This window comes from Leptonotus elevatus, chromosome 14 (assembly GCF_054856555.1).
Source record: "Leptonotus elevatus isolate MCC_2025b chromosome 14, RoL_Lele_1.0, whole genome shotgun sequence".
In the NCBI taxonomy this organism is placed as follows: domain Eukaryota; kingdom Metazoa; phylum Chordata; class Actinopteri; order Syngnathiformes; family Syngnathidae; genus Leptonotus; species Leptonotus elevatus.
The window spans coordinates 20594587-20708352 of NC_141252.1; the positions used below are offsets into that span (position 1 = coordinate 20594587).

General features: G+C 41.3%; 2 protein-coding genes and 1 long non-coding RNA gene across 6 annotated transcripts; 1 reads left to right on the top strand and 2 right to left on the bottom strand.

The window, feature by feature from the left end:
• Positions 1 to 7762: 7762 nt before the first annotated feature.
• On the bottom strand, positions 7763 to 27191 carry gabrg1 (gamma-aminobutyric acid type A receptor subunit gamma1). Of its 3 annotated transcripts, none has more exons than XM_086094996.1 (9): positions 26925 to 27191; positions 23528 to 23688; positions 23279 to 23346; positions 21109 to 21329; positions 20751 to 20833; positions 18346 to 18483; positions 18110 to 18262; positions 16779 to 16981; positions 7763 to 15123 (listed from the first exon to the last, which is right to left on the bottom strand). In XM_086094996.1, exons 1-9 carry the CDS (start codon positions 26993 to 26995, stop codon positions 14845 to 14847), a joined length of 1377 nt encoding a protein of 458 aa, XP_085951122.1. In that variant the 5' UTR covers positions 26996 to 27191; the 3' UTR covers positions 7763 to 14844. The 3 variants fall into 3 exon arrangements, with proteins under 3 accessions (XP_085951122.1, XP_085951123.1, XP_085951124.1); XM_086094997.1 differs by having other exon boundaries at positions 15107 to 15775; XM_086094998.1 differs by lacking the exon at positions 7763 to 15123 and having other exon boundaries at positions 16831 to 17825.
• Positions 27192 to 43425: 16234 nt separating this feature from the next.
• gabra2a (gamma-aminobutyric acid type A receptor subunit alpha2a) lies at positions 43426 to 92117 on the bottom strand. 2 transcript variants are annotated; one of them, XM_086094999.1, is made up of 10 exons: positions 91915 to 92117; positions 91660 to 91730; positions 87942 to 88048; positions 81271 to 81338; positions 56049 to 56269; positions 49887 to 49969; positions 48067 to 48210; positions 47567 to 47719; positions 46171 to 46373; positions 43426 to 45622 (listed from the first exon to the last, which is right to left on the bottom strand). In XM_086094999.1, exons 2-10 carry the CDS (start codon positions 91719 to 91721, stop codon positions 45323 to 45325), a joined length of 1341 nt encoding a protein of 446 aa, XP_085951125.1. In that variant the 5' UTR covers positions 91722 to 91730; positions 91915 to 92117; the 3' UTR covers positions 43426 to 45322. The 2 variants fall into 2 exon arrangements, with proteins under 2 accessions (XP_085951125.1, XP_085951126.1); XM_086095000.1 differs by lacking the exons at positions 87942 to 88048; positions 91660 to 91730; positions 91915 to 92117 and adding an exon at positions 81999 to 82065.
• LOC147163288 (uncharacterized) lies at positions 48124 to 78763 on the top strand. Its single transcript, XR_015097101.1, has 3 exons — positions 48124 to 48181; positions 77843 to 78113; positions 78194 to 78763. It is a non-coding gene; the product is annotated as an uncharacterized LOC147163288 (long non-coding RNA).
• Positions 92118 to 113766: the final 21649 nt, after the last annotated feature.

The window sequence follows — 113766 nt, forward strand, 5'->3', positions numbered from 1 at the left end:
ATTGCCGTCTCAATCCAGTTCTACTCTCGGACCCTCAGTTTGTAAAATACATAGAAGAACAGAAATTTGTTTTTCTTAAAAAATAATTGCACACCTCTGCTCTTTTAGTCTGGGACACATTTAAGGCATATATTAGAGGGCAAATTATTGCATTTACTGCAGGGCTGAAAAGACGGTCTTAAAAGGAAAAATTAGATCTGATATAAAAAATTCAAGAGCTTGATCATCATTATTCACTTAATCAAACCCCTGAGCTATTAAACCAACTATGAGAACTAAAAACGAAGTTCGACCTCCTTGCCACTTATCAAACGGAAAATCTTTTGTTAAAAACTAAAAGCACATTCTTTGAACATGGCGAAAAAACAGGGAAATTATTAGCGAGCCAACTAAAAGCAAAACAGGCTAACCAATTCATTTACAAGTATTCACACAGAAACTGACGATACTACCTTGGACCTAACTGAAATAAATGATACCTTTAAAAAACGTTTACTCTCAACTTTATATGTCTCAATTAAAAGACGGTGATGACAAAGCTATTGAGGCCTTTCTCAACCCTTTGTCCATCCCTACTATCCCACCAGAGCTGGTGGAGAATATGGAAGTGCCTTTGTCACAAGCGGAGATAGCCTCAGCTATATCATCCATGCAATCTGGGAAATCTCCTGGCCCTGATGGTATCCCGTTTGCTGAATCTCTCAGGCTTGGTTCTCTCCCCCAGTCAATAGCCGCGTTTCCACCGCAGGAACTTCGTGGAAAATTTACGGGGCCAGCCCCGTATGTGCGCGTTTCCACTGCAGGAGCCTTCTCATCTGGGCCACATTTACAAGAACTTACGGGGACGAGCGGAGGTCCTACTCGAGGGTAGGTACTCCGCCGGCCCGATAAACTCACGATCGAGCTTTCGTGCTGATTGGCAAAAAATTATTTAGTATAAAAAAATATCTTACCTTCATGCGCGACGATGATGCATTCTTGGCTTGAGTCTCTTCCACCAAAACAATTCTCTTAACAATCCTTTGCCTATTTTCGTTCCACTCTACTGTTAGTCTTTTCAAATTATACTGCTCAAAAGGGACAAGTCTCTGTCACCAAATGTTGGTGTATAAAGCTCCTTATAAAATCTGTATACCTCATTAGAAATAGTTTTAGAGTCCGTGCATTCGACATCATTAATCATGAGAGTATTGATAAGGTTCCTTTTGTGTCTTCCCTTTTCTAGACCACAAAAGTATGCTGTGTTACGTTCACCTTCTTCAATCCATTTGGCTCGTGATCTGATGAAGGCTCCTCTGGCTCTCCTAGAAATTAGTTCATCCAATTTAGATTTCAGATTTATGAAGGCCGCTTTGTCTGAATCCAACATTATGGTTTTCTTGCAGTAGTCATCCAATTCTTGAATTAAATTAAATTCTTGCTCCCTTATGACCCTACTTCTTTCCTTTCCAAATTGTATTGAGATCTGCCTGGCCTTGAATTAAAAAAAATTCCCACCTACAACAATAGTTACCAATATTTATATCATATTAAATTTCTGAAATTAAATCCTTGATCGCATCACAATAGACCTGGCTTTTCAGCAAATTTGCATTAAATTTCCAATAAACATTTCTCTTATTAGATGTAATATCTGGTTTTAATTTAAGGGATAACAGGCAATGATCAGTTAAGGGCGCGCTGGATAAAATTATCTCTGAGGTATGGTAGACCAATTCTGAGACAGCTAACCATAGGTCAATTCTTGATCTTACAGATCCATTAGGTTTTATCTAAGAGTACTGTCTAGCATTAGAATTTTTAGACCTCCAAATGTCAATCAAAGATAATTAATTACAAAATTCAAGCAAGGTGGTATTAAAATGAGTATCTGTGAATTTTGTTGGATATCTATCTAGGTAATTGTCCGGTGCTATATTAAAATCTCCTCCAAACAATTACAGATCTGTGTGGTATAACTCTCTGTATTGAGACACAAGTTCAACGATTTCCTGCAATAAATTCATTTTCTGGGTGGTATTTTGATAACCATAAACATTTGTTAGAATTATGTATACGTTATCAACTTTTAACACAGCAGTCAGCCATTGACCATTGTCATCTTCTTTATACTTAACAACATTCCCAAGGCACTTGTTAAAGCAGATGGCGACGCCAGCATGTCTGTTGCTTTCATGACTGAAAGGGATTTTGTCCCCCCATTGTGTTGTCCAGTAGGTGGCGTCAAAAGCACACGAGTGAGTTTCTTGAAGAAGGACACAGTGAGATTTAGACCCTTTACAGTGCAAAAAAATGTCTTTCCTTTTGAGATTGTCTTAAAGACCCCTCGAGTTTAACGAAACAAAACTTAAGTTGATTTTCAGAACATTCATTGGCTGGACGCAGCACTAACAGAAAGAAAAGTCAAATTAAGCTTTGAGTGATGTAATGGCGTTGAAAGTGGTTATTCCCTCCTAATGACATTTTCCCACGTAAGGCACTTGTGAAAAAACAATACTTAAACTGTAATGCGGCGGTCGTCGATGTATCCATACGGCCCACGGAAAAAGTCTCTCTTTCCCTCATGACGTGCTTGTTTGATGCGTGGCCACAACACCGCTCTCGCCTCCTTGTCCACCTTTGTAATATCTTCTGCAAGCTGGACTCCCGCATTTTTGCAGATATTGGATTTTTCATGCATCTCCCAAAATGCATCTCTGTGTTGTCGTTTAGTGAACTGGACAATGATGTTCCTTACTCTTCCATCCTCTCTCCGACCAAGCCGGAGCACCGTATCCACAATGTCATCCATCTTCTGAGCCCAATGAGGAGCTATCTTCTTGAACAGTTTTATTACTTCTTGCCTGGTGTTCTCGTTCATTACTTCTTTCATTCCTTTAACCCTAAGGTTCCATCTCCGTTTGTAGTTGTCATGTTCTCTGCACTTTTCCTGTATCACAGCACATTCAGCTTTCAAAGTGCCCAGCTCACTCTCCAATGCAATTATTTTAGCTTTGCAATCTTTGATTTCTGCTGCGTTGAATTCGGTCGTTTTGGCGAGGCACGCTAGCATAGCACAGTTTTGTGTTAGCTTCACATCAAAATCCTTTATACGGTCTTCTTGTGAGTCAAACCTCTTGGTCAGGTTGTTAATGGCAGCAAGAATAACCACACCTGAAACATCTTCCTCACTTGGTTTCTGCTGTTTGCGAACCTGTTCTTTAGATGGCGTAGAGGGAGCCGAGTCATCGCGACTCCTTTTCTCGTTGCTGCGGTTCGTTTCCATGAGAGGCTGATCAGCTGCGACATACACGTGGTCGCTTTGTTTCGGTAAAATATTGGGTATAGTTGGCTTCTGACCTGGCATTTTCGTCGTAGATTGTTAACAAAAAACTTAACAGAAATGTTTTAGTCGATTTCAGTGGGAATAAATTCGCCAAGTAGAAACAAAGGACACAACCGCTGAGAGCGCCATCTTGCCGGGAGTCCCCCAATACAATCTAGCAGCCCGATCACATCTGGTACCGACACCGGAATAGGGACGTTTGAAAGTGTCACGCAGAAGTGACGTCATCTAGCAGCAGCCAATAGAAAAGCACCTTCAGATGACGTCGCTCCTTGGCCACAAATTTTCATGCTGCTCCAATTTCTCGGCTTGCCTGCTTTTTCCATTGAACTCAGCCGAAATGCAACATTACATAAGAAATGCGTTACTTTTCTAATTTTATTATGGTGTTGTTATTTCTTTAATATTGGGCATAAGTAATACACCTTTTCAAAAATAATAATTATAATAATAATTAGGGGTGTTAGGGAAAAATCGATTCGGCAATATATCGCGATATTACAGCACGCAATTCTCGAATCGATTCAATATGCGGCCGAATCAATTTTTAAACATCAATTTTTTAATGGAAATATAAATAACTTAAACTAATGACAATTAACACATCCACCCTGGAAACTAATAGAGAGAGATGAGGTATTAACAGATGTGTTTTTTCTTGATTGTAACAAATATCAGGACAGGCCTTTTTATTTGTCGGGGCAGATGTAATGCTCAAAATAAGTGTTTTGTAATTTATTTTCTCCCCCATCAAAAGAGTCACATTTTTTATATATATAATTGTAATTGTTTTATTTCATTCTGGCCTAATACATTCAGAAATTATTTTATGTTGTTTTGCGAAATGAACACTAGGCGGCAGCATCAACCTGCAGTGTCAGGGACGAGTAATGTACAGCGGAAAAGGGAGGCTCATAATCCAAGTGAATGGACAAAGAACAACAAGTGTTTTGCGTCGCTGATCTACGTGTCACATTTGTGATATTTCCAGCACGTCAACGGATTATATACTGTATCTGCCAGCAGGGACATAGTCGGTACCGCCATATTCAGCATCCTGAGTTGCATTTAATGTTTGAAAGGTACTATACAAATAAAGTTTAAATGATATTTCCACATGCTTAACATTGCTGCGCTTCACTAGCCACTTGGCTTGTACCTAGTAACAGTTGATTTACCAATACGCCTGCCAAAATATTTCACTATAGCTCCCGGATCACAGAATTACAGCTCTCCTCTCTTTTCTATACATCACATGCAGTAATAAAAATAGGTGTAAACATACAATATGACAAACTGTATCACAATTAGGGTTGCCAACTTCTTGAAAAATAAATAAGGGACACCTCATCGGCAGCAACAGCCAACCTGATTGCCTTCAACTTGTGACCACATATTTTTGAAGAGACTTCCATTTCGCTCATCCGGTACAAAAAAAGAAGGGAGACACATGGCTTGAGAGGTAAGCACATACTGTATAAGTTCCCCCAAAAATGTTTGCCCTCCAAAGTAACATTTCTATGGTTAAGGTTTTTAGATGGCCGTGTTTGAACAATTATAGACAACTTTGAAAACAGTTCACACATGTTTTAGTGATTTAGTAAGCTACATCATGAGTCTATATGGTTAGCATGATGCTGTCTCAAAAAAAAATTAATAAAAATCTTCCAAAAATGGTGGGCTTGGGGTAATTTGTGCCAAAGGACCTGGGTTAAATTGTGCCAATGGCAAATTATGATTATTTACTCTATATTACTTATATTTTACTGTTGTTGTAAACTGTTTTCGTACATTTGATCACTAAAAGTATGTGTCATTCTTAATTTTTGACCAAAATTAATTTGGAAAGAGCAGTGAAAGATGGGTAGACCACACATCAGGTTGTAAAGCAGATATAAGTTGGAAAGATATAAAAAATAATATAGGGATAAGAAAAAAATAAATAAAATAGGCTTAGGCTTACACCCCTGAGCACTCACCAAGTGACAAATCTGGTAGTTCTGCTTACTAGGGTTCTGTGTCTTCAGAAGTTATTTTTCCATTGTCAAAATCCACAAAAAGAAAGTGAAAACAAGAATTCTGACTGACACATCTGAGAAGATGGAGTTGGAGAAGGCTCACAAAGAAAGAGAAACAGTGGCGACCCCTGAAGGGAAAAGCCAAAAGGAAAATAAGAAGATGGGAAGGGATGCACAACATCCTAAACTATATGAACATATTCTAGTTGGAGGATTTCCTGTAATCCCCTTGCGTAAAAGACACTTTAAGTAAAAATTGTGATACTTACCCCACTCTCCCCGAACCATAAATACTATTAAAACATAGTTAGTTGATCACAGCACTGGCAATTGTTTTATTCTTACCTGTTAACCAGGAAAAGCCGGTCAGTTATCTTCTCCATGTCATCAAAGGAGATCTTTCCAGAAGTCAGAGAAAGCGGCTGCAGGTGGAAGAGACAGTTTTCGTCTGAGAGTCAAACCACTTCTCAGCATGGTTTAAGAAAGCTGTAAACTCCTGCCTGGCAACATCAGTATCACATGGAGAGAGACACTGGATCTTTTGTCTTGTTAGGTACCTGTAGAACCCATCACCTGGTCGCTGGATTAGTCTTCTTAGGAAAGAGACTATGATGGAATAGAGGTCAACAGACGTGATTACATTCTTCTCTAGATTTTTCACCACTTCTTCCAACAGGGACATGACATTATTACAGAAGTTAAGGTAAACTTTCACAATGTCTGTCTCTTCCTCAACTCCAGCAGCATCTTCTGTCAACCGTAGCAATTTTTTTCAGGTGTCTTTGACATTCCTGACCAATGCTGATAAGATATGATTTCACCGGAACCCAGTTCTGTAACAGGATTGAGTGACTTAGCTAAAATGAGTAAATAAAACTTACAGTGTAAGAAAAATTATTTGGGTTAAAAACTTTGACTATCCAAGCTGCCCTGATATATATATATATATATATATATATATATATATATATATATATATATATATATATATATATATATATATATATATATATAGGTTAATTTTATAAAAATGCTTCATGTGTTTGTGTACCATATTAATATACTGACTGAAATAAGACTTCAAGTCTAATGATGACTTTAACTTTTACAAAGTATTGTATTCCTTTTATATCTGTCCATCTGTGCATCTCCTAGGGGCTAAGCGCCCCCTTTCCATAAAACCTAGTGACACCAATGTGTGCATCACTTAAATCTGTCTAGGTAGGAACCAAAACATGAAAGAAATTCCAATTGCTACAAGTGCAAGTACTTGTAAAAAAAGATGGCATCAAATTTGGATTGTACGGTTAACAATCTCTGATTAACAAAATATGATTAGATTTTATTATTATTGTAATTATTATTATAATAAAATGTAATTCTTTAAGTGCCTTGGCTGAATCCTGCCATGTACATTTCTACCTTGTGAATTGACCATTAATGCAGGGATCAAATGTATACACACCCTTTTCAAAAAATTTGAGTATCCTTGAAAAGTTTAATAATTTCCACAATTCCATTTAAAAAGTAAAAAATTCACAGATTGTAGATTCACGATTTTAAGTATTTATTGGTTTATTTTTTCTTAATTTGGGATTCCAGCTCATAAAACCCACGAAAACACGATTTAAAAACATTTGAAAACAGTGAAGAAATTACCATGTATACCACTGTTTTGCATGGTGGGAAAAAATTATGGATGGATGGATGGTATTTTCAAAACAATGTCAATCTTCAGTAGATTGCGAATCCCTTTGCCTTAATCACTACTTTCTTGCCACCCCAGGTAAAACTGTCTAGAACCATCACTGGTCACTGCCCTTGTTCCTCGCCTTGCAGCGATCGGGGTGAGCCTCAAGATGATAGCTTTCGGCTAACATTGGATTCATCTGCAAGCTTTCACTGCCAACGAGTGAGCAGTGACGCATTATTCACTGGAGCCACTGGCAGAAGAACACTTGCAGTGTGTTATCAACCATACATTGCAATTATCTACTCGTTTTCAACCTGGTTGAGCAATGTGATCCATTATTTATTTATTATTATTAAAATATCAGTAACATTCAATGTTAGGAGCATCCAGTGATTTCCAGAACAAACTACGGACAATCCATAACAGTTGGGTTTATTTAGCTTATTTGGGGCCCGATCACCATGCAGTAGCCTGAGCAAAGACACCTGAAGTTCCCTCTTCCTGGCCACTTTGTCCAGGTGTTCCGGGGAAATTCAGAGGCGTTCCATGGTCAAGTCCTCATAGGATCCAATATGTTCTAGATCTTCATGATGAATTCTTCGAGTGAGACACGCCCGAAATAACATATCAAGGAGACGTCCATGATACATCTTAACCAACTCCTCCCGAATACTGCATGTGTTGGACTGCAAACATAAAATCTGACAAATACTGTAACACTTTGGGACTTTTTCCAGGCACTACTTTATTTTCTCACAGTGTATTGGGTAATCACAATACAATATGATACACATTTACAAAGGATAACATTCCAAATTGCTGACAAAAAATGTGTGTTATTGTGGCTTACGTTAAATGTAAAAATAATCAGTCGATTTATTGATTTGAAATACATAGGCCTTAGCTACTTACAAGTGATAGGATACAACGGGAATTTTGATAAACTGGTGGCACAGCGCAACCTAACAACACATTTGAATACTTTGAAAAGATGGGGAAAAAATACTTGACAAACATTTCAAACTATGGGCCCCATTTGCCAATCACTCACGTGGATTAAAGTCCTTCTAGTAAAAGTAAATGGCTGCCACAGTTTGGCTTAATGCTACCTGTACATTAGGAGAATTGTAGATTTGAAAAGACTCTTGGAAGGCTACCATCTCACACTAGCTCACATCTAGCATTTATTTGTTATGTGTAGGCTGAATTATTGTGTATCTTTGGAAAGGACGCTGTTGTATGTGAACATAAGTGGTGTCTTAAGCATCCTCCGTATAGAGATGATCTTTCAAACATTAGCGTTGAAAGACAATGGAAAGATTGTTATATGCTAGTTTCATATGTACCTTTAACTAGAAAGCAAAGCCTGGAGTCTCTGTCGCCAAAAAGCAAGAGTGCACTCAGTGAATTGGGCGATCAATTACTCCCAACAACCTCTCAAAATATTCACACACTCTCCTTTATTCTCAACTGTTTCTGACTGGCATTCCACTTCTTCCTTGACATGTTTTTGTGGTTCGCTTAAAAAAATATGCAGGATAGTATATTGTATGTGAGGCCTTAAAACCTGAAACAGGGTCACAGTTTTTCTTTTGCTGTGTTGCTGTTGCTCAGAAGTGCTCAGTTACTTAGTGTAGCTATGCGTGAGTAATTTGACATGACATTTAAAAGCACTCCTAGGAAGAGATTTAAGTGAACATTTTAAATCCCTTGGTTCAGTTAAATGAAAAAGCAACATTTGAAGAATTTGTCATATCAAAAATGTATACTCTATATATTTAAGACCATCCATCCGTAAGTTCTACAGAACGCATATGTGCATAATACCTACAGTCGATATGTTCTGTCTGTGTGTTCAAGACTCATGCAGGACAAAATATTTGGACTAATACTTTAATATTATACTTTTAACACTTTACAAAGTTGGATCATGCAGATTTAACATTCCTCTAAAGCAGGGGTGTCCACACCGTGTGAAACTGAGGACTATGTTGGGTACTGATTAATGCGAAGGGCTACTCGTTTCATACATTCTTCTGAAAAAACTAACAAAATGTACTCAAATTACCTTTAAATCTATGTAGGGGTGCGGGCGAATCGATTTTTAAACATCAATTTTTTTATGAAAATATTCAACAAAACGTCTTACTTAGGGTTAGGATTCACACATTTAGCATGGAAGAATGTTATATTAATGGAACATTAAACCTTAATATTTTATTTCAGTGCTGTTCAAACATGAAACAGACTGCAACCTGTTAAATGCAGTGGCTCACTTATAAGCCTGAATTTTCAGATAAATAAGTACATTTTCATACAAATCTTGCGTACATGTACAAGTTTACTGATTTGTATTTTCTAAATTTGAGTTTAAATTTTTTTTGCAATAATTAATTTATAGATTCTTATCGGGATTAATCAAATCAAATCGTGACATATGAATCGTGATACGAATCGAAAGGTAGTAGGCAATTCACACCCCTAATTCTATGTTATCTTTAATAATTAATGCAGTGACCCTAATGAGGATAAGTGGTGCATAAAATTGATGGCTGGATATTTATTTACAGTATGTGAAGACACTGAATCATGTTCATTATTTCTCCTGATAATTATCCATTTAAAGAAACTTACCACTGAAAATGAATTGTCCTTCATTCAATTAGGCAGAGTATCCAAACATTAATAATGCAAATATCAATGGCATCTGATTCCCTCAAAAGAAGTTTAAGGCAATTAAGTGTTAAAATAATAACATACCCTGCACAGCACCATCTTAGCCTGCTAAAGTCAGTGGGAAGGTACATTAGCAAGATCGACACCGACCCACCTGACACAGTGCTAGAAGATTATCTGGGAGACAGAAGCATCATACAATACCAATGCACGAGGGGCCGACATGATTTATGGCTCCTGGCTAAAGAAGGTAACTGCTCTCCATGAACGCCTGGCAGCACAAATGACCCACCCACAATGGCTAATCGTCATCATGAAGGACCCACAGAAGGGAATGACTCCATTAAACTACCAGCCGATAAACTGCCTCACCACCACATGGAGGCTCCTATCAGGCATCATATCAGCCAAAGTGAGTAGGCATATGGATCAATACATGAGAAGAGCATATAAAGGAATTGCTATTGCTAGATTAGGTCTCTTAATGATTTGATAGGTGACTTGAGCTAGGCCGTTGTCGCTGTGACCTGTCATGGTTTGGCGTCTTCCTGTCTATCTTATCCAGTTGAAATCAGTTAAGACCGTCACGTCATACATTTTCACTTGGGCTAGGCTGTGAAAGGGGCTAGACCCCTGTTGAACTGGGCTAATGGTCAGTTCAGTAGTAACACCAAGGTAGCCAAACACCAACTACTGTCTTGACAGGGCAATTGCCCAAGGCTGTAAAACCAGAAGCTCAAACCCGTGCACTACCTGGATTGACTACAATAAACTATATGATTCGATGCTGCACACATGGATACTGGAGTGCCTGGAACTGTATCACATCAACAGGATCCTAAGAACCTCCATCAAGAACTCAATGAGGCTGCACAATACAGCTCAAAGCCAGTTGCACAGGTGAATATCAAATTTAGCATATTCCAAGGAGATGCTCTGTCCCGGCTGCTCTTCTGCCTGCCCTGAACCCACTCAGTCAGATAATAACAAAGAGTGTCTTCGGGTACCAGTTCAGAAGTGGAACAATCATCAGACAAGTGTGACATTGACTCCGTAACTCACTTCACAAGGATACAATGAGATCAGAAAGTAATTTGTTAGATAAGTAAGGGCGAAAGATATCTAAGCGAGGGAAGATAATCACCAGGTAGGTATTGAACTACCTTAAGGCAGCATAACAGATGTGCAGGACAGACGACAAATACCTTGGAAATTCACAGGCAGATAGCAGCCATAAGGAGGCAGCTCGAAAGGTGGCCACGGCCAAATACCTAAGGGAGAGTGAGAGACAGATCCTGAATAGTCAGTTGAACGGCAAGAATAAGATCCAGGTCATTAGCACCTACGCTCTGCCAGCAATCAGATACCCCGCAGGCATAATACCCTGGCCACTGGAAGATATGTAATCCAGTGATATCAAGACAATAAAGCTCCATATAATACACGGAGGGTTCCACCCCAGTATCCCGAGCCTGTGTACAAAGCGGAAAAAGTGGGGCAGTGCACTAATGAACTTCTTTGGTACTATCTATGAGAAAACAATAGGCCTCCAAGAATACATCTAGATGATGCCCCCCAGGGTCGACCTGCTTAGCTAATGTCTCAGGCAACAGAAGTCCTGTATGGAGAAGGAGCCAGATGGATTGTCACAGAAAGACATGCCCTGTTGCTGTTCGGACTGGTAAGATCAGCGGGATTCGTATAAGATAGATTCTCGGGGGTTTGTGAACTCACAAATATCACGAGAATTCAATTTGCAGGCAAGGCTAGCAATCCCAAATGATAGCAGCATCCAGGAAAAGGAACTGAAAAAGCTAGATAAATACCAAAGACTGAAGAAAGAATTAAGGGAAAAGGTTGAGGGTAAAGGCAACAGTGGTGCCAGAAGTGATTGGGGCACTGGGGGCAGTATGGCTACGGCAGATACCAGGAACAACATCCAATATCTCTGTGCAGAAGAGCGCAAGACTGAAAACAACTAAGATCCTGTGCAGAACCCTCAAGGTACCAGACCTCTGATGGTAGAGGACCTGAGCTTGAAGGAGATTGACGAAGATTGATTTTATATATATAATATTTTACACTGCCTAATCAAATGAAAAACATATTTTCAGTGGTGTGTTGCTTTAAGATAGAAAACAAGTTTCATTATGCAATATTTTATATCTATACTAATCTCTGCAAGCGTTTATATTTTAAACTGATCATGTCTACAGTATTCCTAGGAAACCACAATTGTCCTTTGACCTATGGAATATTTTTATAGCAGGCTACTCATGTGGTCATTGGTGGCTTCTGGTGCCTGCTGATACCATGTTGGTGACCCCTGGTCTAAAAAGTAGGAGACTGGGATTCTTTAGTCTAATACTACCTGACCTAAACTTTAATTGAAAATAATTGTAAAGAGCTTAAATGCTATATAACTTAATTGCATGAAGGCTGTCCCAGCAGTATAAAGCTTCCAGAAAATTGTGTTTGGATGGATGGATGGATAGACAGACAGACAGACAGACAGACACACAGACAGACACACAGACAGATAATGTTTCCAATACATACACTTACAGACAAATTTTAGTAGGACAATACTGTTTCCCAAGAGGCGTATGCTTGCATTTTTTTAAATAGTGACTTTGTCTCATTTTAAATCATCATATATTATAATAAATACATATATTTAAAAAATAAATAAATGACTAAAAATCATTGGCCAATACCGTGTTCAACACAGAGAACAGCTGCAACAATTGCATAGCTTAGTGTCAGTTTTAATACATTCTTCCTTTGACATAAGAATGGCTGAAAAATAAGGGGCAGCTCAGGCTTGAGTTTTTCCACAAATTATTTAGCTATACATTTAAATATAAATTTCAATAATTGATCAATTTAGTTCTATTAAATTATGTCTTGACTTGTGACAATTGAGAAAATAGATTTGAAGTAGCTTTTTACCAGGATTTTCCGTTTTTGTGAATTAAATGGGGAATTGTACGGAGCCCACAAGGGGACATCACGAAAATATTTTTGATAGCAATATAATGCAATGCTTTGCAATATGACACAATGCTATAGCGTTATATGGCAATACTATTGCGTTATATTGATATAACTATTGCATTATAACGCAATAATTTGCAATATAAATGCAAAACTATTGCGTTTTAACGCGATGACTTAAATTTTTTTTCTTATTGTGAAATAGCTCAAATTATTTGCAAGCGAAGGAGAAATTCCACTTCCGGGTCATTAAACAGGCTTGGCAGGCATTAACACCACAATTGTTTGATTAATTCACTTCTAGTAAATATCCATCCATCCATCCATTTTCTTAACCGCTTGTCCTCACAAGAGTCGCGAGGTGCTGGAGCCTATCCCAGCTGGCTTCGGGCAGTAAGCGGGGTACACCCTGAACTGGTTGCCAGCCAATCGCAGGGCACACAACCATGAACAACCATCCACACTCACAACCACAATCACACCTATGGACAATTTGGAGTGTTCAATTAACCTGCCATGCATGTCTTTGGAATGTGGGAGGAAACCGGGGTACCTGGAGAAAACCCACGCAAGTATGGGGAGAACATGCAAACTCCACCCGGGAAGACCGAAGCCCGGACTCGATCTCACGTCCTCTGCACTGGGAGTCAAACGTGCTAACCAGTCACCCACCGTGCTGCCTCTTCTAGTGAATATATATAATAATAATAATAATAAAATAAATATAATTATGTATTGCAAAATAACTATGTTATTTTTAGAGGGGAATGCAAGATTTCCACATCCGGGTCATTTGCGCTAGCGCATGGATGATGGTTTGGAGTGATTTTTACGATCTAGAGATGTCCAAGGCGAGGTCTTACTTCGCATGAAAAGGCATAAGGTATGTACGAAATGATTAATTAACTAAAAGTGAATTAACAAGGCAATTGTGGTGTTGATAATAGTCAAGCCTGTTGCTAATGACTCAGAAGTGGAATTTCGTGATGTTCCCTGCTGGGCTTGGTAGAATCAGTGTCAGAACTCAAACATTTTATGTTTTTCTATAATTCTTCATTAATGATAGCAAATTTCTCTCTGAGGTTTAGATTTTTGATAAACTGTTCCCAAACTTTCTGCAGGAGATTTGCTATTAGCAATATCATATGGACTGTTCAAGCACATTTTTTTTTTAACTACAGCCAGCTCCAGAGTGATGTGTAGTACTACAACAACATTAGTTAACAGGAAACACCAACGTGTTAATAATATACTTGAAAGAATAAATAATAGGCTCGAAAGTTATAGTGATGAAACTACTACATGTGGCATGTAAACGGATTAGACCATTGCCTTGAAAAACACTTGTTTGGTTTAGAGTGCTTGCAGTTACCACATTCCATTTTTTTATTATGTGAAATAGGATTAGCTTGAGCTGTTTATTTATTTTGCCCTTGACGATTCGCTGGTAGCTTGTTAGATTCGCCACAATTAAAGTTTTGCTTAATTTGGGGTTTTGTGTTTGAGCTGCTTTATTCACTTATCAGTCACATGTATATATTGCAAATGTTTTTCTTGTTTACATGTCTGACCAGTAAGACAGAGCAATTTCACATGATTTGTTATGTTGTTGTTGTTTTGTTCACTTGGAAATGTTGTTGCGTGAACATGAACCAAACTTTGATTACAAACCAATCAGAGTAACCTTATTGAAGATTTGAAAGTGCCCTAAGTATGCTGTTGAGCATTTGTATAATAGTTAAGATAACATTGGGGAATGTAGAAATTTTAAATATAGTATGCTAATCCAGATCAGATGACAGTTACTTTCATAAGTGTGATTTGCCATTCAAAAAAAGTTGTCAATCATTCTTATGTACAATCTTGAGAAAAAACACACAGCTTTATATGTGTGGACCATTCTTGTTTTCATTGGCCATGATGCAGGACATCATCAACAAATAAACATAACAAAGCAGACATAACCTGGGACCAGAGTAAATTTTTCAGTTTGTAATAATCTAATGAGGCAGTTTGAAGTTATTTTATAGTATTTGTTAGCAACAGGATCAATATTACTACTATAAGAATAGCTCATTCCCTGCAAAATGCATACGCATACAAAACTCCAAGCATCCTTACTTGATGTACTTGTTTTATAGATAAAGATAACCTATCCAATAAACCAAATTAAAAAGGCCAAATGCTGTAGGGAAGAATATTCGTGAGTAAGAATCTATCTTACTCACTCGCACATGCATCCTGTTTTCTCGCCAGGCACCTGAGCGACAGTCATCAAAGCAGCAAAAGAAGCTTGTACAGTCCTTTCCATCCAAACAATCGTAGGCATAGTCATCCTCGTCATGATAGTGCATAATGTTGTTCATTTGCAGCAGGGATGGTCCAGGACGGATATTGACCATACTAGATGGTTTCTGTTATAAAACAAAGCATTAAAAGTAGGCATTTTTCACAATATAATCCAAGACCCCAAAATCTCAGAACATTATTTCTCTCTCAGACACGTTTTCTTTGAGGACAAAGCATGTTAGGACTGCTTGTTAAGCTGTTATGGAGGAGTGCTAAAAGCTAGCGGGCTAGCCTCCGCACGCAACTTGTAAGTAAACATTTCAGTAATTCCCATCACGAACCACCCACAGTTTTACTCTTGAAACACCATATTACCAATATCATTTGCTAAACGTCTCACTGGAAATAAAAATAATACAATACTGTATTGGTTCGGTCACACTCAGGGCTACTGTTGTTTTTTAGCACACAAATGCGCATTAGCACACATGACCTCGCGGGCGCGCCTATTAGTCAGCAGAAGAGGACATTGGCTTATTTTTTTAGGACATTGGCAAGGAAGATGCGATCATTGGACAAGATCGAAATTATTTTGAGGGATTGGTCGATCACCGATCGGCAAAACTTGAGGAAATCGTACCCCTAGTCTAAAAATCTAAGTTACAATTACCACTATAAGAATGACTGTAGTTGTTACAAGCTGCGCTTTCAGACAAACTCCAAGCCACCAGCATGAGTCAGAAGCCGCTCGGCGTGAAGTGGCCGCCACCGCCGGACCTAGGAAGCAGTTCATTGAATCAAAACGTGCAAGGTGATGTTTCACCTTCAAGAGGCGCTAGTCCTTAGTACAGCCTCCTGAGTGCGCAGGAGAAAAGATGCTTAAGTCTCTGGGAGAATACGCACACTGCTAGATTTGACTAGCCTGGAAATCCAGACTCACTCGCGGCTTTTGGTCAACCGCCCTATCAGTTGCATTTCTGAGCTAACAGACAGTGGAATGAAGCAATGAGCGGACGTGACGTCAGAAAAGCTCTGCTTTAATATTCAAACAGCGTTATAAATCAGTAAGCTCGCCGTTGTTGAAACGACGTCATGCAAATAGACGAATTTGATTGGCCGGCCTGTTTTCGGTTGGTGCCGAATCGCTGTCTGTGGACACCTGTCCAGACTTTCTTGAAAAAGAAAGTGGGTGTGGCTTGCCAGGCTAAGGTTTGACAGGGGACACCCTCATTTAAATATCACTTCATTCATACATTTCATGAAGGTGCGTAAGTGACACAATTAGGTCGATGGGAAAATCTACGCAGCCAAAGAAGTGCGCAGCAGCATGCCATTTCTGACACCCCAGAGAATATGCCCCCAAGTCATTTACTGTAAATTGTGATACATTCACTCCTGCCCTCTGATCATTGTTGCTGATGACACTCAATAACAGTTGATTTTTTTTTTTAGGCTTCTTTACAACCCTTATAATATATTTGGCTCAACTCCTGCTATTTTACATAATTTAACTGGTCGTTGTCTGTTACTTAGTACACCTGTGGTTTATTTATTTTCAATGCTATTTCAAATAGTTGCATTGGTTACGGCCATTGTTTGAGCTGTGGCTCTGATTGATTTTGCCTCTTCTCTCTGCCTCACAATGGTTTTTCACCTATGGACAGCTAGCTCTCTTGTTTCCATGTTGGTTACATCTCTAACTACTATAACCTCCCTCCTTCTGACACATTCTTTTTCACTCACATTTGTTTCTTATATAAGAGCAGAGAGTGTTACCCACATGTGTGTTATTCTTGGCTTTGGATTTTTTGGTCTGTCTGTTGCTGGTGAAGTAATGCAGTGTCCCATACTCCATCAGAGCAGCGAAGGTGAATATGAAGCAGACAGAGACAAACAGGTCCATTGCCGTAACATATGACACCTTGGGCAAGGACTTTCTGGAGATGGTGCTAAGAGTTGTCATGGTAAGCACTGTGGTGATACCTGAAAGTGATACCACAGAAATTATTGTTAGCTGAACCTTGTTACACTTAAAATGGTATTTAATTGCAAGGCTGCAGCGAATTTTGACCACAAGTGGTAAGAGTGGTTTAAGATATCCATCCAGCCATTATCTACAGTTTAACCGGAGTCGGCTCACGGGGGCAGCAGCTTTAGCAGCGAAGCCCAGACTTCCCCCTCCCCAGCCACTTCGTCTAGCTCCCGAGGGGGACCCCAAGGCGTTCTCAGGCCACCTGAGAGACCTAGACTTTCCAGTGTGTCCTGGGTCATCCCCGAGGCCTCATGCTGGTGGGACATGCCTGGAACACCTCTCCAGGGAGGCAACCAAACCAGATGTCCGAGCCAACTGGCTCCTCTCAACTTGGAGGTGCAGCGGCTCGACTCGAGTACCTCCCGGATGGCAGAGCTTTTCACCCTATCTCTAAGGGACAGCCTGGACAATTTGTGGAGGAAACTCATTTAGGCCGTTTGTGTCTTGAAGAACGTAGATCGACCGGTAAATCGAGAGATTCGCCTTTTGTCTCAGCTCCTTCTTTATCACAATGGATTGATACAGAGTCCGCATCACAGCAGACGCTGCACCGATCCACCTGTTGATCTCCTGCTCAATCCTGCCCTCACTCGGGAACAAGACCCCAAGATACTTAAACTCCTCCACTTGGTGTAGGATCTCATCGCCAACCCGGAGAGGGCACTCCACCCTTTTACGACTGAGGACCATGGTCTCGGATTTGGAGGTGCTGATTTTCATCCCAACCGCGTCACACTCAGCTCCAAACCGCTCCAGCGAATTGGAGGCTTGAAGAAGCCAACAGCACCACATCATCTGCAAAAGGCAGAGACGCAATGCTGAGGCCACCAAACCAAACCCTCTCAACGTCTTGGCTGCACCTAGAAATTCTGCCCATACAGGTTATGAACAGAACCGTTGACAAAAGGCAACCTTGGCGGAGTCCAACCTTCACTGGAAACAAATCCGATTTACTGCCAACAATGTGGACCAAACTCTGACACCCGTCATAGAGGCTTAAAATATTCAAGGCTTAATTATTTCTAGCACAGTTGTTAAGTAATCTGATAAACACTTTAAAAAGAAAGACTACATTGAACCTAATGATGTGCGAGCTGGGACGGCGTCCTTGTTAATCCAGAAAGAGACCCAAGAGAGGACCACAATCATACTGCATGGAATGTAGGTCTGGATGGTGAAATAACCCATCCTCCGACTCAGGTCAAAAAAGATAGTCATGATGACATATTCTCCTGACAATAAAGCAGAAACATTGTATTACATTTGGTAGGGCATTAGAGCTAATGAGAAAACAAAAGTCAATGTAGTTTCCTACCTGATTGGGTGTGTGCCACATCAGAAGTATTTCTCATCCCTACAAATGCAAACTGGTAAAGTCTCCAATATCGCTGGTCTGCCACCTCCACTGCTCGTCTTTGCCAGCGGTATAAAATCTCATTCCGAGGGTAACCATCTATGCGACAAGCCCCCCGCGACACAGATACCACCAGAGAAAAAAAAGACAGATCAATAATTAATCTAGCAGGAAGTAAAATTAAAAAAATCTTTTCATTTACAGAAGAGTACTGTGACAGAATTCAAAACAGCATTCAAGATGGCAACTGACAAGTTCAGACTCTTAAAATTCTATCAAACGAGCATAATGACTTAATTGAAAGAAAAATAAAGGGAAGGAATTGCCACACATTTAATGCCTGTCCCAAAGTTTAGGAAAAGTGAGGCTAATGCAGAATGAATTGAGCAAAATTTATTATTCAGTGACGTGTATGCACAAGACTAGCTCTGGATAAGAAAAGCTTCTTCACCAAACAAATCTTGTTTTTTAAAGATGAGACAGACGTTAGACTTTTTTACGACGGCATATTAGGGCCGCGTACAAATATATATATATTTTAGAGGGTGTGGGCAATATTCTGAGAAAAAAGCTTGCAAATTTGCGCGTGAAAAAAACTCAGACACTTAGGAGAAATACAAGTATCGTACGACTTGGATGCCAATACTTTTTGGTCGGGTTTTCAAATAAGGAGATATTAATTGCTTTAGCAGAGATTAACCATATCGTTAAGCATTCTCACTTTGAAGTGTTGGGTGCTGCCAGCGACAAAGACGCCTCACTTTGCAAAGGTCCACACAAGCATTTAAGTTAATTTATTAAAATGTATATTTACTTGTACATTTATGCTTGCAGAATTATTATTTACACATTCATACATTTTGGTATTTTTTTTGTACAAGTAGCTAAGTTGATGTGTCAAATCCGCTGGTGTCTGTTGTAACGAATATTGCCCGTCACCCTCAATTATTCCATTTTATTTGCCTTTTTAAACATTTCCCCCTGGGGAATGTGTGTGCGTGTCTTAACTCTGTGTTTTCAGTTCAAAAAGGACTCTTTGAGTTTCCCTCCAGCAGGGACTGGATTTCGTTTTATAACCCCCAGGAAACGCATATCACAGCTCCGACAGACCTGAAAGCCTGTCTGATAAGTAGTCACCAGACCATCTTTTATGGTCTCGTCTATCCACAGGAATTAGTTTTTCTTTTAAACTATGCCCCTTGGAAGTTACATGGTACAACAGTGCCCTCCAGCGGTCACTATTGGTTATCCTCAAGAATCCTGCCGCTCCTAATTAATCTGAAGTCTACATAATTCGGGACATACACGGACTCTATGTACTGGACTGACATCAAGTGACTCCTGTTGTTTATTTTTGTACACAACCTGTATGTCTATCTCAAATGAATGATGTGTGTAATTTCTGTAGCCACCTAAGTTTAGCTAATTAGTAAGCTTAGCGGATTCAATAACTTTATGATCGCGGGAATGTTTGAAATGTGTTCAGAATGATAAATGAAGCATCTGGCTTGTCAATTCTGATAAAAAAATTATCAAATACTATCCCAAAAGCTTGGTCTCAGTCAACGGAAGAGGCGGGACCACACTGCCGGCCCCCTGGTTACACAGTTTAAAAGCCAGCGCGCGAAGGAACTTCTTCCTCTTTTCCTGCAACTCTTCCCCTCTCCTTCACCCTATGAACTGCTCAAGGACTCTCTCTTTTCTGCAACTCTTCCCTCCTCTCTTCATCTCACGTCTGGCCCCAGGAACTCTCTCTGCTCCTCCTTTTTTTCTCGGAATATAGTCCCCACCCTCTCGAAAAATATATATATATATTTATACGTGGCCCTAGTACGCGTCATACTTTTTAGACTTTATTGCCCCCAAGGGGCAATTTTTTTCCACATACACGTACATGTTCAAGAGTTTCAAGTATTTCAGCTTTTTTTTTGGGGGGGGGGGGTATATATTTACGCTCATTTGCTGAATTTCAATTTAAGGGCAATGCACCAAACATCAATCATCTCCATGAAATGGTATTTGCATTTTTCACTGGCATGTGGACAAGACATGAGAGGATGAAGCACAAGAGACAAGTGAAGGGTGACACAGACAGCATGAATCAGACTGTAGAGGATGTATAATTCATTAAGTCTGTCAGTGCAAATGGTACGAGGTGATGTCTTCTCTCCTTTGGCAGAGCAAATGATAGCTTGGAACAGGCTTTGAGAGGGCAGCTTAAAGCAGATGGATCTTTTGGCAAAGAGAAGATATGGGCTTAGCCTGTACGGTAGCCCACTGAGAAGCCGCTATCGCCAGGCAAGGTAAAGAATTTAAAGTCAAGATGACGGGTTTAGAATGGGAGGGGGAGACATTTGACCACCTACAGCTTGAAAACTCCAGCGGACACGAGTGCTCATCCATTGGAAAGTTATGCAGCTTAAGGTAACACTCCGCATTAATAGTCAACCTGACAAAAACAAAATTGTGACAGAGAAAAGGCAAGTCTCATAATTTTTTCCCCTAACAAGTATGACTGAGCATAATACTCATAATAACCAGCAAATGCAGAATAAATTGTGATCATATCATGCTTGGACAAACTGTGGTCACCTAAAATAGAACAAATACAGATGCACACACTGAAGCAGAACAAACAACAAATATATTCTGAGTTTACCAGTTTAATGCTGCAAAGGCTCCAACAATGATTAGCAAACTTGTTGCATTGCTGTCTTTACTTACCTCAATGTGTACATCACTCTACCATTGCTCCACAGCCTCAGTAGGCGGTTTGGCGTGGTGATCCAATGCGCGTCTGATTTCCTGGAATTTCTGAAGAATGTGTCGGGAATCCAGATTTTGCCTACCATGTTACTGTTGAGCATAAGAAGCTTCATTGAGCTGTTGAACTTCAGTCTACCATCATACCATGTCTGGGCAAAGAAGATATCAATGGTGTATTCCTGTAAAATATGTAGAAAAAAAATATACCAATGCTAATATACCAACTCATCTTTCAAATTAACTTGGGAATAAGAACTTGAACGGAATTCATGATTGAAAGCATGATAAGGCTGCCTAAATACAGTATTTAATAGGGATGAGCGAGTACAGCACTATCAGTATCTGTTCGATCATCTAAATCATAGGTGTTAAACTCCGGTCCTCGAGGGCCGCAGACCTGCAGGTTTTGGAGGTTTCCCTCTTCCAGCACAAGCTGATTCAAATCAGAAGGATCGTTATCAGGCTTATGCAGAGCTTGCTGAAATTATCTGTATCTGTATTCGGATTGGCCGTGGTTTAACTAGAGGCAGGCGTGGTTTAGCAAAAATGGGTGGGGCTTACATCAATATTACTATATTTTTGTATGGGAAAAAAATAATTCAAATCAATGCTTTTGATCACAAAAGAAGAACTATTTTTTCCAAAAATAAAAATTAAACTCAGAAAATGTATGTGTATGAATAACTATTTACACAACAGTCTGATAATTGAGATTCACTTTTTTTTCACAATAGTAAGGGAACTATTTAGATTTTTTTTTTTAATGACTCAAAACAGGAATCTTTTTAAGTGTATATTTACAGAAGAGTCTGAAAATGAATATTCACCGTTTTTGATCACAATAGTAAATAAACTATTTACAGAACAAGTTTTTTATAAACTCGGAAAAATACTGCTAAATACAGCTCGTACATGGGAAATAATGAACTATTATGTGAATGAACAAGAGTTACATAGTAACACAGATTTATTTTTCTATCGTTTTTTATTATTTTGTTTTCAATGTTTAATTTAATTTTCACTATACTTAACATTATTATAGGGTGTTAGGCTGTGTGTGTAAAGCTTAATTTGCAATATTTTTTATGGACTGCAGTGGGGGAAAAATATCAAATTTATATTGATTCATAGAGTGTTCAGCTGTTCATGTGTATAAGTCCTTTTACCAACTAAATAAAAACAAACTTAGGCAGCTCGTGTGAGAGACTGACGCAACACGAACCAGCCCTGCCTTGTCAAGAGTGCTGCAGCTGCGCATACCACATCACTTGTCAAACATTGTTGTGGCAAGTGAAAATTAAAGTAGAATATAGTAGGCATGAATGGCTGCTGATGAAATAGGCTTGTAGAAGTCCATAACATAATAATAAATGGGCCCTTTTATAAATGTAATAGGCCCATAAAGCAATAACTGACCAATAACATAATAAAAATCCCGAACTTATAACATAACAACTTTTGGCTGTTGGCACCCTCACATATGCTCATGAACTGTGGGTCGTGACCATAGGCGAGGGTGGAAATGTAGGACGCAGTAACAAACGGCCCAAATGAGTTTCAGGTTTGCACCTGCCTTTCGTACGTGGTGTATAAAGACACAAAATCTGTCACTACAATTTGTCTCAACTTTGATTAATCACATTGCTCATGCTAAATTAATCTATTTGTATTGCAGCTATTGAGTTTGTACCTGGTTCGTCGACCAGCTTCCATGTCTGTTTGTATGAGCATTCAAAATTGCAAAATTGTTTTGTGTACACAAAAACTCTGTGTGGCAACAGTCTGTCTCTGCATATAACCAATGTATGGATGAATATTTATTTCACACATGTTAAAGTACCTGTCTTCGTTTATGTATTCGTTTTTTTCATTACCGACACCACACTTGTTTAACAAGAGTGATCAGAATATGTAACCAAGTTTTCAGACCAAGTCGAGGTTAAAATCTCCTGCTACTATTGATAGCATTTCACCTTTAAAAAAAAAAAAAAATGCATTACAGTTAAGAACCTCAAAAGCCATTGTGAAAGGTGAGTTTTTTTCCAAATATAATGAATCGATGTTGGATCGTGGTTGTATTTTGAAATACCATTGTACAGTAAATGAAAATGAGAAGAAACAGTCTCACCATATTGATAGGGTCGACTGGTCCAATGCTGTTGACGTACACTGCTGTTTCAATCACAGTTGGCCTCACTAAACAAATCAGAGCATTTATGATAATTTAACATCAGAATTACAGAATTTCGTTTGTATTTCACTAACATTTTTATAAATGTCACAGCAACCTGTTCATGTCAGCTTGAATTTCCACTTATTACTGTTCTTAGTGTTTCAGGTATAGGATATACAAATAAATAGGATGAGTTTTACTTACCCCCAATGTCAGGTCGTAGTTTGTTGTCATAGCCTTGCAGAAGTTTATTAAGTATCATTGTAACGTCACTTTCATAGACCTTTGGAGACAAGACCCAGGTCTTATTAATGGGTACATCTTCGTAATCTTCCTCCTCTTGTTTACCAGGCTGAAGGGCTGCACTGCAAAGAACCAAGAAAATATGGCACAAAATATTACTGTATACAACAAAATATAGGCACTACTGTATGTGCATATAGAGTAATGCAAGAACTAAAAGCTTCGTAATTACACAAACACATATTGGGGTAGCATGCAAAAGTCTTGGGCCACCCGTAGTTTTTTAAATTGTTGTTTTTATAGCCTTGAATGAAGGACCCTTAAAGTTTTACTTGGCTCAGGCTGGCTGTACGCACTTCTCTCATCACCGACTGTGAGTAGTTGGAGATCGCGTCGCACCAGCTAACTAGTGAAGCTTTGGCGGCTATGTTGTGGAGTTGTTCCTCTTACTGCGAACATATGCTGTTCAACATTCCCACAACTAATGGTAAATGGACTGCTTTTTATATAGCGCTTTAACTACATCATATGGTGCCCAAAGTGCTTTACAATTTAAGCCTCACATTCACTCATTCACACACACATTCATACACCAATGGCTGACTGCTGCCATGCAAGGCGCTGTCAAGTCCATCGGGGTTAATTAGTCGGGTTTCCATCCAATTGTTTCAAATTTTTTAAGCGAATTTACTGAAAATGCGCATAACGGACATGCGATTTATTTTTCCATCTGTTCTTTTGCTAATATTGAGAGGGGACTCCATAGCTGTAGGTGGCGGTATACACCATAGAGATGTGATCCACCCGTAACTTAAAAACTTGCCTTTCTTGATAAACCGTAGCGTTTCTTATCTGTTTTCCATCTAAAATGGCATTAATATTCACTTCTTTAATTAAATCCAAAAAGATTTCTGTTTTGTCGTCCCCCCCAAACATAACTTACTTTATCGTCCGACATTACTTTGGGACTACAAACGTATGTGTGACGTAATATCCGGTCAAAACATGTATCCAGTCTTGCCAGCGGTTATTCGCAAAACCTGTTTCCATAGCCAAAATTCACATTTTCCTTTTTTGGGTGGATGGAAACTAGTGATGCACCGAATATTCGGCCACCGGAAATTTTTGGCTGAAAATGGCTATTTTTTGCCATTTTCGGCATTAGCCCGGAATAAATTAAAGCCGAAGGAATATGGCCGAAATAGGATGTTGTGGTGACGAAAGCAAAAAAACGCTGCAAGCAATTGTCTGTTTGAATTAAACAGCGAATGCGGGGGGTGAATGTAAGTCTTTTCTTCTCACTGGCTTTTCACCGTGTGAGTTTTCACCGGTTAGTCGCAGCAGCTCCCGGGGGTCATTGCGCATACCGGAGGAGAGGGGCGTCGTTTGGTGTACAACAATTAAGAGGGTCGAAAAAAGACAGAACAGCAGTACAGGTGAGCCACTCTTTCTCCTGCAGCGCCTTCCCTTTTTTAATTTTTATTTTTTTATAAGAGCCCCTTGAACGCTTCCACTTTTTCACCAGCATCCCGGAGGCCGTGCTAAATACTTCAGCTAATGCTAGCACTATTGCTATCAACAGTTTTGAAAACGGAAACAATTAACGCTATCTCCGGGTGGCTACAGACCTGTACAGGATGCTGTGTGTGGCTTTGTAGTTATTTTTAAACTTTGGTGAATATGTGAATGTGCGGATTTTAAGTGCTCCGCACCTTGTCCCGCCGCACGCATCCGTGCCTGCCTGTGCAAACTACATTGACTATAAAGTGCAATCGCACCGCCAGAAAATGCTCAACCCTTGTTTGGTGTTTTATGTACCATTAGCCAGCATGTCTGCGATGTGGGCACATTTAAATTTATATTGTGCTTCGTTAAAATGCCAGTGCTAATTGCTCAGTTCATAGTTTATAATAAGTTTTTTTTTCATTCATCGGTCCAAAAATGAATTAGTTCAGTTTTTTAAAAACAATTTTATTATTATTATTATTGTTGTGATTGTTTAGTTTTACAGTAAACTCCAACGTTGGTGTAATTATAGATGCAGAATTACGACGCTCCACGTTTACCACGCAAGCAACACAGAGCTGCTTTCATCAGGCAAGCATGCATCACATTTTGATGACATATGTATGTGCCTTGTGACCTATCCCGCCTAATGCAGGCTCTGTGTTTTTATTTACCCAGGTTTTCTGTTGTTTCTTGGCTGGAACCACGTTAAAGCAGAGCGTATATTGCACTGCAAAATAATAGGCAAATTAATAAAGGGTCATTCCAGAATTGGAGTACGTTTCACATCGCACCCATCAAATTTTAAATACTGTAATTTACAAACAAAGTAGTAAGAGTAAATTTACTTGTTCCAAGACCAGCTCCCCCCCAAAAATGCTCAAAAATAGGTTTAAAAACACCAAATAAGTCTGGAATACCCCTAAAATGCAATTTTTCTCCTGCAAACTGACCAAATTGAATCTCAAATAAAACTGTTAAAATGAAATTTTTATTTCTTTACTTTTTTTCTTTGTTTTATTGCTGCCTCTTCCAACTGTGGGAGCATTTTTGTTCATAAACATAATATTTCAAATAATAATTATTATTCATGGAACTATTGTCCTACAACATGCACGCAACCCTGTTACCATGACCTTTTTAGCATGGTAGATGAAGAAGAAAACTGTGGATCAAATGATATGGACTTGACATCATCAAACAGTTTTCCAAAAGAATGGGTAGAGCAAAGGCATGCCCACTCTTCTATTTTTCATATATTTTTTAGAATATATGTAAGTAATTAGAACATTAAATGACAAGAAGTTCATTGGGCAATCCTCAGAACAAGCACTGATAATGTTTTGATGAATTCTTAGTTTTGGTTCTACTGTATTCACAAATATAGTTGCTGCCTTATCGTGTTGTGTGAAATTCGCAGAAAGAAAAGAAAATGTATCATGCTTAGCTAAGACACATATATCAACTGTTCTTTAGGATTGCAAGTTCAATAGCCATTATTTTGCATGGTCATTATGCGCTATAGTAGGCCTGTCCTTACCTGGACTCAAGCCATCACCATGTATGCTGCTGAGAAGTTGTTGTCCAGTCAACGGGTAATAATGAAGACCCCCATCATATGACATTACACTTTCTACAGCCTAAGGCTAATGGTACACAAAAATACTGAACAGGAAGAAAAAAAAACTGTTTACTTTAACGACCAAGTAAATCTAGAGCGTGACATTTTTCAAATTTTGCTGCCTTTGATAACACTGCACTGTAATTGCAGACAGAAAGCTGCAGTCCGATGCATTTTTCAACCTTGACAAACCCCCGATGTTCACATGGTGGCACTAGGATGCACACTTACCAGATTCCAAGCACAGCAAAGAGCACACACAGGCTCATAGCATGCACAGCCCTAGCAAACAGAAGCTTCATTTATGACCCCGACTTGTTTCCAAGGAAACCAAGAGGGAAATTGGAGCTGTCTATCAGGAGGTCTCTTCTAAATTCGGAAGATTCTGGTTAGATGTTGCGTTGACGTGATGAGAAAGGTACATCCATGATCCGTGTTGAGGAGGCGACAGACAAGGAAAAAGGAGGCGGAGGGAGTATGTTGCTAGGGGCTGCTCCAGCTGCTCTCTTCCATCTACTGTGCCTGTCGGTACTGGATTCTCATCTACCATTGGACTCTTAATGTAACCAATTGTTTTTTATTCAAGGGAAACCGAAAAAAACAAAACTCATTTAGTTTAAGTGCAAGATGTAGCCAGTGTATATATTTTTTTTAATGCCAAACAATTAGTCTGTAAATTAAATTCATCACCATTCATCAGTATGAAAGGTGCATAGAGAATTCTAAGATGGAAAGCTCAGCTGATGACACAACATGCATGAATTCAGTTAGTTATCAGTTTTGAGCAGTTTACAAATAGAACAATGTGTACAGTAATTGATCAATTGTGTCGTGAAGTAGTGTTAATTTTATCGGGTATTTTTAAATTGAGTCTCAGTTTTAGTCCAGTTCCAATCACGCTTGTTAGTTTTTAACATACAGATTGGCAGACAAGATTTTACAAAATCATATAATTTTCATCTCAATTTTGTTCATGAACATAGATTTTAGTCCAGTTTTTATTAAGTGAAGTACATTTTCATCCCGTCATCAGTCGACAAAATGCATACTGATTTAGTCCCAGTTATTGTTTATTAATGAGGGTTTTAGTCTAGTCTAGTTTTAGTCTGGTGAAAAATGTGTGTTGACGATATTATTTTTGTTATTTTGTCAGAAGTGGATTTAAACCTTGTCCCTCTTGGTCCTGTTAGAGTAGACAATATTAAGTATTGTACTCTTTGCGTGTTCAATTAACTGAATGGTGAGATCCTGGTGAAGAAGTCCCTTTGCAAAGGTAAATAATTATCAGAAGCTTCTGAGGACAAAAGGCTGATGACACTGAAGCCGTGTTCTATCAGGTTGTCTGTCTCTCCAACGTGGGGCATCAATACTTATTCAGAAAAGTGGGAGACTAGAAGTCTCCTCCCATCAGCCCACAACACACTGTTTACAACTCAGTATAAACAAGAGAATCCCCCTTCTTCTCCCATCAGCAAGTTCCCATAGCTATAAATCAGATTAGAGAGAAACAATCACACATCCGCCTGTCTCTTCCGAAAGAGACAGATACCAGACACATATACTCCCTTATTTTCTCAGGAGTGTGAGACACATAAGAATGCTATTCATTGAGCCATACTGAGTTAACTAAATCCAAAACGGCTAAAATATAAATTGAAACTGAAAAACAATGTTAATAACTTAACAATCCCTCATTTGAGCTCATGAGAGCTCAACACATTAAAACATTTTTTTCAATGGTTGTGTGATAAAAATAATTATCCTTAAAACATCCCTTTAGCAAAAGAGGAGGTAGTTTAGCAATCATATGACATTAAAAAACAATTTGATACATTTAAAAGATTTTTAGTGGAATAAGCATAGCATATGTGAGGCTTAACATAAAATGTTGTTCATTAAAAAGTGTCGCAATGTATCGGCAGACGAATATGTGTTCTTTGAGGCCATCTTGTGATGAAGTTTTGTTGAATGAAAAAAGTGACGCAATAGTTCTTTCTCTTCTTTAAGAATCTGGGGTAGACTACCCAAATTCTTCGATTTGTCACCGGGATTATTCTGCCCGAAAATGTGACTTCTTCGTGGAATGATTGCCCAAGAAAAGGCACTTGACTTGATCCGTTGAATGATGTCAAAACGATGTTGAATGATGTCGAAACGGCCGCTCCAGAACCGAACACTGGGTCAGCTGACGTGGCTCCAGGTCGGAGGTGATAAGATTGATGATCATCAGTTGATGAGATAGCCGAGCCTGGCACGTATCCAGAAGCCTTGTAGACCAGATGTGGAATTTCCTCTCCAACCTTCTTTCTGTGCAGAGAACTGCACAAGATTTCCTCACCAATCCCCTGGGGCCGTTCTCCTGAGTGCAGAAACTTTTCATTTTTAGTTTCTCATAAACTCTCATAAATTTTATTTGGAGGAAAAACCCTGATAGTTTTTGTTAGTTGGGATTAGTAAATGTTATTTGGTTAAGATCCGTAGGTCCTGTGCTGTTGGAACAGGAAAAGATCTATTTTTGTGACATTAAAATAGAGCCCAGCCTTTGATTGAGTTGAATGACATTCGCTCATTCATTAATATAAGACAGAGCTTGTAAATATTTATTTTTCAAATAGGTTTTGTTCAATAATAGGTAATAATTTTACCAAGACTAAATTTATTCTAAATTTGTATAACTTTGCCTTTCCTATCATATATTCTCTTCCCAGAATCCCATGATCGGCCGAATCCTGATGATCCTGGAAAAAGCTCACATATATTCATATTATCTATACTCTTTTGCAAACACTGGGCTCCAAACATTACATTTTTCAAATGTGATTCTGAGATAAAAGATATAATATAATTACCTTCATTCGGCGAATATGCATTATTGTCCTCTTTCTTCAGACTTACTTCGCGATCGATTTCCTCTGGTAGATTTCTTCATATTCAAACTGTGAATTATCCCATTCAAACTCATCCTGTCAATTGGAGTGTAGGCCGATACCCCACAACCTTTTTAATTTTGTTTTTAAGTTTGATTTTAATTTTCTAACTCGTCTACATTGGTTAATTTCTTAAACATAAACTCCCTCATTTGACAAAGATCCACTGATTTTTTCAAACACGTCAAGATAAAGGGAGGATAAAATAGAGACCTCACAACTCAAAAGACGTCGTAAATAACAAAACCCTCTAAATCAGGCTATGAGGTAAACAAAAGAGCTACAAAACACCACAATAAAAATGAGCATAAGCAGATACAATTTAAGACACTAATATATGATGACTTTGGGGCCATAAAAAATAGAGGTAACCATATTACTCTAATTCTCCTAGAGTCCCGAAAATTATTTAAACTGCCAATCAACCTCACCTCTTTTACAGATTAATGGGGCTGAGGATAAAATCACACAAAATTCACAAATATCTACCATTACCTTGATTTAATCAAACTAAAAATTATCTTCAAACTGCTAATCTTTCACATATTAGCGGGGCTCATAAAAAACACAGCACACAAAATATTTCTGGGATTCATAAATCACAGTGCTGTAAAAAAAATCTAATTTAGCCATCAAACTCTTAGTTAGTCTTTTACTCTTTACTACTCATTTTATTCTATTATTTACTTTATACTATAGCTGCAGCTGGACAAAGTCCAAAAAAGTTCCTCACGGGGAAAATAAAAGTATATCGTATCATATCATATTAATAAAATTCCCATTGTACCAATTCAGAAACTGATTCTCCCAAAAATATAGGCAAAAATTTAGTAGGCTATAGATTGAAAATTTTTTTCTCAATCCCTCATTTCAAATTTACATGTCGTTTTCAATTTTCTGAAATATCTTGCTATAGATCACAGTTCCCCACTCAACACATTAAAAATGCCCTGCATACACCGTGCAGCACATCCCATTCCGACCACCAACTTTCTTAGTCCAGTCCCCCAGCAGAAGGCAGGACGGCAGCTGTTGTCAATGTTCAATCCTGGCCAGCAGGGCGGCTGCTGTGGCAGCAATGTTCAGAGCAGGCATTTAGATTTCCTCTGGATGCAAAACAGCCATAGGGGAGAAGTCACTGGAATGAGGCGTATACACAGTCACTGGGCATTGAGGAATTTGAGCAGTACGACTGTCTGTAGGCACAGGAGGAGAAAGACTTGTGCTGCGGCGCGAAGCTCTTTGACTCTTTGTCACGTACATCCAAACGTTGGAAATTGCTGTCTGCAATGGCGGACTCGATGACACATAGTCTTTCTGAGAGCTCACCTGACCAAAAAATGCACACTCGTTGATGCAATGCATTAAAAATGCCAGATTGAGGATGTGGGATTATAGCAAGATAGTTCACTTCCTGTTTTCTTAAAAATGTTTCGTAAAAAAACACAGCCTCTTTATTTTTTTTATTTTTTTTCAATACCCCTCCAAATAGCTACTAGCCATACTTGCAAATACAACGTATAAGCAGCTGGGGCGCATCCCGTTCGCAGTTTGTAATCAGTGAAGGCCATCAAACCCTCATCTGCCTTGGAACTCAAACATCAGTTTCTAAAATGACACACTCAGAGAAAAAACAAATATTAAAAATCATTATCATTATGTCAATTTCAAAAACATTTATAACTTCTTATTCAACTATCTTACATCTAGCCACAGCTGTAAAGATGCAGGCATAATTATATCAACTCAACATAGCTCAAACAAAATGCCATTATTTTATCATTACTCTTTATTCATTTGTCCCGAAAAGGGAAAGTTAACAAATTAACCGTCTTCATCAATCATTAAAGTGTAAAGACTATTAGCTCAGTCACTAAAAAAAATAAATAAAAAAAAATAAAACACTAATTTAATAGTCTTCTACAAAAACTCAACAATATCTTCCAAATACTATTACTTATTTTATATTGTTTATCATTCCTCTCTTACCATTTTGACAAAGAAAAAGTCCCATTACGAGAACACATTATGCTCTAACGCACAGCCCCCACCTTTTTTTCTAACCTAGAAACGGGGGGAGGAATCTTAACATTATAAATCGCAAAACCTATTTTATCCCATTCCCATTAATAAAACAAACGGCACTATCACAACAGTCTCATCTCACACAAAACAACACCAAACTTAGTTAAAATATTGAAGAAAAACAAACAAAATCACATTTTTCACTCACAATCACAAAAATAGCCCCCACCTTTTTAGAAGCTAGGTCACACACTCAAATGCATACGCACACACTCTTTAGTCATTATAAAATAATAAACGGTGTTATTCTATCAATTCGTTGTCTACAAATCTTATAGCATTTAAACCGCAGTTTCGTACGGTGATTTCAGTAAACGGGTTAACTTCGAACAAACCACCCGTAAACTGCTCCACAAATGCTGGAGTCATTTTAGCATCAAATTCAGCCACTACATCATTACCAACAAAGAAAATACAAAAGTCTGACATACCATTTTGTCCAGCGAAAGCGTTTTATACAATCGATCCATAGTTCGTTTTTCCATTGTTCATCGACGCTTTTATTTTTCCGCTGAACCGGAAGCGCATTCAGGACAAACCATTCTGTATCCGGGTCGAAATCGCCTCCATTTTGTTTATAGGCTATTTTTACTTTCGGTTTCAATACAGTGACGTCTCACTTTTAGTATTAATAATTCAATATGTTAACACATATGGCCACACACAGACACACATAAGAATCACGTGACCTCTCGTTTATACACAGCGGTTACCCAATCCCGCTGAGCTAAACTGATCTCCATATATTGCAAAATTTTTGCAAGGCGCTTATTTTTTAAAGAAATTGTCACGCGCTAACGAACTCAACCGTGGAACAAAAGGAATTCAAACGGGAATCCTGACCTCAAAACTACATATTGTAGAAGCGCCAAAATTTAAACTAAATCACGTAATCTCTCGATTGCAAATAGTGATACAAAATCCAATTATCGCTGTAATCAACCTGGACCCCTCAATACTGTTCAATTTCAAACAGGCGCTTTTTCAAAAAACATATTACGTGTAAATGGACGTTCTCAATAAGAGTCATGAGCAAATATCGATATTAGTCCCCAATCGGCCAAACTGCTAAAAAAGCAGAGCGCATACCATAATCTTCAATATATATTATGGTCTAAGGATTCTTCATAGCGTGACGAAAAACAAAACAAATCAAAAAATTAACCGCTCTTTCTTCCTGTACAAAAAAGCTTCATCTCTTTGAGTCTGCATTTACGTCACTTTTAAACGCACCACTCCACGACGTGTTTAGTTCAATATCGTCGGAATTATCAACTCTCTAACGACATCAAACTATAACTTGTTCACACAGATCTCATTTAAAATTTAGACAATTTGGAAGACGAAAAACCAGTTGCAGCGGACCCAAACAGACAGAACCTCCCTACGTGGATAACAGTCTCCACTTACCGTACTTTATTTATTTAGGCCTAGAAGTTCCGCCCGTCCTTGAACGCCGCATCTAGCTCCACGTCAAAATACCACCATCCGTTCGAATACAGCGGAGGAGACCATTCGTTATAATTCAGCGTCGGCGGTCACCATTTGTTAGAGTAGACAATATTAAGTATTGTACTCTTTGCGTGTTCAATTAACTGAATGGTGAGATCCTGGTGAAGAAGTCCCTTTGCAAAGGTAAATAATTATCAGAAGCTTCTGAGGACAAAAGGCTGATGACACTGAAGCCGTGTTCTATCAGGTTGTCTGTCTCTCCAACGTGGGGCATCAATACGTATTCAGAAAAGTGGGAGACTAGAAGTCTCCTCCCATCAGCCCACAACACACTGTTTACAACTCAGTATAAACAAGAGAATCCCCCTTCTCCTCCCATCAGCAAGTTCCCATAGCTATAAATCAGATTAGAGAGAAACAATCACACATCCGCCTGTCTCTTCCGAAAGAGACAGATACCAGACACATATACTCCCTTATTTTCTCAGGAGTGTGAGACACATAAGAATGCTATTCATTGAGCCATACTGAGTTAACTAAATCCAAAACGGCTAAAATATAAATTGAAACTGAAAAACAATGTTAATAACTTAACAGTCCAAAGCGGAGAAACTGTTCGTTTTAAATGTCAGACATTAAGCCTACAGTGTTGCCACAGTTACCTTGAAAAAGTAACTCAGTTAACTTAGTTCACATCTTTTACTATATGCTGGCCATGGCACATGCCTTTCAACCACAACGTTTGCAGGAGTACGTTTCATGGTCTGTGTTTCTCTTTTCATTTCATTTCATTTATTATTATTTTTTTTAAATGGTACAGAACATATTAATGAACATTTAAAAATGTAAATATGTATGGGTTTATAGCCGTTTAACTAATTTGCATCCCTTGTCCTATCAGCAGGAAGGTGTCCAAAGTGAGGAGAGGAGAGAGTAAAGACTAATTAAAAAAAAAAAAGTGTATGTACATAAAAAAATACATACAAACTATTGCCATCACCACAAAATGCTTAATTGTATTGCATTTCTATAACAAAACAGAGATAATCACACACTATAGAGTATTACATTACAGACAGCTGGAAAACTGTTTCAGTCCATGTTATGTTGACAAATCTGATTTGCAAGTAGCCACGCTCTAAGATGCTTGGAAAATAATGCTACATTTGGCAATTCCTGTATTGTGCTCGGTACGCAGTTCCATGTTTGTGATGAACGATAAGAGAAGGTAGCTTGACCAAAAGCAGTTTGCCTGAGTGGTACTTTACAGCCACCCTGAGAACCAGCTCTGGTTGATCTATTAGAGTTCCTCTTATGTGGCTCATACTTTTTCATCTTGGTTTTAATTACAGCAACCTTTGAACTGTCAGCACTACTGATCTGTAAATATTACTGAATAGCCGATAGGCCAAAACTTTTGAAGCCGCTAGACCGCAATATTGCTCCATCCAAGAAACGTTTCTCGGCATTCGATCCTATACATTTACAGTATTCAAATTGGAGAACATTTGAGTACTTAGTAGAAACAGCATGATTTACGACATGATTACATGACATAAACAAGAGAACTTCAGACATTTTACAACTTGCCTTAAATACAGTACATGTATAGATTATATGTTTAAAGGAGGAAACTTGTATATTTTTTAATTAAAGATTTATACTTGTAATTCAACAAAAGAAGACTCTGCCAAATCTAATATTGTCTAATATTGGGGTCTAAGGAACTAAGCGATAAAAGAAAAAGGGGGTGTTCAAAGCAGCACATACCGTCCACTTATTTAAAAAATAGTGACCACCCCGCCAACCACCCATGCCCCCCGGCCCTATACTAAGAGCCTACGAGATGTATATGTCTAATCTGTGCGTATACGACACGTACAGTGTATTCAATAGTAAGATGGCCCTGTGGCGTCAACGGCTTGCACGGGCGTGTATGGGCTAACGCCTATCCAGTAATATATACAGATCAGTGAGTGGCACTCACATTGTCAAATGTCTTCGCATGTTGCTGGGCTAACTCATTAGCATGGCACATTCTCTCTTCCTCCTCCAGAGTAAACTTAGATTCTCTCAGTAGCCTCTCCCTCACCCGCTTATCACTTATCCCATAGGCAGTTTGGTAGCGGATCATGGAGTCTTTCAAGTCAACAAAATCCCAGGACTGCGCTTTTAGTCTCAAGTCCGTCAAAAGGCAATCAAAAGACTCTTGCGGCTGTTGCATCCGTGAACGGAACACATAACTTTCTTACACACTGTGTTTCTGTGGTGTGCAATGAGCATGGAATTTTTTAGATGACTTTATAATAGTTAGCTATTCCTGTTATCCGCATCCTCAAAGTTGAATGTGTTGAAGACTTCAATCACTTAGAGACCAGGCACCGTTGAAGTTGCCACCATTGCACCATGATTTTCCAGGCGTTTAGAGTCCAGTCCAATGGCCGCCATGTACATCTCAAACTGCTGCTTAAAAGATCTCTTCTCTTCTCTTCTCTTCTCTTCTCATTTTTCTGGTACCTGCTCCTTTGCGGTATTAAACAGTTCCAAAATGTGTGACATAATTATTTTGGAGGTCAATGATTGGTTAGAGATGTCATCATCAATGTGCAGCTGCGCAAACCACCACCCCAGGAAAACAGCTGCCATTAACGATGAAAAGAGGACAACAATGGCTTCCAAACAGATTAATGCTTGGACTTTTGAGGAGGTGCAAACTTTTTTAACATTATTGAATGCAGTCTTCTTGTTGCTGCAATATTCATTTGATGTCTTCAGGCTGAAATAAACAGGCACAAACCATTGTTTGCGCTCTCCATTGTTTTTGCCTGTGTGCAGTGCACGCTCGCTGCGGTCGCTTAAGCATGACATCACTGGCAAGGTGAGGAGGGGCTCCCGGGTGGTGGCCGTGGCAGTGGAGACGCACTGCTTTTTGGTGTAGAGCCAAGAAGAGCAGAGAAGAGTAGGGTAGATACCGTCGGTGGAAACGACGCTTAATTCTCCATCTTGGCCAACACAGTCATGCAAGTTAGTCTTTCCTGGTACTATATCTTGTTCATCTTGGAAATTATGACAAAAAGGTTTTGTAACAGCCAGCTTGTGCTCGTACTTTTATTCTTTTGTCATCTTACACCTCACATTACTTGTGTTGCTGTCCTTATACTTGTGCAACTAGGTCTCTCTGCTGGTCAACAATTGACATAACCGTAACAATATTAACACATAGGATAAAAAATAAGAAGACATTTTAATGTGCAAAAGAACTAGGGCCGGACCGATTAATCAGCCGCCAATTATTGCACTGTTCTTAGTTTCGCAAAACAGTACATGCTGAATGGCGTCTGAATGGCAACCACTTGTGACTTCATTCAATCCTCAAGTCTTCTCTATAAACTTCCAGTCCACACTGCTAGGCCTGTTTTATTGCAGTGGTTTGAACAGAGCATTCCAACAAGTAAGTTTGTCCAACATTTTGAAATTAACAGTGGCTCAACATGTCTAACATTTTAGTAGAACTGTCTCTTTTGTGCTTTTGTGCATCTAGCTTTTTGTTCACGTCGTATTGCTAATAAGCTTGTGCTAGATTGCTAACGTAGCTTCACAGCAGTCCCTGTTGTAACTAGGGATGCATGGTTAGCCGCTACTAATTTGGTATCGGGGTACTGCGTCATTTAAAATTATACTATACATCGTTTTGGATGGTACCGGTACTTGCAGCGCCGCCGCTCGCCAAGTGACCTTACCGAAACTCAAAACTAGTCAGAGGAGTTAGCATATAGCAAACAAGCAGCGTATCGTACCGGTGTGGGTCGCTTCCCAGTGTGTGCGTGCGCGCGTGTGTGTGTAAGTGGGTGGGGGGTTGGGGGGAAACAAAACAAGTAGCTGCGTGGTTTGACCCACGTGTGCGCAACAAGAGAAGGAGCCCATGAAGCAGGAATTAGTATATTGCAAATAAAAGAGTATTTGACTCACACGTGCGGTGGTAGACAATAAGAAGACCATGAAACGAATGATGGCTGAAGAAAATGCGCAAGGCAAAGCATAACGCAGACGCACCAGTCTGTAGACAATGTTATAAAACCTGCCAGGCAAAAGGCGGAAACACCTCCAACATCACCAAACAGTTAAAAGACAAGCACACTGACCTGCATAAGGAACTCAAAGATCGACAGTTAGGCCTTCCGTACTTTCTGGCTGAAACACCTGCTATGTTTCCCCTTTACGCACTGTAGTTATGAATGACGTAATTTACAACTGGCTGCATGGGAAGCGTAACGGCAATGCTTAAATAAGTGGCTACTACGAGTTGTCCTATCATAAAATCTCACAGGACACACCACCCAAAAAAACTACGAAACTTTGTTTGGTCATTAGGACAAAATAATCCCCGGGTGTTAAAGGGTCCTAGGACAGATTATACCCCTCTAGGATAGATTAACCACCCCAATATTCAGCAATTTATTTCTATCTATCTATCTATCTATCTATCTATCTATCTATCTATCTATCTATCTATCTATCTATCTATCTATCTATCTATCTATCTAGTTACACCGAGTCTGTTAGCAATAACAACCTCTAGCAGAAATAATGTAACTGCACAGCTATTTGAGAGTTAGAGAACGACTGTTCATCCAGCTGCATTTAAAGAGGAGCTATATGAACACATAGGGTAGGGTTTGTTTGTTGTTTTTTTGGTGGTCGTGGGGTTACTGTCTCTCTTCAACATTGTCGGGAAAAGTTGCACATCAAGTATTGATTGGAACCAGGACTAATGGTCAGTTTCTCTGGTAATCATTAATTTTTTTAATACTGAATGTCGTTTACGAGCTTTGATTGTAGTTTGCTGACCTCAAAAGGAAAACCCCCTTCACGCCAACCCAGAATTAAAATGAAGTGATGCGATAATCGATAGTGTGGTTTAACTTTAGTACAGTGTAACAGGACAGTATAATACAGTAGAACACTTGAAATAGTGTGCAAAAGTGCTTGCACATGATGACATTAACATGATGATGATGATTAAACACTGTAGAAGCCACAGAGTGATTGTTTTTTACATACTCGATTCAGCTCAGTCAGCCTAGTACCGCAGTGAAGTCGTGAATATAATCATCTGCCTATCATCAGTTAAAAAATGCAAATAACCACGCACATCATGTGTCTCTTCTTAAATTCATACTTTTGACTGTTTTGTTTTCTTTTTTTTCAGACGACACAAAGTGGACAAAGCTAGGTGTTGGACTACTACACTACTTGACATTTTTTTTGCTACTCAAAAATATTACAGGGGCTGTGTATAAATAAGTGTTTTTGAGGGAGTGCAGCAGAAATGGACTTAAATGTTGCATATTTTGCACTTGAAAGTTCTTTGTTCTTGAAAGTTGTAGAGTAGAAAAATTAAAACTTGTGTGTACAATGTTACCTTCATCTCCCAATTCCCTGTTTAAAAGTTGTTTATTTAGTTCTACCTGCACAATAACCTACCTCTAATTTAAGGCAGCAACAAGTACAAGACCAGAAGTATTTCTGAACTCATTTATAGATTGATTTATTTTTATTTTAGTTCATTTCCCAGAGGTTTAATGCTTCTTCTTTTTTTTCATGTTATTGTACAGGGAGTCCTCGTGTTACGTCGTATGCAACCTACGTCGTTTCGATTTTACGGCGCCCATGTCTCGTCCGTACCACCTTCTTTTTCGTTAATTTCCTACAGTTTTCACGCCATTTTAAAGTTATTTATAGTTTATATGTGTTGTTGTTACCTCTAGCAATGGACGTCCATCGAGCAGGTCAGCTCGCCATGAGGTGCGTCACATTTCCGTGTTTAAGGTTGAATTAGCTCCGTTCTGCCATCCGACAGCAATGAATGTCCGTGCAGAAACACATAATATTGGTTCCGGCTCTTCTGGGTCACGGAAATATGTTTTTTAAAATTACTATACAAAATATTTTTATGTAGACATTGACTTTAACTGTGAAATCCGACTTAAGTCGAAAAATCGGGTTACATCGCCAACATGTAACTCGGACATAACTCGAGGACTCCCTTCACTTGAAAAATATTCTGTTTTAGATGAAATACTAAAGATTAAAGTATTGTAAAACAATCAAATGTTATCTTTAGTTTATGTATTTGTTGTAAGTTCACCCCAAAAAGTTATTGTAGTAATTCTGTTTTTTTTTTTAAAGAATTAATCGGCTGATTAATCGTTAATCTTTTTTTTCTGCCAAATACCAGCATCGGCCTAAAAAAATCCCTATTGGTCGGGCCCTAAAAAAAAACAGCACGTGCACATGTGTGTATACACACACACGATCGGGAATGGAACCGTACACCCAATGGTCAGGGGGGTGCTGTATTAAAAATATTTATAGGATGATCCGTTCAATCAATGAATTTATTTCTACAAATTTTGAACGAGATGATCTCAGTCGTCTGCCCGCGGCGGCCTATCTGTTTGCCTGCGCCTCCCTCAAATGCACAAACATCGCAAGATGTGTGCGTAAAAATTTACTTCCTTTTGGGCGATCAGGAATTAGACTACTTTTTGTCACCAAATTGGCGATGTGCTGGTCGGCGCGGCAGGTGTAATTTTTATGACCAGGGAAAAAGGTGCAGCTTCACAAACGCGCTGGACTCACTTGCCCCAGCACAAAAATTGAGATGCGCACGCTAAGGCCGAGGTCAGTCTGCTTTCTGTTTGCCAGATGCGCTGGAGGTGCGGCAGCTGTTCGCCGGAAAGCCCAGAAAGGCGCACTCGTCTCCTAACAGTTTTGTGTTGCGTCAACACAAAAATTGAGATACGCCCGTTACGTGGAGCACAAGTGCGGCAATCTACGAAAAACCTATATGTCAGTTTTCAGGAATAAATGCTTTTTTTGTTTTTGTTTGTTTGTGTTTACAGCTGCGGACAAACCAGCGTCCGGCTTAGGGTTGCACAGGACGCCGGACTCAACACTGAAAAGTAGGACTGTCCGGCCTAAATCCGGACATCTGGCCACCCTAGGTGGAGCAAGAGTCTAGTAGGGGGTTGAGTTGTACTTAAACTATTAATACTGTAACGGTAAAACTTTTAAACATTTAAAATGTACATTGTTTGTAAATATAACTAATAAATTCAGGGACCTCCTACATTAGTCGCAGCTCAGCTTCACATAGCCTGGGACTTTGCACTGGAAGACTGAATGTACCATGCTTCGACTCCGAATGTTTCTTAAAATTTGATGGTTTTTTTCATGATATATAACACTTGTCTACACTATGGAGTGCACAGTCAGTCTTAATGTTTTTATAAACTCAATAAAAAGACTATTTCCATCTTGAAAATACGGCGAGCAAACGTCACTACTTCCTTTGTGAGATGTTAACGTGCTGAAAACGACTTGCCGTATAAGTGATGTCACTCCCATGTAAATTTGTTTCCCTTTATTACTTTTATGTTCTATAATGTAGGCCCTACAGTTTTTTGTTGTTTGTCTGTTGGTTTCTTAAAAGGTGTGTGTTACCTCCTATCTTTTATTCTGGACAAACAGATGACACCTGGTCTGTTTGATGCTGATAGTGGCTAAGGTGCTGACAGGAAGGTAAGTGTGGTGATGTGCTGTCACTCACAATCCAGCAGAATGTCACTCTCAGGATTTTTTCTGGATTTTTGCTCCGTGTGCAAGGGGTTTTCTCCAGACAACTTGGTTACAGACTTACTATGTGCTGAAAGAAATACGGGGTTTTGTGGCTTGGAAGACGTGGGGTGACGTGACTTGAAAAAGGGGGCTGACGTTTGTGAAGAGCCGGACACCACGCGGCGGTCCCGGATAGATGGCCAAACGGGTGCCCAAGTAAAGGTCATGTTGACCTGATAGTGTGGGGATGGGTTTCTCAAAAGAAAAATGGGTCAAGAACTGAGGACTAGAAAAAACTGGGAAATCAAAATCTGAATCAAAATCATCGGAGTCAGAGAGGAGATTAACCAAAACCGGGGCATCTTCGATATCAGAAAAGTCAGAATCGGTATCTAAAAACAGATAAGGAGGTGACTCATGTGACACACAAGGAGGACTATAGGACACGAGTGAGGGGAGCATAGATGAATGAGAGACAGAGGAAAAAACAGAACCTACACGAGGAGGGAGGTGGTGGTTAGCAGGCTGAGAGTTAGCTGGGCGCCGCCATGTGCTTCCTGCTGGGTCCTTTCTTGGTCGATTCATTCTGTCAGGGGAAAGTGGTGGTTGCGGACCCAAATGCAGGGAATCAGGGCAAGGAGGCAGATGTGATGTAAAAAATTAAAGAAAAAGGAATTTAATTATACAAAACAAAAGCGAACTCCAAATGGCAAGTGAAACAAAACGTGGGGAGGACAAAAAGGCAAAAAACTGGCAGCATGACGGGAGGAAAAATGACAATGAATTAACCCAGACAGAGGGGAGACAGGAGGCTAAATACACACACACTAACGACACAACAAGACACACCTAGGGCAAGACACAAGTGGCTGAGGGAACTGATTGGTTGACACGAGAAAGGGCAGGATTACACGTAACAAGACCAAGAGAGACACACACAATGAAAAACAGAACCCAAACATGACAGTAATACAGCAATTACATCGACGTCAATGTATTACAGTAAATAATAAAGTTGATCAGTTTGAACATTAAATATCATGTTTTTGTATTATATTCAATTAAATGTAGTTTGAACATGATTTGCAAATCATTGTGTTCTGTTTTTACTCATGTTTAACAGAATGTCCAGGCTTGGGGAGTAACGGAATACATGTACCGGCGTTAAGTAATCAGAATACAAAATTTTTTAACTGTATTCCGTTACAGTACAGGAAAAAAAGAAGAAGCATTTAATCAGATTTTGGTACATTTATTAAAAATGGGGATTTGAGGAATTACAATTTCTACGATGAAAGAGACTGCAAGAGCCAGCGAGTGAGAGAGAGACAGACAGAGCGAGAGAGCGCGCGTGTGAGAGAGAGACCGTTGTTACTGGAGCTGTACATGTCGGGAAGGTGGTGAACAGCTAGTCGTGTCCTCCACACGCGGGCAGTTTAAAAAATCTTCACGGACGAGAGGAGGAAATGGCGACCAGTATGCACTGTTTGGAATTTACTCGGCTTGCTGAGGGATCGAAAGTTTGAGCTGAGAGTCCAGCGGCATGCCACGCGCTGTAGCTTCTTGCTAGCCCGCTAGCCTACAACCATAATGTGAGTTACACCTTCCAAACAAATCTTCCTCCCACCAATTCACTATTTAAACATCATACACAATATATACACGGCTAAACTTGTGACTGGCATAAAGGTTAATTTTGCTGTTGATGTCATGCATTGTCATTCTCATTATTAGTGCGTGCATGTGGGTGAAATGAGCTGCCATGGGGAATGTTGTTTTCAAAAGTATAACTTGTTACTTTTCTCATTACAGCAACAACAGCTTTGTTCGCAAGCAGTGACAGTTCGAAAACAGCATATGGCCTTCAATCAATCAACCTATCTATAGCCTACATGCTTTTTAATGAATGTCAATTACACAATGATTTTTGCTATTAGTAGGCTGCCTAGGTCCCTATTAACCACAAATAGCAGGGGCACATTGTATAGAATATATATTGTGGTGATATTTATTTTTATTTTGTCTTCATGAGCATACTCTGGATTGGAGTAATCCCAAAGTAATACAAAGTAATCAAGTTACATTACTTTAATATTATGGAACTTGGATTACGTTGCTAACTACATTTTTTAGCAGGTAACTTGTAACTGTAACGGAATCCATTTTAAAAGTTACCCTCCCAACCCTGGAATGTCCCAACTTTGTTGGAATTGGGTTTGTATATACTGTAGTATATATTTTAGGATGTTGCAACTCCCTAAAAACAAGCATATTGAATGTAAACAGAGTAGGTTTGTTGATACAGCCTGCCAAATAAACAGATTCAAGCATCACAAAAATGTGTCAAAGTCAAACAGTAAAACAATTTTCTGATTGATTACTGAATAAACACACCACTAATTTGGATCTATTATCAAATCACACTATCACAAATTCTATAATGTAGTGGGTTAATGAGTACATCATCTTACTTAATATTCTCACATATTGTAACAGTGTAAATTTACTTAGGTGATTTTTGTTGTAATAAAACAAATATTTTCTTTCTTTTTGTTTATTATCGGTTAACAGATGGATGGATGATGAATAAAAGGAACTTTGGTGGAGGACAGTAGGGGTACTTTGGTGTCATCAAGCAGAACAGAAACTTTTGTCAGTTATACATTTATTTTTATTTTATATGATTCACTTTTTCAAGAAAACAGAATAAAATGGACTCAAAGAAAAATGCTACACAACCTGGAATCGTTATTGATAAATTATTCTGTATATATTAATGCTATGCTGCATAGCAAAACTACAAAACACATTGTATTAAGACACATGTTGACACAGTTGACATACACAGGGAAGTCTCATTAACGCATCCGGTCACTGACATTTTGTGATATGTACAAGTACAGTAAGCGTTGTTTAGGGCAGTGTAGAAAAAAGTGAATGAAGTGTAATGAACACATTCTAAGAAGCCCTGTATCTAAAAATCAACAAAATACTCTACACTGGTATTCAATTTAAAAATATGAATATTCCCCATTGAAATTTATTTTATTACCATTAAATGCTTCCAGCTCCCCCCAAAACACAACATTTTTGGTCAAATTTTTAACAAATAAAACCCTCACTAATGCAAAATAACAATAAAAGAGAATGTAAAGAAATAAACTGTAATAAAGTGATCACTAGAAAACATGACTTTTTTCTTTAAACAAGTTGTTCAAGATCGTCACTTCACAACAAACAAAACTTTTCAAAACAATTAATTTTCATGTATACTGTGTGTTCAGAGAATCCAATACAAAAATAAAACATTTCTCCCCTTATACCTTATGCACTTTCTTCTCTTTCTGAAAAACAAACAATTTGGCGAAAATATAATAATAAAGTAAACAAAGTGTCTGTTTTAGTCTTTGGTAATTAATTTAATACACAAGCCTTTGGGGATGATTTTAAATGTGATTTTAAGTATATTTATTTCAATATTAACCAGAATAAAGATGTTTGAAAGTGTGTCACACAGAAGTGATGTCATCTAGCAGCAGCCAATAGAAAAGCACCTTCAGACGACATTGCTCCTAGCAGACAAATTTGCCAACTCAGCCGAAATGCAACGGTAGGTGTTACTTTTTCCATTTCATCAAGGTGTTTATTAAATATTGCGCACAAGTAATGCAGATTTTTTAACAAAAACTACTGAAACTAACTAAAACTAAACAAAAACTAAGCATTTTTAAATAACTAAAACTAATAAAAAACTAACAGAACCACCCTGAAAACTACTAACTAAATTTTAAAAACAAATCTCCAAAACTATAATAACCTTGGCCAGTACGTACCCCAACTCGCAAATGCCCAGAAGTGGCCTGGGCTTATTATTATTATTATTATTTAGATGTTTTCTGCTTTGTACATCATATTGTGTATTTTGTTGTGTATGTATTTATTTGTTTTAATCAACTATCTGCAGGTCAGCATTACAAAAGAAAATCTGTTCCTAATTGCCTTAGCAGGATAAATAAAGGTTGAATAAAAATAATAAGAAAAAGTATGACAGGGTTTAATGGGATCCTTGCTATCTTCTTAATATAACATTATAGAATAGATATATACAAATTAAACAGAATAGCTAGTCTTATTTTATTATAGTTTGTCAGCACCAACTCATGATCTGTTTAAGGTAGTATAATGTCACTGAATAGAAATGTAGGATGAGTGCTCATCTATGAAGAAATACTGCTAAATATATGAACATACAGCATTACGTGTGTTCACACAAATTGCCAGAGGCCATAAGTAAAATTCACTCACACAAATCACAATCAAAACACTCAATCAGTGCTTCATTTCTTTTGCAATCAAACTTAATAGTGCAGTATACAGTACCTTGGGAAAACCATGAATTATACAGTCGTTATGATCACCCATACATGCAGTGCATGTTATAAATATAAGAAGCACGTAAACAGCTTTTGGCTGGTAGAAATAATACAGTTGGTACAGTCTAAGTCTACCTTTCCTGATTAGCTGGCTGGAAAAAGTCCCTGGTGCTCATTTAGAATGATCCAGATCTTTAATAACCGGTTCTCTGTTGAGGTAGGTGGCCCAGTAAACAAGGTTAAAGCTACCAAATAGCACAGGGAACATGATGCGGGAGATGCGGTCAATCTTGCTGACACTGTTGAACGTTTTCTTATGTTCAGGTTTCTTCTCAGCGGAGACCTTGTTGGGATCACTAATGGAACACTTATAAATTGTGGGTAACGGTGAGTCTTTAGTTATATTAGGAGCATAGTTAGCCACAGCCACAGCATAGGCATTGTTCTTCTTCATCACAGAGGATTCTTTTTTCTACAGGGAAAATGCCATTGGGTTAGACAATCGTAGTAAATTGCATTAGTGCTGTTGAAAAGTAATCTTCATAAACAAATAATCACAATATCTGGTAAACATGGTGGAAATGTGTGTGATACAATGTTGACCACAGAAAACAGGCATGGTTCTCACTAAAGCTGCAAATAGTAATTTGCCAAATTTAAACAATGTGTTTATTTATTTTTCTTCATGTGTGTGGTCATTGTCAATGCTGTATTTTGAGGCTCTATTCAGTTGCACAGGATTTTGATGGTTAATACAAGTCACAAGTTTGGGCATGTTGGAGGCGGGTCAGACCGGGTGCGTCTACTACACAAGTCTTTGGAGCTTGTATATCTGTTTGCATGTACCTCTAAGTCACCAAAAGCACACAAGACTAGCGGTCTACCTTGCACCACGAGTTAGATGTGGTCTGAGAAGTCGCAAGTTTAGACCGACTCTCAGCCACCTTTTGTGTGAATGCCAAATAACACACATAAATTAGGATACCAGCATTGAGCCCTTAATGTGTGTGACAGTTGTACCTTGTCATTTACGATACTCTTTCCATCCCAGGCCCAACCTCGCTTGGTGAAGTAGTTGACAGTGGCAAATTCAATGAGTGCACAGAAGACAAATGCGTAGCACACAGCAATGAACCAGTCCATTGCTGTCGCATAGGCCACTTTAGGAAGTGAATTACGGGCACTAATACTTAGGGTGGTCATTGTAAGTACTGTAGTTACACCTAGAATGCAGACAGGAAAACAACAAAATTTCCATTAAGAATCAATATACCAATTTCATAAATTAAGCTCACAAGTTTATAGACATGATCAATATTAGCTTTATAGAGACATCGAAATTGTATTGCGAGAGGATGTGTAAATGTTAATAATTTCAATGATTCCCTGCATATTTCACATTATAATGAGTTGCGTTAAAGCAATACAAAGGACTTTTCAGTTTTCATTGATTACGGCGGAACCATATGGACAAAAGTGGTAGTGTTTTGGTTTGAATGAAGACCACATTTCCCATAAGGATCAGCGCATTGCTTCACGTGAAATCGTCATCTCCTGGTAGCCCTGGATTCAAGTTGGAGTTGGATTCAAATAAATTTCTGTTTGCGGTGGCTGTGTGAAGGATGTATAGCGATGAGGTAATTAATCTATTTTTTCTTTATACAGTACTGTAACGTTTGTCAAGTATGTTAGCAGACGTTGGTTGGTGATCTTACCTTCTTTATTGTAAACACACAAACGGCTGAGCTCCCTCTCCCTCACTTCTCGCAATACATTCACAAGAACTCGTAAACAAGATAGCACACAACACAACCTAGTTTGTTACAGTACTTTTGAGTGAGCGAACTGTCAGTCTGTCAACAACAATGGCGGATAGTAGTTTTGCGCAGCCTCCTTAACTTGCTTATGCTTTTGCAGCAAAATATTTTGCTTTATTCCCACGTTTAACAAGCGGTGTTGTGCTTGAATCACCGGCCATTGTCACTTCTCCTGTGTTCGTCTTTTTCACAGATTGCAATAAAGTTAGGGGGGGAAAAGTGTTCGTCTTCTTCGCTGATTCTTCTTCTACGCTTTCCGTGAACTCCCTGTGGCTGTGCTACAGCGCCACTCCAGACTTGGCATATACATTATAGCCGTTAAACATCCTCAGCGTCTTCTTTTGGACACACGCAAGTCTTGAAATGCTTCTATGTGTACGAGATTTGTTTGAGGAACGTAACCGGTTTTGCTTCCGTCTGGACGGGGCCTTAGATGAGCTAAGATTAAGTCTCACAACATATATGTATATACTACTTACGACTATAATGTAAGTGGTACAGAGTGACGTTTTTGTTTAAATAGTTTTCAGTGAATTTTGAGGTTCTCTGTATATCTATTGTGATAGTTGTAAGTGTTGGACTCAAATAAATGGACTCACCAAATACAGTTCTGGCTGGAACAGACTCTCGATTGAGCCAAAAAGAGACCTGGGAGAGGATTACTGTCATGATACAGGGCAAATATGTCTGGATCACAAAATAACCTATTTTCCTCTTCAGATGGAAATGGGCAGTCATGACCGTGTATTCACCTAAGGGCAATGTAAAAACACTCATGAACAATAATTTTTAGTAAAATATATTGCTTAATTCCTTCATATGGATCACTACGGAAACAGATTAGGGCCAGTGAAGTGAAAAAAAGGGGTTGGCATGATTCTGACTTTAAAGTGAGAATTCTGACTTTAAAGTGAGAATTCTGACGGTCAGAATTCTGATGGAGGAGGGAAACGTGAAACATAGACTTTAAGTCTCCTGCAAACTGTCCATAGCTGTGAATGTGTGTCAAGAGTGTTTTCCCACCTTAATGCCTAGTTAGGTAGGACAAAGGTCAGAAAATGGAATGATAAAAAATACAAACAAAAGTGTTAATCATTACCAGTACTAGACTGAATTGTCTCCTTTCCCACAGTTTGCCCCACCAAGTCATACTGATTGAGTCTTGATCCATCAGCTGCCACATCCACAGACTGGGAGGCATTTCGAGTCCAAATGTAAGTAACTTCATATTTTGTGTATGCGTCTGAAGCAGAGGGAAACATAGATTATCACAAACCCCCCTTATATCATTTCGACTCAATTGAGAAGTTGACAGAATACCTGCCAGTACTTTAAATGTTTGCACCTAACCCAACCTAATTACTAATACTGTAATGCAATATACATGGTAGCGCTAACATCTTTGCCATTGTCTAACTAATAAACTGAAAAATAATTTCATGTATGTAGTGGCGCCAAATGACATTAAAAAAAAAATCCATTGCACCACAGAACTATTGGGGGGGGGGGGGGGGGCGAACTGGCAGTTGCCTATAACGCTACTTGCTGAAAGGGGCACTGCTGCAAGTCTTCGAATTTATTATTATTATTTTAACTTTAAATCAAATAAAATAAGAAATAATAGTAATAAATTGCACTGGTGCCCTCTCCTCATGCTCTGTCTTGGGGAAAATAAAAAAAACAACAACACCCCTGTCTCTTTTCTTTACATTACATTAAAAAACAAACAAACAAATTATAAAAAGCGCAATTTTATTTTTTGTTTGCACTAGCTCACAGGCAGAGTTAAAATGAAACAAAGTTGTCCAATAATGCTGTAGTGTAGACTACACTAAACGAGACTGCACTACTGTTACAGATAAGTAACTCTCCGGCATTATCACGTAGCAGCTAACAGTAGTGTAAACATAATTACAAGAAGCAAGCTGCATTCACATGCCGTCGGACATTTCAAACTCAGAAGAAAAAAAAGTCCATCAATGCATTAAACATTAACATTTGCAAATGTCTATCAATGTGGGCTTTCTATCAATCTGTAAAAGCGCACATATCAAGAATGATGGGGTGAAATATCACTTTGCTATTTAATTAATTAATGTGAATAGTACATCTAGTCACTAATACCTAATTAAATACCTAGGCTTCTATCCTCCATTCTAGTTGAACAAAATAATGTTCACAAAAAAGCAAATCCTTTTTTCACAATGTCTTTTAAAGTTACATAAAATAATTGCGCTGTTTTGCCAGTCGCTGCTTGATGTAGACAGTTCTTGTTACAGTAAAATATTTTGCAAGTATCATATGTTGAGTCACTATCAATCTTTTAGTCATATGAAATTACAGTATGCAAATTGAGACGACTATACATCAGCTAATAAGGTCATGCTGTACCTCCCCTAAAAAAGGTCTGACCAAATCCTGTGCAGTGCAACCAAATGAAAAAGTTGGTAGCAGCAGTGCAAAAATTTGTGTTGAGCCCTGCCTGCCCCTGAACATGTCAAAATAGCCAAAACTATCCAGAGCATGGGGAAGAAAGAAAGAGAACATCAAGTCACTTGCATGATTTGTTTGACAGTAATGAAAAACAGCGATGAAATGAAGAACATTTTATATTTTAAAATGTGTCGTTATCTTATACATTACAGATGATGTTAAAAATGCAACTTCTCTTGTAAGCTATGTAAATTGTCGATGGAGGCGGGCGCCAAATAAAATCTTGCCTAGGGTGCCACATTAACTAGAGCCGGAACTGGTTTTGGATAGGTGATATTGTAAAGGCAACATAATGGCTGGGGTCTAAAATCTGAGCATTTAATGAATTTGTACTTATCAATGACAATTCCTATTCATTAAAATCAACAGTAGATGAAAATATATTAGGCAAATGAAATATGAATGAGTGCGTTATTTCACACTTACAGCTGCCAAACTTGAGAGGGCATGAGTGAGAGTCCATAGGAAAGTCTTCCAGGTGCATGGGGCACTCAGCTTGAACTGTTAGCCTGGGAATAAAAGATCAGTTGCTGTGGTGCAAAGTTAACAACAGGGGTGTGAGGGTGGGGATGATTTACTAAATTATGAAGTGCGCTTAGTGGGATTTCAAGTGCGCTTCGTGGGTGCTTGGCTCCCACGTTATCCCACTGTTGGCATTTATTTAACAATTATGGACATTGGTTTAGCTGTAGTTGATGTGATGTAAAATTGCATGACATTTAGCTGAAAGGTGTTATATTGTGTGTAAATTTGAAGTGTAATATTTGTGGAAAACTTCTGTGCTCTTCTTTTTATATCAGGTGGGAATTACTTGTCAGGGTGTCCTGTGTTATATGGTATCTTCTCATTAGGTCTAAAATTGCATTTTCACAGTTCATGGGCCCTATTTTCATTTTCAAGTCTAGTGCAAAGCGCATTCTTATTTCATGGGTTGAGTTTTCATTCTTTCGGTATTTTACTTGACTAGCATAGATAGAATTGGGCATTTTAAGTCGATGTGCACCATTGTGGGATGGAATGCAGCCTACGCCAGTCAATTGAAGCGGCTCCCCTCATTCCTATTAAAATCACGGTGTTCAAAGTGCACACAGTCCCTTAAATTGTGGTAACAGAAATTGACTCGCTGAGGTCCGTGCATGCATGTGATTGGCGCATGCAAAGTGCATTTATACAGGTAAACTGCAAGATCTCCCCTTGTAGATGATGTGTCAACCGCGCCTGTGACGTTTTCATTACCCTCAGAATTGCGCAAAATGCAAGTTGTGCAAAAGCAAACTGGTGATTGTCAGGTTCTGTGAGAAAGTGGACCCAAGCACAGGGAAGCAGGGCGTGGAGGCAGATGTGCTCGTAAGATAATTTATTTAACAAAAAGTCCAAGACAAGATGCCAAGTAACAAAGGAACGAGAGTTGCAAGGACATGACGAGGTTGGACATCGACAATGAACTGACAAGAACTGAAAGAAAGCAGGGAACTAAATACACATACTAATGACAGACACCTGGAAAACACGCACGTGGCTGAGGGAGCTGATTGGATGACACGAAAGACCAGGATGACAAGCACAGGTGAACATTATAAAACTGTACGAGACATTGACAAAGGGAGACACAAGGACAACATGACAAAAACTCAGACCATGACAGTAATGGAAACAAAGAAATTAAAATTAAAACAAAACTCAAATATTTTTCACACCCTTTTCTGACTGAGGACAATGGTCTTGGATTTGGAGGTGCTGAACTTCATCCCAACCGCTTCACACTTGGCTGCAAACCGCTCTATTGAGAGTTGGAGATCACACCTTGATGAAGCCAACAGCCCAACATCATCTGTAAAAAGCAGAGATCCAATGCTGAGGCCACCAAACCGGACCCCCTCAACACCAGTGCTGCGCCTAGAAATTCTGTCCATACAAGTTATGAATAGAATCTGTGATGGGCAGCCCTGGTGGAGTCCAACCCTCACTGGCAATGTGGACCAAACTCTGATACCAATCGTACAGGGACGAAAACCACACTGTATCTACTGAATCCAAGATTCGACTTCCCGACGGACCCTCCTCTCCAGCACCCCTGAATAGACTTTACCAGGGAGGCTGAGGAGTGTGATCCCTCTATAGTTGGAACACATCCTCCGGCCCCCCTTCTCTAAAAGGGGGACCACCACACCGGTCCGCCAATGCAGAGGCACTGCCCCCGATGTCCACGCGATGTTATAGAGGCGTGTCAACCTTGACAGCCCAACACTCGACAGCCTCACAACATCCAGAGCCTTTAGCAACTCCGGGCGGATCTCATCCACCCCGCCCTGTCACCAAGGAGCTTTCCAACCACCTCAGTTACTTTGGCCCCAGAGATGGGAGAGCCCACCTCAGAGTCCCCAGACTCTGCTTCCTAAAAGGAAGACTGGTGGAATTGAGGAGGACTTCGAAATATTCTCCCCACCGACTCACGACGTCCTGAGTTGAGGTCAGCAGCACCCCATCTGCACGATACACATTGTTAATGGTCCACTGGACCAGAATTTCCTCAAAACCGTCCGAAAGTCGTTTTCCATGGCCTGACTGAACTCCTCCCATGTCTGAGTTTTTGCCGCTGCGACCACCGAAGCCGCGTTCCGCTTGGCCAGCCGATACCTGTCAGCTGAGTCCCACAGGTCAAAAAGGCCCGATAGGTCTCCTTCATCTTGACAGCACCCCTTACCGCTGGTGTCCACCAGCGGGTTCGAGGATTGCCGCTACGACAGGCATTGACCACCTTATGGCCACAGCTCCGATCGGCCGCCTCAACAATGGACACGCGAAACATGGCGCACTCGGACTCAATGTCTCCCGACTCCCCCGGGACAAGGGAGAAGTTCTGCCACAGGTGGGCATTGAAACTCTTTCTGACAAGGGATTCCGCCAGACGTTCCCAGAAAACCCTCACAATACATTTGAGTCTGCCAGGCATCTTCCCCCACCATCGGAGCCAACACACCACCAGGTGGTGATCAGTTGACAGCTCCGCCCCTCTCTTCACCAGAGTGTCCAAAACATGCGCAAATCCGATGACATGACTATGAAGTTGATCATCGAACTGCGGCCTAGGGTGTCCTGTTGCCAAGTGCACATATGGACACCCTTGTGTTTGAACATGGTGTTCGTTATGGACAATCCGTGACAAGCACAGAAGTTCAATAACAAAACACCACTCAGGTTCTGACGGGGGGGCGTCCCCAGAGGGAGCGCTCTTCAGTACACCCTCCAAGGACTCCAAAAAGGGTGGGTACTCTGAACTACTGTTTGGTGCATATGCACAAACAACAGTCAGGACCCGTCCCCCCACCCGAAGGCGGAGGGAGGCTACCCTCTTGTCAACTGGAGTGACCAGCGTACAGGCACCAAGCCTAATTATGATAGCCCTTTATCAATTGCATGGTCTTGCTTGCTAAACCAGAAAAACACAACTCATTTCCTTGAAAATCATCAGACGTGGAGAGGCAGGAGGAGGACGACGAGGAAGAAAGCCAGTCTAAAATGCGAGAGAGTCAGGAGGAGGACGAGAAGGAGAATGAGGAGGACACAGGCAAAAAGGACGAAATGGACGAACAAAAATAGGAGGGTGACCTGCAAATGGGCATCAGTCCAGCAGAGAGCCAAGCAGCAGCAAAACATGCATGGAAATCCTGTGGCGTAACAAAGCCAGGGGGCGAGCAATGACAACATGGTGGATGAAACTAGTGAAAATGTTGAGACATAGATGGCGGTGTAGGAAGGGCGTGACATAGAGATAAGCACATCAAGCTCATCTGAGCATCACCGTATCAAGAACATTGTCCCCTTCTATTACAATGACTGAAAGTTAATCAGAATCTGACTAAGTTTGTTTTTCATACAGTATTTTTTCAGATGTCTTGTTTCTTATGTTGTTTTAGTTTAGTTTGATCATTTGTTAAGTTTTTAAAAAATAGATGGTTAGGGTAATTGTTTAGAATAAACACGTTTGGTATTACTTACATGTTGTCTAATCAATTCTTTGATATGCGTATTGTCTGGGGCATGTGTCTTTGGTGCATATTATGCATATATTAAAATATTTTAAAATTCATAAAAATACACAGCATATAAATTCCTAAAACATAACCTTGCCCATGATTCGCTCTGGGCATTGCTAACCTCGTTTGACCTTCTGTCAAGGGCATGTGTTTAAGAGACTTTTCGCATGGAGGTCCAATTCCTAGAAATGTATCTTAACGCTCACTCACTACCGTCTAGGGCTTGTGTTTGGGGGAATTACTGCCTGGGGGTCCAATTCCTGGAACTGGATCCCAGACACCGCTCACTCCTCGCCTTGCTCCCATCAGTCGAGCGACTGTTTAGGGCTTGTATTTGGGGTATTTTCTGCTTGGAGGTAGAATTCCTGGAACTGAATCCCAGACACCGCTCAGTCCCAGCATTTCTCCTCTCATTCGAGCAACTGTCTGGGGCTTGTGTTTGGTGTATTTTCCGCTTGGGGGTTGAATTTTCTGGAACTGGATCCCAGACACTGCTCATCCCCAGCCTTGCTCCCCTTCGTCGAGCAACTGTCTGGGGCTTGTGTTTGGGGTATTTTCTGCTTGGAGGTCGAATATCCTGGAACTGCATCCCAACACCGCTTATCCCAAGCCTTGCTACCCTCAGTCAAGCTACAATTTAGGGCTTGTGTTTTGGGGACTTACCACTTGGAGGTTGAATTCCTGGAACTGAATCCCAGAAACCGCTCACCCCCAGCCTTGCTGCCTTTCATTGAGCTACTGTCTGGGGCTTGTGTTTGGGGTATTTTCTGCTTGGAGGTCGAATTCCTCGAATTGGATCCTAACACAGCTTATCCCAAGCCTTGCTCCCCTCAGTCGAGCTACAATTTGGGGCTTGTGTTTTGGGGTATTTTATGCTTGGAAGTCAAATTCCTGGAACTGGATCCCAGACACCGCTCAGTCCCAGCCTTTCTTCCCTCAGTCGAGCAACTGTCTGTGGCTTATGTTTGGGGGACTTACCGCTTTTGGGTCGAATTCCTGAAAGTGGATCCCAGACACCGCTCCCTCTTCATCTTTCTTCCCTTGGTCGAGTGATTGTCTGGGGCTTGTGTTTGGGGGAGTTACCGCTTGTGGGTCAAATTCCTGGAACTGGATCCCAGACACTACTCAGTCCCAGCATTTCTCCCCTCAGTTGAGCAACTGTCTGGGGCTTGTGTTTGGGGGAGTTACCGCTTGTGGGTTGAATGCCTGGAACTGGATTCCAGAAACTGCTCATCGAGCAACTGTCTGGGGCTTGTGTTTGGGGTATTTTCTGCTTGGAGGTCGAATTCCTGGAACTGGATGCCAGACACCGCCCAGTCACAGCCTTTCTCCCCTCAGTTGAGTTACTGTCTGGGGCTTGTGTTTGGGGGAATTACCGCTTGGGGGTGGAAATCCTGGAACTGGACCCAACCTGGGGGACGAACCAGCGACCCTGGGGTGCTTTTGGCCCCGCCCCAGGGTGCTCTCGGCCCCGCTTCGCCCGCCACCCAAACCCGGAAATATAGCGTGAATTAAAACCAGCGCGAGAGGGTGACGTCAGTACGCTGGTTGTGCGTACACTGCTGCATTCAAGTGCGCCATAGAAAATTACCAACACATCTACTCCTGCACAGTCACAACTTAGACATGCTGTGCAACATGTCACCGTCTGATTCACCGTGAATCGGTGCTGTCTTCGGTACCCATCCCACGTACCCGGAGTTCACTGATACACTGTCTCTCTGGTCACAATCCCCCCTGAAATATGTTATCATGGGATCTGCATGATTCACGTAGGTGACCTATTTTGGTTTCAAAACGGCAAATTTTGCCAAAAGGTGAGGGATTTTCATGCCTTCCTAGAACTTGACTTTGGCAGGGGAAACGAACCAGCGACCCTGGGATGTTCTATGGCGGTGTTCTAGTTATCAGGCTTAAGCAGAGCTTGCTGATGAGCTGATCATACATTAGCTGTGTTGGAGAAGGGAAACTACCACTACCTGCAGGACTCCGGCCCTGAGTTTGCCCACCCCTGTTCTAGCCCCTTACCCTAACCTTAACCATCACAACTGATTGCCTAATCCTAACCCCAACCTAAATCCAATTCAAACCTAAACTCTAAAACCAAATCTTGACCCTCAAAAAGGGGTCTGGACTAATGGAGACCACCAAAATGTCCCCACAAGCACACGTGGTCCCCACGTTACACCACCTGTGCCAATACTTAGACATGCTTTTTGCTAATCTAAAATTTGGTCTACTTTTTGCCACCAAATAGTGAGATGCGTCGGGGTGCAGCAGCTGCGTCCGTCAGAACTCCCAGCCAGGCATAGCGTGTCTACACAAACACGCAAAACTAGACTTGCCCCAGCACAAAAATGAAGAAGTGGCCATTTTTACGATGAGCGCACAGCCGACTGTCTACGAAAATAGGGCCCCATGTATTTAGCATGACCTTTCAAATCCAACCTGCTATTATCATCCCAAACAACCCTTAATACATATTTAATTCAGCCTTATAGTTATTTTCATTTTAAACTATTTAATTACATTGAAAGTGCTAACAAGTCACCTCATAGTATACAACAGTGTTCCATCCTCCATAATCCTCAGTAGTTTGTTGGGCATTGTCATGTTATGTGCCACCGACTTCTTGCCATTGTGAAAGAAGGTATCAGGAGTCCAGATCTTACTGGCCATCAAGTTGTTGAGGGGCAAAATGTTCATTGGACCATGGAACTTTAATCGCTCGTCTTTCCAACTCTGACGGAAGAAAACATCTACAGTGTACTCCTGAAAGAAAAAAAAGCAGTATACTGTTAAAAAGACATCAAAAATAGCAACTCAAAGTATCAAGACTTAAAGTGCAGTATATTAAACACAAAACAAGTCTTATAATGGCTTAATCGTCAGTTTAATAACACTGACAAATGAGGTGCTGACTTCATTAGATGTCTCTTTGTTAGCTACATCAGAACATCTGGTTCTGAATGCATTTTACTGGAGCCCATATTGTTAGATTTCTATTATTTCTTTGTTCCCCTTTCTAGTGAACATCGTCCGCTTGCTAATTTTTGCAACCTCATCAAAGACAAAATAACTCCTTTCCTTTGTCTGCCAGCGTCTCCCGACAGACTGTTCACCTCCACAGACAACCATCCCCCCTACCCCTGATCATTCTTTACAAAATTCTCCCGTACCTTCAGGGCATGCGCGAGAAATAATTCCCCTTCATACCATCGGCAGGGGTAGTCATTATTCCTAAAGGCAACCAGAAACCTCTTTACAGTGGCGGGATATAAAAACGTAAACAATGCATACCGGTACTTTTTCTCTCACGATGTCCTCCCACGTGAATGAAACCCTCCGTCTTTTTACACAGTATCGTATATAAGTAAGTAAATCTTACCTGCTATATCCAGTCGTGTCCCCATGTCATGCCATAGTTTGTCTTTCATACATTTGTCAGCATACCCTTTAACTGTAATATAATGCAATGCTGGTCTCACTTGAACCAAAGAGACAAAGTAATCTTCCCAATTTTCTGTCCAGACAGACATTGTACGTTCAAATGCGGAGGGTACAGCAGGGTGACGATGCTTGCTGAAAACGCCCCTGACGAATTCCAACTCGATCCGACTTTACGACAGTAATTTATACACTGATCAGATGGCGCATGTTGCCGGCGCAACGCTGTCCCACTCCCGACGTCGGATTGTTCTATCTAGGCCTGAAGAGCATCACTTCACCTTTCCTTTTTCCTGTTTTTTCTTTGTTGCGTGGCAACTAATGCTTCTCTCACGGGGGACATCGCAACACAACAAGCTCAACGTGAATTAATGCCTTTTGCTTGCTGCAAGGCTCAAAGGCCCTCAAACTGGCTCCGAAGCCATACCAGCAGAACAGACTCCAGAAGGATTGGAAATGCAATTCAGGGACTGTGAGGGCTATGTCTGTCTTCTCGAACGCTCTCCCTACTGGACCTCAAGGATGTCAACAACATCTTTATTTCCTCATCAAAGATGGGACCAAAGTTCAATCTGATCATCACAAAATTCTCCCCTGCAAAGGAGTCTGAGCCAGTAATTTTCCTCCAGCTTTGGTGTAAAACCTGACAGGGCTCTACACTAACTTTTTCACTGGTAGCACTGGTGCTACCACCTTTTTCAGTTGGTCGCACCACACAGGTTTTTTGAGGCGAGATATAGCATGACCGTATTTGCTGATATATAGTTGTCTCAATTTGCATAGCGTAGTTTCAGATGACGTTAAGATTGACAGTGACTTAACATATTGTGACCCGCTTTGGCAAAAAGGTCCGCATGTCGGAAAGTAACAACTTGCATAATTGACCATAATAGAGCAGGAGGTTAAAAATGTCGATTTTTTGGGGGTTTGGTGCGCCTCCTGCCCCCGCCCGGTTGGGGAGGGCCCCGCTGGTCGCTCCTCTTAACTCACTACACTAGGTTTGCACAATACACTTTTATAGACATGTAGGGCACATAACACACTTTGGGGGGGGTGGGGTAGGGTGGAAACACCGTCTTCACCCTACAACTCCCCTCCAATTTTAATGCACCATACAACTGTGGGGGGGGGGGGGGTGCCATCGGTTGGGGACCGCAGTATAGAGCAGTGCTGCGGTCCCCTGTCTGTGTAGACGCCCCCCCCCCCCCACCTATTTTTTTTTTTTAATGCACCACATACAATCACTGACATGCCTGGGAGGCGGGTGGATTGGAGCAGAGGGGGATATCATTTCCCTCTGCTCCGGTTCACCTGCTCCTAATTTTAATGCACCACACACACACACACACTTGTATATACACTGGGTGGGGTCACATTCAATGTTTAGGGGTAGAGTTCGCCAGTCGGCGAGCTGGCGGACTCAGTAAGAGGGGTTAACTTTCACTATGAACGCTGGGGTGACGACCGGGGCCTTTCCCCGCTGGGCCTGGGGTCCGGTGCCCCCATCTCCCCTTCTGCCCCCGGTGTTCCGTCCCTCCACACGGCGGGTTTGCCCTCTCCACTCCGCTGTCCGGCTCCTCTTTGGCGCCGGTGCCTGGGTGCGGGGGGTCGTCGGGGGCTGCCGGTTGGTCGGGGTGTGGTTGGGGTGGGGTCGGGGGTTGGGGCGGCTTTATTGGGGGGGGGGGGGGGGCTGGGGGCCTGGGGGCGGCTGGGACTGGGTTGGGGTGGATGGGGGGCGGGGGGTCATGGGGGGAGCGGGGGCTGTGGACCGGTGGGGTGCCTGGCGGGCCTGCAGTGCCCCGTCCTGCTGCGTTGGGTTGGGGGCGCGGGCCGTGTTGGGGTGGAGGGGGCGCTCCTGCTCCTGGGCTTGCTCTCCGGCCGGTGGCCCTGGCGGGGCCCGGGGGTCGTCCTTTGGCGCTGCCGCGGCCTGGGGAACCCTGAGGTGTTGCGCTTGCTCTGTCCTGGCAGGGGTCGACGGCTCTTCTCTTTGGTGGAGATTTTCAAGCATGCCAGATCCACCACACCAGCATCTATCGAAACTCAGACACAATCTGCTTCTTCCTCAAGTCATTGAATCGGTGGAGGCTGGTGTCTGTGGATCTCACTCTGCTTCGTTTGTCCTTCCTTCCTTTCCTCAGTCTCTCCTTTGGTCTCTTAAGGTCTCCCTGATTTTTTGGATTTGTTGGAATTTAGATGTTTCTGGGGTTGGTGAAGAACTCTGGTTGGTGGCCCGGTGGGATAGTATGCATCGTAACTAGGGAGTGTTTTTAGCTTAGCTGCTAGCTAGCGCCATGTCTTAGGCACTTGTTTATTAAAACCCCCAATTTCCTTGCCTCAAACGTCATTCACAAATGGTTTATATAAATGTTGTGTTATATAAATATACAGTGATAATGGATGGATGGACAGAGCTACCAAAAAAGTCGAAGTGCAGTGTTTCTTGCAGGTGTTACGTTCCAAAAACTACCCGCGATAATGGAATTTTTTGTTTTTGTTTATATATATATTTTTTCATTTATTATATATATTTTTTCATTTTGGTATGATTTTTAGTTTATTATGAATGTTTTTTCATTCATCATATATGTTCTTTTTTCATTTACAGTAATTTTTTCCCCATTACATTTTTTTTACTTATTATACAGCACAGTATATATATATTTTCATTTATTCTAAATGTTTTTTCGTTCATACTATATTTTTTAATTTATTATATATGTTTTAAGGCTAACACCTCACCACACACTTTATACATGCACTTTTCTTGATAGGCGTTAACATTTTCTCACATACTGTATCTTATTTAAATACAGTACGCCTATATACTCTCAGTGTTCAAACCTTTGTAGATTTTAAAATAATAAAAATAACAATAAAATAGAATTAAACTAATATCCAAAACATTTATTTGAGAAACAAAAATATAACGGCAATTGATTAAAAAAAATCCAGGCTGGTATGTCTTCCTAATTGTTTTCATAAAAATATAATTAAAAAAAACACACACACAACAACAACAACAACAAAACAGCTGTTAGAAATGACACTCGGGAGCGCATTGCCGGGTCTATTCTCTGGTTTACTGGGCACCGCAAGCTGGTCGGCAGTCTATCCTCAGCGAATACACAGGTATCTGCTATCTCCAAGACGCCGTGGATTTTCAAACGGTCATTACTGGTTTGGGGCGGACAATCTTAATTTTAATGATGAAATTACGAGGCAGGACACGTAAACCTATTTTGACCGGGACCGTATCGCTGTAGTGCCTTCGAAACTCCACTCAAGCGCTCATGGCCGGCAGGCCCGCGCATGGCGTGGCGGACGCATGGCGTCAACAGGCACGTTTCGGGGCGGACAGTCTTAATTTTAATGATGAAGATGTGAGGCAGGACATGTAAATCCATTTTGACCGCGGGACCTCATTGCCACGGTGCCCAGAAACTCCACTCAAGCGCTGTGGCCGGCGCGGGCCTGCGTGGAACGTGGGCGGGTGGAAGGCAGCGCGCTGAGCTGTCTGAGAGCGGCGACGGACGGCGTGTGCATACACTGTAAAAAAACAACAACCAAAAAGCATGCTGTAAAAAAAAAAAGAATGCTGTAAAAAATCAGTGAAACAGCGAGGTCACTAAAGATGAATCCGTGAGAAACGAGGAAACACTATACACCATAAGGAATGTATGAATGAATGATGAACGTTATAACAAGCCATCAAGTTTGGGAGGGTTACTTTTAAAATGTATTCCGCTACAGTTACAAGTTACCTGCTAAAAAATGTAGTAATCCAAGTACCATAATATTCAAATAATTTAACAATGACTTTGTATTACTTTTGGATTACTCCAATACCATGTATGCTCATGAAGTCAAAATAAGAATAAATATCACCACAATTTATATTTCTATACAGTGCGCCCCTGCTATTTGCAGGTGATAGGGACCCGGGCAGCCTACCAATAGCAAAAATCCTTGTATAATTGGCAACCATTTAAACGCATGTACAGTATTGATTGATTGATTGATTGATTGATTGATTGATTGATTGATTGATTGATTGATTGATTGATTGATTGATTGATTGATTGATTGATTGATTGATTGATTGAAGGCCATATGCTGTTTTGGAACTGTCACTGAAAAGCAACCACGTAGTACAGACAGACAGACAGACAGACAGACAGACAGACAGACAGATAGATAGATAGATAGATAGATAGATAGATAGATAGATAGATAGATAGATAGATAGATAGATAGATAGATAGATAGATAGATAGATAGATAGATAGATAGATAGATAGATAGATAGATAGATAGATATCCAATGAGGTCAATTAAAGCTTGGCTGGCCCTGCGTGAAATTAAATAAAATAAAAAATTAAATGAACTTTTATTCCAGTCACGAGTTTAGCCATATTGTGTATGGTGAATTGGTGGGAGGGATATTTGTTCGGAAGCTGTAACTCACATTATGGTGTAGCCGGAGCTGGTAAGAAGCCTAGCGTAGCATGCCGCAGGATCGCCTCTCAGCTGAAACTTTTCTTTGTTAAAGATAAATCGGTCCTTCAGCAAGCCAAGTATGTTACAAACCGTAAATGCCGTTCGCCACTTACTTCCTCCTTTTATCCGTGAACCCTTTTAAACAGGCAAGACATGACGTCAACAAGTCTCTCTCTTTCTCGCCCGCTCTTTCTCTCTCTCACTCCTTCTTACTCGCTCGCTCTCATCGTAGCAATTGTAATCCCTCGAATTTTTAATAAATGTACCTGTAATCTGATTACATGACTTTTTCCCGATACTGTAACAGAATAGTTACTTTTTTTTTTTTTGATTACGTAACGGCGGTGCATGTATTCCGTTATTCCCTAAGTCTGCAAGCCATCATACCTTGTAGTAGAAGCACGTCGTCTGTCTGGTTATCGTGCTTTTTGAAATTCATACAGAGATAATCTCCAATTCCGGGATCTCTTTCTTGATGAATCAATTTCTGCTTTTAATTCAAATGACTACATTCACACACTAAACCATGTCCACTGACTAGAGCGCATACGGGCGAGCAGCCACGCAGATGCCCTGCCCCCCGCAGAGCAGATTGACAGGCTGTCACTCTTTCACTCAGAGCAAGTTGGAAATTAAAAGTTATGACATGCGGCAATGCCTTTTATGTAATGTAGGCTAATGTATTAATGTATTGTAATCTAATGTTTTGCTTGTCCACGTTGTCAATTTCATACGACGCCGTACACACACGCATCGATGTATCACAAATTAACAGTCTGTTTGCGTAAAAAATATCACAACACATGTTCACTTTATGCTTTTTAAGTGGGATGACATTAAAAACATTTTTTTTTTGCTTTGAGATATGAAACTTGAAATTGAAAAATTATCGTGATGGTCCTCCTCAAGCGAGTCAACCCGCCCCAAAATGCACACAGAGTATATTGACTTGTAAAAGTGATTTGTTCCTTACTTGGGGTGGGCCAAAAAATAAATAAACTTTGTTAAACCGTCATAACTTCTTCATTTTCTTTATGTCAACAAAAGCATATGAAATATAACATCCATGATAAGTTATCAAAAACAAAAAACAAATGGCAAATCTTTTAATTGACATAAAATTATTAAATACAATTTCCTACTGTGGTAATATGACCTAATTTAAGGAGCAACACTAAAATAACTTATTTATAATATATATATATATATATATATATATATATATATATATATATATATATATTGTAAATAATCTTTGGCTGATGCCTCATAAGATGAATTGTAAGCTTAATGTGATCTTCAAAATTGAGGCTTTTTTCCTCTGTTGAGAGGTCAAACTTCCTAAAGTTTTAAAGGGTTCAAATCTCGGACGATGGCCTTACCTGCGATTGGAATTGACTTTACACTGATATTTTAACAGTTCCTAAACATTTACTGGTACTGGTTTCTATGGACATTTGAACAATGCAAGTAGCAAAACTTTAAACCCATTTTTCTCAAAACTAGGGATTTCAACCTTCCAACATTAAAATTGCTGTAACTTTGTCCATTTTTGAGGTACGTCCATGTATTATATATCATTTTAAAGGGCATTAAGTTTAGAATTTTATATGAATATCTCAATGTTGAGTTTTTGGCACATGAGGACCCTTTTGCCAGAGTTGGTCACCTATAGTTGTAAAATATTTTACTGTAACAAGATTTGTCTGCAATAAAACAAGTTTTATATTATATGATTTGATATTACTTTAAAAAAAGACTTTGAAAAAAAAGGCTTCACTTTTATGAGAACATTAGTTTGTTCAATGCAGAGGGGCCAGCAGCCAGATATTATTTTAGGCCTCCAAACCAATTTGCATAAAAAGCAAAATGACAGAAAAATCTCTTAATACTTAACCATTTTAATCAAAATCACTGCTTTTGGGGGAGCCTGGCTCAGTGGTTGAGTGGTCGTTTACCATTCGTAAGGTTGTAGGTTTGATCCCCACCCCTGATGACCATGTTGAACTGTTCCTTGAGCAAGATACTGAACCCCGATTTGCTCCCAGTGGATCTGGCAGCGCCTTGCATGGCAGCAGTCGACCATTGGTGTATGTGTATGAATGGGTGAATGTGAGGCTTAATTGTAAAGCGCTTTGGGTATCATATGGTGTAGTTAAAGCGCTATATAAATGCAGTCCATTTACCATTATTATTTACCATTTTATTACTTTAAGTTTGTTCCTGCATGCACCATGAATCTTTTGAGCAAGATTGTATCAATTTAATGCATTTCACTTAATACAACCCTGACTGTGGACCGCACTCCAAACAATGACATCCTAGCCATGTACCTTACTTGTCATGTTGTGAACAGGCTTGGAGGGTAACGGAATACATGTACCACAGATTTAGGTGAACGGTATGAGATTTTTTTCTAATAGGTTTTCTGGTGAGCTAACAAATACACACACGCACGCACATACACATACTCACCCACACACACAAAAAAAAAAATATATATATATATATATATATATATATATGTATATATATATATATATATATATATATATATATATATATATATATATATATATATATATATATGTATATATATATATATATTAAAAAAAAAAGAAAAAAAAAAAGAGCAATGATGATGACATTTCCGAATGAACAATACTGAGCTCTTAAAGAAAAAAAAAAAAAAAATAATAATAATAATAAATAAAAAAGGAATACATGTACCACAGTTACATAATCAGATTACAAAAAAGATGTAACTGTATTCTGTTACAGTTACAGGAAAAAACATGTAATCAGATTACAGGTACATTTATTAAAAATTGGAGGGACTTTGTGATCATAACATGTTGTTTACTGTTACTGGGAATGTAGCGTACAGGAGTAACCCTTATACAGTGGCTTTCTATTCATCATGTACAGAAGCCTAGTACAGTGAATTTCTATTACAAGTCTCAAATGTACTGTACGTTGTCTAGCAGTCCCATGTTGACTGAGGATGACACCTGACTTGATGATGGCCTGTCTGTGAGGCTCAACTGAAGCTGTTGCTGAGGCGTCAGCTATGGTTTACATCAGAGGTGTCAAACTAAAACGCAAAGGGGGCTAAACTAAAGGGGGCACACTTTATTAAATAGACCAAAAATATACAATGTACTTATGTAAAGCACTGTGCTGTACATAAGTTCAAACACAAATCTCAATTAATAATAATAATAATAACAATAATAATAATAATAATAATAATGTTCTCCCCATGCCTGTGTGGGTTTTCTCCGGATACTCTGGTTGCATCTCACATTCCAAAAACATGCATGGTAGTTTGATTGAAGACTCTCAATCAGATCTTGCTCAAGTATGGCCCGGGAGTCATATCCGACCCACCTACAGTCTCTGACTGGCCCTCACAGTGACTATGAAGTCCCACTAAAACGGAAAATATGTAGTGCGTTTATTTTGGAAGTTGTGCCTTTATTTTATGTGTGCACATGTGGAAGCTGAAACAAGTTGTGTCTGCAGTGTTGTCAACTTCAACCCCTCTAGCAACTATTGACCCCCCCCCACCCCCGAAAAAAAAGACTAGCATATATGGGTACTACGGATGGGTACCAAAGACGGTACTTTTTGTAGTAAGGACCGATTTGGGTTGGTACTTCCGAGCACCAATTCACGTAAAATTAAACGGTGCCATGTTTCGGTTCTGAAGCAAGTCTTTCTAAGTTGTGACTGTACGGGAGTAGAAGAGTTGACGATTTTCCACGATTGAACGCAACATTATACATACACCAGTGTACTGATATCACCCACTCGGGATTTCACACTAATACATTTCCGTGTTTGGAAACGAGTGAGATTTTTGCGGCGCCAAGCCAAACAAATACAGTTTATGAAGTATGACAGCCTCCGCGCCGCGTGCAGTCTGGCAATGTCCCCGGTTCCGCACAATCAGTGCACGGCCGAGAGGGAGGTATCGTCTGCGTTTTCCCTCACTGTACGGGGAGCCCGCGCAGCGGGTCCGCCTTCCCCAACCGAATCGAATCAGGCTGGAAGGTACACGGCTTCACTATCGTTAAGGTAAATAGACGTAATTTGGATGAGAGAGAACAAAAGTACCGAAAATTGGTACGGTTGACTACCAGTATGGCGGTAGGCCTACTGATTCCCAGGTACCGAGAATTGGAACAGAACCGGTTCAAAAGTGAAAGGTACCCATCCCTAATGACAGCAGCGGTGCATCAAAATTGTTATTTCCTGCCCGCTGGAGGGAAGAGGGACAAAAAGATTTGGCCTGATAATACTGTACACAAATTTATTATTTATTAAATTAATTTCATGCACTGTACATATTGGGTGTATCATAAGTCATCACTGTATCATTATACATCAGTATCAGCAGTATTATACTTCTCAATTATCTACTTCACTATTTGGGAGTCCTGACTAGGTACGGCCAATATGAGTTGGTGGTTGGTGCACAAAACTATTATAATTTTCAAAATGTGAAGATGTCATTTTAATGACAGCTTATAATTTTGTTGTGTTTGATAATTACAAAAGAACATGTCATCCATACACACGTACCAATTTATTGTAAAAAGACAATATGCTTTTTTGAAATACATTAAAAATAATATAGGCAAAGCTAAGGTTAGCATGTTGGCTTGTCCCTTGGGTCATCCAGGGCACATGTCTTAGGTGAGGGACCAGTCAAAGCATGGCTCAGAAACCCCATAATGATAAAACTATATGGACTACGGTTTCCCTCGCCTGGAAAGGAGTCACAGATTCCCCCTTACGGAGCCAGGCCTGGAGGTGGGGTTTGGTTGTCAGAGTTTGGTTGGACCGGGTTAACAAGACAAGGTTGGACTCTGCTAAGGCTGCCCTTTGTCACAGATTCTGTTCATAACCTCTGTGGACAGAATTTGTAGGCACAGCCGAGGCATTCAGGGGTATTGCATCTGTGAATTTTGCAGATGATGTGGAACTGTTAACTTTATCAAGCTGCAACCTCTAACTTTCACTGGAGCAGTTTGCACCTGAGTGTGAAGCGGTTGGGATGAGATACCGTTATCCTTAGTCGGAAAAGGGTGGAGTACCCTCTCCAGGTCAGGGATAAGATTGTGTGTGAAGCAGTGACATGCAGTGAGCTCTAGGTTTGGGTAGGCAGGCAGTCCCAAATTGAGACCACACACCAATTACAACGTATCCTAGGGTGACCATATTTTCATTTCCAAAAAAAGAGCACACTCAGCCTGACCTCGAGATACTTGATACTCAGATACAAGATGCCATACATTCAAACTATTTTAACATATGCCTCCTCTGTAAAGGTAACAAATAAAACCAAAAAACATGACTCTCTTTTGAAGCCTTACATTTTTTGCTCCGCAATCTTTTTTCTTTTCTTTTTTTACTTCGAGCGGGGTTCGTACCCATCGCCTCTTCTGCGGCAGCTCAACACATGCCACTCAGCTAAAGTTCTGGGCCACCGTCAGCCAGTGTGCAGTAAACGTTGCAGTGCACTCTGCCTCCCATTTGCTGCACAACAAAAAAAACTGACAATTTCAAACCCACCCGGACGCCCGGAAAGAATGTAATAAAGCGAATACCTCCCTGTAAAACAGCCTAATTCCTCACAAAATCAAGCTAGCAATAGCAATGCCAAACACCATGTAAAATGAAGCAGCCAGTTAATCAAAGCACATCCACAAAGCCAATCTTTCCTTTTGCACCATTCTTTGTGAAAAGTACAAATAATTATTTGTCCCTTACTTTGCTGAAGATCCGGTAGCTAAGGCGTTGGTCTCATATCCTTCAAAAGATGGTGTTTTCCCTCAAAAGAAAGGCGTGAAAATGTTTTTTATTGTCCAGAGTGGCGTCATCTTACCGCTTTGCTGTGCACTCATTGTGTTTTCAATTCACGAATGCACTGCGCGAACGTACGTTCCTATAGGAATAATATAGCGACATAAAAAGGCTGCGTAGCGATCTGCCTATTTGCGCAAAGGACTTTTGTACTGTGAAACTGACTAAGCATGCGCTAACACATCGCTACGCGGACAGGGCTGGAAAAAGCACTGTAGCAGTTTGCTTTCAGGACGATCATTTTTGCAGCATTTTGCCTGCAGGCCAGAGTAATGAGTCATTTTTAATTGAGGTATGAAAATCACCAAATGTTGTCACTTTTAAACCTATAGGTCGTGTAGGCTTCCTGAAATGAAAGAAATAATTAAAATAAATAGAAAAAGCCAAACGGTTTCAACTTTCATTTCAGCCTGGGGTAGGCAATGCCTACCTTGCCTATCCTGACCGCACGTCACGGGTGTGAAGTGAAGGAGTTCAAGCAGGTTAGAATGGGTGGAGGAAAGTGTCAAGTGTCAGCACAGATATATATATATATATATATATATATATATATATATATATATATATATATATATATATATATATATATATATATATATATATGCCTTTACTATTGTAATGAAAAACATTGAAACTCAATTTTGAGAGTTCTGTAAATATTCATTCATGCAGTTAACACTCTGGTGGTGAACGTAAGTAGGCACAGCTGAGATAGGCTGACGGAAGCGTGGCTGCCAGCGTGTACCTTTGCCCCCCCCCCGACCACCACCAAACATTCGCACCATCCAGACACCAGTAGGAGTGGCACTAGAGGCAATGTGTGTGAAGTGTCTTGCCCAAGGACACATGACTTAGAAAGAGCAGGAATTGAACAGCAGACCTCCTTGTTACCGGATGACCCACTCTACCTCCTGATCCACGGCCGCCATAGATGGGGGAACAGATACGAATATAGATAGTGGTGTACTCGCTCATAATATGTGGTAGGATTTGGGATGCTTGGAACAGGGACCTTGAATAGGGCAGTTTACAATTACGCCCAAACTACTATTTTTAGAACAGTGCATGGGTGTTGCCAGTTGATTTTCGGACAAGAAACACAGGCAGGCGACATTCGTACGAGGCAAAACTTGTGAACTGACTCGCTATTTCACCATAAAAATACTTATCAGACGTATTATGGTTACAACAAACCTCTGCGGCTTTGGCGTCTACCGCTATGTGACTGGCGATGTTGTGACCGGCGAAGTTGTGACTGGAATCGAATGGAAGGGTGTCTCCACTGGATTCAATCATGTACAATTAAATGGCAGTGATTTACGTGAAAAATGTCACGAAGACACCTATAAGTTTATCGTCTGCTTTGTCAGCATAAGCCTTGCTAGCTGCCAGCTACAACATGCTAGCTACTATACATCATGGTGTAAATGCACCAAAAATACCTTGAGTTTTCTAACGGAAGCCACTGCTGCATAGATGTGAAAATTAATATAAAGTATTAGCACTATAGAACCATATTGGATCTTTTAAAAGGTAACCTATGCCTACAACAACACACTAGTTGATCAGTGTCACTAAGATATGAGCGTGGTGACACGTCATCTTCAAATGAAAATCGTGACTTAAATGTGTTTCGTTTTCGTGAAAATGAGCGACCAACACGATATTAGCAGTCATTCTAGACCGCACCAGAGTGGCAGCAACGATCATACGATAAATCTTACCTTTCTACGAAAACTGCTTTCTTTCCGCCCACTTTGAGGTCTCCGCATGTCAACCACCGTTTAAGCTGTTCCAAAGTGTGTTTGTCGATTGAACCATGTTGAAATTTCACGCCTGGTACGTCGTTCTCTTTCAAAATGATGTGTACGGGTGTGTCCTACTCTGTATTTTGTCCGACTCATGCATATTAATGAGGAAAACGTGACGTCATTTGAGATCAACCCTATTGAAGTTTTTCAGTTAGACTTAACGGAGGAGTAGCAATGCCTTATAGCACATGGAGGCGATGTTGAAGATAAAGGCGGAAATGTGCAGGACCGATATGCTGGTTACGTTTCAACACTGAGGTTTTCTAACTCCGCTATCATCTATTCATCTGGCAAACCTATGCTCCCTGTGCAACAAAATGGATGAGCTTCTCCTCCTCACAAGGTCCAACAAAGACTTTACATGTGCTGCTGCTCTCTGCTTTACTGAAATTTGGATCAGTGAACAAACGCTGCACTACATGTGACCAATTTTCAACATCACCCTTCAGATCATATCACGTAGCTTAAATATAAGCAGCACATTGATTGTCCTACCAGGGAAGGCAACATGGTGGATCACTGCAATACTACACTGAAAGACACATACCATTCTGTCACTTGCACAGCTCTGGGTTTGTCTGATCACTCTTTAATTCACTTTAATACCAACATACAAACACAAAATTAAATGTTCAAAGCCTCCAGTGAAAACAGTGAAGAAGTGGACCAATGAAGCAAAGCTGGCACTACGGGACTGTTTTGACTGCACAGACTGTCAAAGTGTCTTTGAAACATAAGTTGGTAACTTGGATGAATATGCAAGCACCTCAAGTTCTGCAAGTTCAATAACAAGAAGCCATGGTTCACTGCCAAATTTCACCAACACCAAAGGGCTGAAGAGAACGTTTATCGGAGTAGAGAAGAACTCTGTACATCGCCAAGAGAAGCTGAACAAAAACAGGTAGGCAATCCATTAGACACCGATGGACGCCCGTTTTGCTAATAAATGACAAATGACGAGAAACTTAAAAAAAAAAGACGAACTAAGCAACGGCGTACGTGGTTTTTCGTCCGTCCGTACATTGTCACTAACCGGCTCAAGTACCTACGTGGACCTCTTTATCTGTCACTGATGGACGGATGTTTTGTTGACGAGTGGCAGAAAAACAAACAGTGTGTCTCCTGTGTGTTTGTTGGCGAGGGTGAGTAAACACGCCCCAAAATATCCACAATAAGTTAAATCCATGAAGTAGAGCAGTAGTTCTCAACCTGTCACCAAAGTGTGAATGTGTATGTGAATAATGTATCCCCTCTGAGCACTTAGAATGTGCGCCATTTAAAGCGCCATTTAAATCTGATGCATTATTATTATTATTTAATGATGTACCCCCGTGAAGTATTTTTTCAGCCAAGTATCCGCGAAGCACACTGGGGGAAAATAAATCTGTTCGGCTTACATGAAAATAAGGTTGTACACATGTAGATAATGTCTTTAGATTGAAATTGCTTAATAATAATAATGCAATTGCAGATGATTTTTATATTAAAAAAAAGCATATTCTGCTAATATTTTCTGCAAGAACCATACAATTCAAACACAGGACACTGAACACATATTAAGGGTCTGTATCATGCAAAACCAACTTTTCGGAGCGTCTAGCCATGCTAAAATGCTAATTCCTCACCAAAAACATAAGTGTTTTCCTCTGCTCATCTATCTTTGAGCATTGTAGGTCATTCTGCTACTCTTCAAGCACCAGCTCCTCCCAACCCAAGAAAATGAAAGGGTCCACACTTGCTAATGTGGTTAAGTGGTAAAGTTAGGACCCACCCCCGCATCGCCTCTGCGGACTAAACACGTGCCGATTTTCTCTGAGAATTCCATGCTTGCAGGATAGTAATAAAAGTAGCTTTTATCAGTTAACATTCTGTCCACATATGCAAGCTGGACAGGTTGGATATTACAGATATTAAGCGCGAGGAGTACTTTTAACCAGTGGTGGGAGTAAGCCATTGGAAGATTGAAGAATTGGGCTGCAGTGTGAACGTAGCTTATATCTATGATAGTGAGCACTTCTCCTGTGCCAAGATATTTATTTAATATTTTTTTGTTCTTGGGGTTGTTTCTCTGAGTGGCAACAAAGAGATATTTATTTAATATTTTTGGTTATTGGGCTTATTTCTATGAGTCGCAACGAAAGTTGCCAGAGGGCACATAGCTTGTCACTAACTAAGGAAACCACTGTATGCAGGATTGCACATAATTTATTTATTTCAAATTGTAGAATGATGAACAATGGCTCATTTTAGACTACTCTTCCTAGCTAAATAAATTCACAGTTATTCAAGGCCTTTGTCTCTAGATTTGAATACTTTATCATACATTATTTTCTTGCTAGCCGCTAAGCGATCTTTCTATGTTAGCTAACATTAGCTTGTAAGTTGGAGGTGCACTTTTCTTCACACACAAGTACTTCACCCTGTGGCAGACATCGTGGTTGTGCCTGAGTCATAAATGCACGCACATGACACTGACTGTGACAGTGACCAATCTGATGATGAGGCCACCACTAACCATAACCGCTTTCCATCAAGATTACTGAAAGGTGAAGGCTTTCTACCTAATTTAGATATGCACCTGCCAAATCGTCCCCCATTATGATCCTGGGTTCTCATCCTCAGTGAGTCAGACAGACTAGAAAGGTCAGTGGCACAAATGAAAAGGTGATCCGTCAGATCGTTGGGCCCATGCTCCACAAAACCAAGAACCAAGACAGGAAGTTTAAAACAAAAACAAAGCAAAAAAACAATATTGCAGCCAAAGCACCAGCACAGCCAACAAAAAATATCATATCCCTAACTATGTACTAAAAGAACATGATCCTGGCTGATGGAAAAATCTCAGAGATGGAATTTATGTCTTTCTAAAGCCTCGTTTCCACTGCCGGTATCTACTCTACTCTACTCTACTCTGCATTTAGCCCGTCTCTACCAACGTATCTACTCGGCTCTACTCTACTGTACTCTAATAGCTTTTTCTGGTACCTGCTCCTTTGCGATTAAAAAAAAAAGTAGCCAGTTACAAAATGTGACGTAATGATTTTGGAGGCCAATGATTGGTGCCGTCATCAATGTGCAGCTGCGCAAACCACCACCCCGGGAAAACAGCTGCCATAATTGGACTTTTGAGGAGGTACAAACCTTTTTAACATTATTGGATGCAGTCTTCTGGTTGCTGCAATATACATTCGATATCTTCTGGCTGAAATAAACAGCCAAAAACCAAGCACCAGGTACAAAAAAAACATCTGCGCTCTCCAAACCATACCTGCGGTTGCTTTTAGATGACGTAAATAGTCGGGTTTCCATCCAATTTTTTTGAATTTACTAAAAAATGCGCCCCCCAAAAAAGTGACTTATGCCCGTTTCCATCTGTTCTTCTTTTATGAATATTGAGAGGGGACTCCGCCGCTGTAGGTGGCGGTATACACTATAGAGATGTGATCCACACATAACTTAAAAGAAGAAGATCAGACTGTGCCGTGTGATGACGTCATATGAGTTTTCTTTTGTAATTCTTGATAAACCTTAGCGTTTCTTTGCTGTTTCCCATCTAAAATAGCATTAATATTTGCTTCTTTAATTAATTCTAAACAGATTGCTGTTTCGTTGTCCCCCTTTAAACATACCTTACTTTAACGTCCGACCTTGCTTTGGGACTACAAACGTACATGTGTACGTGTGTAATATCCGGTCTAAACGTGCAACGTATAACCGGTCTTGCCAGCGGTTATTCGCGAAAACCTGTTTCCATCGCCAAGATTAGCATTTTTCTTTTTCCGATACACTTCAAAATCTACCCTCGAAGCTTTTTTTGCGAATTTCTAGCGTTTCCATTCAGTTTTATTTTTGCATTTCTTGAAAATAAAAATAAAAATGGGTGGATTGTAACCCAACTACTGGCGAGGTGAGGAGGGGCTCCTGGGTGGTGGCCGTGGCAGTGGAGACTTACTGCTTTTTGGTGTAGAGCCAAGTAGAGCAGAGTAGGGTAGATACCGTAGGTGGAAACGAGGCTTTAATCTGCTGAACCTCAGAAACATTCCCTGCAATCCAATTCTTGGCTCCCCTGCTGAGCGTCTGATGTCATGACAGACACGCACAGCCATACCAGTAATTACCAAACTACTGGAACCAACATACCTTTTTGTTTCAAATAGTTCAAGAAAAACTACTATACGAAATGAAGATGAAAGCTTGAAGGCTGACCATATCCAACTCCGTATCCATATCTAACAACATCGGCAATGGTGCTCTCCTCAAACAGCAGCCTTTTTGTAGCAGTTGACTTGTAAACGAATAAAGCAATGTAACACATTTAACATACAATAATAATAACGGAGTTTCAAATACGGGAAAAATAAATTACTCCATTAATGGAGGGGGAAAAAACTGAGTTACCTAACGTCGTTAGTTTGAACGGCGTTATTCCCAACACTGGCTACTTTAAACTTACCTGCATAGTACATTGAATTCAAAACGATTGCATGCGTTTTGAGTTTTGTCAGTTAAACCAAATGAATACATTTTGAAACAGAACGTCTTCATTTAAGTACCACGTTGGCTTACAATTCTAAAACTGAAGTGTAGGAAGTTTCGAGAGCTGTTAACATTATTCATGAAATAAATATATATAATATAGGCATTACAATCCAGAAATAAGAAAACTATCATAAACAGCTGGACACAGAGAGCAGCAGGGTTAATCGTTCATCCAATCTTGCAGAGAGCAAAAGGTGAGTGGGCATGCGTGTGTCAGAGCCAAGCAAAGGTAGAAAGGAGATATATACATAGAGGTGGAGTGAAATTATCCGTTGCAAGTTTGATGAGGATGGAGAATGAATTAAACATGAGTCCATCTTCCTATTTCTTTCTTTTCAGGGTGCCGTCTCGATCATAGTCACTTCCATTTCTCTATCTATGCCATTTGCAGTCCACATTTGAGAGGAGTCAGGTGGGGAGGAGGTGTGCTTGAGATCGTGATGGAAAACAGAAGAAAGCTTTTAAGGCATGAAGATGTGTGCATGAGAGATGGAATAAAAACATAATGCGGAAAAGTAGGTGGGATGTGAGTTCTTCTTATGTCTGAGTTCTGGGCAAAAGTGACTAAATAAATGACTAAAACAAATTACAAAATCAAAGATATTTTGAATTTATAGTGATGCCTGGAGATACAAGTTGAATTTGTTCCTTCAAATGGGAGTGACAATAAACAGCATGAAGTCTCTTTTGTTAACTATTTGTATCTACCAAACTGTTGTTGTGAAGTGAGTTGAGTTACTGCCCCCACCGAACGCTCGTATCCCAAGTCGGTGCGCGTAAGTCAAAGCAAAACAAACAAACAAAAAAAGCTCGAAGGTAGTACTATATCACGGTATTTCAAGCCCTCCCACAATTAACTATAGGCATGAAATGATTATGACGATCCTGGATATTTTTCTAACGTGGAAGTAAAACGCCTGGTTCAGTAAAACCCCGCCTCTCCCCGTGTGATTGCCACGCCCCTCTCGCCCACAAAACTCTGGACCGTTGCGTTCAAGCACTCCTCTGCCACGCAAGACCGGCCAGTCTTTGCAGTACAACTGCATATTCTTTAAATGTGGAAATTGAATGGATGTTCAATTCTTCAATAAACATTTGAAACAGAACGGTTCCTTGCTGCAAGAAATTGTACTGGAGGAGGATGGGAGGAGAAAAAATAACCCTGAATGGGATACGAATCCGAGATCGACTGCTCACTGGGTGAGCGTGCTAACCACTTCACCATTCGTTCAGCTGGATTTAACAGCGGAGAAGTGTCAGCCACAACTATTGTGGGAATTTAATTAATTTCATTGCAAATGTGAAGAATAATTGATTGCTTTGAATTAATTTGGACAGGTTTGATTCCCGCTCTGGTGGTCGGAAGTAACTGGCAATAGCCAGATTGATCATTGTGATTTACTGAAGGTTGTTCTCCACAATATCAATCTGGGACTGTTCCACTTAGATTTGCTCGGGAAAGGCGGGACATTCTGTGTACAATACTTTGAGCTGATTGGACGATGCACAAACAACTTTTGTTTTGACCAATCACGACAACAAATGTGAATGGTGTTGTCGTTGTCGCTGGTAAAGTATCAACATCTTTACCAGCTAAAAAAGTAAGAAGCGCCTCTCGCTTTTCAACATTGAACAAGGAAACGGTGAGTAATTAATTGAGCATCCATGTTAGCTTTGTTCATTTCCCACAGCGTCGGTGCTTCCTGGTTTCATCACAGCTGCATATCCCGCCCCCCAAACACAATACCGCTTTGTGATTGGTCCGTACAAAAAGCGTACGGATCAGTGAAAATCTGCGGGCTCGGTACAAGATCTATTCTCGGGAAAATTCAAATACGGTGAGAATTCAGCTTGCAGCACAAGGTTAGGTCAGAAGGGCTGTAGGCGCACACTGGCAACCACGCTTCCGTCAGTCTGCCCCAAAGCAGCTCTGGCTACGCACATAGTTTACTACTATCAGAGTGTAAATTTGTGAGTACGTGAATAGTGTATCCATCTAAAAGTGTAACCATAAAGCATCTGAGTGTCCAGAAAAGCACTATATAAATCTGATGCATTATTATTATTATTATTAGGGCCCGAGCAGCTACCGCTGTTAGGTCCCTATTGTTTTTCGTTTGTATTATTATTAGGGCCTGAGCAGCGACTGCTGTGAGGTCCCTATTGTTTTTCGTTCGTATTATTAGGGCCCGAGCAGCGACCACGCAAATACACGCCACCTACGCTCAGGCAAACTTCTAAATAAAGCTGACCAAATAATACATTGACACCAATGCAACAGACTTGGCGGATTTTACTTTGAAGTCTGCCTGCATGGTGGCGTGAACGCCAGCTTGACTACTTCCCTTTGACATTTTGGCTTGCATTACCGACGTTTTTATTGAAGTTACATATTTTCTACCATTATTATCATAATGCCATCTTGAAAGTATATTAAATAGCGAATTTAGGACGCAAGCTAATTACGCCGTCATTGTACAAGTCCCCGGTGTTCGTGGCTAATAGATAACTGTTAGCATTAGCATCAAGTGCCTGGCTACCAACAGTAGTTTGACAGCTGTTGCTTGGCTCACTTGCTTTTCTTATTGTTTTCGATATTGTGGACCTATGCTACTTTGTAATCCACTCTCCCTGTTTAAACGAAGGGAATGTGCCTTAGATTGCACTTAGATTTATTTTTCAATTTAAAAAAATAAATAAATAGAACTTTGCCTTAATTTATAATTTATTTATATATATATATAAATTTAAAAAAACATTCAAAATGTCCAATATGGCCATTTGGATTTTAGGAACACAACTTCAAGTGCATTACAAGTGCAAAATAAGATAGGATACCTTGTTATTTTATACATAGACCAAGTAAAAAATAATTGAGTTATAATGCAAAAAGACTTGAACGGGCTGGGGAAGTATGGGCTTTTGGGCAGGTCATTAAGATAAATGCCCTAATCAATTCCGGGTCCGATGACTGTTTCATTGATCCAGGAGTTTTAGGGGTCCTTAACTGTCCTAGACGGGTGTTAGATCTTGACGGACACCTTCTGGCTGAAGTAACCCGCATTACAGCTCCCCTTAATCGAAAACTTTCCGGCAACCATAGTGAGATGCGTCGCTTCTTGAACATGCCATCACAATATGCCACTGTCGTTTTAGGCCTTCCATGGTTAAAAATGCATAATCCTGACATTACCTGGGACGTTTTCTGCCATTCTCACTGCCTGAAGTCTGCTGAGGACGTCAGTCAACCATTAGACAAACCTAATCTCGAGGTCATTGAGTTGAATAACGTTCCTTCCGAGTCTCATGACTTGATAAAAGTATTCAGCAAAGACCGAGCTCAATACTTGCCTCCTCATCGCCCATATGACTGCGCTATAAACCTTGTCCTGAATGCCCCATTACCAAATTCCAAACTGTACCAGGTGTCCCAACCTGAGCAGGAAGCGTTACACAAGTACATAACTAAGTCACTAGCTGCCGGTTTGATCCGTCCTTCGTCTTCGCCGGTGGGTGCTGTGTTCTTCTTCATTTATAAGAAGGACAAAACTTACGTCCGTGTGTAGATTGCCGGGGCCTTAACGACATCACGGTCAAAGATAAATACCCACTACCGCTGTTGGATTCAGCATTTGCTCCCTTACAGACAGCAACAGTGTCCACCAGATTAGATCTCCGGAGTGCATGCCATTTGGTAAAGTTGAAAGAAGGAGATGAGTGGAAGACAGCATTTAAAACTCCGTTAGGTCACTTTGAATATCTTGTCATGCCCTTCCGGACTCTCTAATGCCCCAGCCGTTTTTCAACGGTTAATAAACGGTGTGTTGAGAGACATGCTCAATCTGTTTTGTTTCGTCTACCTTGATGATATCTTATTTTTTTCCCCAAAGATCTTAATGAACACCGTCACCATGTCAGAATAGTGTTACAACGCTTGCTGGAGAACCACTGGGAAACCCCAACCACGAGGAAGCACTTACAGCGGTTTTTGGGCTTCGCTAATTTTTTATCCGCGCTTCATACGTAATTACAGCCAGAGAGCACGACCTCTGATGAGGCTCACGTCAAATAAGGTGCAGTTTAAATGGAGCCCAGAAGCTGAGTCCACCTTTGTCAAACTCAAAGATTTATTCACATGTCCACCAGTGTTGAAACATTCTGATCTTCTTTTGTTGTTGAGGTTGACGCATCGGACTCCGGAGTGGGAGCAATCCTCTCGCAGCGCTCCCCGGTCGACCAGAGGCTCCATCCATGTGCCTTCTTTTCCCGACGCCTCAGTTCGGCTGAGGCCAATTATGACGTGGATAACCGCAAGTTGCTGCCCATCGTTCTCGCTCTGTAGGAGTGGAGGCATTGGCTGGAGGGAGCCAAGGAACAATTTACAGTCTACACGGACCACAAGAACCTGGCTTTCATCTGCACCGCGACTCAAATCCACACAGGCTCGTTGGGTACTGATCCTCGCCCGATTCAACTTTACTGTGACTTACAGAAATGGCTAACTCCAACACCTAAACGATGTGTTGTCTAGGTTCCATGATCAAGCTGTGGAGGACACCAGCAACAAGACCATTGTTCCAAGTGACCGGGTGGCGGGAGCGTTACGATGGGAGAAAGAAAAGTTCAAGAAGCCCTCCACCATGCTCAAGTTCCAGACGGAGGTCCAGAGGGGAGATTGTTCTTCCCCGACCATCTGTGTACAGAGGTGCTTCAATGGGGACATGCTTCGCGGGTCGCTTGCCACCCCGGAGTTAGACGCACTAATTTCCTCATCGCTCAGAAGTTTTGGTGGCTGAGAATGCAGAGGGACATCGTCGAGTTCATCAGTGCCTGCAGTAGAGGCTTCCCATTGACCTCCAGCAGAATTGCTACGACCTTTACCCATTTCGTCACATCCGTGGTCACGTGTTATTGGACTTTATTACTGGCCTCCCAGCTTCCCGAGGCAACACAGGAATACTGACTGTAGTAGATCATTTCTCTAAAATGGCTAATTTCATCGCCCTACCAAAGCTGCCATCTATCTGCCTTTGAGACTGCAAACTCTCAGACTGTGTCCTTTGTGTTGTAACTGCCTGATGTAAGCAGCCTATGGGAGTCATCCAACCGCTTAATTAATGACTTACTTTTCATGTTAAGAGTTTGGCCCTGGCTGATGCAAGAGCATTTTAGCGTATTTCCACTGCAGCCCAGCACTGCACTGCTTCAGCTCAGCCCAACCCACGCACGCACTGCGTTTCCACCTCCAATGTACATCTGGGATGCTGGGCGGAAGTAACGCATAACCGGCTGCGACACAATAGTAGAGTGCCCCGTGGTTCCCTCTCCCCTCCCCCTTCCTCCCCCTTGCTGCCTCTCCCTCCTCGCCTCCCCCCGCCCGTCCTCCGCCTCCGCCTCCCTGTCCCTTCTCCCTTGTCACCTTTCCTCCTCCTCTCCCCCTCTCTCTGTGGCCCTGCCGCTGCCCTTTGCCCTTATTGTCGTCTCCTTCCCCCCTCCCTTCCCTCTCCCCTGTACGCCTTCCTTCCCCTCCCCTGGGCTGAGGGCTCCATTCGTGGCCCGGGTCTCGGCGCTACGGGGGCCGGGGGGGTGTGTGGGTTTGGTGTTGTGCTCGCCCCGCTCCGGTGGACCTCCTGGCCCCTCGGGCGGGCCCCAGTATCCGGGGGACGAGCCCTATCGCCCCACTGGGCTGGTCCCCTATGCCCGCCGGGGTCCCGGTGGGGTGGGTGGGGGTTTGGTGGGAGGGTGCGCCACCTGCCCCCGCCCGGTTGGGGGGGGCCCGCTGGTCGCTCCTCTTAACTCACTGCACTAGGTTTGCACAATACACTTTTATAGACATATAGGGCACATAACACACTTTGGGGGGCTTGGGGGCCTGGGGGCGGCTGGGGCTGGGATGGGGTGGATGGGGGGCGGGGGGTAATGGGGGGAGCGGGGGCTGTGGACCGGTGGGGTGCCTGGTGGGCCTGCAGTGCCCCGTCCTGCTGCGTTGGGTTGGGGGCGCGGGCCGTGTTGGGGTGGGGGCCGCTCCTGCTCCTGGGTTTGCTCTCTGGCCGGTGGCCTTGGCGGGGCCCGGGGTCGTCCTTTGGCACTGCCGCGGCCTGGGGGGCCCTGAGGTGTTGCGCTTGCTCTGTCCTGGCAGGGGTCGACGGTTCCCCTCTTTGGTGGAGATTTTCATGCATGCCAGATCCACCACACCAGCATCTATCGAAACTCAGACACAATCTGCTTCTTCCTCAGGTCATTGAATCGGTGGAGGCTGGTGTCTGTGGATCTCACTCTGCTTCGTTTGTCCTTCCTTCCTTTCCTCAGTCTCTCCTCTGGTCTCTTGAGGTCTCACTGATTTGTTGGAATTTAGATGTTTCTGGGGTTGGTGAAGAACTCTGGTTGGTGGCCCGGTGGGTGGTGTCTGGTTGGTGCTGGATTTCACTTTCCTTTGTTTTCTTTGGTCCTTCCTCGGGTCTCCTGACGGCGGTGTTCGGTTTCGGTGAACAGTATGGGATTTTTTAAATAGGTTTTTGGTGAACTAACGAATTCACAAACACTCGCACGCACGCACGCACGCACGCACACACCCACATACAAAAAAAAAAAAAGGAGGATTGCCGCCGCGAAGAAAAGGACGATGTTTTATTGTCGGAAAGCACTCAATGCTATACATGCTGATAGCAGTGGGAGCGAAGAAGAAGAGAAACACTTGTCGAAAAGGACACGGCTGGTAAGTTGTTGCTTTTTTTCCCCCTTGTCGATGTCCATTACTGATGGCATCACAGGACCGACCGCCCAATCAACTGCCGTGGTGTTTTACGTCATGTTCTGGGCTCGCTCTGGGCTCGCTCTGGCCCAACGTAGGCGTGAGGGCCGCGAGTAGCACCACATGATCCACTTCCGAAACGGTCAGCTATAGTGGAAACGCTCACCAACACCATGCTGGCTTCGCACAGTGCGGTGCTGGGCTGCAGTGGAAATACGCTATTTGTTCTCTTTGTTATGTCACTGTTAGCTTAGATGATTGCATCAGCTTCAGTTGAAACTTTGCTTTACAAATAAATGTCAAAATTATTATTTGTTGTCTGCGTTTTTGGGATCCAACTCCTGAACATAACATTCACATTATCAAACATTCGCTTAAAGTGCTGAAGCACTCGCCAGTCGCCAAAAGTTGGCATCGTCATTGACGGAAATTGATGATTGACGGAAGTGCCCACCTCTGCATAAATAACATATCGCTTTAAACCTAAAATCTAATAAGTGAATGAATGCTAGCGTTGGTTTGGGCTAGGATGTGTGTTCAAGACGGATCATTTCAATGAAAGCAGATAAAAATTGGGCAGCATGGTAGTGGGTGTGATTACAAAGTTTGATCTTTTTTTCTTTTTTTTCATGCTCCTCTTACTGTGAACATTTCTCGCACATTCCAAAATATGGCAGGTAAACCGTGGATAAATCCTAGAAAAGAAAAGCTTTTAAAAAAACAGAACATGTATTGCTACACGCTACATGAACAATATTTGTTAATATTTACAAACAATGTTCACATAAAGCAAACTCTAGATCTGTTTTCGACTCTGCTTGTGGATGACACAATGTGGGGAGATGTGTGAGACGTACCATGTCTGTGTCTGACACTGGGCCAAAGCTGGTCACGTAGATATCAGTCTTGACTTCTGTTACACTGTCTGTAAAGAAACAACGTGAAATTGGTTTGACAAATAAATACAGTAGTTCATAAAAATTGTCTCAGAAGTCAATAAAAAAAATGTATAAAGCAAATAGGGTAGAGATATGCTTTAACATATCACATCACAACTACCAAGGAGCAACCCACCTTTTTCCCCCACAGCGAAACAAGCTAAAAAGAGTATCATCACCACCTAGCGCTTTGGCGGTAGTAGTTCACCCAATGTACTGTATGTAAACTGGGACTTCATGAGGAAGTGTGAAAAAGTGCACACACTTTTAAAAACCCAAATAATGTGTGCATGTAAACACAGTGACTATAATATGCATGCTTTGTCTCATAATTTATTGATTGATGATATTGTTATCTATTGTTATGTTGTTATTAGTTTGTATTCTGTGAATTCGCTTCATGTATTGTGTACGGTTGGTGTATATCAGTCACTCAGTTTGCTTTATTGTAGCTATATTTATGTATTTATTTAAACCTTTAGTTAAGGAACTTGAGAACATTTGGAATGCGTACCTGGCTGACACAACATGACATTATAAAGCATTTTCTATTGACTTAGTTGTTGGAATTGGATATTACAATGATCTTTCAACAGTTCACATAGCACATATCTCATCAATCACATCACATTACACCTACTCCTTACCTCATATACAGCACAGGTCAAAGGTTTGGACACACACATCTCATTCAATGTGTTTCCTTTAGTCTCATTACTATTTACATTGTAGATTTTCACTGAAGGCATCCAAACAGAATGAACACCTGTGGAGTTATGTACTTAACAAAAAAGGTGAAATAACTGAAAACATGTTTTGATTCTAGTTTATTCAAATTAGCCACCCTTTGCTCTGATTACTGCTTTGCACACTCTTAGAATTCTCGTCTCTGGGAAGTCCTTCAATACTGTTGGAAAACCACTTCAGGTGACTACTCTTGAAGCTCATTGAGCTCATCAAGAGTGTACAAAGAGTAAAGAGTGACTATTTTGAAGAAACTAGAATATAAAACATGTTTTCAATCATTTCACCTTTTTTTTAAAGTACATAACTCCATATGTCTTTATTCATAGTTTTGATGCCTTCAGTGAGAATCTACAATGTAAATAGTCATGAAAATAAGGAAAATGCATTGCACGAGGTGCGTCCAAATTTTTGGCCCGTACTGTAGCTATTGATAGTGTTGTACACATCGCTCCTTGATCAATCCTAATTTACGCTACATTTTATTGTAGGATAACACTACACACTCTGTGGATAACACTAAAATGAAAACTTTTCACTTTAACCGAGAGAAATTTGAAAGATCCTCAAATTGAGCATGCTATTGGTGTGTGTATGTCATGATTGGGGTCAGCTGTTTCTGTTTTCCCTTGCAGTTGCTGGGGAAACAGCTGGAGGGCGGATCCCGCCAAACACACCTGCTGCCCATTAGCTCATCAGGCCAAGATAAAAGCCTGACAGAAGCAGCAAGGAGTGTCGGGTTATTACTCCGTAACGCTACTCTGTATCCCACACTACGCGCTGTTTTAGCCGCCCTCGGGCGTGATCTTGTGTTTCCTTGTTTTTGATTAAAACTAAGTTATCAGCATCACTGCTGTGGCTCTCCTACCTTCCTGCATTTGGGTCCTCCACTCCGTGACTGTAACAGAATAACCCGACCAGAATGGACCCCGCAGACCCCAACAGCCTGTGCCAGGCCATGGCCAGCCATGGGCGCTTACTCGGACAGCACGAGCAATACTTCCGCGAGCTGAAGGAGGCAATGTCGACGCTAACCGCCCAGATCGGGTCACTCACCTTGAAGGTGGAGCGGAGGTCAGAATACACGGCCGCGGAAGACTTACGACCAGCCGGGGCGTCACCTGTCTCCTCCGTGTCCCGATCAGCTGGCAACTTTGTTCTTCGGGAACCAAACATTCCCCATCCTCCCCGCTACTCTGGCGAAATTGGTGGGTGTGAACAATTCATTCACCAGTGTAGCCTGGTTCTCGATCAACAGCCGCACACCTTCCCGAACGATGGTGCCAAGGTCGCCGTCGTAATGAGCCTACTTTCCGACCAGGCGGCATTATGGGCGATGGCGGTCAGTAAAGCCAATCCGGAGCTCCGAGCTTCATTTCCTGCCTTCCTGGCAGAATTTAGAAACGTCTTTGACCACCCAGTAAAAGGGAAGGAAGCGGGCAGCCGCTTGCTGGACCTCCAGCAGGTCGACTTGTCCGTGGCGGAATACTCCATCTCCTTCCGGGTTTTGGCGGCCGAGAGCCGTTACGACGAAGCGGCGCTGTGTGGGATCTTCCGGCGAGGACTCAGCCCGCGAATCAAGGACGAGCTGGCGGCACGGGACGAGACGTCCCATCTGGAGGAACTCATCAACCTGGCCATCCGCTTGGACAACAGGTTGCGGGAGCGGCAGCGGGAACGGGAGGAGGAGCGACGACCTAAGGCAGCAGACACTGCCGCTCAGCCGGTTTCGACCACGTCCGCGGGGCACTTCTTCGGCACCTCGCCTCCCGACGCTTCGTGGCGTCGCCCTCCTGCGGGAGATGGCATCGAGCCTATGCAGCTGGGGGGAGGACGGCTCTCTGCAGCGGAACGCAGGAACCGGTGGAGAAATCAGGCGTGCCAATATTGTGGTCGGCCCGGACACCAATCGGCCACGTGTTGGAGGCGGCCTGATAGACGTTGGGACGTCGCACCCGTTCCAGCCACAACCATTCAACCCCAACGCAACAACCAGTGTGAGTACTCCCAGTCCACGGGATCAGGTGACCCAAATGGCCAGTTGGACACTAAAAGGCTCCAATTGTCAGGAGAAATGACATGGGGTGGGGTGAATGTAAAGATGACGGCTTTGATGGACTCTGGGGCTGATGATTGTATTGTCGACCCGAAAATTGTTAACATCTTGAAATGTCCCGTGGTTAGACTCGAGAAAACCAAGGAGATGTATGACCTCAACGGGCGCCTCTTGGGGGTGATTACACATAGAACAGAGAGTCTACACATGCGTTTATCGGGAAATCACGTGGAGACTAGACAGTTTTTCATTATGCCCTCCTGGTCAGCCCCAGTGGTCCTGGGTCTGACTCTGCTGGCCAGGCACAACCCTGACATAAACTGGGGCATGCCTAGGTTAGAGAGATGGAGCTTGTTTTGTCACTCACATTGCCTGCAGTCAGCCGTAAACCACCACCGTAGCCCAGCTAAAATAATAATGGAACCGATTAACCTAGAAAATGTGCCAGTAGAATACCACGACTTACGGGAAGTTTTTAGTAAAGACCGGGCCTTATCTCTCCCTCCGCATCAACCTTATGATTGCGCGAAAGAATTGGTTCCTGGCGCACCACTGCCTAGTACACGCCTGTACCGAATAGCCAAGCCGGAACTCCAAGCCCTTAATGAATATGTCACAACGTCGCTGGCTGCCAGGCTTATTCGGCCTTCCAAGTCGCCGCTAGGGGCAGGATTTTTCTTCGTTGAGAAAAAAGACAAGACTCTACGCCCTTGCATCGATTTCCGTGGTCTGAATAACATAACAATTAAAAACAAATACCCAGTGCCGCTAATGGAGTCAGCATTTGCTCCATTACATTCTGCTGCGGAGTTTACCAAATTAGACCTTCGCAGTGCCTACCATCTGGTTAGGATAAGGGAGGGCGACGAATGGAAAACAGCGTTTAAAACACCCATTGGGCATTTTGAGTATTTGGTTATGCCTTTTGGCCTCTCAAACGCTCCCGCAGTGTTTCAGTGTTTCATTAATGATGTTTTGCGTGATATGCTTAATCACTTTTGTTTTGTTTACCTTGACGACATTTTGATTTTCTCTAGAAATCTAGCAGAACATCGGCAACACGTTCGGCTGGTTTTGGAGCGACTGCTGGAAAACCGGCTATACGTGAAGGCAGAAAAGTGTGAGTTTCACACCAGTTCGGTCCAGTTCCTCTGCTATATTGTGGAGAGGGGTCAATTGAGAGCCGACCCGGCCAAGATCCAGGCCGTGGTCGAGTGGCCAACACCCATGTCAAGAAAGCACTTGCAAAGGGTTCCTGGGGTTCGCTAATTTTTATTATTTTTTTTTATTCGCTAATTTCTACCGTCGGTTCATTCGCGACTATAGCATGAAAGCGGAACCTCTGACGAGGCTGACGTCTACCAAGATTCCGTTTATTTGGACTCAGCAGGCTGAGGCCGCTTTTGTTAAATTAAAATTATTATTTTCACGTTCACCGGTTTTGACACACCCTAACAAGGCTCTTCCATTTGTGGTCGAGGTTGATGCTTCAGAGACGGGAGTGGGGGCTGTGTTGTCCCAACGGTTCCCGGTTGACCAGAGGCTGCATCCCTGTGCCTTCTTCTCACGTCGGCTCAACCAGGCGGAGCGCAACTACGATGTGGGCAACCGTGAGCTGCTGGCCATTATTTTTGCGTTGCAGGAGTGGCGGCACTGGCTGGAAGGCGCGGCGGAACCTTTCCAGATCTTCACGGACCACAAAAACTTGTCGTACCTCCGGTCCGCTCAGAGACTAAATCCCCGTCGAGCACGCTGGGCCCTGTTCCTGACACGTTTTAATTATATCATCACTTACCGACCAGGATCCCGGAATACCAAGCCGGATGCCTTGTCCCGCATGCACGGTCCAGCCGCCGAGGGGTCTCCACCCGAAACGATCGTGCCGGAGAACAGCGTGTTGGGAGCCCTCCAGTGGGAGGTAGAGCGGAAGGTGGTGGAAGCAACTGGCGACACGCAGACCCCGGTAGTATGCCCTGGGAATAAGTTGTTTGTACCCACACACCTTCGTCAAGAGGTGCTGCAGTGGGGGCATGTGTCAAAGGTGGCATGTCATCCTGGGGTGGGTCGAACGCTGTCCCTAATAGCACAGAGGTTTTGGTGGCCAGGGCTACGCAAGGACATAAAAGAGCATGTCACGTCCTGTACGGTGTGTGCTCGTAATAAGCCCTCTCGCCATATGCCAGCCGGTCAGCTCCGCCCCCTGCCCATTCCCCACCGTCCTGGTCGCACTTGGCGCTGGATTTCGTTACCGGGCTACCACATTCCAACGGGCAGTCGGTGATCCTTACGGTGGTGGACCGGTTTTCCAAGATGGCGCACTTTATCGCCCTGCCCAGATTGCCCACCTCGTTGCAACAGGCGACTCGCGGACAGGCACCGGATCCCAGCACCATCCTACCGACCGGGACAGAAGTTATGGCTCTCCACTCGGAACCTGCAGTTAGCGGGGAGTTCCAAGAAGCTGGGGCCTCGGTTTGTCGGCCCATTTGAAGTCGACTCCGTGATCAACCCGGTGGCAGTTCGGCTCAACCTGCCACCCACACTCAAGGTGCACCCAGTCTTCCACACGTCATTGCTCAAGCCTGTCTCTGCCAGCCCATTGTGCCCGCCGGCCACGCCCCCACCGCTTTCCCGGGTCGTCAGCGGGCAGCCTGTCGACACGGTTAGGGCCATACTGGACTCTCGAAAGCGCGGCAGGGGGATGCAGTATCTGGTCGACTGGGAGGGGTACGGTCCCGAGGACCGCCAGTGGATCCCCCGCTCCTGGATTCTGGACCAGTCACTTGTCCGTGACTTCCATTCGTCGCACCCTTCTCTGCCAGGTGGTCCGCCTAGGGGCGTTCATTAGTGGGGGGGTACTGTCATGATTGGGGTCAGCTGTTTCTGTTTTCCCTTGCAGTTGCTGGGGAAACAGCTGGAGGGCGGATCCCGCCAAACACACCTACTGCCCATTAGCTCATCAGGCCAAGATAAAAGCCTGACAGAAGCAGTAAGGAGTGTCGGGTTATTACTCCGTGACGCTACTCTGTATCCCACACTACTCGCTGTTTTATCCGCCCTCGGGCGTGATCTTGTGTTTCCTTGTTTTTGATTAAAACTAAGTTATCAGCATCACTGCCATGGCTCTCCTACCTTCCTGTATTTGGGTCCTCCACTCTGTGACCGTAACAGTGTAAAAGGATTGTGAGTGCCTTTTCATATACATTTGGCTGCTGTTGCAACTCTATGGGAAGCCTTCAAAGCTTATTTATGAGGCAAGGTCAACTCATTTGAGTCTGCCAGGAAAAAGGAGAAATTAAGACAAACTTTTAGAACTTAACCAAAAAAAGGAGAATGCCAAAGCTCCCAGCAGGGTATTATATAAAAAGATAGTTGCATTAAAATTTGAATAAAACGTTCTCAGGAAAATCTGGAAGGCATTTTAGTCCTTGGACCAAAGCCCAAAATATGTCGTACCGGTATCATTTGGGTTGGCAAATTCCAGTTGTGGTTTTAATTTTTTAATAATGCCTATACATCTTTAGTTTATGTTTTGATAAGCCACAGCTGTCACAAAGCATTTACAGAAACATAACATAAAACATTAACAATAATACAATCATGACAACCCAAAAAAATCACTTCTCCATTCTTACAGATAATTTGTTTAATTCAGTAATGTAATTTAAAAAGATCTACGTATTATTCTGGCCACAGCACGACACTGGTATCTGCTGGTCTCAAGACGTAAGGAGTGACAGAGAGTCATTAATCCCTTCAGACAAATTTACAACAAAGCACGGAATCTTACCACCCAAGCCAGGTCTCAGCCTGTTGTCATAGCCGTCTAGGAGACTGTCCAGGATCTTAGTGAACGTTGTGATGTCTTTGCGTGTTGCATTGGAATCAGCTTTTGACCTATCGATAACATTTTTGGGCGCATTAGACACAGCATCATAGAAGATGACATCTGATGAGCCTAAATGAACTCATTCACTCTCAGCCATTTTCACTGGAGCAACCCCCGTTGCTCCTGGCTGTTTTAGTGGATTTTGACTGATTTTGCAAGGCCCACAGAATATGCTGTTCTAGTGCTATAAAAACATGGAACCTACCAAAGGAATGATTAGAGTCTCTTCTTTCATCAGGAAAAAAAATATATTTCTATCTGTTTCTATTTTGCATCAATTAGCATTAAAATATAGCTAAGTTTCATAATTGTTCACAAATCTGTTTGTGAATAAGTGGGGTAAACAGCTTCTAATAACTACCATTGCTTCATGCATTCTCTTCATTTCAGAGCCTGCATCAATGCCTTCTGTAAGCTAGAGCATTAAAAAAAACATAAAATATGTATAAATATTTGCGAGCATGGTAATATTTAAAATATAATTATACGTTTTTGGGAGCAAATGAGTAAATAGTAAATGTCAAGGATCACACGAAAGCAACATGATCAGTCCACATTCACTATAATAGCATCAGAGGAAGTTGAAAACCCTTGTAGACCATGTGAGTCACATGTATAAGAACATAGGGGTGAAATGAGTACTCAAATTAATGATATAGGACCCCCGGCATTCTGACATGTCAAGGAAGCTGGAAACATCCTGAACGTAACATGCCACCTACACTAAGGCTAACTTAAAAATAAGGTTTAAAAATAATACATAAAATCAAATAGCATTGGTGAAGTCAGCCTGCGTGGCGGGGTGACTTACAGTATGTGTAATTTCAATAAAACCAACATTATCATATATGCCATCTTTAAAGTATATTTAATAGCTCATTTGGACAATAAGAAACCGCTAGTTACTGTAATTACGCCGCCATTGTATGGTACGGCACAAATCTCCGACGTTAGTGGCTAGCAGCTAGCTGTTAGGAACGAGTGCCTGGTTGGTAGCAGTAAATGACTTTGACAGCTGTTACCTGGCTTGCTTTCTTTACTTATTTTTCAATATTCTGGAACTAGGCTCCTTTGTAATTGATTCTCCATGTTTAAAGGAAAGCATTGTGCCTTAATTTGCACTTTTTCTTTTTCATTATTAAAAAAAAGATCAATAGAACTTTGTATTCATTTGTTTTATAAAACACTTTTGCCCATTTAAAAAAAGTACACACAAAAAAACAACTCAAATGTCAAATATAGGAACACAACTTTAAGCCATTAATACCTTGTTATGTTATACATGGACCATGTATAAAATAAGAATGTATCTGCACTTAAAGTTATGCTCCGAAATCCTAAATGGAAAAAGCGTTTTACAAAATAAATGAAGACAAAGTATGAATCCGATCCGTGGCTCAAATCCATGGTCCAATCTGAACTGTAACTTTTGTAATTCGTTGCACCACTACATTATGCCATCATTCACCAGTCAAGTAGTCTTAAAGGGGACCTGAAAAGAAAATAGCAATTATTTTAGTTTTTTTATCATAATATGAATTCCCCCATCCTAAGTCGCCAGAGTTTCCTTGTCTATGTCTGTTCGTGTAAACACAGCTCAAACAGCACTCTCAAATGGGCTGTTTCAGCAGATCGGTTTTATATGTCATGAACCCCACTTTTTTTGGTTTTATACGTCACTCGCGCAGAGCGAACTCCACCCTCACAATTTTGAACGCCTCCCCCCACCTTCATTATAATACTCGTGGAAGCTTCAGTGGACCTTTTCGACTCAGGCAGGCGTCGCGCCGCCAGCTCGCGGAAGCAGCGTGACGTCAAGCTGTAGTGAGTGCATATGGAGAGGAAGATAATGTCCAAAAATCCAAAATACTGCTGCAATAAAAGATTTTCAGATAGATGTGGGCATAGGCTGAGATGTCCGCATTAATTTTGGTAAAGACTGATGATGCCAGTTTTCTGACATCAAGTGCACTGTAAAAAAAAGAAAAGGAAAAGTCTTAAAAAAAATTATTTTATTTTACAGATTTTCCTATACTTTAAACTATCATTTAATTTTCCAAAAATAGACTGTGATCATATATGCTGAATATAAAATAACATGAAATCACTGTAACTGTGAAAACACACAATATTTATGTTCATTTACATAGAAATGCATTAAGAAATACACACTTATTGTTAAAATATGTTCACAAATGAATCCTAAATTTCACAAATATTTGTCTGTTATTTAAGGGAATGTACTGTAAAATGCAACTCTAAAACACAAAACAAAAAAAGAAAGGAGATAAACATTTAAAATTACTGAAAAATGTATAGTGAAAATTTGTAATTTTACGATAAATTCTTTGTTAACTGACTAAAGTTTTTTTTACTGAAAAAAAACTCAAATTGCTATAATATCCTAGATCAGGGGAGACAAATCAGACCCGCTAGATGATCTTATAAAGTAAAACAAAAATAAAAGAGTGAATTGTCGGCCCAATTAACCGGAAGGCAAAAATCAAAACATAAATTTGTAATTTCACAAGCTATTTTGAGATTAGCAATGCGACTTCTACATGGATTTGACCTGGATGTCATGAATTTACACACAACCTAAAGTTACGCTTTGTTGGAAAAATTAAAAACCAACAGAGACTGCTGAATATGACGCACATTCATCTACTGGTAACACAAATACATATGACATGGATTAACGTCCTATAACGTCATTAACTGCGCCACACAATGCATTCTGGGAACAATAGGCAAAGTGTTGAATTTGTGTTGTTTTTTAAACAATATAAAATTACTAAAAACTGCAGTGGCGTGGTTCAGTGGTAGAACGGTCATCCAGTATCCCTGAGGTTGTGGCTTCAATCCCGTTTGTGACCATGTTGAAGTCTCCTTGAGCAAGATACTGAAATCCTGATACTGTGTCACCAGACGGTGACTGAGTAGTCAAAATGTAAAGCGGTTTGAGGGCCGCGTAAGGTTGACAGTAAATTGTTGCATTTTTAAACCCAACTAAACAACTCATAACAGCACATTTCTGTAATTTTAAGCATTACTATTCATAATACAGTATTTACTTACTATATTTCGAGGTGATTTGCTTTCAAATGTGATAGTTTCTAATTAAACATTAAAATAAACCTGAAAATAAGGCAAAATCTTGTTGAAACAAACTGTATGTTGTCTATGGGGGCGGGGGGGGGGGGCTGTATTTTATGAGAAGTAAGTAAGAATAAGTAAGTTATTTTACTGTATTTTTTTGGGTGCCACAGCTTCCGTAAAATTAACAACCCCCCGCCAACCCCCACCCCCTTCCCGTTTTGTTTGCTTGTTTTACAGTGTGACAGGCTTTTTTAGGAGGAGGAAAACACTTTAGCACCCAGTAAATCAAAAACATTGGAACGGTGATTTTGATATATTCCAGAGATATTATCTAGGGCAATGCAAATGAATTTTAGTGACGACTGGTCATAGTTTTATGACATTAACCAACGTTCAGCTTTTTTTTTCCTACATGAAGCGTTTTAGTTAGTCCCCCAGAAAGCCGCGTGTCAAGCTTCTGTTACGCACACGATTCCCTACATCGATACAATCTTGAAGCAAACGACGAAACGTAACTTACCGTGTGTGCAATGCTATCATGTACACCAAAACAGTCATGAAGTAAGAGCATCGTCCTCTCATCTTTAAAACCTGTGAGAAACAGCGGGAGCGCTTAAATAAATAACAAGAATGTGCCGGGGAAACGTTCTCCATGACCGCAAACGTTATATCACTTTAACAGTCAAACTGATGTGTGTTTATCCTTGCTAAATCCGCCATTTATGTGCTAGTAATGATTTAGTGTCGTTTTTGAAGCTATAGTGTAGCTGCCTACCTGAAGCGCGACAGGTGTCCGCTGTACTGTTAACTGGAGGAGGAAAATGTCTAAACACGGTTAAGACGAAATAAAACGAGTAAGAAAAAGAGTGAGAGCCGTCAATGTGCATGCATCCATGCTCGCGGGGAATCCTCTTAGCTCGTCTTCGACCAACCTGAGTGCAAGCTGAGCAGAGTGCTGAGCTCTTAATAAATAGTGAGCATCCCTTTCTCCCTTTCATCACGGATGCGCAAAGCAATGGGTTCAATATGCTCCTAATGCATTATTAAGTTCAGTTCCATAGAAGTGAACAAGAAAATATTCCTGAAAAAAGCAAAATAAACAACAATAATGTGAAGACTATAATGTAAATGTAAAGTACAGTTTAATGTGAAGTTATTATCCAAAATCCACCCTGATGGCTTGTCATTGCTCATGCTAAAAGCTTTTGTTTGTGTTAACATACAGGGAAAGCTCTAACCCTATACAAAATATTATTATTATTAAAACAGTAATACTAGTTTCCTTAGCTGTCAGTGTGACATAATTTTGCAGTATGTAAATTTGTTTAAAGGTCCCATATTATGAAAATGCACTTTAGTGCGGTTTTCTATCAATAATATGCATCTCGGCCTGTCTACAATCCAACCAGATATGAAAAAAAAGTCAGTCCGCGACTTCTTTAGCTTTCTCCTCCTTTCTAAAATGTGTGCTTCAAACGGGCAGATTAAACTTCCGTGACTTAGTGACGTCTAAAAGACACGGAAATGCACTCGACCCAGCCCCCTCGTGGAGAGGGGAAATAATGATCAGGAAAAAGTGGTTGCTTCTATTGTCCAAAGTCTTTGAGAAGACAGTGGATTAATTTTATTTTTGAAGGACGTGTACCGACATCATTTCTCAAAGGACTGTTTTGTTAGAGAAAGCCTGTTCAAAGCTGGATTTGCAACACGTTTAAACATAATGGATCGGTCCCAACAGTGTGAAACGACTGCAAACGGGAAAGGGGTAAATTTAACATTTTTGATTTAGCCTTCCTTCCTTCTAAGCGATGTGCACCTTCTACCATATTACTGGTGTATTTTTAGTGCCTAAAGTGGGAGCTGCATTTGTCGTGTGGAGGTTGTTTGGTTACAAGAGGTCAGATATGATAAAACAGATGGTGGTTGGATAATATAAGGCGGTTGCGTATTGTTTTGTCAAGATGCAATCCGCGGTAGTTAATTTGCCGTGACTGGCAACTCGCCACCGAGACTTTGTGATGCTAACCGGCCGCTAAGTGGTCTCCGACCAGACGGCTTGCACGTTGAGACCACGCAGTGGCCTAAATGTGCACATTTGTGTTATTCATAACCACTTGGAAATGTCTACAAGCATTCACGGCAAAATCACGTTCGCGGGGGATTTGCCGGTTACGACAAAATAACCCATGCCTAAACAATCACAAACTAACGCTACAATATAGTCTCTGTAGTAACGTTATGCTACTTTTTCTGATGGTAAAACGTTATGCCACTTTTCCACATATTAAAATAGTTCTCAAATGTGTAAAAGACATGTCTGTATTTTCCTTTTCTTCTGCTCCTATGGCCAGTCGTTTCCATTCGCAACATTAGCACATGGCTACCATGACCGAAATCACTGCCCCTTTGAGAGAGAAGGGTATGGCCTAGGTGTGGCCTGGTGCAGCTATTTACATAAAAGTGGCACACCCCTAAAACAGGCTGTTTTGAACTGAGCGTTTTTTGGCTGATTTAGGGACAGCAAAAATATTAGATCCAAAGTAAATTTTGACGAATGCAAGTCACAGACATGTCTTTTACACATTTGAGAACTATTTTAGTATGTTGAAAAGTTGAATAATATGAGACCTTTAATATTTTCATGAATACAGTGGATTTAAGTTTATTTGGACAAAAAAGGTTAATAAATAGGAATATAAGTATAAGAGGCAAACTGATTGTTTTTTCTTTTTATATATAAAACATGATGTACTGAATGTTTTGAGTTGTAATATCAAAAAAATTGGATGAGTAGACATTTTATTTTGAAGGTATTGTTAACACATGACCGGAAGTGAGTAGTGGTTGTGCTGTGTGTCATGTTTTGGGTTCTGTTTTCCTTGTGTGTCTCCCTTGGTGTTGTTTAAGTGTTATCCTGCCCTTCCTCGTGTGATCCAATCAGTGCTCTCAGCCACTTGTGTCTTGCCCCAGGTGTGTTTTGTTGTGTCGTTAGTCTGTGTATTTAGTCTGCTGTCTCCCCTCTGTCTGTGTCGTTTCATTGTTGTATTTCCCCCTGTGATGCTGCCCGTTTTTGCCTTGAATTTTCCCCCAATGTCATGCTGCCCGTTTTGCCTTGTTTTCTCCATGTTATGTTTTTCCGTGCAATTTAGATCTCTCCTTTTGTTTTGTAGAAATTAAAATCCCCTTTTTGATTGAGCCTTTGCCTCCTCGCCCTGTCTTCCCGCATTTGGGTCCTCAAGCTTCCCCCCCTTGACAGAATGAAACGACCTGAGAAGGACCCAGCGGGAGCGCTGAAAGCCAAGATGTGGAATCAGGAGGCGTGCCTGTCACGCCATGAGGAGCTCCAGCACGCCATGGCAGCCCAATTGGACCTGCTGTCGTCCTTGATTGAGGGAGTCGGGCGTCGTTGGGCTTCAGCTGGTGGCGCTCGGAGTCACCAGCCCCAACTTCCCGAACCACGTCTGTCGAACCTCCAAGTCCCCAAACCACGTCTGCCGCCGCAGTTCCAAGTCCCCGAACCACGTCTGCCGCTGCAGTTCCAAGTCCCCGAGCCACGTCTGCCGCCTCCACGGCAGCCCCAAGACCCCGAGCCACGTCTGCCGCCTCCACGGCAGCCCCAAGACCCCGTGCCACGTCTGCCGCCTCCACGGCAGCCCCAAGACCCCGTGCCAGGTCTGCCGCCTCCACGGCAGCCCCAAGACCCCGTGCCAGGTCTGCCGCCTCCACGGCAGCCCCAAGTCCCCGAGCCACGTCTGCCGCCTCCACGGCAGCCCCAAGACCCCGAGCCACGTCTGCCGCCTCCACGGCAGCCCCAAGACCCCGTGCCAGGTCTGCCGCCTCCACGGCAGCCCCAAGACCCCGTGCCACGTCTGCCGCCTCCACGGCAGCCCCAAGACCCCGTGCCAGGTCTGCCGCCTCCACGGCAGCCCCAAGACCCCGTGCCAGGTCTGCCGCCTCCACGGCAGCCCCAAGACCCCGTGCCAGGTCTGCCGCCTCCACGGCAGCCCCAAGACCCCGTGCCAGGTCTGCCGCCTCCACGGCAGCCCCAAGACCCCGTGCCAGGTCTGCCGCCTCCACGGCAGCCCCAAGACCCCGTGCCAGGTCTGCCGCCTCCACGGCAGCCCCAAGACCCCGTGCCAGGTCTGCCGCCTCCACGGCAGCCCCAAGACCCCGTGCCACGGCAGCCTCAAGACCCCGGACCAAGGAGGTGCACGTCCCACTGCCGTCTTCTCCCTGTCTGGCGGCGCACGTTGTGGTCGCCCTTTGCTCCAGTGTGGCGTCCGGGGCGCCCTCCGGACCGGCGCCGCCGGGCTCCCCTCGTCGCCCCCCCGGACTGGCCTTGATGGGTGTGCCAGGTTCCCGCCTCCGGGCCCCCCTCCGCCCGCCCTGTTTTTGGACCTTTTTGTGTTAGGGACGTCTGGGAGCCGTCCCTTGAGGGAGGGGTTCTGTCATGTTTTGGGTTCTGTTTTCCTTGTGTCTCCCTTGGTCTTGTTTAAGTGTTATCCTGCCCTTCCTCGTGTGATCCAATAAGTGCTCTCAGCCACTTGTGTCTTGTTGTGTCGTTAGTCTGTGTATTTAGTCTGCTGTCTCCCCTCTGTCTGTGTCTTTTCATTGTTGTATTTCCCCCTGTGATGCTGCCCGTTTTTGCCTTGAATTTTCCCCCCATGTCATGCTGCCCGTTTTGCCTTGTTTTCTCCATGTTATGTTTTTCCGTGCAATTTAGATCTCTCCTTTTGTTTTGTAGAAATTAAAATCCCCTTTTTGATTGAGCCTCTGCCTCCTCGCCCTGTCTTCCCGCATTTGGGTCCTCAAGCTTCCCCCCCTTGACACTGTGTATGGAGAGCGTGGTAGAGATGCTGCAAAACACGCAAAAGCAGGAGCACATGGTACATCGTCAGAAAGAGTTGTATACACTATGTTCAGGAAGCGCACACGGTATTAGCATCAGACTTGATTAATGTAGTTTTTAGTGGCCTGTGGCATTTCAGAGCTTACACCTGTGGCGTTCACACAAACCTAAGTTTATTATTATAAACCTTCAATATAAATATATTTTTTTAATCAACAAATGTCGCATCTGCGGGTATTTACCTTGAATACTGAAGCACATATTTGTAATCATTTCGGGGAATCGAGTAGAAATTATTCGTCGTCAATTCCGTTACAATACAAAGCTGTTGAAATTTTCAGCATCCTAAATGTCTACAAACATATTTCTGTATATATAATATGCCAATGTCGACTTATTTCACTGATTCGAAGTCCTCCCGCGTCGTCGTCAATCGCGTCATTTATTTCATAACTCCCGCGAATCTGCGTAAGCCATAAATACTTGAATAAAATTCCAGGACGCGCTACGAGGTCCGCGTCACCCTCTCGTGTATATTCTGATGCATTTCATTGGCTAAGATATCAAGAATTGGTCAAAACAAAATGACTTATCCGCGCTGCCGGATTTAAAGGGAGAAGAGCGCTAGAGCGCTCCCGGCCTTAATGGTAGAAACAGCGCTAGAGCGCTCCCGGCCTTAACGGTAGAAATGTGTTCGCGTGCTCCTGTTGTTAATGGGTTAAAGGGTCCTACAGTACCATGCAAAATCAACTTTTTTTTTTTTTTAGCTTTTAGCGATGTTAAAATGCTGATTCCTCACCAAAAACATTCCTGCTCTCCAAGCATCTGCGCCTCCAACTCAAGAAAACGAGTGGCTCCTTATTTGGTCATGTGGACACTTTCTCAGATGCATGCGAAGTCCAGGCTATTTGGATTTTGCTATTGAATTTTGCAATACCCCGGCCACATTCGAACAGTTAATAGAGGGGGTCCTGGTCTTTGATGACATTCCATGAAACCGCTGCATGGTCTACCTGGATGATCTCCTGGTCCATACTGCCACTTTCCAGAATGCTTAGGACCAGTGGAAGTCTTGACTGTGATCTGAAAGCCTGGACTTTGCATGCATCTGAAAAAGTGTCCACGTCCTTCCTGGGACACATCGTTAATGCAGCTGGGGTAGCCACAGACCCCGAAAAGACTGATAAACTGGCCCATGCCAAAAGACCTCAGATATATGAGCAGTTTTCTCAAAATGTCATTATACTATTATTAATTCAAAAAATACTTTGCAACCATCGCCAGCCCACTGCATTGACTGAATGCGAGCGTGCTTGCTCCAGTAATGGAGGCTCCAGTGCTGGCCTACCTAAACATCCAGCGGCCTTTCATCCTAGATACATCATTATCATCATAACGCGGGCTTTAGGGCTGTGCAGTCAAAGGAGTGAGAACATTACTGAATAAAGTATGAATAAAGCAGCTGCTAACAATACAAGTTAAACAAGTCAAACAATATATGTTACTTGTGAATATAGTGGATGAATGAATATAATGGCTTGGACTATATTTTTTGTGTGTTTTTACATTGTTCATGAAGGATTTCAAAGCTTCACCCATTATAAATGGTGCGTAAACTGTGTATTTATGATTTCCTGTGTTAAAATTTCACCACAACGTATTAGTATACAGTACAGGGAGTCCTTGAGTTACGTCGTACGCGACCTATGACTTAACACCGCCCGTGCCTCGTCCATAGCACCTTCTTTTTCGTTAATTTCCCACACTAATCACGCCATTTTAAACTTATTTAAAGATGTGTTGTTGTTACCGCCAGTAACGGACATCCATCGACCAGGTCGGCTCACCATCAGGCGTGTTACATTTCTGTTTTTAAGTTTGAATTAGCTCTGCTCTGCCGTCTGTCAGCAATGAATGTCGGTGCAGAAACACGAAATATTGGTTCCGGCTCATCCGGGTCGCACAAATATATATTTTTTTAAATTAAGTATTTTGATGTAAATATAGACTTTAACGGTGAAATCCGACTTAAGTCGAAATTCGGGTTAGATTGCCAGCGTAGGAACGGAACTCTGCCGTAACTTGAGGACTTCCTGTATGTGTTTTGGAAAGAACGCCTTGTCATCATAAAAACATCCGGGTTGATCCATCTATCTGTAGCGAAGTACTGTAGAAGCAAACAAATAATCAGACACTCAAATTGATGACATAACCACATACATGTATCAGTCATATAGTCACATTATAATGACAAAAGACAGGCCACTCTAGTACAATGGACAGTCACACTGAAAATACTAAGTGTTTGCAGTCCCCTGCTGGTGCCGTTGACAGTTAGTACACTGGACAGCAATTTTCCAGGCTTGTTAGGACCAAGCCGCTGTCAAAGGGTCACGGAGTGGATTCAGGCGTCAACTGTAAATGCTTAGTCACAAGTACAGTCACATTGACCTGAATATAAACATTTAAAAGACAGAGCAAGTACATTCCTATGAGTGTGTGTGCATTTGCACTTATGTGAGGGTGACCACTTCTGTGCTTCTGACCACATAAACAAAACCTCATCCTTTCTTTCAATCTATATGTCCATCCAAAAATATTGGGAAAATGATGCCAGTTGTGTTACTTTTGCTATTAACTGAAAACAAGGCTTGATACTAAAAGAGAAAGATGAGACAAAAGATCAACAGTTCAGCTTTCATTTCCAGGTGTTTACAGCAGAGAATAGAGCATTGGCTGGTGACCAGTCAAGTGTGTACTCCACCAAGTCAGTGAGAAAAGTAGTACAGAAAATGGATGGATGGATAAGTAACAAAACAAAAATGTTTTAGGTAAACAAAAATATTGGAAAATAGTCTGAAGAAGAAAAAAAGTATTATGGTTACTCCCTTTTAATCTCTTGTTTAACAAGTATGATGTATCTCAATAGGATTTAACCTCATAGGACCTGGCGTCCACATGTGTGGATTTCCAATTTTCATTGGTCTAGAGTAGACCACAATATTAATTTTTTCTACTTCCGGTTATACTGCCATTTAGTGGTGGAAGAAGAGCATAACACCTTTTAGGTTAGATTCAAGATGGCTGCCAACATACCCAGAACTTCAGTCGCCCACTCTTGTTCTTGTTTAGATATGTAAGATATGTATACTGTATAAGTGTTTAATGTTAGTTAGTTATTCAAGTCAAATTTTACACAAGTTAGCCTGTAACGATTGTGAAATGTCTGTGATTGCTGACTGGCCTATAAAAAGCAGTGTTGGTTGGCTTTCACTTTACTTTTCTTTCTTTCTTTTTTTAAGAATATCCGGACCAATACCGGACACAAGTTAGCGTATACTTGTCACCATGGAAAATAAACAAGCCAAGAGTAACTCATGTGATATTTTTGACCTGAAGAGACTGCTGTCAAGAACTACCAAATCTACAAGTACAGTCACACATTTACAAAATATTGTCTTATCAAGAAGAATGATTACAGCTTATACTAATTCTCCATAATATTTTCATATTCATCGCATTACAAATGAGGCAGGTTGTGAATTACACAACTAAACTATGTGTTATGTATTTTGTATTTGAGAATTATCTCTGTATGAGCAGAGTATGTTGACATTTGGCCTGAAGCAGATTGTCAGATGCTTTCTCCGATGATGTGAATGTGATACAAAGGAATGATCGCAGCTATGCAGATGCCTTACTGTGTCCCTTTGTGCGTGCATGCGGTGGTGTGGGAAAATGGAGGTGAGTGTAGTTTAGGTAGGTGGTTTACGACAGCTCATGACATGGGGCATGTTGGCATGATCGCCGCCTTCTCTTGTCATTCAGAAAGCAACAATTCCATACTGTTCTGATTGCACCACAGCTAATTTTGATATTGATTTTTTCATTTTCCCTTAGTTGATTTATTTATGTGTACAGGGTGGGGCACCTGTGACTAAAGGCAATATGTGGCAGGGTTTTTGCTTTCTGGACCTGGATTCCCCAAGCCTGCACGTACATTTAATTTGATTAAATGAGTGTCAGTGCCCTCCTCGATACAAGTTGAGGTGAATCATGTCTTGCAATTATTTAGCAAAAGTTGGAAACAACATGACATTTTCTATAAGCGCTTGTTCCCATTATGGTTAGTCTCGTATAAAGTAAAAGTGTTACTTGGGTAAAAATACAAATATTGCAAAGTAAAAGTGTTACTTGGGTAAAAATACAAATATCGCACCACCTTGTAGCAAAAGTCACCATGTAGAATAATACTTGAAACAAAGTATCAAAGTAGGGCTACATAACATTGGAGCGTTAAAAAAAAAAAAATATATATATATATATATATATATATATATATATATATATATATATTTTTTTTTTTAACCAAGTTATATATATTATAAAAAAATGCAGGATAACATACTTGCAAAATGTCAAAACTAGCGCACATTTTCCTGACAATTATAATAGTTTCAGTTGAAAATAAATTATGCTCAACAGAATGCACAGGTATACTGAATTTTATACATACAATGTATAACAACTAAATAGACATGTAATTTCTGAAAACTGAATGCTAATATTTAAATGCATGTCGAATGCTTATGAAGTATATTGAAAAAAACAGCTAGGCCTTTATCGGCGTTCGTGCTGCGTTAAAATGTGACACTCATTGCGTGACAAAAAAATATATATTGCCGTTAATCTAATTTCAAAAGGTACACGCAGACAAAAGTGTACATGCAATCAGACAAGCAGAATTTCACTTCAATATAGTCGTGTGGATGTATTGGGCATCGTCATTATTATTACTAGTCTTTTATCAGTGTTTCGCTGCGAGCCGAGAACGTACTTTGCTGGAGCACGTGCGGGCGCTGCACAGTCAGAGGCGCAGCAGAAGTGCAGAACGAAGATATAAAAATAAAAACGACAGATACACATGCACACACATAGCGTGATGATTAGTGAAATAAAAACAATATGTCATGCAGTCTGAGGGACTGAGAAGCAATGGCTCCTTCCATAAGAAGCAAGATCGCACCACGCACATGCTCATTACATTTCCACACTCATTCCTTTTACCTCAGTTAAATTAAATCTACAAACAGTCATTTCAGACAAACTTGATTGATATTGTTAATTATACTGCTCATGTACATTCTGGCCTAACTTTATCGGTCGTTTACAAAGTAAAATATTTATTTATCATCAGCAAGTGTCATTTTTTTGGTAACGTGCTGCCTTCCTCAAAATTCAAATGGAACATTTTAAACTAGATTAATCTAGATTAACTCCAGAGTTAGAGTGAGATTAATATAGATTAAAAAACAATTTGTATCTATGCCCAGCACTTCAACATAATTTAGCATAACTTTTTTTTAAATACATTTAGCTAGCGCTGTTGTAGTGTGAATCAGTAGATATAGTGAGCATTTATTGTGCGATATCAAACTAAACTGCCACTCACCGGAGACAAATGGACAGTCGCTTCACAGCCGAGATGGAAGGCCTGTAGTTTGTGTCCATGCGTGAGATCCTATAGCCTTGAATTTATTTTTCAAGGCCACCACTTCAGCTTTAGGCAAGTTTGGGTTTGCCTTGTACATTCTGAAACACAATGTAAGAGCCATTCAAAGTTCATTGAATATCAAGTCAAGATTATTTCCGATCCAACCTTTGGTGATATCCAAGACACTCCCATTGGCAAAACACAAAATACAAGCCACCATTTCAGCAAAAGTCGCAATCACCATCCAAAAGAAATACTTTTGCAATTCATGTCTACTGAACCACCTCTAAGTGCAAACAAGAAAAGTGTAAAAATTCAAACACAAAGTGCACTACCAACCACCTCTAACATTTCCTGTCTGTAGCCTATTGTACCCGACACACATTGGATCAGTGTTCATAACTGAAAAGGAAACCTCATAGAGAGAAATTGGACTTTCTTAAAGAAAAAAGGATTGTGTTTTGGCTGCCTGCACAAAGGGCACATGATCAAGGACTGCAGTAAGCGCATATCTTGACCAGGGGCGTAGCCAGAAACTTTTCATTGGGGTGGCCAGGGTGAAACCATTACTCATATACCATAAGTTTATACCTGAAATGTGTAAATAAGTGCTTCTTAACCATGCAGCAATACCGTTTGCATGCCGACCTTGGGCTGCGAGCGCCGACTAGTTTCAAAATGGTGGAGAGCGCCGAAGGATTTGTGAATGGCAAGAAATATTAACACTTATAAGGGCGTCCGCTAGCAGGTTGTTTTAGAATTTACACAATTACGTAGCATACACAATTTAATGTCCTGTCCTTTACATCTCATTACAGGGAGTCCTCGAGCTACGTCGCATGCGACCTACGTCGTTTCGACTTTACGGCGCCCGTGCCTCGTCCATAGCAACTACTTTTTTGTTAGTTTCCCACAGTATTCACGCCATTTTAAAGTTATTTCCAGCAACGGATGTCTATCAGCCGGTCGTCTCGCCATCAGGCGCGTCACATTTCTGTGTTTAAGCTTGAATTAGCTTCGCTCTGCCATCCGTCAGCAATGAATGACCGTGCGGAAACACAAAATATTGATTCAGGCGTCTTCTGGGTCGCGCAAATATGTTTTTTAAAATTACTGTACACAGTATTTTGATATAAATATCAACTTTAACGGGGAAATCCGATTTAAGTTGAAATTCAGGTTACATTGCCAGCGTAGGAACGAAACTCCACCGTAACTTGAGGACTCCCTGTATTTGCCATAATTGCTCGGTTTTACAAGCAAAGAGTATATCAACTGCTATGTGTATTTTTTTTTTTTTTTTTTGCTTTAACAACAAAAGCACATGAACAGAACTCGGTCGTAATTAGGAGTTTCCGAGTGGTAAGGTCTATCTTTCCCATAGCTTGTGAAGGCAGGGTAAGAGTCATTTCTGTTACTTGTTTATTTGTTAAACCTCCAACCATTTGAGGGAGCAGTGGTGTCGTTGACAGACTGGCGGTTGGTCCGCAGTCAGGCGAGAATTGGAGTATACGTCATCAAACTACGACGTCAGCGGGGGTTGTGGGCCGGTGGGGTGCCTGGCGGGCCTTCAGTGCCCCGTCCTGCTGCGTTGGGGGCGCGGGCCGTGTTGGGGTGGGGGGCGCTCCTGCTCCTGGGTTTGCTCTCCGGCCGGTGGCCCTGGCGGAGCCCGGGGGTCGTCCTTTGGCACTGCCGCGGCCTGGGGGGCCCTGAGGTGTTGCGCTTGCTCTGTCCTGGCAGGGGTCGACGGCTCCCCTCTTTGGTGGCGATTTTCATGCATGCCAGATCCACCACACCAGCATCTATCGAAACTCAGACACAATCTGCTTCCTCCTCAGGTCATTGAATCAGTGGAGGCTGGTGTCTATGGATCTCACTCGACTTCGTCTGTCCTTCCTTCCTTTCCTCAGTCTCTCCTTCGGTCTCTTGAGGTCTCCCTGATTATTTTTTTTTTGATTTGTTGGAATTTAGATGTTTCTGGGGTTGGGGAAGAATTCTGGTGGGTGGCCCGGTGGGTGGTGTCTGGTCGGTGCTGGATTTCACTTTCCTTTGTTTTCTTTGGTCCCCTCGGGTCTCCTGACGGCGGTGTTCGGTTTAGGTGAACGGTATGGGATTTTTTCTAATATGTTTTTGGTGAGCTAACAAATACACGCACGCACGCACATACACATACTCACCCACATACAAAAAAATAAATAAATTATATATATATATATATTATTTTTTTTTTATTTTAAAGAGCAATGACGATGACATTACCGAATGAACAATACTGAGCTCTTAAAAAAAAATTAATAATAATAATAAAGCATGCTAATATTCAAATGCATGTTCAGTCCTCGAGAGCCACTATCCAGCCTGTTTTCCATGTCAGCTCATCAGTAACCCTTGCAGAAGCCTGATAACGATCCTGAGTGTGTTAGTGCAGAGTAAACATGGAAAACAGGCTGGATAGTGGCTCTCAAAAACCAAACTTGGCCACCCCTGCTTTATTATAGCAATAATGTCAATTGTCATTGAATATAATGGATGTTAAATAATTGGACAATGATTATTGCAGTGGTAATTGTGGTTTGAAGAGTTTCTGTGAACTGTTCAAAGTCTGATTTGTTCAACCTCTGAAAAAAAATTCCTATAGGAAATAATGTAAATGCAATTAATTCGTTCCGAAGCTCCAAAAACAGGAAATTCTTATTTTTGTAAAAACATGTACACCCTGTGCATTTATGGTTTGACGGGGTAATTCTCCTTCGGTGCTTTTTTCCCTTCTTAGTCACTTCACTTCCACCGGATCGCTCTCTGAAGTTGTAGCTTTCCTTCCCTCTCTGAGAAAAAAACGTGTCCAATGTTGTCCGTTTCTGCCTTTGATGAAGAATTATCCTAAAGTGACCCATTACAATGTCATTAAAAATGTTCACTAATCTATACACCAACACTTTATCCGGGTGGTAACCTGGCAATAGCCAGATTGGTAATTGTGATTCACTCAAGGGAGTTATTCACACTATTAATCTGGAACTTCACTTGGCAGATCCGTTCGGGAAAGATGGCATCTTGTGCACGTTTGTTTTGACCAAAATGCTGTCTTCGGTCTTCGGGGTGGGGGATGGGTGGTGGTGGTGGGGGCGGGTGCACGAACATTTTTACCAGATACAAATGCATGAAGCGCCTCTCGCTGTTCAACATTCAACTAGGAAACAGTGAGTAATTCTGCGAAAACAGAATAAATTGCAGCGTCCATTCGTCTATGTTAGGGTTGTTTAGTCACAGCTGCATTTCCCGCCCTAAACAACGCCTGATTGGTCCGACCTAAAAAAGGTCGGTTGCAAACGTATCAGCGGGAGCACTACAAGATGTGTTCTCGTAGTATTTGTGAACAAATACAGCGAGAATTTAACTTGCTGCCAAAGTTATCCAGATGGAATTTTTCCACGAATTATTGAACTTCACCCCACTTGGCGCACACTTCTCTTTTGGCAGAACTCTGAACTTCCTCGCTTGGCTCAACCTCTTCAAACGACATGTCCTCCATCAGTGTCTTCTGCTGCTCATTTTGCAAGTGCAGCAGCTCATCGGTTGTTAACTCGGCTGAATGGCCCTCCAGCAGCTCCTCGATGTCTCCAAAATAACACCTCCTGCATTTTTCAAAATTGTTTTGCTTTTGTTGAAAAATACTGGAAGTGTTGTTTTGATGAAATAAGAGTCGTAGTATAAGCAGGAGGTCCCCATCCATGTGTGATGTGAGTTTGGCGACATGAAAATTCACAATCATGAAGTTATTGATCAGCAATAACAACCAAAAAATGCAGAAAAATACAAAAAGTATTATTTTGATGAAATAAGAGTTACAGTATACACAGGAGGTCCCTATCCGTGTGTGGTGTGAGTTTAGAGACATGATGATGTACAATCATTAAGTTATTGATCAGTAATAACAAAATTCTGAAAAATACGGGATGTGTTATTTTGATGAAATAAGAGTTGTAGTATAGTTAGGCAGTCCCCATCTATGTGTGATGTGAGTTAGGAGATATGGCAATGTACAATCGTGAAGTTTTTGATCTGTAATAACAACCATAAAATTCTGTAAAATACATGAAGTGTTATTGTGCTGAAAAAAGAGTTGTAGTATAAGCAGGAGGTCCCCATCCATGTGTGATGTCAGTTTGGAGACATGACGATGAACAAGCGTGAACTTATAGAGCAGTAACAACAACCCCAAAATTCAGTTGTTTTTTTACACAAAATATGAGTTGTAGCATAAGCATATTATCCCTATTTATATTTCACTTTTTTTTCTACATTAGCATGTACAATCATGACGTTTTGGAATACCATGCCATGAATACATTACGTCGTCGGTGGTCGAAGCATTTGCCTTGAGTTGCATTGTAGAGGTGTTAGAGGTGCCCGGATGTTTGAAATTGTCAATTGCCTATACAAAGTACCCTTTTGCCTTTTTGTAATGACACCAGTCAGTCTTATTCATTCTCATGCCCTTGGTCTGTTTGGTTACTATTAGTCTATTTATTTACTAATTGTAGCATAATGCTTGAGAGAGAGTCATGTTAACTAGTTTTTAGCACCTTTTAAAGCTCCCTTTTTAATATTGATTTGCTCCGGTTGGTCGGGATGGGGTCGGGTGGGGGCGGCTTTGTTGGGGGGGGGGGTGCGGGGGGTGTCTGGGGGATTGGGGACCTGGGGGCGGCTGGGGCTGGGTTGGGGTGGATGGCGGGGGCTGGGTTGGGGTGGATGGGGGGCGGGGGGGTGCGGGGGTTGGGGGCCGGTGGGGTGCCTGGCGGGCCTGCAGTGCCCCGTCCTACTAGTAGTAGTAGTAGTAATTACTAGTTAATAGTTCATAGTTAATAGTTATACTACTACTATTATTACTACTAATAATACTAATACTACTAGTAGAAGTAATTACTAGTTAATTACTTTGTAATTTTCACATAAGTTATCCTTCAATTTCCTTCATAAGCTTTCATTTTAGCATTTAGGTATTACCATTCAGCTTTCAGCATTAAATTGCACTTATTCAAGTTAATATTCACTCCTCCCACTCTAATGACTTCAATATTGCGAATGTCCTCGACGGCTCCCTGGCCGTACAGCAAGAACAAGTCCGGTGAAAGAACGCAGCCCTGTCTCACTCCTCTTTATATAACCTCTAACACTCATGTAATAGCTAAAACAGGATTATATTTTAAAATGTAAAATACAATAACAATACTCTTAATGCAGTTGGTGTAAAGGCACTTGAGAATATCTCATTCTCTGCCCTGCAACTGTTTAAGGGATACCATAGGAAAGTAGTCTTTATAAAATGTCAAAAAAGAAAACATGTAATACATTTCTCAGCAAGACCTGTCGCAGTGATGGCAAAACTACAATTAAAAAGACGAAAGTGTGCCAGGAGGGCCTCACTATTTATTGATAAAATAGGTAACAGAATGGTGACTGACTTTGGTTTTGTTACTGTAAGTAAGTACAATAAAATCTTTACAACTAAAATTTCATAGTATTGCAGTACTGTTATGATATCATTAAAGACTAGAACTGCAAATCAGCATATGGTGCTCCCAAAGAAAATGAAACCAATATGAGGAGGAGAAACAAGCCACTCTAAGCTATTGCTACATTCTGAAGGTCTTTAATATATTATAAAAGTAAAACAAATAAAAATACAATAACAAAATCACAACAGCTGACAAAATCACAACTATGACAAAATGTTTTGGCTTTTGAAATGGATATCTAATTATTTATACGTTCCTTGAGAAGCCATCAATTCCTCCAAATATCACCATATTGTACCTTAATTGAGACTTGAGATGAATAAAAATAGTTGGTATAATCACTTTTTTTGTGCATAGTTAAGTCATGAAATGTGTTTTAATTTGGAAAAACATAACCAATCTTATAAGTTTGTGGTTTGTGTCAATATGCGATATGAGTGTGAGGGAAGCAGTTTTTTAATTTTTGAGGGCGACTAAACTGTTTTAAGACCATAGGTAGAGACATGAGTGCTACACACACTCTACCCCTAAACCGTGAATGTGACCCCATCCAGTGTATATACAAGTGTGTGTGTGTGTGTGTGTGTGTGTGTGTGTGTAAGTGGGGTGCATTAAAATTAGGAGCAGGTGAACCGGAGCCGAGGGAAATGATATTCCCACGCTCCGATCCACCCGCCTCCCAAGCATGTTACTGAGTGTATGTGGTGCATTAAAAAGAAATAGATAGGGGGGGGGGGGGGGGGGACACGGACAGGGGACCGCAGCACTGCTCTATACCGCGGTCCCCAACCGATGGCACCCCCACAAGCCCCCCCCCCCCAGTTGTGTGGTGCATTAAAATTGGAGGGGAGTTGTAGGGTGAAGACGGTGTTTACACCCTACCCCACCCCCCCAAAGTGTGTTATGTGCCCTATATGTCTATAAAAGTGTATTGTGCAAACCTAGTGTAGTGAGTTAAGAGGAGCGACCAGCGGGGCCCTCCCCAACCGGGCGGGGGCAGGAGGCGCACCCGCCCACCAAGCCCCCACCCACCCCACCGGGACCCCGGCGGGCATATGGGACCAGCCCGGCGGGGCGATAGGGCTCGCCCCCCGGATACTGGGGCCCGCCCAAGGTGCCAGGACGCCCACCGGAGCGGGGCGGGCACAACATCAAACCCCAGCCACCCTGCCGGCCCCCGGAGCACCGAGACCCGGGCCATGGATGGTGCCCCCGGCCCAGGGGAGGGGAAGGAAGGCGTACCGGGGAGGGGGAAGGGAGGGGGGAAGGAGACGACAAGAAGGGCAGCGGCAGGGCCGCAGAGAGAGGGGGAGAGGAGGAGGAAGGGTGACGAGGGAGAGGGAACCACGGGGCACTCTACTATTGTGTCACACAGCTTGAAACTCTTAATCTCAGGCTCGTGGGTTCGAGCCCCACATTGGTCAGTAGTTTGTTTCGTGGGATGTTTTGTTTGAAGTCTTAGGCGTATTCTAGACTGCATACCAGATTTAAAGACACAGTGCTGAACAAGTGGAAGACCGGTTAACTCAGTCGGTAGAGCATGAGACGCTTAGTCTTAGGGTCGTGGGTTCCAGCCCCACATTGGACGGTAGTACGTTTCGCGGAATGTTTTGTCAGAAATGTTAAATTAGGCGTAGACTCCATACCAGATTTAAAAAGAAGATTCTACAGAAGAAGCCCGCTTCAGACTCTTAATCTCAGGGTCGTGGGTTCGAACCCCACATTGGGCGGTAGTTTATTTCATGGGATGCTTTGTCTGTAGTTTTAGGCATATTCTAGACAGCATACCAGATTTAAAAACACAGTACTGAATAAGTAGAAGCCTGGTTAGCTCAGTCGTAGAGCATGAGACTCATAATCTCTGGGTTGCGGGCTCGAGCCCCACATTGTTTCGTGGGATGTTTTGTCTGAAGTAGTAGGTGTATTCTAGACTCCATACCAGATTTAAAGACACAGTACTGAACAGGCAGAAGCCTGGTTAGCTCAGTCGGTATAGCACGAGACTCTTAATCTCAGGGTCGTGGTTTCAAGCACCACATTGGGTGGTAGTTCGTTTCGTGGGATGTTTTGTCAGAAATGTTAAATTAAGCGTAGACTCCATACCAGATTTAAAAAGCAGATTCTATAAAAGAAGCCCGCTTCAGACTCTTAATCTCAGGGTCGTGGGTTCGAGCCCCACATTGGACGGCAGTTTGTTACATGGGAAGCCAATTAGATCAATTTCATTCCATTGTCATTAGCCAATCAAACTGCCTTCTTTCCATTTCATTCCATTTCATTAGCCAATTAAACTGCCTCCTCGTCCATTCTCAATAGCCAATTAAACTGCCTCCTCGTCCATTCTCAATAGCCAATCAAACTGCCTCCCCATCCATTGTCATTATCCAACCAAAATGCTTTCTTTCCATTGTCGTTCGCCAGCGGCAGCTGGACGGCGGCCTTCTGATCACGCCCATCTCGCAAGCAGACTAAAATAAACTATACATATATGTATGTACAGATTATACCTATACAGCTTGTAGGCTCTTAGTATATAAATAATGCTGTTCCTACTAAGTACCGTCTCAAAGGTGCTTCAATTTTGATACTGTAAATGTATGGGATCGTATGCCGAGAACCGTTTCTTGGGAGTGGTAATATGGCGGCCTCGCGGCATTGAAGCAAAGCGAATTTCTGTGCAAACGTAAGGTTAAAGCTAATTAAATACAGTATATTTCAAATGTTCTACTTTCAGTAAGTTTTGCATGACCAAATATACATTGCATTAAATTTAAATAAATTGTATTTCCATTAAATAGTTTTTTTTTAAATATATGTTTTATTTTAATTCAACAAACAACCTACATCAATCCATTAAAGAGTTGAAAGTACAAGCTGTGGTTTGATACTGTGTTAATAGATGTTTGACAGTACCATACTTAATTACAGTATTGTTTTTGTTATGTTATGTGTTGTGGACCAAAACTTTAATTCAAAGAAAATTATTTTTCTTCTTACATCAAAGTTTCCTCAAAATTAGAATTATAGTTTTATCTGCATCTGTAAAAGAGGTTCACAAATGCAATTGTTATTGTGCAAATCTGATACATCTAAGAATTAGGGAATACAAACAGGTTACACCACAAGGTGGCGGTGTCCACACGTTTTGAAAGGTATGCATCGTTATGAGGCAATTTTAAAAGTTGCATATTTTAAATACAATATAGCTTATTATAATTGCATTTATCAGCCCTTAACTGACGTTGAAGAGTTAAAAATAAAATTAAAAATCCCCTTTTTCTTTCTCTTCTCCTCCTTTTTTTCTCCCCCCGCCCCCTTCTTCCCTCTTTCTTTCCAAAGTTTGGGCTCTGTACAAGGACATGGACATTCCTGGTTACCATTTCAGGTATCATCCTTCTATGACACAAAGTGGCTGCAATGGATGGACAGTCATATCCCATATATGACTTGCTTGTGTGCATTTAAAAAAAAATCATTTTGTAAAAGAGGTTCCTATGTTGAGCCAATAAGGTTTAAATGAATATTTCATATAGTGTCTCTAAACTGTATTATATAACCCTTGAATAAAATATTACTTCTGTCTGTGTTGTTAATTTTTGCATGTTATTTTTTTGCAGTGTAAAATCTAACAATGTTTACCGTTTGACATTTGATGGACTATATTTCAACATACAAGCCAGTCTTTGTGAAAGGATGTAACCTCACACACACACACACACACACCCCTACATACACCCACCCCCACACACACGCACACACACCCCCACACACACAAAAAGCATAGTAAAAACATCTATGATGATTGATCAATTTAAGTGCATAGTAAATCATAGATTTCAATGGATAGAACTCAAATCATTAAACAGTAAAACAACAATATGATGATTTCATCTTTATTTATGAAAGTTGAATTGGCCCAGTCAGGGCAGTGATATTCGGGTAGCCTAACAAAGACATAGTGTCCACGGGCCACTGTTAATGTACAGCCAATATTGTGTAATACTGTGCATTCTGTATTGGTGTACTGTCCCTTTTTATTGTTCACAAGTATGTTTTTTTCCCCTTCTCATGTTAATGCTTAAGTGTGATGGACGTGTCACCCCTCTTTGGGGGAGATTTTCATGCATGCCAGATCCACCACACCAGCATCTATCGAAACTCAGACACAATCTGCTTCTTCCTCAGGTCATTGAATCGGTGGAGGCTGGTGTCTGTGGATCTCACTCTGCTTCGTTTGTCCTTCCTTCCTTTCCTCAGTTTCTCCTTTGGTCTCTTGAGGTCTCCCTGATTTGTTGGAATTTAGATGTTTCTGGGGTTGGTGAAGAACTGGTGGCCCGGTGGGTGGTGTCTGGTCGGTGCTGGATTTCACTCTCCTTTGTTTTCTTTGGTCCTTCCTTGGGTCTCCTGACGGCGGTGTTCGGTTTAGGTGAACGGTTAATAGGTTTTTGGTGAACTAACGAATACACACACACTCGCACGCACGCACACACGCACACACGCACATACACATTCACACACGCACATACACATACTCACCCACATACAAAAAAAAAAAAAGAGCAGTCATGATGACATTACTGAATGAACAATACTGAGCTCTTATAAAAAAGAAAGAAGAAACAAAAAGAAAAAAAGAAAAAAAAGAGACATGGCACTTCGGTAAGGTAAGAGGTTATTAAAATTTAATTTGCTAGAGCTTTGAAATTGCCACTTAGAAATGATATTATATTTAGCTAGTTTGCTCATTTGAAAATAAAAAGTACAGTTGTTTGAGGTCATGATGGGATCATTCTGTTCTTCTCACATAGATAATGTATGTTGCTGTTGCCAACAACAACAGAGCCTCCACAACTTTCAATTAAGTTGTTGAGAAGTATGGCTTACCTCAAAGGTTAGTCAGACACATCATGTAGCTTATCTTACCCTTCACAATGACACTCTGCCAGTCCTAAACATTGCCTTGTCTTAAAGGTATTAGAGAGGATTATGTGGCAAAGGAGTAGCCCAACAGCTGTTTTTGGGTTTCTCAATAGTGCGCATGTGTAGAAATATAAAACTATGTAGGTATAAAATTAAAGCGGAAATATTCAGGACTGACGCAGGTTGATGCACACACACTGTTCCTTCAGTCAGAAGCTGCGGCAGCCCCTCCTGTACACTCGTACATAAAAAAAATATATTTTGATGTATTTATACGTCATGTGTGCGTGGCGACTATGACGCTTATGACGTATTGATACGTCATATGTAATGAGAGAGTTAAACAAGATATTTAAAAAAAATATGGAGTGAAGACAACAAATAAATATTAACAGGTAGACTATTGCAAGGGGGTATATGCCATGGACTTCTGACTTTTGTAAGTCAGACACCCACACTGTTTCCGGTTAGTTTACTGTTTGCGTCATATAGGCCATGTCCCAATACTCGCACTTTCACCCTTGCGCCCCTCAGGCTAAATTCTGCGCATTTCCGGCGAAAGTGAAGTGTACACTACACGTCACTTTTCGCAAAGGTGATGTGTATACTGCAAACTCGATTATGTTGAATGCCCGTGTAATAAATTGAGAATTTGAAAAAAAACAACATTGTGGTAAAACTGTCATTTCGTGTTTTTTAAAAAAAAACACTGGAATGTATAAAATAAAATAAAATTAATGCAAGAAAAATATTATTATTATTTTATTATTCCAACAATCACCCCGTTTTGAAAAAAAGCACTGGAAGAGTCAAGGCATCCCATTTTGTTGGATGATTTCTACTAAGAGCCCGTCTTCTGGATTGTTGGGTTCTTGAAGAAAACCTTCATATCACACTAACAGGCACACAATAGTGCTCTCCGGCCACATCCAAGATTTTGACAGTCACCTCCTCCTGGTCATACCCAAAGATGATCATGTCGTCAGTTGTACTGCATCCATGTTGAATACAAAAATAGTTACTTTGCATGAATGTATAGCAAAAAAGAAAAGCTATTGGCCAAAAAATATTATGTGTTTCCGTTAGACCGAACAACGTACTCGGTTTAATTTACTTTCTGAATGGCTCGTTGAGTTGATGGCAAACCTAAAGTTGTTGGATTTGCCGTTCATATGAGTTTCTGTCGTTACAGGCGGCAGTCAATGCTATCGAGCCAGTTGTGACTAGTTCACATAATTAAAAAAATATATTTTAAATAACTTCTTCAAATTACTTTGCTTTTGAGAGGCTACATCAGTTTATCGAGTTTGTCATTTCAGATACTAAAATTATGTGAGGGACATATGCAAAATTGGCAACTTCAGCTTGAGATATCTTCCAGTTACTTTTTGAATGATCTGGTCTAGGCAGATACAATAACAAAAAAAAGGGGGGACGGGGCGGGTTGGTTGGTCAATGGATCTTAATTTCAGCCAAATCAAAGACTTTTGACTGCAATTATACCAGTTAAAAAACAAATTCTTAGTATCTTAATGGGGTTTGATAACTAAAATTCTGTTGCAGATAACCATAAAACTAACTTAGCTGTTGAATTGAAGTTCTCGGATGACAAACCCAATAGCATGGATGGCAAAAGTGATGTGATTTGCCATAAGCAAGATTTGGCTAGAGATAACTGAATTGCAAATTGTGCATCCAAGAAAAGTGTAGTTAGGGATATGTAAACTGTTGTTGGGTCAAAGGGAATTCCAGATATTATATTTTCAAAACATGTTTAGTCTGCAAAATGGTGAGAGCGTGTAATACCTGCGGGCCCTTTAAAATGTTGCGTTTTGGGCCATGTTA

Bases quoted from the DNA above. Each gene is read 5' to 3' on its own strand.
- gabra2a (XM_086094999.1), bottom strand. From the start codon at position 91,721: ATGAGAGGACGATGCTCTTACTTCATGACTGTTTTGGTGTACATGATA. The intron at 81,339-87,941 runs GTAAGATTCCGT...GTTTCTTTACAG, and splicing joins GCTGAGACCTGGCTTGGGTG to ACAGTGTAACAGAAGTCAAG. The intron at 46,374-47,566 runs GTGAGTCCATTT...TCTGCATTCTAG, and splicing joins TCCAGCCAGAACTGTATTTG to GTGTAACTACAGTACTTACA.
- gabrg1 (XM_086094996.1), bottom strand. From the start codon at position 26,995: ATGAAGCTTCTGTTTGCTAGGGCTGTGCATGCTATGAGCCTGTGTGTG. The intron at 18,263-18,345 runs GTAGGAAACTAC...CTTTATTGTCAG, and splicing joins TGTGGCACACACCCAATCAG to GAGAATATGTCATCATGACT. The intron at 15,124-16,778 runs GTGGGTAACACT...GTTTTATAACAG, and splicing joins AAGCCAAGAATAACACACAT to AAACCATCTAGTATGGTCAA.